The sequence below is a fragment of the Urocampus carinirostris genome, chromosome 1 (assembly GCF_059441175.1).
Source record: "Urocampus carinirostris isolate Australia breed hairy pipefish chromosome 1, RoL_Ucar_1.0, whole genome shotgun sequence".
Taxonomy (NCBI): Eukaryota; Metazoa; Chordata; class Actinopteri; order Syngnathiformes; family Syngnathidae; genus Urocampus; species Urocampus carinirostris.
The window spans coordinates 6,758,818-6,875,030 of record NC_142349.1 but is presented as its reverse complement, the minus strand read 5'-3'; the positions used below and the strand labels follow the sequence as shown (position 1 = coordinate 6,875,030).

General features: G+C 39.0%; 9 protein-coding genes and 2 pseudogenes across 16 annotated transcripts; 5 read left to right on the top strand and 6 right to left on the bottom strand.

Moving 5' to 3' along the window:
- The first annotated feature begins 2,518 nt into the window (after nucleotides 1-2,518).
- Nucleotides 2,519-14,038, top strand: dhrs1 (dehydrogenase/reductase (SDR family) member 1). 4 transcript variants are annotated; one of them, XM_088350650.1, is made up of 9 exons: nucleotides 2,519-2,651; nucleotides 4,779-4,927; nucleotides 6,315-6,458; nucleotides 6,686-6,765; nucleotides 8,665-8,797; nucleotides 8,860-9,003; nucleotides 11,414-11,483; nucleotides 13,018-13,098; nucleotides 13,170-14,038. In XM_088350650.1, the coding sequence occupies exons 2-9, from the start codon at nucleotides 4,784-4,786 to the stop codon at nucleotides 13,304-13,306; spliced, it is 933 nt and encodes a 310-aa protein (XP_088206776.1). In that variant the 5' UTR covers nucleotides 2,519-2,651; nucleotides 4,779-4,783; the 3' UTR covers nucleotides 13,307-14,038. The 4 variants fall into 4 exon arrangements, with proteins under 4 accessions (XP_088206776.1, XP_088206944.1, XP_088206860.1 ...); XM_088350818.1 differs by having other exon boundaries at nucleotides 2,557-2,659; XM_088350734.1 differs by having other exon boundaries at nucleotides 2,560-2,655.
- LOC148373358 (U2 spliceosomal RNA) lies at nucleotides 10,166-10,247 on the top strand (annotated as a pseudogene).
- A 4,320-nt stretch (nucleotides 14,039-18,358) lies between the features above and the next one.
- Nucleotides 18,359-22,390, top strand: homeza (homeobox and leucine zipper encoding a). Of its 2 annotated transcripts, none has more exons than XM_088350613.1 (3): nucleotides 18,359-18,773; nucleotides 19,433-19,516; nucleotides 19,829-22,390. In XM_088350613.1, exon 3 carries the CDS (start codon nucleotides 19,854-19,856, stop codon nucleotides 21,804-21,806), a length of 1,953 nt encoding a protein of 650 aa, XP_088206739.1. In that variant the 5' UTR covers nucleotides 18,359-18,773; nucleotides 19,433-19,516; nucleotides 19,829-19,853; the 3' UTR covers nucleotides 21,807-22,390. The 2 variants fall into 2 exon arrangements, with proteins under 2 accessions (XP_088206739.1, XP_088206730.1); XM_088350604.1 differs by having other exon boundaries at nucleotides 18,360-18,773; nucleotides 19,426-19,516.
- Nucleotides 22,391-22,865: 475 nt separating this feature from the next.
- Nucleotides 22,866-33,103, bottom strand: rnf212b (E3 ubiquitin-protein ligase RNF212B). Of its 2 annotated transcripts, none has more exons than XM_088350582.1 (13): nucleotides 32,984-33,103; nucleotides 32,610-32,737; nucleotides 32,469-32,521; nucleotides 29,228-29,302; nucleotides 29,018-29,124; nucleotides 28,846-28,948; nucleotides 28,745-28,773; nucleotides 28,634-28,674; nucleotides 28,296-28,320; nucleotides 28,121-28,184; nucleotides 23,540-23,597; nucleotides 23,444-23,474; nucleotides 22,866-23,377 (listed from the first exon to the last, which is right to left on the bottom strand). In XM_088350582.1, the coding sequence occupies exons 2-13, from the start codon at nucleotides 32,716-32,718 to the stop codon at nucleotides 23,314-23,316; spliced, it is 759 nt and encodes a 252-aa protein (XP_088206708.1). In that variant the 5' UTR covers nucleotides 32,719-32,737; nucleotides 32,984-33,103; the 3' UTR covers nucleotides 22,866-23,313. The 2 variants fall into 2 exon arrangements, with proteins under 2 accessions (XP_088206708.1, XP_088206717.1); XM_088350591.1 differs by having other exon boundaries at nucleotides 32,610-32,726; nucleotides 32,984-33,049.
- Nucleotides 33,104-36,798: 3,695 nt separating this feature from the next.
- Nucleotides 36,799-40,241, bottom strand: LOC148373354 (zona pellucida sperm-binding protein 3-like). The gene is made up of 9 exons (XM_088353082.1): nucleotides 40,097-40,241; nucleotides 39,849-40,015; nucleotides 38,260-38,360; nucleotides 38,095-38,183; nucleotides 37,857-38,034; nucleotides 37,690-37,795; nucleotides 37,532-37,617; nucleotides 37,015-37,106; nucleotides 36,799-36,955 (listed from the first exon to the last, which is right to left on the bottom strand). The coding sequence occupies exons 1-9, from the start codon at nucleotides 40,158-40,160 to the stop codon at nucleotides 36,927-36,929; spliced, it is 912 nt and encodes a 303-aa protein (XP_088209208.1). The 5' UTR covers nucleotides 40,161-40,241; the 3' UTR covers nucleotides 36,799-36,926.
- Nucleotides 40,242-43,163: 2,922 nt separating this feature from the next.
- On the bottom strand, nucleotides 43,164-45,809 carry zp3f.2 (zona pellucida glycoprotein 3f, tandem duplicate 2). The gene is made up of 9 exons (XM_088353073.1): nucleotides 45,649-45,809; nucleotides 45,368-45,552; nucleotides 45,205-45,308; nucleotides 45,040-45,131; nucleotides 43,803-43,983; nucleotides 43,643-43,745; nucleotides 43,498-43,586; nucleotides 43,342-43,433; nucleotides 43,164-43,280 (listed from the first exon to the last, which is right to left on the bottom strand). Exons 1-9 carry the CDS (start codon nucleotides 45,710-45,712, stop codon nucleotides 43,195-43,197), a joined length of 996 nt encoding a protein of 331 aa, XP_088209199.1. The 5' UTR covers nucleotides 45,713-45,809; the 3' UTR covers nucleotides 43,164-43,194.
- Nucleotides 45,810-46,982: 1,173 nt separating this feature from the next.
- Nucleotides 46,983-49,584, top strand: nedd8l (NEDD8 ubiquitin like modifier, like). Its single transcript, XM_088350483.1, has 4 exons — nucleotides 46,983-47,149; nucleotides 47,505-47,552; nucleotides 49,073-49,155; nucleotides 49,226-49,584. The coding sequence occupies exons 1-4, from the start codon at nucleotides 47,132-47,134 to the stop codon at nucleotides 49,329-49,331; spliced, it is 255 nt and encodes an 84-aa protein (XP_088206609.1). The 5' UTR covers nucleotides 46,983-47,131; the 3' UTR covers nucleotides 49,332-49,584.
- A 1,614-nt stretch (nucleotides 49,585-51,198) lies between these two features.
- Nucleotides 51,199-78,479, bottom strand: ap1g2 (adaptor related protein complex 1 subunit gamma 2). Of its 3 annotated transcripts, none has more exons than XM_088350367.1 (22): nucleotides 78,325-78,479; nucleotides 75,103-75,305; nucleotides 74,874-74,998; nucleotides 69,490-69,631; nucleotides 68,637-68,733; nucleotides 68,479-68,555; nucleotides 68,143-68,238; nucleotides 66,647-66,727; nucleotides 66,443-66,541; nucleotides 66,313-66,368; nucleotides 64,481-64,594; nucleotides 64,259-64,399; nucleotides 62,128-62,182; nucleotides 59,416-59,538; nucleotides 58,380-58,469; nucleotides 58,170-58,297; nucleotides 57,974-58,078; nucleotides 56,766-56,907; nucleotides 56,293-56,440; nucleotides 55,066-55,217; nucleotides 52,939-53,037; nucleotides 51,199-51,920 (listed from the first exon to the last, which is right to left on the bottom strand). In XM_088350367.1, exons 2-22 carry the CDS (start codon nucleotides 75,301-75,303, stop codon nucleotides 51,825-51,827), a joined length of 2,367 nt encoding a protein of 788 aa, XP_088206493.1. In that variant the 5' UTR covers nucleotides 75,304-75,305; nucleotides 78,325-78,479; the 3' UTR covers nucleotides 51,199-51,824. The 3 variants fall into 3 exon arrangements, with proteins under 3 accessions (XP_088206493.1, XP_088206339.1, XP_088206418.1); XM_088350213.1 differs by lacking the exon at nucleotides 78,325-78,479 and adding an exon at nucleotides 77,956-78,205; XM_088350292.1 differs by lacking the exon at nucleotides 78,325-78,479 and adding an exon at nucleotides 78,003-78,205.
- LOC148373351 (U2 spliceosomal RNA) lies at nucleotides 53,671-53,826 on the bottom strand (annotated as a pseudogene).
- A 1,065-nt stretch (nucleotides 78,480-79,544) lies between the features above and the next one.
- Nucleotides 79,545-92,110, bottom strand: prmt5 (protein arginine methyltransferase 5). The gene is made up of 16 exons (XM_088350118.1): nucleotides 91,827-92,110; nucleotides 91,518-91,636; nucleotides 89,361-89,446; nucleotides 89,094-89,228; nucleotides 88,899-89,011; nucleotides 88,773-88,822; nucleotides 88,535-88,698; nucleotides 88,216-88,377; nucleotides 84,650-84,727; nucleotides 84,492-84,550; nucleotides 83,432-83,554; nucleotides 83,143-83,318; nucleotides 81,830-82,033; nucleotides 80,266-80,376; nucleotides 80,124-80,188; nucleotides 79,545-80,051 (listed from the first exon to the last, which is right to left on the bottom strand). Exons 1-16 carry the CDS (start codon nucleotides 91,922-91,924, stop codon nucleotides 79,899-79,901), a joined length of 1,896 nt encoding a protein of 631 aa, XP_088206244.1. The 5' UTR covers nucleotides 91,925-92,110; the 3' UTR covers nucleotides 79,545-79,898.
- Nucleotides 92,111-105,759: 13,649 nt separating this feature from the next.
- Nucleotides 105,760-114,277, top strand: LOC148373348 (proteasome subunit beta type-5-like). Its single transcript, XM_088349994.1, has 3 exons — nucleotides 105,760-106,031; nucleotides 106,995-107,301; nucleotides 113,883-114,277. Exons 1-3 carry the CDS (start codon nucleotides 105,807-105,809, stop codon nucleotides 114,164-114,166), a joined length of 816 nt encoding a protein of 271 aa, XP_088206120.1. The 5' UTR covers nucleotides 105,760-105,806; the 3' UTR covers nucleotides 114,167-114,277.
- Nucleotides 114,278-116,213: the final 1,936 nt, after the last annotated feature.

Sequence of the window (116,213 nt, the reverse complement as noted above, 5' to 3'; positions counted from 1 at the left end):
TTGTCATTTCAAGAGCTTTGCGATCTTCAAGAACATTGAACCAAGTTTAGAACGAACATGAACTGAGCAGTGGCTCGGGAGGTAGAGCGCTTGTATTTGGTCGCAGGTTTGATTCCTGGATCTCCCGACTTAAATGACGCAGTGTACTTGGGCAACACACTGCCTCCGATAAGCAGGTAGGCTCCTTGCATGGCTCACTCCACTATCGGTGTGTGTGTGAATGGGTAAGTGTGAAGTAGATAGTAAAACGCTTTGGGAGGTCTTCAGTTACTTTTTCAGGCGGTTTAATTGTAAAAATGATTGTCCGCCATCTTGCTGCTACAGGTACCCGAAAACACCAAGACTTTGTGATGTGTTTTGGTAATTTATTTTTTAAAGAAAAATCGTGCAGATTGGTCACTTTGAGTCTCTGTAGTTTGTATTCTTCCTTGTTATTTTAGTACCAGTTTTCGGTTGCATGACACAAGACAGCGACATCTAGTCTTAAATGATACACAATGTCCCTTTTGAATTGAGTTTTTTTAGTTTTTTTTTTTAATTAAAAAATCAAGCTCGATAAAAATATTTTCGCAAAAGTTTATCATATGACAGAAAAGTGTGCTCTTTTTGATTTGTGTTTTTACTTTTCATTTCAAAGAAAAAACACGAAAGTGAGGAAAATAAAACTTTTAAAGATTTAAAATAAATAACAATATTAACATTTGTGATAAAGCAGGAAAGTGTGCTCTTAAGATGTTTTATTTATTTTTCATTTTACAAAAAAGTAAAAACGTCAATTTTCTTAAAATAAGCGGCAAAATGAGAATAACAAACTTGATGAAAACAAAAAATAAGCCGTATTTAATGATATGGCTTGAAAGTTTACATTAAAAAAAATTGAAAAAGGGTCAAATGAACCAAATAAAGCTTGATAAAAAAAAATCCTACATTTTGTGATAAGGGAGGAATACATATGCTACTACAATCTACTGACTATTTCTATACAATCCCCTGATCTAAAACCTTCATGAGGGCAAGAAAAAACTCAAAACCTTAACACTAGGTGAATGAAGAAACCTTGTGAAGAGACCGCACATGAGGGAATCCCCCTTCCAGTATGTTTAGGCTGCAACGGATGTTGCAATAACAATAAAAATAAATTACTTTACAACCAGACTAATATATATATATATATATATATATATATATATATATATATATATAATATGTGTATGTGTGTGTGTATGTATATACAAAAATTCTACTTAACACTTTATATTCTGGCATACTTCATTACGGTGTATTATGCTGGGTGCACGACAGCAGACAGGAAAACACTTCAGAGGGTCATCTCATTAACACAGCCCAGAGAATCGTTGGTTGCTCTCTGCCCAGTTTGGAAACATTGCCTGCTCTCGCTACCTCAGCAGAGCAGAAAACATCATCGAGGACTCTTCTCACCCCGGCCACCACCTCTTTGACCTGCTGCCCTCCGGCAGACGCTACAGGCCACACAAAACAAAAACAAACAGACTCAGAGATAGTTTCTTCCCCAGAGCCATCACCAACCTAATTACCCACTGCACAAAAAACTGAAACCCTCCACAAATGCTCTTTCAGGAGGAATACCGATGCAAACACACTACCTCATATCGATGTAAAATTGTATTCATGCCTATGCTTACTTTGCACAATGTTGCCTATTTTGTACTACTGCATATTGCACTACTAGGATCCCCTGTAAGTAAACACCCAATGTAAATATCTTCTGCCTCTACATGCCCACACTTTCTTGTGTAAAAATTGTGTAAATTATCTTTTCATCTCATCTCATCAGCCGTACCGCTTATCCTCATTAGGGTCGCGGGGGGGCTGGAGCCCATCCCAGCAATCATCGGGCAGTGGGCAGGGGACACCCTGAACTGGTTGCCAGCCAATCGCAGGGCACACAGGGACAGACAACTCATTCGCTCATTCACACCTAGGGACAATTTGGACCGGCCAATTCACCTGAAAATGCATGTTTTTAGAATGTGGGAGGAAACCGGAGTGCCCGGAGGAAACCCACGCAAGCACGGGGAGAACATACAAACTCCGCACAGAAAGTCTGGAGCTGGATTTGAACCCACGACAGGTTCCCATGACATGAACTGTGCCGCACAAGCGCTAACCACTGCGCCGCCGTGCTGCCCTAAATTATCTTTTTATCTTTTTAAATTTTTTATCCTTACAGTTAAATGTGTAACTGGGGTGCCACGTCTAATTTCCTTGTCACAATATGTTCAACCCATTTTGTAACAGTGATAATAAAGGTCTATTCTATTCTATTCTATTCTATTCTATTCTATATTCTGGTGAAGGAAGCGTTATTTCTTCAGGCAATATGCAATTTGCTGCTTAAAATGAAATCAATCTTCACATATTGGGGGTTCTAGTGACGACAGATCATTTGGACCCGGAGAACACCGAGTGTATACAGAAAATGAGAACAACAGGAGGTTTTGCATGAGTATTTACCACTGGAGGGCGGTATAACAACACAAAGATTGTCAGTGCTACGGTTAAATCTTGGCCAAAAGAAGAAACAAGGCGTGACATTTCTATCAAGTGCACACCTTCTGAACTCGCCTGCAGATTGTTTGCCAGATTTTTCTGGAGCACTCGCCACTTAAGTAAGTAAGTAAGTAAGTAAGTTTTCGCTTTGACCTCGTTAATATTTTTACTTTTCAGTAACTACACTCCACGATTTATTATATTTTAAAAATAGTAGCCGACAATAATCTTGTAATGATGAATTAGTTTTAAAACAGTTGCATAACATTTGTTATTGGCACTTTTTAAAAATGATAAGATTTATTCAATAATGTCATGCTAACTACTATGGACTGTATTCTGTTCACTCTTGTCATTTTTACACTTTTTAATGAGTGTCGATCAAAGTGCATTACGAACTCCAAAGGGTTTTATTGGACCATGATCTCGGGAAGTGTGTAATAGGTGACAATGCACTTTTGTGTCCCGCTCTGTTAAATGATGTAATCTATGCACCATAAGTTCTATTTCTAACTACTGGGCGTGCCGTATCGAACGTAATCTATTTAATGTGCCTATAGTTTTTTTTGTTTGTTTTTTTTCTTCCCAATATAATGGAAAACATTCTTGTCTCTAACTTACTACGGCGCTTTTTTTCATAAACGGAAATAAACTTTCATACACATTTGCCCTGAGCATGATAATCTCTTTGTAATACACAATCCCATTCATTTCTGTTCAGACATTGCTTGTAACAAAATGCCTTTATTTTAAAGGGACAGTGTATTATTTGTCCACTAAATGTATTGTGCGGTTTAACCAAAAGCAAATTCCTGGGAAGAATATTAACTACAGCGACCTAGAATAACTCCTTGTAGCAGCAAGATGGCAGACCATGATGTCAACATAAAAGCAAATTTCTTAACCCTTGAGTATTTCATCGTTCATTTTTCTCATTATTCAAATCTCTCTAGATTTTATTAACAAGTGTTATTTTTACCACAGGAAGGCACTAAATATTGAATACTGTTCCCCTTGAAGGGACTCAAGTTTTCCATCAAAATTGCAAGTTTAACAGTGAAAAGTACTGACTTCCGTTGTACCCCACGATTGTGTTAAATGAGGAATGAAACCTCACATGTCACAGCTTGGAAATGTTTTCATTATTTTTTTTAAGACAAATCTAATTTACACAAGCATTGGGAGAAGATGCGAGTTTGAATTCCCCCTTTATGTCAACTTAGCTGTCGGCAACCCAAAATATTGAAAGAGCCATATTGGACCAAAAATACAGATTTGCTTGTAGCCGCAAAAAAAAAAAAATGATAACCTCACATACAGTAAGCCTTATAATGAACGCAACATATGCCTTATGTATCTGTGTTGTCTATATTGGCCTCTGTTCACGGATCCCTTAACTGCATGGGTCGTCGAGGCACCAATAAGGACACAAGTCTGGACAGCTAACTCCACTGTTGACGCTTCCTGGCCTGTTTTTGGGTCGTAGCAAAGTTTGCACCAGTCCATTCCTAAATGTTGTCGGCCCAGTTTTTGGTCTTCCTCTCCTCCTGCCCCACTTGGACGGTGCCACTCCTGATAATTTTGTGACGTGAACATACCTCAGTTGACAACCATTATATTAGCCTACTATCAAAATTACTGAGTTGGATGCAGCGCATCCGGTGAGGAATGATGCACTACTTGACTACTCTGTTGTAGGGTACAGCCTCAAGTTTAACTTCATTACGATGTTAATGAATTACACTATGTTCCATTGCTTTGATGAATTTAAAGAATAAAATTAAAGCAATAAAGAAGAAAGTGGAAAACAAGCAGAGGAGAGAAATGCTACGGAGTTTTGCGTTGTCGCTAATTTCTCCAGGTCCGACTTCAAGTCTGAGAACCTACACTTCTCATCGCAATATGACTTTTCTGCAGTGGAGGCAAAAACCTCTAATCCTTTTTTTTTACAATCTGATACCAGCAAGAGAGCGGTCTCCCGTCAACTGGTACCATCTGTTCTTCCCTCTTGTCTCATAGTTACACCCCTAGTTAAAATGTGATATTTTTTCTACACATTTTTATTATGAAAAAACGTTATTTTGTGTCATGTTTTCCCTCCTACAAAAATGAAAAAAAAAATTCTCAATTTTTTGGAAAAGCACCAGGGAGCCACTCGTCAGCGTTTTAAGAGCCGCAAGCGGGTTACGACCCCCATTTTATCCTGCTCATGTTTTCTTGTGCATTTGTCCCCTTCACGTCAACAGAGACCATGTCCCTGTCAGGATGGATTTGTTTAGTCACGGGGGCCTCCAGAGGCATTGGTAAAGGAATAGCGCTGCAGCTCTCAGAAGCTGGGGCCACTGTCTACATCACCGGACGTCAGGAAAAGACTCTTCAAGAGACAGCAACACAGGTGAAGTTAAGAGCTTGGTTGGGAAATAACAGTGACATACCGAGTCCCTTGCCAACTAGTACTTTTTAGCACCATCTGCTGGATCTTGTCTCCTAAAACCATTAAGAATGAACTCGACCTGAAAATGACTGTGATCTTGTTCTCACAATTAATTAGTCCTTCCATTAAAAGTGTTCCCAAATCCTAAAACATGCAAAATTTGACGAAATAGTTTTTTTTGCCTAAAATCTCTTTCTCTAATATATATATATATATATATATATATATATATATATATATATATAATTTCATCGTTATATTCTAATTATTTTGAAGACGGCCTGTCTCATTTTTGACTACCCAGCTGTGACATGTGAGCAACACTGGGACACTAGCATGCAAGTCACCTTCTCGGTTTATGTGTTAATAAGTCAAAGTTTACAAGAGTGTTAAGCTTTGGTAGTTCTTGTGACGAATGCCTTGGCGTTGTCCCGAGTGGATGCAGTAATGATGTTGTAACAAAGGGCGAGGAGCTAAAAAGAGGCTGACTGTCAAAAATAACAAACGGAGAGCTAACAACAAAAAGCGTCCACAGCCTTGGCGGAAAGATGCAAGCCCGGCAAACCAAAAACATGCAGTGGGCATCCAGGCTAACCGGTAACAAACCACAACAAACGTCTACAGTGACGGCGTGAAGCTGGCCGGGAATAAACCAAGGCACACAGCAACAATAAACGGCGCTAATGTCAGGCAAGCTGGCCACTAAACGCATTGTGTGGAGCAGACAAAACTGGAAGCCGTCGGCCGTCCAGATTGTAAAGGAAAGCTAGCTATACAATCTTAAACCAACCGTGACACATGCGGCGAAATACACAAACAAAAGCCACAACCGCCTACAGAAAAGGAGCAAAAAAGGAACATGTGCTTAAACAGCGGCAGGTAAAAACTTCCTCATGCGGCTTTTGAAGTTCAAAGCACGCAACCTGGACAAAACAGTCCAAAGACGGCTAAGCAAAGTTCCCATTCCTCCAAGCAGAAATAAACGGTATTCAATCACTATTCACTACAATCGCTGATTGTTTCAGAGCTGCCTCACCTGTTGTGTTAATGGGATTCTCCATTTTAAAAGTGTTGTGTTTATTCAATGATGTCACAGTTCTAGAGGAAACAAGCCAGATCCAACAACTTTGAAACAAAATTTCTCAAATACCCTGTTGCGTGGATTATTTTGCAACATATTTGCATAATTGTGGGGAGGAACACTTGCACATTCTGTGCCAAATTTGAAAAATATGGTTTTGGGAATACCCTTTGTCTACAAGTGACCTTACCCAGCAGTTTATTTCAAAATTTGGAAAAATACTCCAAAAAATAACTGATTTCCATAAATTATACAATCTCTATTCAGGTAACTGAAAGGGGTGGAAAGTGTGTGCCGGTTATCTGCGATTCAACCAATGATGGCGACATTGAGAAACTTTTTGAACGGATCAAAGTTGAGCAAAGTGGCAGACTGGACCTCCTGGTCAACAACGCATACGCCGGTGTGACAGTAAGTGTCATCAAAAGCACAAAATCCAGTTGGTCACTCTTCAAAACAAGAAATAAGTTCTGTGTCACTCTTTGAAACAAATATTTTCAATTTCTAATGTACTTAAGTGAGAAGTTGTCCCAGCCACCAACTTTTTTTTCTCTTACGTTAGTTGTAGAGTGATACTGTTGAAATAAATCATCTGAGCTGTTACTGTGATGCCAATTCTCTGTCATGACCAATTGCAGGCCATCTTTGAGAATAACGGCAAAAAGTTCTGGGAGATTGATCCGTCTTTTTGGGACACCATCAACAACACGGGTCTGAGGTACAGTATTTGGACTGGAAAAGATTAGTTATAACAAACACCACTGTCATTTAGTTTAGTCGTTACATTACCTTTTTTTCCCTTAATGATGCTATGATCAAGTTTTAAAAAATTATTTGACTATGTAAACACTACAGAAAGTAATCATGGGAAGTAGCATTTTTTAGTACTACATTTACCAAAGTCTTTTATACAGTGTTTTTCATCCAGTGTGCTGGGACAAACCCATGAACTGTGAGACCATGTCTAATGTGCCTCAGTCAACTGCCCGATTTTATATTTGCATAAAACATAGCTCATTAGTGTTGCTTTTTTCCATTGCTCAGCTTATTAACGGTAAAATTCATTTATATAGCGGTAAGTGGCAGCATATAACTATATATTTTTCTTTTATTTACTAATCATGTTCAATCATCTGTTGTTTTTTGAAGCGGGTAAATTGCACTGCAAAAAATAAATCGGGGTAAAAATATTGCACCTCATTTTGCTCTTTTAAGGTAGGATGCGTCATTTGCGGTGCCCTTAGAAAAGTTGACAGTTAAATACTTTTTCTTAAGTATGTTTCAACAATGCCCGACTGAATTCAAAGAGCCCTTTTGCGTTTCTCCTACTGCGGCTATCTGATTTTCCTACTTATTCTGGGTTCCCGTTGATCCTTAAAAGTCTTAGTCATTGAATTTATTATTCTAAAAAGAAGGCCCTAATTGGCATTAAAATGTCTTCAATCCAATTTTCGTAAATCGAAAATGGGAGAATATTAATAAGATTCATATTTCTTTGAACTAAAAACATTTAATAAAATGTATCAATTCATTTTTAATGATTCATCTTTTTACTTTTGAGGCAACATCGCATGACCACCATAACAGAACTATCAAAATGGTGATGTGGTTTCAGCAGAGAAGACTCATGTCTTAGGTCTTCAATACTCATAGCCACTTCAGACAGAGACGTTTACTTTGGACCATGGGGAAGTCTAAATTTAATGAGACGTGGCCCTCTGAACGTTTTTTCGCTATGGCTAATAGCTGTGTCGGGTCATATGTATTGTGTGCAATAAATATTTGTGTTTTTTAGTTTTGTTTGTTTAAGTTTTTTTTCTTTTGGTCGACTTGGTGTTTAGTTTGATTTTAAAAGGCATTCGAAAAGTATTGAATGTAACTTGCCTTATTAAGCTGGAGGAATATATAAAATATGATTATAAGAGAATGCCATACAAACTAATGCCAGCTGTCGTTAATCACGACGGAAGAAATGCAATGGCAAAGCGAAGCCACCAAAGAGCAATGCCTTTATCATTTTTAAGTTGACTTGTCGAGAAACATGGCAACAACTTCAAGCATTTAAGAAAACCTCACAAAATTCAAGCACTTTCCAATCCTTGAAAGACAACACTAAAATACAAATAATTTAAAGGATTTCAAGCACCTGTACTAAGCCCGTGTAAAGTTATTGTTCACAATGAAAACATGATGCTGGAATTTTAATTGGATCGGATTCATTTGTTACCGTATTTTCTGCATTATAAGGTGCGCCTAACCCTTTTTTTATTTTTTTTAAAGCTGACCATGCGCCCTATAATATGTTGCACCTTGTACATGGATCAATATTGAGTTGCAACAGTTCTCGCAGCTATATTACGCAGCCGCCGACTCGATTTCCACCCGTAGTAGTGTTGCGGTGCATGCTGGGATAAATATACTGGCGTTTCATTTCCTAACCAATCATCATTTGAAGCGATCACTATTTGATAAAGTTATTTGGCAATGTACTTTAGCATTTACAGGCTGGTATAGGCTAAAGCTTGCAATTGTTTGACGAAAGATGTGAATCACTGTTAGATTGATCTATGGCCTGAATTTTTTTTTTATCGTTCTCATCATTTGCCCAATCCAATAGAAGTCACTATATCTCTTCTGTGTATGCGTCCCGCCTGATGGTGGCACAAGGTCAGGGTTTGATTGTCAACATTTCATCCATGGGAGGGCTTCGATATCTCTTCAACGTGCCATACGGTGTCGGGAAAGCGGCAGTAAGTCACCTATTGATGAGGACCCAGATGTACGTATGGAGCAATCAAACCTTTTTTGACAGTGTGACCGCATGGCAGTCGACATGGCTGTGGAGCTCCGGAGCAGGGGGGTCGCATCTGTCAGTCTGTGGCCCGGCCCGGTGAAGACTGAGCTAATAGATCAGTACGTGCTTTCAGACAGTGCACCACAGGGAGTCAATTCCAAGGTAAGCACCTCCACAGCAGTGGCACAGTGCAAGTATATGGAGGACTGAGCCTGCCATATGTAGAAATGCATCGATAAGTACCAACAAATAAACACACAACTATATTGTGTAATGCCCAAGTAAGACATACCTGGCAGATGCAATTTATTCATTTATTAGATTTTGCCATTTGTTTTATCTATTTTGTCATGTAGAATAATCCTTCATTTGTCACAGGCGATGCATTCCAAAAATGTCCCGCGAAAGTCAAAATGCATGTAGTACAAACTTTTTTTTTTTTACTCTAAAACAAATCAAATTCACAGGCAAGTATTTGTTTAACAAATAAAATTAGTGAACTTTAAAAACTTTTTTTTTTGTTTTTTACAAATTTCTGTACTCTCAAATTATAATAAAAAAAAACGATCTTGCCGTTTTTTTCACAACTTTACAGTATTGGTTAAGGACACAATCCACTTTACAAGATACTTTATTGCCAACATGTGGACGTTATAGAAAACTGCCTTTACCTTCCAAAAAAGCCATATCGGATACAAAAAATGTCTGGAGCCGCAATAAATCAAAAGGCTTATATAAGCCTAAGAAAGGAAATGGATACTGTTTCTTTATTCATTAGAAAATGTTAAGAATGTATCCTGTTTTGGCTTACAGAAACCATATTTTTCTATTATCAAACATTTTTGAAACAGTGCCAGGGAGCGCCAAAGACCAGCATGTGGCTCCAGAGCAAGTTAAGCTGGTCGAAGTGAAACCTTGTTAGTGATAAAAATCATTTTCCGCTGCCTTTTTGGCCACGCCGTAGTTGCTTTTGTTAGTCCAGAGCGTTTTGTTGACATAATGGCTTTAAGAAAAACTTGGAAAAAAAATGCGCACATTATAAGTTAATCGAACTGTTTTATGTATGTGTACAACTCGGACAGCAACATCAATGACGCACAGGCAGATAAGCTAAAAGGGGCAGGGCAACTGTGCACGATGAAAATCCACGAAGTAGCGATCCGGCAATAAATTGACCGCGAAACAGAAAGATTACTGCACTCTATATTGTTGCAACAAAGTGTTACTCCAATAAGGAGGCGGCTCAGTTGCCTGAGCTTATCATAGATGTCAAAACAAAGCTGGATGTGAGGTGTGTTACAGCACCTCAAACATACCGTACATGTAGGAGTCCGGAGATGGAATAAGAGCTTGCTCTGTCCACTCCACGCATCGGCCCGGTATTGCAGTACCTCCGGGAACGGTGCATTCGCAATGATCGCAGCAAGGCTTTAAGGGCTAGGACCTTAGCTTGGCCTTTTGGCTGAGAGTAAGTGTCCCGGCTCCTAGGCTTTGTAGCGTATTATGAACTGACCGATAACGGATAATGGATAATGAATAACGAAGATAGAACAATAACCCTTAAAAACCCCAAAACCCCATTCAATAGTCCCAGAGAGCTGCATGTTTTTAGAGTTCCTTTGCTCCAATACAATTGATTCCAATCAACGGGATTGTTATGACGCTCCCGCACTGCTTAAAGTGCTGATAATTGTCATTACCTGAGTTTGGAAGAGAAACTTTATAAACATGCATGACATGCGGCTCTCTGGACTTGGTTGGCCACCCCGACCTGTTGGTTGATCAGTGATGAACAGATTTTTATTGCGCCTATAGGTTAAAAGCTCAGCTAGTTTGACATGGCCCCTCATGTCAAGTACTACTTTATAACCCTTAATCACAAAAATCTCAAATGGGTGCACAGACCCAAAACTTCCCCTGATCTGAAACTTACTCAAGCAAGGGAAAACTCAAAAACCCTCAAGAGGAAAATTAAGAAACATTGAGAAGGGACTCCCCCTTCCTACCCGAATGGAGAACGCTCTCGGACAGATTTCTTCTTTGCTCTTCGAGTCAATAGTAGACCAGCATTTTGTAAGCAGAGCCTCTGAGCAGGAACATGGCGAGTGCAATTACCTCTGAGAGAGGGTGCAAGTCCATGAAAACTTTTGTATGCTAGCAACAGAACCATCACATCTTAAGCTTACAGGGAGCATGTGCAGGTCAGCTAAAATTGAGGTAATGTAGTGAAATGTTCTCTTCCTAATCAGAAACCTCACTGCTGCATTATGCAGCAGCTGCGAACTCTTGATGCTTGAAATAGAGACCAAAAAACAATATATTTTGGTGTGACAAAATACACAATAAAATATACGACGAAATAAAAAATAAATTCTGAAATAAACGCAAAAACAAGAATAAATTGCATTTATGGCATACATACGGGTGTTAAGTGATTATATATGTGTTAATTTATTTACATGGCATTTATTTGTAGTTATTTTATGTATACATTAATTTCTACATATGGCAGGATTGTTACTCCGTATACGTAGAGCTTTTGTCATATTCACAAAATTGTTTTCACCCTCAGGCAAAGGAAATGTTTGCCAATGGAGAAACCACTGAATTTAGTGGCCTGTGCATTGTCAATCTCGCTAAAGGTAGGCCTTTTCTAGATTGACTAGGATCTCAAACATTTTCTATGTAACTAGTATGTCAAGTCGTGTTTGTTCGTTTAGCCCTAAATCACAATAAGTCTCAAACGGCCGCACATACTATTAAAGAGTACATACTTTTATTACACCATCCCCCGATCTAAAAACTACATGAGGGCAAGGAAAAACTCAAAAACCTCAACATAAGGAAAATTAAGAAACCTTGAGAAGGGGTCGCACATGAGGTAAATCCCCCTTCTAGGATGACCAGGCTGCAATGGATGTTGCAAGGACATCGCCAACATGAAACATAAGTCATTCTTAAGCTATAAAATTTAAGTGTGTTTTAAGCATAGATTGAAACCGTTCCACTGAGGTTGCAGATTGATTCTCAGAGAGCAGAGCATAACACGGCACCGGGGCCTGAATGGAGAACGCTCTCGAGCCTGCGGGATTTCTTCTTGGCTCTTGGGATTATTAGCAGACCAGCATTTTCTGAGCATATGCAAATGATTATTTTTCTTGATTGAATTAGAAATCAAGATTCTTCCGCCAAGTTATTATGAAAAGTGGAAAATCAACAGTAGGGGTGGGTCGGATTGATCCAAATATCAACATTATCAATGTTAAACAATTACGTAAATCAGATCTATACTATTGTCCTGGGATCGATACTTGACCCCTCTACCAATTTCCTTGAAGCGCCGTTTCTGTGTGTGTGTGTATATATATATATATATATATATATATATAGTGCAGCCCTTCTCTCTTACCCAGCATCCTCATCCACTCTCTAAGTCAATGCCTGGGGTGTGTGACTAACAGGCACACTTGCAGCACCTTTTCTCTCTTGGCCTGCTGCTGCATCTTGCCAGTCAGGCAACACGCACGCTCATATCAGAAGCTAAATATGATTGAGGCAAATGGGAAGCGCTGCACAGTGAGGATTCCCCCCACCCCACAACAGAAAAGGACAATGCCATTTGTGTTGTAATGTGGTCTACTACTTTGGCAAATTTACATAAACTCATGCGAAAAGTTCAGCCTACATAGTGCAACAAGGTGCAACCAAAAACGTTAACATGTAACTCTTCCCTACAAAAACCTGTAAATCTGTTGTTACCATGGCGACACAGCCAAAGGGGCTTGTTGTTACATTGTTGATTTATTTGATTCTCTTGGGTTCTGTTCAGAAACAGGTGTAATATGTAATAACTTCTATCTCTTTTTGTATTCTGTCAACATTTGAATTGTAGTTATTTCATTAAAAAATGTGCCTAAAATATGTGCGCAATGTTTATCGTAAAAACAAAACAAAACTCAAACTAGTGTTGCATTATTTAATAATCATGACTTCTCAGAGCAAAAAGTATCAAGATACTACCATGAATTGACTTTGATTGGATTGATGCTAAAATTCCCATTATCACCCACCCCTATTAAACCGCTTCTATTGTGATGTTTGTATGCAAAGACTGATGTTTTCACTTGTGGGCTTTTACTTTGTTTTCTAATTCTAAATCCTCACTGTGTTTTAAAGATAAAAACCTTATGTCCCTGAGTGGGAAAATTCTGATGACATGTGATCTAGCACGGCGTTATGGGCTTAAAGATGTTGATGGTAAGTGACTTTTTGAGAAGAATGAAAATGAGAGTTGCCTATCTAAGTGAATTATTTGTTTTCTTTCCCAGGACGACACGTAGACGATATGACCTCACTCAAGTTCCTGATAACCAAAGTCCCTTATGTCTCCTGGTGCTCATCGTTTGTCCCGTCTTTTATAAGACTGCCACGCTTTTTACTCCACATGATAAGCTACCATTTCTAACTTCTTTATGACTACTTTTCAATCCAAGAAGGGTCTGTTTAAAACGTCACGGGCTGTGCATTAAATATTTGGCCTTTCAGCAGAAGTTTAACAGACTCTCTGTAATTCACATTTTAAAAAGGCAACTACTTTGTAGAATAGAACCCATGAGTCTAATAAAAAAAATGCAATTTATTCTGCAGAAATGCCGATAATTAGGAAATGAATGAATTAATCCATGATACAGATGTCTCAAAGGTACCTTAGTTGAGTGTGAAAAGTTTTGACCTGACCAAACAAAGGGTCGAATTATGTACAGCCATTTTGTCCTGCACACTGATTTGTAATCTCACCAGAAATGTTATTATTATCAAAACTTAACATTGGCCAGCACTGGTGGTCCTGGACAGATTATAGCGACATTATTGTGGCCCAAACTGTTTGAGATAAGGTTGGGATGTGTGTGAAACAATAACAAAATTTCTGGTAGCCATGCCAACTGTCGTACTATCAAATGTTAAGGGTCCAATTTATTGTTGATTCTTAACATGGCATCTACAACTCTTGCAGTTTGTAGAATTGTAAACGTATAATTCAGGTACATTTGAAGCTTGTTTTCTTGTATTTGGCGTGGATGTAACAAAAATGTATAGCAGTATTTTTGATAAAATTTTCAAGCATGCTGTTATATTTATGTGAAGTTATTCTCTATGTGTGCTACTTTTCCCTCAAATAAATGGGTTAATATATTGATGTTTGTGTGTGTTTTATTTAAAACTGTAGTGTCAAACGTACGACCCGTGAGCAGGAAAAGCGGGTTAAGTCAGGCACGCGGAATAACTGAAAATAACTTGATCACGAAATGACACCTGGTATTGAGGCGCTAAAAACAGGCCAAAAGATGCCAGGTATCGGGAACAAAAACAAATCCAGACACAAAGTTCACCTTTAAAATGCTGCCTCAGATACTTTTCTATTGAAAAATACAATAATAAAATAGTCTTTTTTTTTTTTTTTTAAATCTATGAACTAACTCCAGTGTGTCTATTTCAATGGTTACCAACATTGTGCCCGTGGCCATCCAGTAGCCCCCTAAAAACACCAGAGTAGTCCATGTATCGGTCCTGCAAATAGCTCACGGGTCATTGCAACTTTCAAGGAAATGTGATTTCAAACTAACATGGAAAATAATTCACATGATCAGTTTCAGGGCAGCAGATCGGCCTCACAGTTCCAAGGTCCTGGGTTAAATTTCCGCTACCGGCCACCCGGTTTGCATGTTCGTCCTGTGCCTCCGTGAGTTCTCAGGGCACTTCAGCTTCCTTCCACATTCCCAAAAAAAAAATCCATGGCAAGTTGATTGGTGACTTCAAATTGCCCTTAGGTATGGGTGTGTTAATAAATGTTCGTCTGCCAATCAAGCACAGGGTAAATGGAGACAATCAGTCCAGGGGAGTTGTCACCAACCCTTTTGAAGTAGAGAAGGTACCATTTGTTACTGATTGGCGTGAAAGGCTACCATTTTGATAAGTTTCTAAAATAACAATGTTATTACTATGTTGTTACTAAATTAACAGGCTGTAATTATTGGAGAATAGTTCGATCAGTAGAAGGCTACCTGGTACCTGCGGGCACAACGTTGTCGACCCCTGGTGCAGGGTGTACCCTGCCCACTAGCGGATGTCAGCTGGGATGGGCTCCAGTACCTCTGCGACCTAAGTGAGGATACTTTGGTCTTTGGTCTTTTTTGGTAAAATTATGTTTGCAAAACACAATTCCTGGAGAAACAAAAAACGTCTTGGACATTATGCAGAAATGGTGAAGAAAATCTTTGAGTGGTTGGAAGACTAAAGACATTCAAAGTGGATAAAAAGGATTCAAAAGAATTCAAAGGATTCAAAGTGTCACGACTGTGTCGGTTTGCGAGGTCTCAAGATTGCACAAGCCAAGAAATCTGTAACGTTCATTTGCTTCCACAGCTTCATGTTCACGTGTTCTTCGATTTATTTTATTATGTGGCTTCTTTTAGGCAGTTTTAAGGGGGTCGGCTTTAATGTGAGTATATACAGCAATTTGAAACGAGATAGTTACTTTCAGAGTAACTTTTGGGTGTCAGTAATTCGGGGGGATGTGGCTATTAACGCAATTACCTTTCAATCAAGTAACTAACTAAATGCTTTTTTTTTTTTAGAGGGACGCCCCAATGACCAGTGTTATTATAAACAATGCTGTTACGTCACGGCACGATTTTTTTCACCGTTACAACGCCGTTCCCGTTACTGACGGTCTAAAGCAGTGTTACCTTGGCTGAGGAACACCACAGTGGTGTGTCTCTGCAAACCTGATGCCGTTTTTTAGCAGCGTGGTTTTCGGCTCGCCTCCGTGTTGGCCACGTCCTGTCATCTTGGATCATGTCACCATTCAAAATAGCAACTATCCATCCATCCATCCCCATCTTCACCGCTCATCTTCAGTAGGGTCTCCGGGCAGTGGGCAGGGGACACCCTGTCGCAGGGCACACAGAGACAGACAACTTACAAGCTCATTTACACCTACTGACAATTTGAACCGGCCAACTAACCTGACATGCACGTTTTTGGAATGTGGGAGGAAACAGGAGTGGCTGGAGGAAACACGCAATCACGGGAGAACAAGCAAACTCCACACAGGAAGGCTGTTAGCTGGATTTGAACTAAGCCGCGGGTGCGCTAACCACTCACCGCCAATAGCAACTACCATATACCGTAAATTCCGGACTATAGCGCGAACCTGATTTTAAGCCACACCCACCACATTTTAAGAGGAAAACCGATTTTGTACTTACACAAGCCGCACCTGTATGCAAGCCGCATGCGCACACATTAAAAAAATGTAACACATACACAAAATTAACCCAGACCCGACTTTAAGTCCTGCGATTGTAACTGAATATCCTTCATTAAATTACACAGTCCAAAAATCACAGCCGGCAAAATGAACGGAAAATGATACCGGTATTTAAGGTTCGATGCAGACCGGCAGAGTCCGGGTCCCGTTGAGAGTAATCCAAAGAAAAAAGTGTATATGTCCAAAGGTAAGGGTGGGAAAAATATATATCCACTATTGTCCGCCGCGTCCACAAACACTCACCTTTACCGGTCTCCACTTCCTGTCAGCTCGTGTTTGTTACGCCCCTTTTTAATTTGCCCGTCCAAAACATATCAGGATAAGTGTCCAAAATAAATACAAACAAATACATTACAAAAATATACAGTTGCAAATACATATTATACATGGTTACACATATTTACGCAGAAAGACGGTACACCGAGAGAGTTTTCAAAGCTTTAATAATAATAATAATAATAATAATAATATAACTTTCATCCGGGTAGTTAATGGTAGCAACACGCTAGCAACACGCTCGCAACACAGTAAACGGGTCTGTTAAAAAAACATACCGTACTTGTAAAAATCACGGTAAACCGTCCTCATCTTCTTCCTTAGAAAAAGTCGTCTTCCTCAGTGTCGGAAAGAAATTTTTCATATCCACGCTCCTGCAGCCGGACTCGCGCCGTCACTGTCACTGTAACTTTCATGCACTCCTGATTATGTGTCCTCCTCTCCGTCACGCAGCAGACCGGCTCTTCGGAACCCGTTGGTGATGGTGGATTTTTTTATGCTGCCCCACGCTGTCAGGATCCACTGGCAGACTTGCAAAAAATTTGCCTTTCGCATGCGGCCAGTTTTAGTGAAGTTGCAGTCTTTCTCTGCGCCTATATTCCACCGGTCTAAATCTTACCTTTTGTACTCGAGCACCGCTGGCGGCCGTTATAAATATTACATAAATCGGCCGCATCTCTGAATAAGCCGCAGGGTTGAAAGTTTGGGGTAAAAGTAGCGGCTTATAGTCCGGAATTTACGGCACATACCTGTCAACCTCCACGGCTCCATGCCCTTACAAAATGTTGTATTTTCCCTTACAAAATAAAAAATAATCTTACACCATATTTTTTTTTTCAAACGTGTTTATTTATGTAGTTTAACATATTATATTGTTCGTGTGTTTCATTATATCATATACATTGTTAATTAACATTTTGTTGTGAGATCCTGAGTTGCTTGACATAAATGAGGTTTATCATAAAAAAAAGTTAAAAAATTAAGTAGCTTGGACGTTCACTGTAGAAGGAAAAAATACATGCAAATATAATTTAAGTAGAATACATTTTCTTATTCAAATTATGAATTCATTTTCGGCATTAAATTATTGTTGGTAATATACTGATAAAAGGGGTAACCACAAACCTGCCTTTTATACATACTTCTTTATACAACAATAATGATTCGTAATATAATGCATCAAAGAAAGTGAGAGCCGGCTCTATTTAATGAGTTGAGCCGAAAAAGCCGGTTCTCTAAAAAGAGACCTGACTTCCTTTTACTACATCAAACCGCTCGCTTCGTTTGCAACGAAAAAAAACGATACCGAGATAGAGGCTTCCGCGGCGAACTTGTTTGACGTGATTGATTTGCCGTTTCGTGATAGTCGGTGGTACCCATAATTGACAAATTTGCGTTTTTCCGTATAGATTTTCTCGTACGTTGTACACGTCTTAAAATGCACAATAAACATACTTTGTACTTCAAAAACGTATAACCATATAGTTTAATAGTGATTATGAATATTTGTATTTTTATTTCATGGCTGCCTTTTTAATTGACTCTCTTGGCTTATTTTTCCTGAAACGTGTAATAAATATGTTTGTATTATTTTTGTATACTGTGAATGTTTCAATTTGATTTAAAAAAAAAAAAAAAATTTCGTTCCAAAAATCTTAGTGCTGTGTTTATCGTAAATATAAACTAAACTAAGATCATGACATTTCCTAGCAAAAAGTAACAGTATCGGATCGATATCGATCGTTACTATTGTTTTGTTAACTTGGAGCAGATCGATACTAATATTCCCAGTATCACCCACCCCTAGACCCAAGCCGCGCAACGTGTTGTCCCCCCCCAAAAAAGGTGTCGAGCCCACTGGCCCGGATTTGTTGTACAGACGCTTGGTCCCACCAATGTGAAGCCTTCCCCGGCAGACTGGCACACCCACCCCGCCAAGGCCGTAACAGTCAGTTGGGCCTAGACGGGCTTCCTGGTCCGCGGCTCCGCCTCGCTTCGCTCTGGCCGGACACTTCTCAACAGAACAAAAGCGGCCATCCCGACCGTACACAAGCTCCCGACTGAGGAATAAAAAAGGGATAAGCGCCTAAGCAGGGCGCCGACCAAGAACAAGTGGGGGAAAAAGAGCGAGAAACTTGGTCGCATCCCGCCTTCCTTTGGCCGTTAATCCGACGAGGTTCTCGGTGAAATAAGGCAAAGGGTCAAGCCGCAAGACGAAACGGGCATTGTGTCCAGTCTTCTTCCAAACTTCGGCCATTTAGAATCGCCTTACACTAAAACGCGTCCCTTACGCGCACGGGACACGGACGAGACGGATTCATTGTTGGTAAGTTTTAGTTTCGCGATTGTTAAAAGTCTTTCTAGCGGCGAAGTGCGCCAGCTCACTCAAGCGTTTTACTTAGTACGCCATAAAGGGGGCACGGGCTCGACTACCATTGTTAGTGCCACAACAAGCAACTTTTGGCTCTTTTATCTCAAGCTCCGTTTCTAATGTCTGCCTGACTGGTGAATCCACCAGAATAAGAAAGCAAAACAAGAGCGGGGGTCGGCTAGTAAATAACCGCCCGTATTTGTTCCATTAGGTCACTGATGACGAAGATTGTGTCGTTGGAGTTTGGTTCCACATTTCTGGCGAAGCTAACGCGACCTAAATCCCTGGCGTAGTTTATAAACAAGACGTGCACGATCTCTTCTTGTTCGGGGAATTTGGTAATTATTTTTAGGAACTAAGGACGCTTCTTTGACTGGTCGTCATTCATAAAATCAATTTCTTTTCAACTTGAACTGCTTATCCTTTAAAAAAAAAAATCCAACAGTTCCCTATTTAAATCGCATAGTAATTTTTTTTGTATTATGTGGACATTTTATAACGTTTTTCCCAACAATTTTGAAATGTTTTTGATCAAAACATTTTTTTTTTAATTTTGGGTTTGTCATGAAATTCTCAAGTAACACTGATGAATTTCTCCATTTACAAGTTCACAGGTTTCCGCTGTGCCGTTTGCCTCGGTGAAGGACTCTACTTGTCTTTTGGAGACTTGAAGTGGAACAAAGCCCAACAAGAAAAGGGTGAGAACGTAACCGTGAAAGGCTTTCTCATGGCTGTCCGTTCTCCACGCTCCCACCCTTTGCGACCAGTGCCTCCCCCTTCTCCTACTCACACAAAACAAAAGTCACCCACCACACTTTGGGGGAGGGGAACCCAGTCTGGACCGGGTATACGACTCGTTTCAGTGGGAGTTCAGAATAAGGAGTTCAAAGCAGAGGGGGGAAGGGGGAACAGCTGTCCGTCAGTTGACTTCAACAATGAGAGCGGAACAAAAAGTTTCAAAATAATAAAATATCAAACATCAAATAAAATGACCATCCTTTTTCTTTTAGGCGAAGCACTCTTTCCCAGACCCAGATGGCGACCTTTAATGAACAAAATGGGAGATCGGAAATACATGCAACAAAGAAGTTCTTGGATGGTCAAACAACAAAGACTGTTTGTAAAGTAAAGCAAGAGGATAAACACCCTGGTAAAGCTGCACGTGCCCGGGCAACTGAAAGCAACGCAGGCTCCGCATCCAGTTTCACTACCAACCACAATTCTGTTGTGTGTTTGCCCCTTGTGTCAGAAGAACTTAAACTGGTGTGGACTCACTCTGATCAAACCAGGGAACTTGACTCCACTCCAGAGCTTGTCCAAGCCTTTAACCTGTTTCCATACCCTTCGTCACTTGAGGTCAACACACTTGCCCGGGTTTGCGCTTTGCCATTGGACAAAGTTAAGGTTTGGTTCATGGTACAGAGAATAAAATACGGGATCAGCTGGTCATCTGAGGAAATACAGGAGACACGACGGAAACTATCAGTGCCATATTCTTATGATGACTGTGCTGAAACGAGGAAGGAAGCCAAAGTAATTGAGGATAAAGATTCTGCGGCTGAACCGGTTATCCCCATTGTGACTCCACAGAAGAAACCAAAATGTGAATCACCAGATTCTCTTAAACCAACAAAATCCCCCTCACCGTGTTTCAGTTCCACATTACCGCCACCTCAGGATTCTTATTATTACCGCCCCCCAAGTGACACACCACCAAGTGCAAAGGCGACGACTGCTGCTACCGCTGCCGAGGCGTCCTTAGACCTTTCAGGGTCCTCGCCACAACAACTTCGCCATGGACGCTATAAAAAGTCCAAAGTTCAGCTTGCTGCACTGCGAAAGAGCTTTTTGAGAGAGAACTGGCCTGCCGAGGTGGAGCTTAAGCGTTTGCAGGAAGAGACCGGCTTGAGCCGGAACGACATCCGAAAATGGTTCAGTGACAGCCGTTACCAGCTTCGGGTCGGACGAGGAAGCCTGGCAGCAGCCCAGGGATTTACTAACCTCACAGCTGTGGGGGGCAAACACGAACAACAAAGCGAACCTCTTCCACTTACGACTCAAAAGAATCGGCTTTTTAATGTCACGGGCAAGGGCCAGGAGGGAGCCCGAGGCAACATGATTAGAAATTCACATTTCTTTCAGACTTTCTTGTCCCACAGCCTCGAGGCGTACGGAGAACAAGATCTTGAGCCGGAGGGATATGAAGCAACGGAGGACCTGTCTGGTGACGGCGACAGCGTTAAAGATGGGGAGCAAAGTGAAGAGGAACCTTTACAACTGGTCAAACCCTGCAAGATTGACCAACAGGCATTACCAGAGGAACCGCCTGATGCCTTGAAACCCTCTCCCTGCTCCTCCCCCTCCGGCACGCCACCGCTTGCAGCGTCACCATACAAAGAGCTCCCAAACAACATCAGCACATCAAAGAAGTCAGTCCCCTCCACTAGGGGTGAAAATCAACACCTTTCAGCGGCCTCTACATCCCGGCCATCTGCTGGCAGACCCAGGAAGACCAAGGAGCAGTTGGCTTTATTAAAGCAGCACTTCCTACGATGCCAATGGCCCAAAAGTGAAGATTACACAGAACTGGTCAAGATTACGGGTTTACCTCGAGCTGATGTCATCCAGTGGTTCGGGGACACGCGTTACGCTGTTAAAAATGGCCAGCTGCGATGGGTCAAGGGCGTCCGTGATAAATTCTTGGCCGAGCTCTCTGTCCAGCAGACCAATGCCGGGTTTCCAATCGGCTTGGGAACATCTCCGAGGATTGGAGGTAGCCGTAAACGGAAATCGCAAGTCAACGGGACCAACCCGAGTTCCTCAAATGTTCAGCCTTTAGTCAACTATTTCCTCTCCACAGGCTCACTCAATGAAAAAGACCTTGATGTGTTATGCAAGAAATCAAAAATGAGTTACCAACAAGTGCGAGATTGGTTTTCATCCCAGGTTGTCAGGCAGCCTGAGCACAGAGCTCTTGTTGCAGATTGAAGCATTTTTGAAGTAGACTGGAGGGTTCGTATTGACTGAGAACTCACAATGTTGTTCCCACCAGCAAACTTAGTGATTTGGTATGTCTATTTTGCTTTATCTAAAGCACGATTGTAAAAGTTAAGTCTTCCAAGTACACGCCCAAATCTAAATTTGTGGCATGTACATTTGCTTCGTTTTCATCTTCTTGTAATATATTTTAAAGTGAAGAACTTTGCAGCCTGTGTTACTGTAAATAGGAAAGAAAAGTGCAGACTGGTTTGCTCTATTTTTTGTAAACTTGTTTAGATAAAGTACAGAATAGCTCTTTGTAGCAGTAATTTAAACCGATGGTTCTTTTGGTACAAGAGTACAGTGGAAGAGACGAGATTTTGTGTAATCATTCCTTTATAGCCCATTATTCCTTAAAAGGAATGCACACTGGACATTTTCCCTTTTGATTTGACATCTTGCACTTTGGATTTGCAGCCTGCTGCCGTTATGGTTAATAAGTCCTCTAATTTCAATGTACTAAACACTGTCCTCCTTTTAACCTGCTGTTGTTTGTTAACTTATACAAGTTTAGATTAAAAAAGTCAAAAACATTGCTGTTTTCTTCTGCACTATGTATTCAAAACACATCCTGAATGATTTGGCGATCGTGTTAAAGTTGGGGTGCAGGATTTGAAAACTTAAGGCTGCAATCATGACTTTAGGACAGGTGATGGTGGCAGCGTAACCACCATTGTGAGTATTTATTAGGTGCGCTCGGACAAACTCTTCTTTTTAATTAAAAACTATTTTGGGGTTTTGTTTTGCCTCAAACAGGCCTTAAAAAGGCAATATAAGAGCAGATAGGCACCATGGAAACTATAGTACAAGGACTCTTTAAACTCAGTTAGGCATTGATAACACATACCTAATAGAGAAAATATCAAAATCCCAACTTTTTAAGGACACTTCAAACTACGCACCCTACCTTTAATTCATTTTAAAGTTGTTTCACACAGAAGAGAACTCACTACTGTTAACTCAATGTGTTATTAAATATGTTTAATGATCCTATCAAATCGCCAAGATTCTCGTCTTCATGACATTAAACATGACATTCAAATTCTGATCCCAACAAGTATCTTAGAAATTTTACAAATATCAGCACAATATTCAAGTGCCTTTAATGACAAACGGACATGAAGTAATCTCACTAAATTGTTTTATATAACATTTGCTTTCATTAGTTTGCAGTTTTTTAAGTAATTTGAAAACCCTCAAATGTATTTGGCTTGTTAAAACGATGCTTATTGTTTCTATCAAAGTTTGCAAACAATTCAGAATATATCATGAAGGATAGAGCCTCAAACCCTAAACTAAGAATAACGTGCACCTTTGAGAAACAAGAGTAGTGAGATCATATGACTGTTAAATTACTCAGCGGAAAACAACACAGTGCAACCGACGGTACAAAAAAATCCTCCCCCTTCCTAGAAAAACAGCACTTGCTGTATTTTTACAAATGAAGACAATTTGATTAGGTCCTTGGTGTGCGGATGGATATACCCGTCATCGGATCAAACCGGAAGATGTTTGGGTTTCTGTGGAGGACATATAATGATGTGCAGACTATGCAAATAAGACACTGACTGATGTTCTTTTCTCACCTTGTGGATGGGCTAAAAGTAGTAGGGGTCCCTTTAAACAGTAACAAACATAAGGGGCTTTGATTTTCTGAAAACGTCAAACACGTCAACACCTACTATTTATGCGTTCAAGGAGAGGACTTTGGCTTGACATTGAAGTGTTTGATCCAGGATTCTGTAAACAATTATGGCATATACATGGGAAATCATTTTGACATAATTCCCAAATCCAGACACATTTTTTGAATATGAAGAGCTACTATAGACACTTCTCCAGCCTACGTCATTACCGGATCACCTCCGGATGCGTGTGCATAGCTTACCCTTGCAGTATGAGTTTGAATGGAGCGAGAGAAGATTTGTATGTTAATACGTGTTTTTTTAGGGTCGCAATTTCCGGAGCATCATGCTCAGCTGATCTGTACGGCTGCACAATTTGCAATTTGAAGAAACACAATATTTTTGCAATTCCTAGAGGAAACAGGCTTTTTCATGACCACCGTAGCATTCTGTGGCTCCAACCGATTAAAATAACTGACTTGAGTAAGATCAGCATTAGGGATGTCCACGTTTATTGTGCTTATTTCATATCTGGTAAGTTATTGTTGCATTCTGCTTTGGATTTACTTATATGTCGATTGCCTTAGTAAGTGTAAGTAAAATAAGTGAATTCGTTGCTACTACCTGTTCTAGCTAATGATCTTTTATAATCCTCATAACATTATTTTTCTCAATATTCATATTATATAAACATTTAATAATCCATTATATTGTTAATGAAAATGATTATTTATTTAGCAGATCTACAAATAAATCTACGATTTACACATGTGACTTTTAGACCTTGATTAAATCACAAATACAGTCGTGTGCAAAAGTTTGGGCACCTGATCATTTTCAAGATTTTCCTTCATAAATCATTGATTGTTCGGATCAGAAATTTCAGTGAAATATATCAAATAGCAGACAAACACAGTTATATCTGAGAAGTGAAATGAAGTTTAAAAGATTTACAGCAAATGTGCAATAATTGATTAAACAAAAGTAGGCAGGTGCATAAATTTGGGCACCCCAACAGAAAAGTGACATCAATATTAAGTAGATCCTCCTTTTGCAGAAATAACAGCCTCGAAACGTTTCCTGTAGCTTCCAATGAGGGTTTGGATTCTGGTTGAAGACATCTTTGACCATTGTTCTTTACAAAACATCTCCAATTTATTTGGGTTTGATGGTTTTCGAGCATGGACTGCCGTATTTAAATCGCACCACAGATTTTCAATAGTATTCAGGTCTGGGGACTAAGATGGCCATTCCAGAATATTGTACTTGTTCCTCTGCACGAATGCCTTAGTAGAATTTGAGCAGTGTTTGGGGTCGTCTTTTTGAAGTATCCAGCCCCGGCGCAACTTCAGCTTTGTCACTGATTCTAGAACATTGTTCGCAAGAATCTGCAGATACTGACTGGAATCCATGCGACCTCCAACTTTAACAGGATTGCCAGTACCTGCACTGGCCAAACAGCCCCACAGCATGATGGAAAAACCACCAAATTTTACTGTGGGTAGCAAGTGTTGGTCTTGGAATGCTGTGTTCTTCTTCCGCCATGCATACTGCCCCTTGTTATGTCCAAATATCTCAATTTTAGTTTCAGCAGTCCACAGCACCTTATTCCAAAATAAGGCTGCCTGGTCCAAATGGACTTTAGCATACCTCCAGCGACTATGTTTGTGGCATGTGCGCAGAAAAAAACTTCTGCGGCATTACTCTCCTACACAGCATCGCCTTGTGCAAAGTGCGCTGACTAGTTAAATGATGCGCAGTGACACCATCTGCAGCAAGATCATGTTGAAGGTCTTTGGGTTGTTTGATTGTTCTCAACATCCTTCGCCCGCTTATCTGAGACTTTTCTTGGCCTGCCACTCCGGGCCTGAACTATAATAGTGCCTGTGAGCTTCCATTTCCTCACTCATTTCATCACCGGCTCGAACGAGACGAAGACTCCGGTAAAAACAGGGGTTGGAGACTACGCGCTACAATAATAGCGGAACCATTGATACACAATGCTCACTCGATATGGAGTTTCTAGCTATGTACCGGGAGAGTTAACTGTGGTCTTTGTGTTTGCTGTATACTTTCCACCGCTAACAGTTTCACCAGATGCTAACGTTAGCATAGCGCTATATCTCCTGCCCGCTGCTAAACATCAGCTTGCACTACCCCAACGGAGCTTTATCGTCGACGGCAACTTTAATCGGGCATGTTTATTGACTGTACTCCCAAATCTACTAATTGTGGACTGAGCAATTCGGAAAAACGCTGGACTGTGTAATGTAAGATCAAACATTCGGGAACTCTGTTTGACCCTCACAACAACCGCCACCCCAAAACCGGAGTTGTCTAACCTATTCAGGTACACGTAAAGCCAAACCAAAGCTAAATTAAGGTGAAACACTTAGCAGTATATATAGGGCACGTTTTTCAGTACGATTTACAGTCAAGGTGTCACACAAAAAAAGGGGGAAAAAAAACTCGTTTTGGCTGTACAACGCTAAAGAATCCTTTATTTAAAAGTTCACTATATAATCTGTGTTCAGTGTTCAGATACTTTATGATGAATCCACAGAACTGTAAATACGCCAAAACACCGGAAGAGAACTTAGTCATTTGATTGGGTGAGTGGGAGGGATGGGTGGAGCTATGCAAAAAGTACAAGCATTCCCTCCCATCTCTCGCCAAAGGTAAGCACATAAGGCTCCCTATTCTCAGAATGTTGTGACGTTTTTACAAAATAAATGCTTGCATCTGGTTTTGAAACCAATATGTATGAAAAAAAGGTCAAAAGGAGTTTAACCGATCTTGAGTAATTGCAAGAAAGAGACAAGTTTAAAGTGGTCTGTTTGTTGATTTTGGGACACGGGCTCTGGCATTATTCTCTTTTCATAATTTTTATCAAATCATCAAAAATAAATGTGCTGAAGACTAAGCTTTTGTCTGGGGCGCCGGTTTAGCAATTTAGTAAATTTGTCTCATAATATATGGTGTGGCTCTTTCCCAAAATAAAATTAATATTTTTTGCTTTTATGGCTCTTTGAGTCAAAAAGGTTCCCGACCCCTGCTCTAAACCATGATGTTGAACAATCTTTGTTTTCAGGTCATTTGACAGTTGTTCTGAGGCTCCCGTGTTGCCACTCTTCAGAGAAGATGCAGAGGAGAACAACTTGCAACTGGCCACCTTAAATACCCTTTATTATGTCTAACTTAACTTGTGTATGTAGGTCAAGGGACAATGAGCTTACCAAACAAATTTTGAGTTACAATAATTAGTGCTAAATGTATTCAAATCAATAAAACAACAAGGGTGCCCAAATTTATGCACTTGCCTACTTTTGTTTAAGTAATTATTGCACACCTTCTGTAAATCCTATGAACTTCATTTCACTTCTCAGATATCACTGTTTGTCTGCCTTATGATATATTTAGCTGACATTGCTGATCCGAACAACCAATGATTTATTAGTTTATTTACGTGTGTAAATATTTTTGAGACAAATCTCTCCCCATATAGGTGTTGGGTAAAGTTATGGCACTGTATGTATTTACATTATCAGTGGCAGGAAGTTCTTCCCATTACAATTCACCACTGGGGAAACGCTATCTTATTTTTTTGCATTGCCCGTAATAAATGTCCACAATTGTTAAGTAATACTTGCACTATTACACATTTCATAGGGACCTTTTGAGGTGTAGCATGCGCCTGTCCTCTATAGCACAACCCATAGGGGGCGATGACGCTTCATAGGACAATATCGTACAAACTAATGCCAGCTGCAGTTAATCATGAGAAAATGAAGAAAAAATGCAATGGCAAAACAAAGCCTCTAGAGGGAAGTGCCGGTGTTATCTTTAAGCAGACTTGGCAACAATTTCAAACATTTCCAAGCACTTCACCCAAAATTAAAGCACTTTTTAATCCTTGAAAACACATTACAAGTCAAGCATTTTCAAGGATTTCGAAAACCCGTACGAACCTTGAATGTTTTTTTTATGACTTATGAGAGACTAATTTTTGTATGGACCATCTTCTATCCAAGGAACTGAACACATTTTCAAAGATTTCAACAACTCGTACAAACCCTGTTTAATTGATCCCACCGCACAAATGGTGAATATAAGGTGGATGCAAGCCAAGGAAAGTTATTCACTGTACTCCAAACTTTAACTTGTGTGTGAACTAAACTACTGTAGGTATAATCTGATCATCCGAGCCACCTGTTTTGTCCATTTAACTTGCTGGCATAATAAAATATTTAACTCGACACTTAGCCGATATGGACCGGCTTTGTATATAAGGCAAAAAAGTCAGAAACAAAAGCTCCACAAAGTGGCTCACGCGATCCATGTGTAGCACCGATCAAAACAACTTTTTTGTTGTTGTTGACTTTGATCACTAAAATGAAGTCGCTTTCTTTCTGCTTGCACTTACTTTGTGCTTATTTGAGTTACTATCAAATATCCAAAATATTTTTGTATCATTCAGCTGGTATAAACTGACATTCTGCTGTTCTGCCTCAACAATGCACGCGCAGCTAGGCTATGTTGCTCTTGTGTTGTACGCATACTGTAAGTTTAATTTTTTTTTAATGAAAATAGATTAAAAAATACAAAGGAAAGACATTAGTAATTATCATGATACTCAACCATACGAGATGGACCAAGACCTCCGTTTGTGGCCCACATTGGGGAATCTGCTGGCCCGAGGTGACTGTGAAGCACACAACACTATGAATCAAACAAGATGTTGTCAAGGCTTTCTCTTTTACAGATTTTGCGGCTTTGTGACAAAAAAAGGAAGTTTCCTGGCTGTCAAACATACCTTCTAGTTCCTAATAGAGGGGTCACTGGAGACAGAAAATGAATTCAGCGCAAAAGACGAAAGTGATTTCACCAACGTTTTTACAAATATGTATTTCAAAGCCCTGTCACATATACAACTCAGAATTTCATCCATTCGGATTCTTATAGAATGAAAGTAAAATACAGAGGACTAATCAGATACTGTATTTGAACTTTTATCAAAATGTATAATAGTTTATCTTTCTAAAAACCCAATCCTCGCAGATTTACAGAAATATGATTGAAGTCTTGCATTACCACGGCAAATAACAAATTCACAATTTAAAACAATAAGTGTAAAAATTTGATTATCATTACCAGGTGTGGCGATAGCCACAGGGAGCGAGATCTTTCGAATACTATTATGAGACAAATATTTTGGTTATTCTCTTTACAGTCCTTCATTGTGGAGGATAAATGTACTCTTACCCGTTTGTCTCAAAATTTCCCGGAGAAGCCTAAGGAGAAAATAATTTCACCATAAAAAATACTAAAAGCACTTTAAAAGTAAATCCAACAAGGACACCTACTCTCCTCTGTGAAAGAGGTTTTTTCAGCGCTGCCATCTCTCGTTTTAGCTCCTTATTTTGGCTTTGTAAATCAGCGTTCTCTCTTTTCAAGTCAGCTATTTGCCTTTTGACAGATGACACAATTGCAGCAAATTCTTGCCTGTTTTAAAAAAAAAACACATCCTCAAGTTACCTGTAATTCTGTTGAGTGACTTCTTTCAGATTTTTTTCTAGTTCGGCAGCCTTGTGCTTGAAATATGCTGTTGTTCTCTGCATTTGTGCGCGCTGGAAATCAGCAACCTGAGTAGTGGCCATTTTGTATATTGTTGTTCTGGTTATATTATTTTCAGGATGAAATTACAACCAAATCAGACAGAAGTGAAAAATGCTTGTGTGAACAAACCTGTGAAATGTGTTCAAGCCGGGACTTGAAGAGTTTCATGGGCTCCATGAAAAACATTTTTTGCTGTTGTTTCATCTAAAACACAAAGCCATTTTATCTTAAAAAATGAAGAAAAAATTGACCTCATTTTAAAACTGTTAAGTTTATACATTAGTAAACACTCAAAATAAGGCGAGTAGACATAAATGAATTTTGAGCTTGCACGACGGACAGGGAGAGAAGCTTTCTTTCAGAAGAGAATTTTGCCCTTCCTTAAGCCTTCCTCTGGGCCAAACCTCTTTTTCTTAAATCTTTAACGTTACAAAAACAGATTATCCATAAAAGGCGTGGAAATCAAAGAAAAGTAACATGGGTGGCCAAGAGCTCAATGATACAATAGTCAAAACAACAAACAACCGCAAGTCAAGAACTGGCATCCCATGAAATCTCCTTTGCACTTGTCCAATGGTAAAAACAACAAACTTTTCAAAATTCAAATATTACGGAAGACATTCCGAAATTAGATTTTTAAATAATTTGTCAGTTTCATATTTCCAATCAACCATGTGATGTTTTGGTAAAGCTCTGTTAAAGACTATGAGAATGCTAGTACAGTTAACCCTTGCTTATCACAGGGGTTACGTTCCAAAATGTATCAGTGAACGGCGAAATCCGTTAATTACTTTTTCTTTACAATTGTTCTTTACTCAAAATATTTAATATACATTTAATCCATGAAAAACCCCTTTTTAGAGGCTCAAGCATCTATTATTTTTTACCAAATACATACTGTACCCTCAAATCGTAAGCACAGAGACTGTTTACCAAATCAGAATGCAGAACACAACGCAAATCAGTGAAGTTGACGAAAAGGAAAGTCCACTACGTTATAGCGAAGGTTCAATATACATTAACCCAAAAAGGTGATTGTCCAGTAATTGTATTAAAGTGTTTTTAAGTCTTTAAAATTTCAACTTGTTCATGATATTCAAAAAGTGATTGGATTTTAGAGCGATTAAATATGATACAGGGTCTGTCAGTGAAATGACTGTCGAGGCGAAATATGCGGGGAGGCAGATCGTAAGTTAAAAAAAAACACAAAAACAATTTACACTCAGAGGATTAATATAAGATGACCACATATACAGTAAGGTTTATTGGCTCCTTTTTCATATTTTACTTAGCAACAAGTACCGCAAATTCTGGACTATAGAGCGCACCTGATTATAAGCCGCACCCACCACATTTTAAGAGGAAAACCGATTTTGTACTTACTCAAGCTGCACCTGTATATAAGCCGCATGTGCACACATTAAAAAATGTAACACAAAAACCAAATCAACCCAAACCCGACTAAGTCCCGCAATTGAAACTGAATGTGGGAGGGATTTTCAAGGGTTATTGTTCTATCTTAGTTATTCATTATCCATTATCCGTTATCGGTCAGTTCATAATACGCTACAAAGCCTAGGAGTCGGGACACTTACTCTCAGCCAAAAGGCCAAGCTAGGGTCCTAACCCTGAATGTCCTTCATTAAAGTACACAGTCCAAAATTCACAGCTGGCAAAATGAACGGAAAATGATACCAGTACTTAAGGTTTGATGCAGACCTGCAGAGTCCGGGTCCCGTTGAAAGTAATCCAAGGAAAAAAAGTGTATATTTCCAAATGTAAGGGTGGGAAAAATATATATCCACTATTGTCCGCCACCTTTACTCCACTTCCCGTCAGCCCCCGTTGTTTTCGCCTCTTCTTTTTGATTCGCCCGTGCAAAACATATCAGAATAAGTCTTTAAAATAAATACATTACAAAAATATACAGTTGCAAATACTTATTATACATGGTTACACATATTTACAAAGAAAGACGGTACACCGAGAGAGTTTTCAAAGCTTTAATAATGATAATATAACTTTTATCCCAAACAGTGCCTGTGACAGGGCAGTTAATGGTAGCAACACGCTAGCAATACGCTCGCAACACAGTAAACGGGTCTGTTAAAAAAATGAACCGTACTTGTAAAAATCACGGTAAACCGTCCTCATCTTCCTTCTTAGAATTGAAGCCATCAAAGTCGTCTTCCTCGGTGTCGGGAAGAAACCTTGTCATATAGACGTCGTCCCAAGCTCCAGCAGCCTCACTCGCGCTGTCATTGTCGCTTGAACTCTCATCCACTCCTGATTCTGTGCCCTCCTCTCCGTCACGCAGCAGACCGGCTTTTCGGAACCCGTTGGTGATGGTGGATTTTTGATGTGCCTTTCTTTTTGCATTTTGCATGATGAGGGTATGTTTACGCTAATTTAATCTGTGCACAAGCCAAGAAGTTGCAGTCTTCTTCGGTGCATATATTCCACCGGTCTAAATCTTACCTTTTGTACTCGAGCGCCGCTGGCGGCCGGTAGAAAAATTACATAAATTGGCCGCATCTCTGAATAAGCCGCAGGGTTGAACGTTTGGGAAAAAAGTAGCGGCTTATAGTCCGGAATTTACTGTAAATCTGCTGTCACTACCTTAAACTTCCAAAGGATCTAAAGCAGTATGAATGGGAAAACTAGGGAATGAACTCTGATATTTTTAGATTGAAAAAGAGGTCAGAATGAAGACATACTCAAACATGTCAACGCTTAACATGAGTAAAACTTGTGAAATTTCAAACTCAATGAAAATAAGTCACTAATGTCAACATGAGTTTATAAGTTTCCTAGTTATAAAAACATCACTGTCATTGAGGTTTTTCTTGGAACAATTTCAACAATGCATCCCTGTCAACTTATTTGTTTTCCTATTGATTTATACGGTTTTTGATCATTTCAAATTGCAAGTTTTGCAGAGGAAAAAAATAAAAACAAAAAAACCTTGACCGATATAGTATTGCCCATTTCGGCTCTAATCCGGATCATCTCAGTCACTGGTAGCAGATGACAACATAATCGGAGATTGCTTATATTGTCGCAGTAATCTACATAGTCCGTCTTGTTGTGAGTAAACAGGAGCCGCGTTGTGTTTGTAAGGTTTATTATTGTGTAATATGGGGATTTGCAACCATTAATAAGGAGAGCATTTGGCTGAGGTGGACAGGTATTATGTTATGTTTGAATCTGTATTTCTTAATTCTGCTAAGCTATTTTATTGATAAGGACTGGATTAAACCTTCCCTTCATACGTAAGGACCTAATTCTCTCCAAAGAATTAAAAATACACCTCCAAACGACTTTTCCAGAGCATCACACCACCATATCCAAAAAAATCAAAATCACCAACCTTTTCTGAGATGGGCAGATAGCGGCAACTGACTCCACATATGACACATTTCTCTGAGGGAAAATACACAATCCCAAGACTTATTTCAAACATTTTGCCAATCACCTCTAACAATGATTAAAAATATATATCAAAACAGACCAGCCTTGCTAGATTTAACACAGGCCTCACAGCAGACGTGTCCACAGTTGGACACTACAAACTTCGACCCTTTTCTTGTGAAGCACTTGTTACAGTGGAACCACTCCATTTAGACCTCTATAATCAAGCTCAACCACAAAACAAAGTAACAAATATTACAAAACATAGTTCATAGTTGATAATTTGATATGAATATGATGCCACCTTAGGTAGATCGTGTGCAATTTATCACAGTTATTAAAAGGATACTATGACAAGCCTTCAATTGTTAGCTACGTGTTGCTGCTTTAAAATGTCAAATAGAATTTAATGTCTAACAACAAAATACTTAACAATTCATGACGAAAAAATACTGTGATATTTTAGTGAATTACCTGACACCAAATAAAAGTTTCAGTCAAAAATAGAAGACAGTTAACATTCGTAAGTATGCTAGAAAAACTCAAATTGTACTTGACTAGCGAATCCTTTGAGGGGCGGAGTCTTCAAGTCCGTTCAATATTTTAATTGGTTAAAAACGTGCGCGCGCATACACACACACGCGCAGCCGATATCATTTTCTGAATCACAAAACGTCATAAATTCAACATTTAAAACCTGACTTAATGTGTATTGTATCCATTTGAGGCAAATCTGAATATTATCTTTTTGGAAAAAAATAGTCAATTAGTAACATGTTGTTGTCAAGGTGATTTTACGTTAATGTAAATCGATGTCAACCCGGAAGTTTTCTACCCAATGGCGGCGTACTTAGCTGTGGAGGAGGCAAGCTCTTATGATGAATTTTATTTGGAAAGAAATTCAGGTATGTGTTGATACGTTAACAGAAAACAACCCCTTTTATTCAAAGGAAAATTACAGTAAACACAGATTCTGATACTGAGAAAACATATTGACCTATGAACAGTATCGGTCATTTGAAATCAAAATTGCATTTTTCTTCCAAACAGATTGTTAGACTTTACACTAACCTCATAACTCTTATGAAGTACCCTCACTACACCTATTTTAAGTAGGCTACTTAAAGCATTAAATCCTTCAAGGCAAAGCACCAGATAATGTAATCACCCAAAGACATGAGAAATACCTTTTTATCACTTAAGCTTCCAAAAATTTCTGTAACAGTGAGATTGACTCAGGGGGTAAAGCGCCCATTTTGGGATGAAGAGGTCGGGGTTCGATTCCAAAGTGTCCTTGGGGCAAGACACTGAAACCCTAAACCCAGGTAGTTGCCTTGCGTCCCGACACTGCTATTGGTTGGTTTGCGTGTAAAAGGGAAAATGTAAAGCACATTGTAAGGTTCTTTGGAGGCCTGCATTGAGTTAATGTGTGCTTTATAAATGCAGACCATTTACAGAAACCTTTATACCAGCCCAAAGACGTTGTAGGCATATGTGAGTTTATATTGAGAGGTTCTGCTTTTTCCTTTTCTTTTTTTTTTTTTATTCCCAAGTTTTTTGTAGCATTTATCCTCTTATTTTACCCTCTTTCCCTCCATTTTCCAATTTTACTCTTTTACTTATCCTTTATCTTAATCTTTTTTGCTTTTATTTTTATAATAAAGACAATGAAATTGGTTTCTTAGCTTTATCTGTCCTCCAAAATTAATTGTGTACATATTTTACATAGTATTTTTAAATATATGGATAAATACTATCAATCTGAACAGGCTTTTGAGAGCCAAAAGACTAATGAGCCAAGCCGAGAAAAAAAAAAAAAAAAAGACATTCCATGTATACGAGCCTATTTGAGAGGAACATTCCGATAAAGGCAGTTTACTGCTAAATTCAGGCATTGTTGTCAACCTATACAATTTTATCATATTCCACACAAAGTGTTACTGATCTATTTTGATAGTTGCATGCAGATATCTTGATTTTCATTTCAATGCACGATTTGGTTGCCTCCTTTAAAGGGACAGCATGTATTATTCCACCACTAGATCTTTCTGTATGTTGTAGTCCAACTAAAAACAAGTGCTAAAGCTCGAGTTAGAAACTACGGCGACTGACAAACACAATTTTACTCTTTTGCCCAGGCTTTGAGTTTTCAAGTACCTGTTGTAGCAAAATGACACTTTTCAGCTGCCTTTAGATGAGACTCATACTATTTAAAATAAATGCCAACTACTCCACCTACGAGTACCTCTACTCGCGAATTTATTTAATCCCTGGAGTAACTTCAAAGACACATTTTGTATGTAAATGCATTAAGCCATTCCAAAGCAACGCAAAAGTACAGCATAGTTTTAAAATAAATCATAAAACACATGTTTCAATTAGACAAAACAAAATGCACATAATGTAAAAGAAACAAAAGAATACAGGAAATAAATTCATTCACCTTTTCCCCTTGCACTTATTGAAACTTATCAAATAATGTCTGCTTTTGCAAGCTTTGACAATCAGAAATGCATTAGGCAGACCTAGCAATGGTCAGATTTGTCACTTTTCGGGTGATTACTTTCCACAAATCCAGACTTGGTGGAATTTTTCTAAAATGCCTAATTTGGGCTAATGGAATGATAACTGCAGCTTCCTTCCCACAATCTTACCAGAACCCCTCATCCGAACTCTGATGGTGACAAAGCACGTGTGCACACTTGCCAGGCAGATTTGAAGCAATGGTCAGTTATGGAAACTGGGAGTGGCAAATAGCAATGTGTACTGAACAGTAATTTTGACTTAACTAGAAGCAATATTTTACTGTTAAACGGTACTTTCCTACCTAAAATGTTGCATGTACACACATTAAATAGGGGTAAATGTATTTGAGAAATTTATATTTTTCTGCTTTATCTTATCCATAGTTTGACAGGGTTCTCCACGCCACCCCCCCCCCCCCCCAGGAAGCACTATATGATACACTGAAATGTAATACAAGTCATTTTCTTGGCTATTTACAAAAGCAGAGTAATGCAATATTTTGCGCACATATTGTATGTGCATGGTTTAATTTGAATAATTTCTGGTGCAGGATTTGAATGGAAAAACCCATTTGAATCGAACCAATTTGACATCGTGTACATATTAGTCAAATTCTTGAGAAATGGAGCTATAAGTACATATGAGGAATAAAGTCATTTCTCAAAGCAGTTAAGCATTCAATAACCTCACATCAGGAATGGCCAAACCTTTAGAAAGTGGGCCAGATTTGGTAAACTGAATGTTCGTGAGGGACAACTATTGAGCTTGTCATTCAACAGTCCTAAATTTACCCTCTGAAAAGTTTGCGATTAACAGCACAACCTCATAGCTCACCTCTGTAACATTTATTTGGCTTGCGATGACTTATGAAATAGCACAGCTATGCCCTTAAAACCACTTTTAGTATTCACAATTAACTTTTTGTAATACAACGTGTTGTTTGGTAATGACTTATGCATTTGGCATCCTATTTCCAAGCAAATTAGCAGTGATGAGGGATAAAAAAAAAAAAAAAAAAAAAAATTCGTCGTCCTTCAAGTGTTTGTTCTTAACTTTCCTTGTCACCATGTCAAGTGGGTTAAATTCTCACAAAAAGCCAAGGTGGTCAAAGGCTCTCATTTGACAAGTTGTTTTTCCCCATACTAGAGTAATTATAGGTATTCCACATTTGATACAACAGGTAAGATTTAGAAAACTGACTAATTGACCACTAGGCGCCGCTTTGGACACACTAGTCTCATGTACTTCAACAATAGAAAATTAGTGGGGAGCAATAAGTCTAACACTTGACTCTGCCCTAAGTGTACCCACATTCTTCCCTGACTTAACAGCATTGTGACACAACACCATCAGCCTTGACCCTTGTTATGAATTTGTCTCACTAATAGTGAGTCAACTTTCTTAACCAAAACAGCATTGCTATTCCCAGTTATAAAGCCATTAAGCAAATATTCTTAGTTTATCGCCTCTGACCGTTATATTTTGTAATCTTGAACCAAGTCAGAGACCATAACCTTAATAGAAGGTTTAAAAAGGCAACAATGGTCCATTGAAATATACATTCCATTTTTTTTTTTAAGTACACCATGCTCTTGCATCTCCCTTGATCAATAGTTTGGCGGCCTGCAGCTGGGAAACATTGTGCAAAAGAAAAACAATTCCTGACAACTTTAAATGTGTAATTTCACTAGCAAAAGGAAAACTGCAGCTGTGCCAACTATCATTTAATAAACTTCATGTAAGAAAGGACAAAACTTAACCAATGTGTCTAAAATGTTTATTATGGATACAGCAAAGAATTGAATTCATAAACAGCCAAGCACAACCAACCCAATTGTTATGTGGGCCAATCCAGTTTTGGAATGTACTTTAGTAGAAAGATTCAATCACTTCAGGCTCCAAGAACAGAATTCCATTTGCCTGCAAGCATCCAGGACACTCAGACCATTTTTGTAGTTCTTGGAGAGAATAAATCCTACCTGAATACACATCCCTTGGCCACCTGGACTTGCAACTCGTCTCACAGCAGTCACACAACTTGCTATGGGCTTTATTGTCCACCAATTCCCATCTGAAACAGAAGATTTGTCACATAACACGGATCAACCAGCAACAATTTTATTATTGCATGCATCCAAATGTCTTTATTTTGATGAGTGAGCCAAACTAAAAAAAATGAGCTTTATTTCTTTAAAACTGAAAATTATCCCAGTTGCGCCATAAGTATTTGACGGCCATGGCTAGGCTATGTGTGAGGTGATTCCCTTTCCACACAAATAACTACGATATTGTGTTACATACTTCATTACGGCATCTCAATGTTCTTCATGCAGGTTTCAGCTCAGAGCATGTTGTAGCGGCCTGTACAGCCTTCTTACACTTTGTGATTGATTGCTATGATAATAAATTACTAGTGTTTGTACAATTTTCTCAAGCTCAAGTTATTCAAGGGACAGCCAGTCACTTTGCCAAGACTATCTGAATTGCAAAAGGTACCCATGATTGTCGACAAAGTTGCATGCCTTCTTGTTGTGGTCGATACCAGATGGATCCCAGGCTACAAGGTTACAGTGGATGAACACCTGTTTAAGAACATTCACACACCCTTAGGCAAAATTACCTGGACAGATGATTAAAGTCATAAAAATAATAACCTCTTCTTCAACAGGAAATTTAAATGCCTGGAGGGATAGTCTAATTTCTGATGACATCTCCCTCTGCTCGAAGTGGGAACGCGACAGCTTGCTGTCCAGCAGACATCTAGGCAGTAAAAAGTATTAAAACAGCAAAGACTACCCATGAGAATTCTTTGATACAGTACCCCTCATTGCCAATGACAGTGTAAAATTGATCAGGCTGCGTCTCCTCTCTGTTTGTTCCTATGCATTTATCCATCAGCACAAACAAAGGCTGATGGCCATTCTGTTCCACGCGAGCTGCGATTGGGATGAATGAACCCAGTGTAAAGCGGGTTGATTCAGCTGGACCAGTAAAGTCATCTTGAGGGGGTAAAAGAACGATTTAATACAAAATATAAATCAGTTGCGCCTTTAACCCACCATTCATAACAGCCATATGGAAAATTAGATGTGATAGACCACTGGTGGAGAACACTGGCTGAAAGTTAGCTGGGGCCCAGGCTTTTGGCCTGCAGGATTGTAATTAGAAACTTAAGACATAAAAAGGACACATGAAACGGTTTAATTAGAACACTTGGCACTAACCTTTCAAATTCACAGTTAACTTTGTAAACCAAGGTTTGTTCTTGGGAGTCAGGAGACCAATAAGCCAAGTCATTGCTGTGCACCACCTTGTTGCCAGTCACCTTTAAAGCATAAAAAAAATGCAGTTGCATAAATGCTATGGTTCACAAAAGTTATGGCCAACACCTGGCTGCTAAGATCTTTAACCATTTTATCACACTCAGCAAGAATTGAGCATTACTTACCATGTTTCTTCCCTTTGCACTGCAGTATTTTATTTGAAATGATTTTAGCTCACTCTCACCAATATAAACTAATTGAAGTGCTCCACTAACTTCATTAATTTATTCATTTTAAGTTAAGGAACTTTGCTGTCAAAAAAACAATTTTTCTGATCATCTTGCCTGCATTAGCTTCAGTAAGTTCACTGGACAGTCTTTAAAATTTAGCAGCAGTCAGTCCACATACAGTAAACTTAATACAACCCTTATCAACAAGGGCCACAAGTTTAATGTAATGCTAAAATTTTACTTTGAGCATTGATTTAATACTAGTCGTTCGAAGTGTACAGTGTTGGTCATTCTGGCCACTGCCTCTTTGACCGGTAGGTGCTACAGGATTTTTAAATTAGTGGTCAGTAAACACTAGGTCGAGGACCAATACACACACATTTTATGACTTAAATTCAAAACTATGATAACATCAAATATTCCATAACACAAACTATTGCTGCACTCGTTCTGTTAGTTTTTCCTGTCGTCAGTGTGGCAATTTTAAGTGCATGTGAAAGAGAGTCATAGTTAGCCACACCGGCAATAGCACTGGGTGTGTGGTTGAGGCCAGCCCAATCACTTCCACTCAAGTCCTCAAATAAAATTCAGAAATCTCATTTAAGAAACGGCTCATAAGGCCAGTTTGTCCAGCAATGACACCACCAATTCAGAATGAAATGAAGGTGTAGCTGCAAGTTACACAGCTTACCACTGTGCGATCAATCAAATACTGCTGACCATTGGATGCAATAGGAATCCAATCTACTAGACCACCATCATGAAAGGTATTAGAGTCTCACTTTTTTTTTTTTAACTCATGGTGTAATAGAGCATCATGGGAAAAGTGTTAACCCAAAACTTGTACCGTGAGTACAAAAAAAAATTAGAAAAGCTAATCTTTTTTTGCTGTCATCTAGATCCCTAAGGGTTTGAATAGTTAATTAAGGCTTTTTTATCATTTACCATTACTGGGCCACAAGAACAGAAGTCGTTAAACCGGCCTGGGAGGTTTACAAGATGGGTCTGAACACTGCCTTAAAACAAGGGCCAATGGGCTCAGTGAATTCCTTGCCCATCTCGCCTAGCGTTTTATCCCCTTTGCCATCTGTTACACTTATATCCTATAGTGCCATTTCTGATCTCCTTGCAAAAAAAATTTCTTCAATGCATGGTTAGCAATGACAAAGACCATTCATAGTAGTAAATGTATTCACCTCTGAACAGAGTCCTTATTGCAAATTGTTAACCAACGCTGCGTATTTTACAATGTAGCGCATTTTTTTTTTTTTTATTTGACCCATTCAGTTTTACTTTAACGCCCCTGCTACAGGTACCTACCATGGTCCTGAAATCACAGTCAGTATACACGAGATTGAAAGTCGCCTCCCGAGTAGACGTGCTTGTAGGTGAACACGGTCCCAAACGGAAAAGAGACATGTCAACATGGTGTCTGGTCTCAGTCCACACCACCGACACAAAATCAGGCCGACAGTCCAGCTTGACATCTTACAGAGAGGCAACACAAAGCGTATAGAAAGTGTAACAACAATAGCACTCTGGTGTTGCGCTAACATTGATAACATTACCTGCATACACTGCAAGGACCATAATTAAGCTCAGGAGCAATGCACTATGAAAAATGAAAGCCATGGTAACTGAACATACACCTGGTGTATTTTTCCTGTTTTTATTCTCTTTGACTATGAAGTGACAATCAGGTCAAATGCTTTCACCTGGTGAGCGCCAGCCAGCACAGGTGCACCCAATAACAATTAACTATTATCACAGTATTGAAACATAAATTGCCAGACTCAATCTTAAAACAAGCAATATTTGACAACAATTTCTTAAAAACAGGACAGAAATGCAATGTAAATGTATATATATACACTGTGGGACTGTGTCAGTATTTTAGAATAATGTGATAAAGTCAAGTCATGTTTATTTGGATAGTCCTTAATCACAAGGAGTCGTAAAGGGACATACCACAGATTATTGCAAACCACAGACTAACATTACACCATCCCCTGATCCAAAACCTAAATGAGGGAAAGAAAAAACTCAAAAACCTCAGCATGAGGAAAATGAAGAGACCCTTGAGAAGGGACCGCACATGAAACCTGACCAGGCATTGGATGTTGCAATTACAAAGAGATGAAATATAGGTCATTCATAAACTATAGAATAGAATAGAAGTGTGTTTTAAGCTTAGATTTAAACAGTTCCTCTGAGGTTGCAGATTGATTCTCAGAGGGCAAAACATTCCACATGGAGAATGCTCTCGAACCCGCGGTTTGTCTGTGATGAAATTAAAAGAAAAAATGTTAGACATTCTGGATTCATCACAAATCAATTGAAACAATGCAATATTGCAAGTTTTTCATTGTTTTTAATATTGATTTTGATGATGAAAACACAAATATCCAATCTCAAAATATTTGAATATCATAAAATTGTATACAAGTGCGTGGTAAACCAGGGGTGGGCAAACTACGGCCCAAGGGTCACATATGGCCCGCCCGGCTCTTAAATCCAGCCTGCCGAACAAAAAGTTGGAACAATGTAATTGTGATTATGTAAATGATTTTCTAAAACTACTAATACATTTATTTGTCCCCAGTATGACTTTGACACACGGTCACCCATTTTCGTGAATGTGTACTGTGTTCGGGGCTAATATTCAACTTTACTGTACTTGCTATTTAATTGGGTATTTTTTTAATCTATCAGGGTATTTATAAAATTAACGGGAAAAAATACTTCTGAGCGAGCCCTTTTGCACTTTGATTTTTTTTAATGTATATTATCAAAATTTGTGGTTAAAACAGCAAATATGACTTTTCTTTCATTATTAGTGTTTTAAAAGCAATTGTATGTAATTAATTCATTTATAAAATACAAACTGAAATATGACACTTACATGGAGCTGTCTGTGTGTTTATAGCACATACATAGATGCATAGAGGAACAATTAGATAGGCGTACATATAATTTTTACCATATGTATTGATGAGGTATCAGATTTGGGACTGAGTATTGGCAAATATAAAAAATGAATTCAATCTTTTTTTTCTTCCTGGCCTGACCCAACTGACATTATTTTAACCCAATGTGGCCCCTGACTCAAAAGGTTTGCCCAGCCTTTTTGTAAACCATAATCAGCATTATTAAAATTAGCAAAAGGCTTATATGAATTCAGTTGATTTTTAGTTATTATAGAACAGGATATTTTTGCTGTTGCAATGAAATTTAAAAAAAATAAATAACGTTATTGGGCGACATGGCAGCTGGGTGGTTAGCTCACAGCCCTGCGGTCCAGGGTTTAAGACCAGCCACCGCAGACTCTTCATGTGGAGTTTGCATGTACTCCCTGTGCCTGCGTGGGTTTTATCTCACATTCCAAAACCATGTCAGGTTATTTGGCCATCCCAAATTGGCCCCAGGTATGAATGAGCATGTGAGTTGTCAGTCTCTGTGTGCCCTGGGATTGGCTGGCAACCAGTTCAGGATGTCCCCCTGCCCGAAGATAGCGGGTGTGGACCCTAGCAACCCCCTCGACACTAATGAGGATAAGCGGCTCAGAAAATAGATGAATAACATTGGCACAACATTTTAATTATTTGAGAAAGTCCTGTAATCATGTGTTGTGCAATTAAGTTTGTTTTTCCAATAACATGACATAAAATAGGGATAAGTGAGTACTAATACTGGTATTGCTACCAACCTTTTTAGGTATTGGTACTCACAATGGTAGCAGATTTCAGTATTGGCTGCTTTCTAGTTGCCATTTAAGAATGATGAACCTTTAAAGTAATGGTAATTTGCCATTAAATAAAAACAATGGTGGCCAACCTGGTATTTAAGTCACATAGCTTGCATGTTTTGCACGTTTCTCTTAAACTCAGCAGATGCGAATTCATTCATAAGCAGGCTGTTAATGTTCCTGGTAATGGAAATCTCCTGAAATGGAGCAGAGAAACCACAGCATGAAGTATATGCAGCTTTCAAAGACCAGGTTTGTCAACACTGAAAAAACAGAAATTATACTGGAATTTTTACAAAAATGTTCGCAAAGGGAAGTTAATCTTATGTACCATTTGCATCAGTAATTATGAGTACTCAGGATGTGGGTATTAAGATCAGTGCTTTATCGCAATTTTGCTACTTTGTAGTTTATTGTGCATCATGGCCTGATATAATGAGAATGATGTTTCCTAGTCCCCTCAACCTACTAAACTTGCTCAGTTTCTACAATCGGGTGCTCTTTGAAAAAAAAGGTTCCTGCAGGACAGACTGAAAAAGTAAAGTTATTGCTCTATCTAACTATATTTTGTACATTAGTAAATAAGATAAGAATGAAGTTTAAGATTTAATTTCCATAACCCATTTGAAAAATCATTTATTCACATACATTGTAGCTTCAGAATGTAATAATCCATCCATTTCAATTGTCGTATGTATTGCAGTTCATATGGTGGATTTATTTACAACTGCCTAATTCAGCTAAAATTGTTTATTTTTCCTCAAATATTATTCAACACAAAATTCAGTGGCAGTTGCCAAAATGCGATTTTTTTATTTTTCGTAGACAACAGTCAAGCTGTTAAAAAGCTTCTGAAGATGTGTCACATGAGAAAGCAGCTTTACACACCAAATGGTTCAAATATTTAATTTACAGTGCATGTTAAATTGAAGCATGATTTCTTCCATTTGACATATCCACAATGATCAAAGGTCCCAACACTGAAATTTGAGAAAGCCCCTGAGATCCTGAAGAAAGAAACGTTAGTGCAAAATTCAAGTCAACATTTTGGGTTAAACAACATATTACTCCATTCAGTTCCTCTTCTGGGTCGAGTTTTGCAGGTGTCATCACAGCAGCTGCATAGATCATTCTGCGATAGGTCATCTATTAATTCCCATCTAGAAAGACATTTTGGCATTCTTTACCTATATTCAAATACATTTGAAGAAAACCCCCACTTGCCTAGCATGCTCCTTCGAATACTGACAGGCTTTCTTAGTTTCATCAAGAACTTCAGGATCCCATGCAACAAGTTTGCAGTGCACGAACACCTGAGGAGAAACAAGTTTTCACATCAATCACTAGAGCCTACTTTACCTCATCTCACCTTCCCAACACCAAACATGAAAGATTTCAGCGAGACTACGAGGGCAGATGAATGGTAGCGAGGAACGAAAGCCGAATTCCCTTTGACGCTATCTGCAAGACAACTGCGCAAAGCAAGAAATTACAAATGCAGCTTTAAGTTCAGGCACAATCAAACCCACCCTTTGTTGAGGATGATGGGGTAAATTTGCTGATCTGGCTGCAGCTCGGCCGAAGGGGATGCGACGCATTCCTCCATGAAGAGACGCAATGGCTGATGGGCCCTCTGCTCCACGGCTGCCCAGATTGGCATGAAGGCGCCCAATGGAATCACGTTGGACTTTGCGATGCCTGACATTTGTTCTGCACAGATGACTGGTCCTCAGAACATACAAATGTCATCAAAACACATACCCCTCAACCTCAGCCAATTGTTATCCTTATTAGACCTCACAAAACAACAGCACATTTTTTATCACAGCAAGAGAAAATACTAACCTATGATAGCAAGGCGCAATGATCGCAGCAAGGCTTTAGGGCTAGGACCTTAGCTTGGCCTTTTGGCTGAGAGTAAGTGTCCCGGCTCCTAGGCTTTGTAGCGTATTATAAACTGACCGATAACGGATAATGGATAATGAATAACGGAGATAGCACAATAACCCTTAAAAACCCCCGCTTTAATGCTGGGATCTTAGCTTGGCCTTTGCTAGGACATTAGCTTGGCCGCGAAATTCACAGTAAGCTTCGCCTTTAAGCTAACGGATAATGGATAATTAATAACGAAGATAGTACAATAAACCTTAAAAACCCCACCCCCTCCTGCTTTCAGTGATTGTGACAATCTGGATTAAAGAGCGGTCTTTACATTTAGAAAACCTTAATATAAAAAGTGCAACAAAGCACAAAAGAAATCTGAACTACGTCAACCTAAAGGGACCAAAAAAGAAATTACATAACTAGGAAAAATATTTTTAAAAAAAAAAAATCAAAAGGGGGTGGGGAAACAAGGAAAAAAAAAAAATCTTAAGAGATAAGAATGCGAAAAAAAAAAATGGGGGGGGCACAGTTTTGAGGCTACTTGTAGCAGCATGGTGGTCAGAAGACAATTATGTCAGCTTTCTATAGGTGACTGAGCCTCATGCTATGTAAAATACAAATATCTTGACACTTATTTTTTTTAAATGCTAGTTTATAATAGCGCATGTGTTTTTACTAACTATTCAAATTAATATAGTTCTTTAAATCAATGTTTTCCGCTAGGAGGCTACACTGTCATTTTAAAACTATTTCTGTCCAAAATGTTATCAGCGTACATATTGGGGAAGAAAAGAAAAACAAAAACAAAAAAACATTGACATATGGAAAAAATATTAGACGTTGAAAGGTATGAGAACATTTAACCGTGCAGTGAGGATTCACCATTGAGGAGTGCCATGTGGAAGACGAGGCTGCCCCGCCCCGTAGCAACACTTGCACCTGGATTGAGAAACTGAGGGATCCACCCTTTCGGCCTTAAGCATAAAAATAAAAAATTAGATTTAAATAATATTGGGCTTAAATTTCTTTAAAATAATTACAACACACCTCTTCTGGACACATTCAAATAAATATTTATAAGATGGCGGGTTTGTCCTTGCCCCAGGGTTGTAGCTCAATATGTTCTGATGGATGAGATGTTTCCCTTTAATCTGTGAAGAGCAAACGGGCCATCAAGACACTGATTGGGTCATAATAGGTCCAAACTTACCTTTTTATGAAATTTACAGTCTTTGAATTTATAGTCGAAATGTAGTTCCCAATCCCCTGTTGGCAAACTGGTCACACTAGACCTTATACAATTCCCCAGGAAAAGGCGAGTTGCATGGGGCATCAGCTCCTGACTGATTTTCCATGTGATGTTTACAGAGTCGTTCAGGCAATCAATTTTGATATCTGTGGCAATCAGACACAGGCAAATATAAGAAGTTTAACTCATACACACGGAAAAACCCCACAATAAGAGTACAAACAAGGATTTGCTTTCCATACCATTGTCATGAGCTGCTGCAAAACCAGCCAAGACTGTCACACTTACGAATGTAAAGAGAATCATGGCTAAATGAGCAACTAAACTGCTCAAACAGGATTATAAATACATTTCCTGTCCAATCACACCAACGACAAACATCTGTGAGGAAGCAGGCTTCACAAAGGACCACCTAGTGCAGCTGTGGGCAAACTATGGCTCACGGGCCATATGTGTCCCGCCAGGCTTTTTAATCCGGCCCGCAAAATGTTAAAAATATAAAGACAAAACAGCAATTCCTTGCTGTCCCGCGGTTTTCTGATTTGCTAACCAGAGGAAGATGCTTTCTATCCCCAACAAAGTTAGACCGCTCCACCCCAAAAAACTTGCTCTGGGGCCACTAGTTGGTCGTTGGTGCTCCCTAGTGGCTCCCTGATTCAAAAAAATGTTAGATACTGAGATTATTAATGGTTTCTGTAGGACAAATCCGGAAGGTAAATGCAGTCTTCCATAATGTCCACATGATGGCGGCTAAGTATCAAGTAAAGTGAAGTGGATCGGGTCTTTAATTAATACATTTGCGGAATAGAACAGCACAATATTTTTTAAATATAATTTGACAGTATAAACGTCTTATGCAAAAGAGAGAAAAAAATGTTTATTAAGTTTATTAAGAAGTAAAAAACTTTTAAACAAATACTTGAGTAGACTACACCCATAGAACATATTACAAAAACATAGTCATACATGCCCAAAAATGTCATTGATTTTATCACGCACCCTATTTTCATGCTCGAAAAGTAATAAGTTTCCAGAATATTATTAAAAAAAAAACAATAACAACAACAACAACATGTGCTTGGTTAACTCTCCTGTTGTCCTACTTTTAAAGGGTATCTTTGTAATTTTTGATACAGCTCACATTAAAATGTGAATAAAAACAACATATCATTTGGGTTTTTTTATTTATAATTTTTGGAGTTTAAAAACTAATTTTGTTGTTGTTGTTGTGCTCATTACAGTCCTTTGAGACTTTTCGTGAAAAAGGGCTATACAAATAAATATGACTTGACATGACTAGTAAAACTGCACATAATCGTAAAGACCAAGGGTCAATACTGCTGAAAGCATCACATTTTGTGTTACAGTAGTGGTGGAGGGGGAACCTTTCATTCAGTAAAAACAACATTGGTTAAAAGACCAGGCAAATACATTTTTAGGTGAAGCTGGATGAACGTGAAATGAAATAAACATGCACTTTGACTTTTATTGCTAAAAAAAGTGTGAAATCACGTTTGAATCATCACTCGATGGCGGAGAACAAGACTTTCAAAGCGGAACACATAGACGAATAGTTTTTGTGAGGTTACTTTCGGAACATTTAGCGTGTTACACAGGAAGTTGTCCTGAATCATCCCGGTGACTACTTGAGAAGTACTGACACAATTCAAACGCTGTTTTCAGTTCATGCTCAAGTAACATCAAATTGTTTATTACTTGTTCAAAATGCTGATCAAAGTGAAGGTAAGGAGCTTGATATTTTATGTGATGAACTAAGTTTTGCTTTACAGAGCAAGCTTTTCAGACATAATGACCGTTTCATTGTGTAGATTTTATCCCTTTATCGGCCATATCGTATGCTTGTTGTGCGACTGTATCTGATTTCGTGTGTAGTCTATTGCGCTTAGTACTTTAACTATAACACTGAAGTTCAATTCTGTATGCTTTACAGTCTGAAGTGAGACATTTCCGATTGCATGGATCTGAAATAAGAGATTAATTTACGTTGCAATCCTAATTGAGAACGCAATTTTTAGTATATCATCAAAGATGCAAGTTGACAATAAGGTTGACGCATTTTGTCTTTATTGTGTTTCAGACTCTAACTGGAAAAGAAATCGAAATTGACATCGAGCCCACAGACAAGGTAAATACCATTTAAACTGATACAACTTAGCACGTCGATCTATCTTTTTAAATCCTGCTACCGGCCTCCGTGTGAAGTTTGCATGTTCTCCCCGTGCCTGCGTGGTATGAATGAGCGTGTAAATGGTTGTTTGTCCCGTGTGTCCTGTGTCCGACTGGGATCTAGCGCCCCCGCAGACCGACTGAGGATAAGCAGGACAGAATATTGATGAATGGATAAAACTCAACTTATTCAATTGGGAAAGCCAATGCCTGCCATTTTTACTTATCTTTCGAAGGCCTACAGAAAAATTGTGTTCTGTTGCTATAGAAAGAAAGCTTGAACCCTCATCTTTCATTCCAAAAAAGTACATTTGTAGCTGTTACCAATGTTTAGTAAACAATTGCTACATTGCTAAGGTGCTTGAAAATACTCGTTTCCAAGAAAAGCTCTGAGAAAGTTTTTTTTTTTTTTTTTTTTTTTTTTACTTTGGTGCTTTTTTGCATTTGTGTTACCGCCAATATCTAAACAATGCTTTCCATAAACACTCGTGCAATTTTCTTGCAAAATAAAATTTTATTGCAAGAACACTGAACATATGCATGAACAATTCATACATTTTGTAAGAACTTTTCAGTGCCCAATGTCACCAGTGACTTAGTCACATGATTTTGGTCACCATGGAGATTGCGTTCCTGCGGACATTCAGTAAAATTCATCCCTCTTTGCCCTGACAATGACAAAAGGACTTTATCATCTTTTTTTCTTTTAAAAAGAAAAAAGTTTGAAGCGATAACTGTATCCCTCCAAATCCTTCCTACTCTAACACTACTTCGCTAAACCTATACTCACCGTATGGGGACGCCTACACACTTCAATCGCTGCGTGCAGGAAGCAAAAGTAGGAAATTGGGCTTTCTTGATGTGTGGACAAAGAGCTGATCAAAGCCACTCCTGCATCCAAATGGGGATTTGTTTTCATACTGACATGATTCCCAGAAGCTTAATACTGACTGATGAGCTGTGCAAAACCCTTTATAATACTTTTTTAAATGTAAATGGTCTTTATTTATATAGCGCTTTTCTCTGTAGCCCTCTTAAAGAGCTTTTACAATGTGCTTTACACTTACCCATTCACACACACTCACATACTGATAACAGCGTCAGTCATGCAAGGCAACTACCTGCTTATCAGGGGCAAGGGCACTTGGACATATAACATGGAGGAGCCAGGAATCCAACCTGCAACCTTGACCCCAAGGCGAGGTGCGCTACCTCCTGAGCTACTGCCACTCCAAAGTAAAACACAATTTTTTTTTTGTATTGTCAGTGAGGGACAATTCTTTTGAAAACGTATTTATACGCTATGGCATTGAATGAGTTAACATATCTTGACAAATATATATTTTTGAAAATACAAGTTTATGAGACAACCCTGTTGCTCCGCCAGACTCTCCCCATGTATGGGAAACGCTGAGATCTGACACGGCATTATAATAATGTCATGAAGGATGTCTCCAAATCTTGCTTATCTTACACTAGGTGGAGAGAATTAAAGAAAGGGTGGAAGAAAAGGAAGGCATACCCCCTCAGCAACAAAGACTCATCTACAGTGGAAAACAGATGTGAGTTCCTTTCCAATAACAACACTTCTCCTCACTCGTCATCCAGTCAAGCATATTCTCATTCTTCCAGGAACGACGAGAAGACTGCAGCAGATTACAAAATCCAAGGAGGCTCCGTGCTTCATCTGGTGCTGGCGCTCAGGGGAGGGGACGTGCACCAAATCGAGACATCATGAACGTCGCTTCACGCTATGTGTGCCAATGCTTTGGGCGGACCCTCTTCATTTAACTACGTTACGGGAAGAAAAAAAAACACCCCTCTCAGAAGAAAATAAGAAAGGCTGTTGTGTTCCTGTTGTAAATGTTTTTGTAGCCCATGTTGGCTTTCTGGGTTTGTCCTGTTCACACAGGAAGTCATACAGAGAGTTTCAATAATGCTGCGTTGAGATCTGCCTGTGAATAAATGCTCAGATTGAGTTTTGCACCTTCCTCCTACGCAGAAGTCTCAAACTCAATCGAGTTGGGGTTCGGGTGAAATCGGTTCTCGGCAAGATCTGATCAACTTTACCATCTTCTCAATATCTTTTATAAAATTACACTGAATAAGATCTCAAAGTAAATCAAGTTTTCGTACGAAAATCAACTATTAATAAGTGAATACGTATTTGTGGGGGCTGCACTTACATTAAGGGACAGTATTATTTTACCGAAAGCGAAAACAAGTGTCACAAAGGAAGACTAACTACAGATACTCAAAATGACCATGTTTTTCCCTCGCATCTTATGTCTAGCCTTTTGTGAAAACTAAGGGACGAGAAAAAAAATGCAAAAAACCCAAAAGGGAATGATGGGCAAAAAAAAACAGAAAAAAATCCTTTAAAAAGACTAGTAGAAAGAATTTTATTTTTGAGGGTACCTGTAGCAGCAAGATGGTGGATGATCATGTTGTCTGTCTCATGTGAAAGAGCCATGTTGGGAAGCCTGGCAATACATTTCAGATATACTGTTTATATATTTTCGGGGGTAATTGTCAATAATGTATCTTGTTGGCCCACCCACAGAACCATATAATTTTCCAAAATCAAACATATTTGACAGAGCGTTAGGGAGCCACTAGGGAACGCCAAAGAGCCATATGTGGCTCCAGACGCTTACCCAAGGTGAGCCTCATATGTCAAATTGGTCAAAAAAATTCCACTTAAGTCAAGTATATTTCTATAGCCCTTAATCACAAAGAGTGTCAAAGGGTTGCAGAGACCACAGATTATTGCAAACTTGTCTACTTGTAACTCCAAGAGCCAAGAAGAAATCCGCAGGCTCAAGAGCATTCTCCATTTGGGCCTGGTGCTGTGGAATGCTGTGCTATCTGAGATAAGATCTGAAACATCAGTAGAAGTGTTTAAATCCAGACTTTAGACACCCTTCTATTCTGTAGCCTGTGATTGATACAGACCTAGTCAGCGGACCAGCACCTAGGGCCTTATTTCTGAAAGACTACATACTCACAAAACAAGGCCATTTGTAAGCAACGTTTGGTAATTATAAAAACAAACTTGTCATATAGACCATTATTATACCACCCCCTGATCTAAAACCTACAAGAGGGCAAGGAAAAACTCCAAAACCTCAACGTGAGGAAAATGAAGAAACCTTGAGAAGGGACCGCACATGAGGTAAGCCCAATTACAAGCATTTCTATTTACATGTAATGTATTTTTGCTCATTTAATTTGATTTTTGTTTATTGAACAAGTTATCTACTACCAGGAGACGCCTAATAATACATTCAAGAGGTAGTATCGGGGCTATAAATTTCAAGTAGACCCGACCCTTCAGGTATTCAAGCACAGTCCAACCCAGGCCTGACAAATTGACTTGATTTGAGGGAATGAGCCAGAGGTAAACCCAAATCTTCCCATTTCATTTGTGAGGGTTTGGGTAGAAGGTTCCCTCTCGATGACTTTAAAAATGACTTGCCTGTCATTGGACAAGGCTGCGAGTTTGAGACCCCTGCTCCAGAGTATACATTGGTTAAATAAGAGTATATGAGCACACATTGCTGCACAAACCATTTTTTATTTGTAAAAAAACAACCACACACATCTTCAAGGCTGCAAGTTTTTAATATGAAATCTCATTTGATTCAGACACTCAAGATTTCCAATTATTTGAAGACTTTGTCATATATTCCAGCCCCTTTTTCTGGTAAAAGCATTTCTTTAAAATTAAACCAATCAATAAATGTAAATCAGCGAACTGGAATTCATGGAATTTTGCATATTTATTGCAGTGATTGAAATGCCGATTAGCATTGCAATCAAACCCTTAGTCCATAAGGAAAAACCCCAAATGACAAATGAAAAAGGATGAAGGCACAAGAGAAAAGGAAAGTTGTGATGTCTGATGAAGTAGTGATTGTTTTTGTTAGTAGTGAGCGGAGTGATTTCTAAACTGTTTGGAGTGTGTGGAAATGGCAAGCCACAGACATTCAACAGCTCCCAGTAAGAACCAACTCAAAATACCAATGCAGGTCAGATAAACTAGTATTCAAAACCCTGAACATTACAGCTAGGGGATCATTTAATAACTAATACTTGAGTGTTTTTCGGTTACAGTATTCCATAGAATAGAATACGAGGTCTTGTTCTCTGGATCAAAGTTTCAACAAAACACCCACATCAGTTATCTGAAGAATGATGGTGTGGAGGTCTGATATAACTTAGGTGTTCATCAGGACATCCCAGGAAAGGAATCAACTTGAACGGTGTCCTGGAGGGTCGATCCTCGGCTGCAGTAAGAGATCCGTATCCTCATTTTTAAGTTCACCTACAAGCAGGGATGGAACTTGAGTATCATGTTTCCTCAATTGTTTAACTACATGATCAAATCGATTACAGAATTGTCTGGACTACAAGGCAAAAGGCGTATCTAAAAACCCCAAATTGCCCAATAAATTGAAAGCACGTATTATAACCTTATAGACAGCAGAATACGGTTGATAAGATTAGAATCGCATACCGTAAGTATTGGTGTGTGCTACTACTGGAGGTTTTACGGTAGAATTTAAGCAATCATCACTGACCCCAAATTGCAATAAATGGTATATACATTGCTGACCCAAATTACAATACATTGCATGCAATGGAATTCGAACCCGGGTTGTTGCGGTGAGGGCGCCAACACTGGTACAAATGACATACAAAAAGGCATTAGTTTATATCATGATCACGCTATTTTTACTCACTGTGCCAGAAAAGGTGATTTGCATAGTGCATTCTGATAGGTTAAAGAGTCTTTCCACTTCTTCACCTGTGCAATGTTAACGTTGCAAAAGACGGAAAACAAAGTCTTTCAACAAAATGCTATACAAGGTCTTTTAGGTATGTGTACATAATGCAACGTTATTCACTCACAGATAAAGAAATGGAGAGACTGTTCAACTTATCAGAATACACTACACAAATGAGTGTTTCCTCCACTGTGAGTAATAATAGTGTGATAATGAGCTCATCTCTAATGCCTTTTGGTATGTCATCTGTAACAATGGTCGCCTAGTGGTAAAGTGTCATTGCGATCCGGGTTCAATTCCTATTGCATACTATCTTTTCAAATTTGATTCAGCAATACTTACATTGCATTATTAAATACCGTACACTGTGACTTTTACTGTAGTTTCAATTTCATACACGTAACAGGCGACAGTTTAAATTGTATGCGCCTTGTGTATGAAAAAATATATGAAATATATATTTTTGGGGAGGTGCGCCTTATAATCTGGTGCCTTTTATAGTCCGAACAATTCAATACAATCATACAAATAATAACGGCTATCAGTGTGTCTCACCTTGTTTGGATTGTTGAGAAGTACCAACTGGGTCACTTGGGCTAAGCCTCCAGCAGGAAGGATGTCTCCACTGGGGGCTTTCATGTGCAATTGGACACTCTTAAATCATCAAAAACAAAAAAAGTTCAAAACAGAGTAACCGGCACAGCCCAGAAGATCATCGGCTGCTCCCAGCCCAGGCTTAAAGACTTCTGATACCGTAGCAGAGCCAGCAACATGATACAGGACACATTCCACCGCGGCCACCACGTCTTTGACCTGTTGCCCTCTGGCAGGGGCTATAGGTCCCTCAAAAATAGGACAAACAGGCTCAGAGACAGCCTTTTCCCCAAAGGCCATGCTGCTAAACGGTATTGCATTTATTTTTGTTGCACTATTTTTATAAAGCAATATTTTTTCTCATTCACCAACATTGCACTACCATTATAACATAGGCCAGTCTCTAAGGACAAGGTTGTAAAAAAATGTCTGCCTTTAATTTTGATAGTCTATCTTTTTTTTCTTTTTAAAGTGTTTATTACATGTTTACACTTGGACTGCCATGTCCAATCTCATTGCATGTTTTTTTCCTTAGTGGGGTTTTTAAGGGTTATTGTTCTATCTTCGTTATTCATTATCCATTATCCGTTATCGGTTAGTTCATAATACGCTACAAAGCCTAGGAGCCGGTACACTTACTCTCAGCCAAAAGGCCAAGCTAAGGTCCTAGCCCTAAAGCCTTGCTGCGATCATTGCGAATGCACCGTTCCCGGAGGTACTGCAATACCGGGCCGATGCGTGGAGTGGACAGAGCAAGCTCTTATTCCATCTCCGGTTTGCAAAAATCAAAGATCATGGCAAGAGCATTATCCAGGCATAAAGTGTTATTTCACCATTCCTGGAAGTACTGCATCAGCACTAATATATTCCTTCGGCCGAAAGCGCAGCGCTGTACTTTTAGTGGATGATCTGAACAGCATGCACTTGCTTTTACTTGAGTAATAATTTGAATGACTACTTTTTACTTCTACTTGAGTGATATTATTCCGAAGTAACGGTACTTTTCAATGTGTTTGTGTAAATGTATGGTGTTGCCACAGTAGCAGATCACATTAAAAGGCCAAACTGTACTGTGCTTCATAATAAACACAAACTTATTTAAAAAAGCCTAATGTGTATTGGTTGATTTCTCCAGGACATCTACATTTTATTTTTTGCTTCCACGGCCAAAATTCCACAGGTGTATCCATCTATATATGGTAAATGTCACAGTTGTATCCATCCATAAATAGTGTGGGTCAACGCTTTTGACTAGCCACTTAAGAGCACAGCAGCAATTGGGCTTACTTTCGGAGCATTGCATTTAGTTGAACGTGGCGAGGGACATGACTGAAATCCTCTTTTATGTAATGGTGGGGTGCGTTGTTTGAGGTATCCTTAATAAGTTGAAATAATATTATCTCCAGTAAGTATGTGTTAACAATACCCAAATGAGTTCAAGGAACCCTTATATTTTTTTACAGCCTGCCTATCTGCTTTTATCCTATTTTTAGAAAAGCTGTTCGGGTTATATGAGGTAGGGGGAATGAGGGTAGGGTGGATAGTAGCTTCATGCTCGTCCCCACATTTTTCTTTCGATTTGTTGGTGTTGCAAGAAAATGTTGACGGTAAGAACAGGCCTTCTCAAATACAATCCAAACGCCAAACCAAAAGATGAAAAAAAAAATATCTAAGAAATGCATGTACTTGCGTGTCATCATGATCGAGTTGACTAAGGGTCCAATCATGACTCTAAGTCAGAGGATGGTGGCAGAGAGTTAAAAATGTCCAAATTCTGTACAGCTACTTTAATATCAAAAGTTAAATGCAGAAACCACATTTTTTTGCATAATGAATTCCCTTCTGTTTGGGCTTTGTCATTGGAATACTTGCAAATGGCATGAATGCGGGGTTACTTGTTTGTCTCTGGGCACAGACATCAATATTCCCTTTCCAAATGAATAATTGCCTCCATGTAAACGTAGTCTTTAAAGCTCACCTGGAGAGATGCCACCAGTACTGATAAGCTCATGACTCTCAAGTCCATAATTTATCTGCATTGGTTCTCAATGTTTGATTGACTGAACAAAGGAGGAACCAGCAACAAACCTTTGGCACAGCAGCCTGAAGAGCAAAGCTGGTGACATCCGCATCAGAGGTGTTGCAGCCTCTCAGGGTCACTATAACGTCAAATTCGGACTGTTTCTCGCTGCTGAGTGTCAAGGTGACACCATTTTTCTCATACACTGTGACAGCAAGGGCTATGAAGACAAGTAAACATAATAAACAATCATCGCACAAAACGTGATTTAAAAAAACAAAGTTATGGGCCACACGTGGAAAGCCTGTATCAGTCTCTTGATTCAGATTTGTAAATCAATTATAACAGTAATACCTTTTCCACAGAACTCTTTTTCATTCATTAAATGTAGGCCTCATTTCCCCAACAAATCATTACGTTTTCCCTTTCTGAGGAACACAAGAAAGGCCACAGCATATTTATAGGTGTATAATGCGCACTTATTATTACCTGCAAAATAACTGCTTGGTGCACGTTACATGAGGTTTTACGGTAGGACAGTACCGTATTTGTGCAGTGGTTGAATTATCCAAAAATATCGCTGACCACTATCGCAAACATTGGATGCAACGGAAATCGAACCCGTGTGGCAGCGGTGAGAGCGCCGAAGCCTTACCAGTGGACCTCCAGTGATATAAAAAACAAACGAGAAGGCATTTGGTTTCATCTAATTATCACCCCATTTTTAGTCACAGTGCTAGAGACAAATGTTAAAGAAAGGAGGAAGAAAAGTTGTCTAGAAAGATATAAAAGAAAAAAAGCCCAAAAATAACATTTGTTTCTGGTATCGTGAATAAAAAGAGTGTGATGAGATGAAATCTAACGCCTCATCCATGTGAGTCTCTGCAACGTATACAGTAATAAGGTTGCAAAAGACAGAGACAGAAAGTCTTTAAATAAACTACTATACAAGTTCTTTCATGTGAATGGAAATGTGAATTTCCCTTCGGGGATTAATAAAGTATCTATCTATCTATCTATCTATCTATTTGCATATTAAACAGAAACGTTTTTGACGTATACACTATGTTGTTTCTGGCACCGTGAATAAAAATACTTTGGTACTGAGATAAGGCCAAATGCTTATTTATATGTCATGTGTCCCACTGGTAGTCCAGTACGTAGGAAACTAAACTCTCACCGCTGCGACTAGACCTCAAAGTCAGAGATGAGGAAAAGTAGAAGAAAATGAAGTACAAATTTCTAACCAAAAAGTTGGTGTGTGCTTTGTACACAGATAAATACAGAACTCGAACCTGTCACTATGGGGGCGGGCTCAAAGCCCCCCAAAAGATCCAGAAGGTTGCCTCCAACAGGCTTAGTTGTGTTTGCGGGCTGGACGGGTATGGTGTTTGCCTGAACAGACTCCTTTGAGTCCCCAAGCAGGTCCAAAAGATCGCAAACCTTTAGAAAACAAAGACAGCATGAAAAAGTCATTGCATCATATTAAATAGTGAAAGAACTCACATTACCCAAAAAAAAAAAAAAAAAAAAAAAAAAAAAAAAAAAAAAAAGCAAAACATTACATATTAACAAGTTGATTAATTTCAAAACTTTTATTTTAGCAAAAGGCGCAAATATCTTAAATTTTATGTAAAGATCTAGCCTGACAAATAATTGATCAACAATGTATGCCACAATAAACAAACTAAAGCGCTGTTGAAAATTTGAGCACGCAAAAATATATTAAAATTAGTATCCACCCCTCTTGACAGCCTCAGAATTTTACCTGGCTGGTATTTTCTTGTGGCAGTTGGTTCTGCTTTATCTTTCCCGCTTCCGTCTCTTTGACGACATCCCCCGTAGAGTCCCCTTTGTTAATGCCCGGAGAGTTGCGCTCAATCACTGGCATTCTCTCCAGCACAGCTGCCCTGAGGACACAATGAACATCTTAACAGGTGAAAACTGATCAACATACTGAGACTTCTTACCATTTAACACATTGAGTCAAAGGTAACAAGAGTTCTGACTAAGACTAGAAAGTTTGATTATATCACCCCAATTTTAGCTGCTGTGCACTGGCTCCCTTAAGGTTTGTTACTAACATTCTAAAGTTTGCAAGAACTTGCCCTTTCTTGACCTTCTGATTTAGTCGTGCCCTACATGTTCCTGTTTGGAGCCTCCACTCGGAAAATTCTGGTCTACTTTAACTCCAAGAGCAAAGAACAAATCCGCAGGCTCAAGAGCCTTTTTCATTTGGGCCTGGTGCTGTGGAATGCTGTGCCACCTGAAATAAGATCTGAAACCCCAGTAGTCTATAGCCTGTGATTGATACAGACCGAGTCAGCAGACCAGTGCCTGGGGCTTTATTTCTCGGACTACATACGCACAAAACAAGGCATACGCCATTTTTAAGCAACGTTTGGTAATTATAAAAAAAAAAAACGACATGAGAATGGGCAGACTTTAATGGGAGCTCTACAGCCCTGTTGTAAGCAAAAAATCTGGAGAAACGGGGAAGCCAATGGCAGATGGATTAAACCAAAGAAAGTATCTGAAATTGATATGTTTGTGCCAGAAAAATAAAACATTACTTTCACATATGAGGAGTACATTTGAAAAGACAAAGTAAAATAAATAAAATATAAGGATCATCCCCAATGAACCCGCCAGCTTCTCCCCTGTGGGAGTGAGTTCCGTGGTCCTTTTTCCCCCCACGTGTCACGCTCACACTTCTGCTGTGAAGGGTAATCCGTTTCTTGGCCTCCACTTTAATGTCCGACCACATCTTGGTTTCTGCCACGGTCAGTCCCTCTTAGGCAACGTTTTTGGCCTCTCTGGTTTTTGGCCATTCGTGATACCAATGCTAAGGTGTTAGAGTTGTTTCTTGACCCCATGCAGGTCTCATATCTTTGACAACTTTATACATTAAACGTATTATTTTTATTTAAATAGGCTGTCAATCGCAGACAATAAACAAATTACAAAATTTCAAACCTCATGTGGTCGTATTTTTTGAAGAGCGCGTTGTACTCCACTGCCCTCTGCTGGAGCTCCACATCAATACAGCTGCCATAAATGCTTACAATACTTCGTATGCGACTGAAAACAAAAACAGGGACATATGGAAACAGATTGACAATAATTTCAATGTACAGTTCGGACAACTGGCCACAATGAAAGTGTGCCATACTCGACATTGTCATCTATGCGGGTGCTCAGTTTCATGGTGGCAGTGAGAGCAAAGCCCCTTGTCGCCGGCGTGGACATGTGAGACTGGAGGACTGTTTCCAGAGCATCCAACGCTTTGTCCGCAGTCACCTACAATTGGAAAGATTTCCCAAATTGTGAATTAACATTTTACCCCAAGATAAAACTAGTAGTAGCAGTGTTTTCTTTTTACTTCAATGGGCTCCATCTCCTGGCACTCCCCCCTGAGTAGCAGGTCCCCATATTCTCCTATGCACCAGCATGCCACCTGAACTAGTGGTTGCTGCAGAGAACCCAAAAAACAAAGTTGAATTAAGTATCATATTTTCCGGACAGTCTGTCTTATTACTAAGGTGTGCATGATATACTGCAGAATGCAATGGATACAATTGGAAATGCATACAGTATTTATAGGTGTGCGTTACTACACAAGATTGTACGTAAAACTTGAGCAAGAATTAAACAATCACTAACGATAGGCAATGGTTGTGAACCTTAAATATGGCAGTGAGGGTCCTGACACTTACAGATGACATACAAAAAGGCGTTGAGAGCTTATCTCATTATCATACCATTTTCATAATGCCAGAAACACTGATTTGCATAGTGCATTCAGATACGTGTAGCTATCTCCACTTCTACACCTAAGCATCAGTAACGTTGTGAAAGACAGCAAAGAAAATAAAGTCTTTCAAGGAGTTACTCTAAAAGCTCTTTTAAGTGTGTAAGCATTTCAAACAGAGATGTTGTTGACAAAAGGTGAAGAAGTAGAGAGACTCTTTAGACTTTCAGAATGCACAATTTAAATCAGTTTTTCTGGCACCGTGAGTAAAAACAGAGTCCGATAAAGAGATTAGGTCGAATGTCTTTTTTTTTGCATGTCATTTACAACGCTGTCCTACTACTGTCTAGTGGTTGAATGTTGGCACACTAACCACTTTGATCTGGGTCCATTCCCATTGCAAACAATGTTTTGGAATTTTAATCAGCGATACTTATTAACTACACGAATAATTAATCATTTTATGCGCCTAAATAGTCCTGTGCGCCTTAAGAATGAAAAATACATGACGAAAGACAATTTTTTGGGAGGTGCGCCTTATAATTCTTATATTGCGGAAAATACAGTACTTGTTTGTTTCTTCAACAAAGATGCTGAGAGTCTGTCTGGAACATGAAAACGATGATCCAAAACAAATAGTCTACATGTTAAAAAAACAAGCACACACCTGAGAAATATCTGTAAACAGAGCTCGGTAAAGCTTGTGGACGGTGTAACAGTGAAGGTCAGAAGCGTTGGTGATGAGCAGGATCAGGTTAGGAACAGTCTCATCTCTGACATAACCTCCAGCCTGGCGATTTAGGAAAGACAACAAATAGCGCACGCTTAAATGCACAAGACTCCTGATGCAGGGAAAGAACATGCTCTGTATTTGACTTTTCTGTCACATAAAAAGAGAAGTTTGCATTGTCTTTTTACTTTTACTCAGATTAAACCTCCCGGTTGGATGCAACAGGAATTGAACCCGGGTTGCGGCGGTGAGTGCAAATCCTGACCAATGGACCACAGGAACGGATGGCACAGGAACAAGCATTCCATTTCATCCCATCACCACACTATTTTTATACATAGTATCAGAGACGAATGTTAGTTTTGTTGTGCATTTCATGTTACAATGACAACAAATTGTATTATGTTCTTCTGTTTAAAGCATTGTAAGTGGCAAATGTTGTTGAATATGTGCACAACACCAACATAAAAATAAATTAAAAAAATATTGATTTAATGTGTGTCCAATTATCAACAGACACACTCTCAGGACGACTGTTTTTTTTCCCTTCTCTAACATTTGACACTGGTACTGTCCCTAAAAAAAGTACGACAATGCGATCAAACCAAATGCCTTTTCATATCTTATCTATATCACTGGTGGTCCGGTGGTAAGGATTTGGTGCTTCCACCTCTGAGACCTAGGTTCGATCACTGTTGCAGCCAATGTTTTGTGATGGTGGTCAGCAATCAATCATTGCACACATGGTTACAATGCGTGTTTTACACAAATGCATATGGCAAGCATACACATTTGTGATCAATAATATTTATATACAAATCAGTGTCTGAAACTCATGACAAAAAGTTACCGGACACCAGCCATAAAGTTGCCTGCCCCATTTTTCCCAACTTGAAACACAATAAGACGACTAATCGCAACAAAAAAAAAAACCATTGTTGCAAAGTATTATGGATTGATAATCAGAATATATAACGGAACAACACGTTAAAATTAAGTCTATTGTAAATCTACTTATAACATTCATTGGATGTATATGACATCGCTGTTTTCCATCTGCCATCAGTTTGTACCTGTATTTACTCATCTTCATTCGTGCAATGTTGCTTTGCTTAGATTATTTTTTTCTTGAAAAAGTTGTCGGCCACCCGGGCAGAGAAGTTTTGCAAGTTGTACGCCCGACGTGAAAGATGCACGCCCCGGGCGTCAGGGCAGACGTTATTTCAAACACTGATAAACATACGTTAAGTAAATGATGTGCAGACAAGATTACGTCGTTAAAGGGACATTGTATTATCTTTAACCACTATATGTCGTTGTATTGAGTAGAACAATCTACAACAGGTGCTCTGAAGCACAGAAAAGAATACAAAAAACAGATTAATAAACCGCACCATATTTTTTTCCAATTTACTTGCCACCTAGCTTTGTGCGCCTTCGCCGGCACATAATTAATTAATAAATATGTAGATATATTTCCAAACCATGAGTATTTAAAAAAAAAAAAAAAAGCATGTTTATATGATTGTTCCCGGATTTTTGCTTGTTCAAATTTTTAAATTTAGTCCACAAGGAGGCGCTAAATATACACAATGTCTATTTAAAGACTTAAATAATCTCGACATTTTTTTTAATTTTTTTTATTTTTTTTAAAGAAAAGCCCTTAGTTGGTTTACTGGGCGATATCTATTCACATAAAATTTCTGGCAGCCAATAGCCTGGATTCAGCACATCTTTTCTCCCTTTTTCCTGGATTTAATTTACTACCTTTTTAATACGCTCTGAGCCCGTTATGTAACTGAGCTCATATTTTGGAAAAAGACTATACAAGCTTTTGAGGCAATATACATAGAAGAAAACACTAGTTTTACCATAGAAAAGACAGTAGTTTCCAGCCTAGAACAAGTCAACGCTAGTCGACATTTAAAATGCCGCGAACATCTGGCGTACAAGACAACCAGAATAGATTTTAGCATACAGTTACGGCTTAAAAGACAACGTTAGTTTTCAACAGGCAAAATTAAGCTAGTGTCTGACAGAGAAGAAGAATATGACGCTTGTTCTTAATGTGGAGGTAAATGCTAATTTCTAACGTAAGAGAAGACAACACTAGATTTCAGGGTGAAGGGAACACTAGATTCTGACAAAAAAGATGACAAGGTTTTCTTTAAGTCAGTACATTTCATTGGTTTCCAATTTAGAAGACGACTGTAATGTCTGGAATGGAAGAACACAGCACCACTTCATAGCATAGAAAAAAATACTTTCTGTCATGGCAAACAACGCTTATTTCAAGCATGCTAATAATGCCAGTTTCCGGGGCACAACATACATAATTCCAAAATAATATCTTATTGTTCAGTCATCATGCCAATTAAAAGTAGTAATTTGTAAGATGCTGCTTTTTTGTCACATTGCTAAGTCCTACATGAAACAGAATGCTACTGTTTTCATGTTTTTAATTGCCACCCAACCCACAAATCAAAGGTAGATGAAGTTATGTAACAAGGCCAACTGAAATTTAGTGTCATGCATACGTTTTTTAAATCTCTTCTAGCAGTGCACCGTTAACAAGTGAGTCGCACACCTGACTGGTGTTGCAAGAGTTTAAATGGTCAAAGACAAAATAACTGTGGGCTCAGAATTTACCGTGGTGAGGACATGCAGGATGGTGTCTATGTGCCAGCGCTGGGAGGGTGCGTACCTGACACACAAACAATGCTGCTTTAGAAAAAGTCAGAAACATGCAACAAAATCTAAAAATGTGCCATAATTTTCACACAGCCAGAAGAGAATCCTGCACAGTAATGCCATGGTCAGTAATGTCTCCGGACAATGACACAGAGAGACATGTGCTACATACAGTAGTACCTCTTCAGACAAGTTCAATTTGTTCCAGGGTCGGGCTCGTAGCTCAAATTACTCGAGTGACAAACAAATGTTCTCAATATGAATTAAACACTAATTTGCCCATTGCCGAGCTCCCAAATATATCAAAGTGAACTCTAAATAGCTATAAAACACATCTTCCTGTTCACTAAAAACACTTTTAGAGTAATTGAACAAAAAAGGACACAAATAAGATAAATAAGATGATGTTAACAAAATAAAAGGAGAGTTTATTACGAGCACCGAGCAAAGAGGAATTCAGCGTAACAAAGGTATGTGCTGGTGCGGGAGTGGGGGAGAGTGACAGCGCATGACTTTTGATGATACTCAATTACTTAGTGTACACTTAAATTTTAAGTTACTGTAACTTTAAATGAACGTGAACACTCAGAAGAAATTCAAGCACAATTCTTTATTTTTTGCCTGTTTCAGTTTTCATTCATCACTTTCTTTTACTCTTTTAAGTGGACTAGCATTGCCTTTACTTTTAATTCAAAATAACATCCAAAGAGATTTGTCTTTGCTTTTCCTTCAAAATGTTACTTAAATGTGTGAGGCAAGTGTCATGAAAGAGAGCTGTTGCACGTCCAGTTAAAAGTTTCTTTTTTTTTTTAAAAAGCAGCAGCTTCCTCCCACTTAACCAGCATCTCTCATCTCCTTTGTAAATACCAGCTTCTCTAGTTCGTCCACCTCTTTGTTGCTTTTTTTGCAACAGGAATATAACCTCCCTCAAATTATTTCAAAGAAGCGCTGTTTAAATTCTTTCCTGGCTTCGCAATTTTTTTAGACACCTTACCGTTTCCCTTTCTGGAACTCACGGCTAAGGTAAAAAAAAGAGATGCTTAAATGCCATTAACGAGATGCAATCAAAAGAAACTTGCTGCAAAAACAGATATAATACAGGTATATGACGGTGGGAAAGGGCATGCACAAACCGGACTGAACTGATGCGGGAGGTGAGCAGTCAGAGTAGTGAGCGGTCTCAAGAGGTAGCCTCTGGGACTGCTTGTGAACTGGATTTTTTTCCTTCTTATTGCGAGCATGATTATTGTTTCTCCAAAAAAAGACATTAAGATTTTCGTGTTTAGAGGACCTCTTATAGCACGGTACCACTGTGCTGTAATGAGAGCCAAGAAACCCTTTGTTAAAGAGTAAGATGACACTGGAATACAGTAATCCCTCGGTTATCGCGGTTAATGGGGACCCAAACCACCCACGAAAAGTGAAAATCCGCGAAGTAGCAACGCCCCTTCAAAAATGCTAAAAAAAAATAAAATAAAAAAATATATATATACATATATATATATTGTATTTATATTTTTATACTTTTATACAATATATATATATATATATATATATATATATATATATATATATATATATATTGCGGGAGACCTCCAACAACACGGAGTTGCTGTAGAGGATGCAGAACAGCTGGCACAAGACCGCCAGCATTGGAAAAACCTGGTTCATCTGGTCGGCTCAACGCAAAGGGACGGGACCCCCCGACCTTCGCTGGAGCAATAATCAATATATATATATATATATATATATATATATATATACATATATATATATATATTTTTTTTTTTTACATTATTTCATTTTATTTTCATTATTTTTTAGACCCGGTTAATGGGGACCAAAACAACCCGCGAAAAGTGAAAATCTGCAAAGTAGCGACGCCACTTCAAAAATGCTTAAAAACAATAAAATAAATCATAATAAAAAAAAAAATATATTTTTTTATTTTAGTATTATTATTTTTTAGACCCGCGAAGCTCTGAACCCGTGAACGTGGAACCGCGAAGTAGTGAGGTATACCATAAAACTTTGAATATTTGCATGCCTGCTTACTCAGGCACATGATTGTCATGGCTTATTCACTCACCTCTCAGCGGCTAGGAATATTCCGCTGGTGGTCTCAGCTTTGAGCTCGGGAGGACAGGATGAAAGGAACACAAGCAGCTCCTTCATCATGGAGCGAATGTTAGTGTCGGACACCAATGCTAAGGAGAGGTCCAATGCACGGCTGAACAAACCAGATTCTTGGCTTTAGCTGGTGAAACAAAATCTGGAGGAAAAAAAAAATCATGTACAGGAGGCAAGTTACCGTTTCACAGAAGCATCCGGGTCTTTCAAGCAGTCCACTATTATTCCTCTGTGACGCTGAACTGCAATGTTGTCTGTTCCAACTATTTTTTGCAGGGATGTCATGGCAATGTATCTGGACAAAGACAAACGTAATAAAAAAAAAAAATGAAGTGAAGAAAAACTGAAAGAAAAATAAACTAAGACATGTCAACTCCTTAACACAAAAACTATTTGACCCACAGCACATTGTGATTAACCGATAAATGATCATCCCCAACTGATACGTCAGTTGTCAGCAGAAACAGAAAAATGTCCTATCAATGTCATGCATGGTGGACCGATAGTATCATATGTAGAAATAGTGTCTAAATCATGAAATTTAGACACATGAAATTTATTTTGTCATTCATGTTGTCATATATTATAGTATTTTTTTAGCATGTATTAAGTCGTTTGTACTGTTATTTTGTCATGTGTTATGTAGAAACAAAAGGTTATTCAAACAATGAGGCAGGACAGTTGCCAGAGCTTTTCACCCATTAGGTAATTGGACCAGTGACAAAGAAAGGCATTACAGTTGATTGATGCACTCAGCGCTCACCCAATATGTGAAAAGCTCAATTTTGCCCGCCCCTTCATTTGAAACACATTTTGTTGTGACAAAATACACAACAAAATACACGACAATGTAAATACCATTCTAAATTAAAAAGTAAATGATAAAATGCATAAATATATGAATGAATTGCATTAAAAGAGACTGGAGAAGACAGTAAATGCAGCACAGCGCATTATTGCCTGCCCTTTTCCCTCCTAGCTGAAAATCTACTCTTCTTGTTGCCTCAGCAAAATATCATTAAGGACAGGTTACATACAGGTGCCCAGCTATTTGATCTTTTACAGGTCCATTAAAGCAAAAACAAACAACATAAGGAACAACTTCTTTCCAAAAGCTATTACCACTCTGAAGTCCCATCTGACAGCGTCCATGAGCACTGTGTACTGTACAACTGCAACTGTGAATTTGCACATATTCATATTTCATTAGTGTAGTTTTTTTTTTTTTATCCTTTTGCACAATTTTTTTTCACCATTTTTATTTTGCTTAACTTGCACTGAAAGGGGAAGGATACTTGTATAACAATAAAGGCCAATCATCCATTTTTTATTGAAGTAATTTATTTAGGTGTTACATGATTCATTTATGCGTTAATGTACAGACGCGCCCCGACTTACGAACATTCCACTTACGCTAAACGGTAGATACGATCATTTTCTTCAGAATGTGGAAAAATATCCAGACATAGCTGTAAATTAGATTTTGTATTGTGTGCACCTTTTTCCTAGTAGAGGACAGTACTGTAGTGCTTCTTTACGAACAAATTCAACTCACGAACGATTGTTTGGAACCTAACTCGTTCGTAGGATGGGCAGTATCTGTATTCATACGGAATGTATCTTTAGGCATTTATTTATTTATACATTTATTTCGACATATAGCCAGATCGGTCCTCCATAGTTACAAAAAAGTGAAAAAGTCCCCCTAGGAAACTGGACGAACCTGTAAAGTGACCCCATGTCCCTTTTAAAGATAAGAGCATGGAAAATATTACAATCACAAGCCTCAGAGGATCAATTGACGAGCCTTCAACCTGCCTAGCAGACAGAAAGTGACCTTTTAGTGTGGCTTCAAAGATAATACACCAGGACAAGGTGATGAGATAGTCAGACTGATGACAACATGTCACAAAGTTTTAAATGGCATTAAAGAAGGATAATGTTCAGAGAAGACACAAAAGCTGGGAGAGGTCATGAGGAATGAGGGCTGGAATGCCGTTTAACTGCACTGACCGAATGTTCCTGTCGTTATTCAGGAGGAAGCGGCCCAAGATGTTCACAGCAAGGATCTGAATGTGTCCGTTTAGGAAAATTGTTATTTTACATCATAGTCCCTACTAAGCATGATAAATGTCTCTCTCACCCTGAGGCCACTTTCTGACTCGATGTCTAGCACTGTAAGAACAGTCTCATACAGCACAGCATTGCCGACAGTCTTCGTGCTATCTGTGTTGGTGGCTACCTATACAGCATTACATGCGAACAAAATCATCGACTGGGTTAGCGTTTGTAAATCCAACAAGCTGTCATGAAACAAAGCAACATGCACTGGAAGCATGAAACAAACCTGAGCGAGGAGATCATTCATGTTGTCACTAGCTGCTTCGTTGTTGCGACCGAGAATTCTCAGCAATCTCAGGATGCGCACCTGTGAATGAAAAATGCTTGCGTTTTGAGATTACAGCTGTTAAATGCAGAAAAAAACTGCCAGAGTTCTTCAATTTTGAAATAGTATTTTCTGCACTAAACGCACCAAATTATAAGGAGACCCCCAAAAAACTCATATTTCTTAAACATAAGGTCCATTAAATTGCGACTTAATTCTTGTCCACTTCATAAACTTACGGAATATAATAGTGCAATGATTAATCAGTCACAAAAAAACTGTTTCTGTATTCTGCGGTATATGAGGCACACCGGGTTGTAAGGGGAATTTTCTAATTTCTGGCCAATTTTGTTTCTTTGTGTGCGCCTTATAGTCCGAAAAATATGGTACTTCTTTCATTATTATTGGGTAGAAAGCAGTTCAAAAGCATTAAGATACCTAAACAGAAACAAAGACAAGAGCAACATCATATTTTTATATAAGTTTCCTGTTCTTTCATATAAACTTTTTACATCGTTTTAAAGGTTTTAAAGTAAGGTTGTTGTTTTTTTTTTTAAAGTAAAAACGTTCACAGTTCATCATAAGTCTTTTCACTTTTTATGTGATAAGATCAAGTTTTGAGCTCAACAAAAGGATTTCTTCTCCGAGTAGTGAGGCGTGACAGAAAATAATTGAGAAGAATTCTTGTAAGCCAATAATAATAAGGTTAAAATTCGAGAATGGAATGAATAATAATCTAAAAAATAAAAATATGATGGAAAAAGTTGATATGCATATTTTTTCTGGTGTAGTGGCACAAAGGTTCCATAGGCAGTGAGCAAATACTGTACAAATGCTTTTTGTGAATGTATAAGCAAAAACTGAAATCTTCACATAACATCCCTTTTAAAATATACAGATCTCATCTCATCTCATTAGCTGCACCGCTTATCCTCAGTAGGGTCACGGGGGTGCTGGAGCCCATCCCAGGAATCATCGGGCAGTGGGCAGGGGACACCCTGAACTGGTTGCCAGCCAATCGCAGGGCACACAGGGACAGACAACTCGCTCGCTCATTCACACCTAGGGACAATTTGGACCGGCCAATCCACCTGAAATGCATGTCTTTGGAATGTGGGAGGAAACCGGAGCGCCCGGAGGAGACCCACGCAAGCACGGGGAGAACATACAAACTCCGCACAGTAAGTCTGGTAGCTGGATTTAAACCCACACAGGTGGTTCCCAAGACCTTAGAACTGTGCCGCACACGCGCTAACCACTGCGCCAAATTTCATCATTTCAAGTTTCAACTGATATTTGTGAGACAAAATAGTGTATTAAAACAAGAGGTCAATTTTTTTCAATTGCTTCGAGTTGGTGTCTGAGGGTGTCAATAACAAAAATGTAGGCGTGTGTCAGATTTGTCTGCTTTCCCCCTGAATTTGTTTCATCACACTATAATCACAGTGAAAACAAACCTGCAGGAAAGGGTCACTGATCCCTGCAACATCATGCTCTGGAGAGTAACTGGACGTTACCAAACTTTTCATAATGCGAACCAGATCTGGAACTACCTGCAATATACAAAAGACACCGTGCAAAATTGAGGCAGCCAATGACCTCCAATATTAAACAGAACTTAAAGAGTTACTTTCAAGTTCATTTTTAAAGATTGTTTGAGAGCATTTTACTGAGTAAACAAGGGAGTGAAGAGTAGAGAGGGCAAATATTTACATGCCAAAATCTTGGTTTGTACCTGAATTAAACTTAATGTGTTGTCAGTGTGTGTGCAAGTGTTAATGCTGTCTTTGCACCTTTCTGAAGCGCTCCAGGGTCTCTGGATTGCACTCACACAGAACAGTAATGAGCACAACAGCACCATGAAGCACACCTTGAAAATGACGGAACCAAAACATTGAGCATAGAAATACAGTGAAAGTTGGCAGAAGAAGGATGGATAAAATAAACTTACCATGATGTTTTTCTGCCAGGAGAGAGCGTGCTGTAGGGGTGAAGAGCTCCCCGAGATCTGGAACTTTTCTAACAATGTGGATGGCACACAGTGCAGCCTTTGGAAACAGGAAAAGAAAAAACAAATTGAGAATTTATTGATTACCTCTGGAATTCTAGGTGTAGAATTCTTACAAGTTCAATACAACGAGCACATTTTTCATTCCTTCCAACTTAAAATGTATAGATTAACTATTTTATCATCAAATTGTCTAACTCCTGAATTGTGTTTAACTTCCAGCTTCTACAAAGACATACACAGAAATAATGTTTCTGTGGTAAGAGGCGCAAAAGCGAATTGATCGTCAAAATAATACCCCAACTATTTATATAATGAAGTCTTTTTTCTTTGTCTTAAGAAAATTGTTATTGTGTCCAATAAACTTCAAACATTTTGGAGACGTCAAATCCAAAGCACTTTGGTCACAATTTGGTAACTTTCATACATTTAAAAAAATCTTTAAAATTGCCTTCAATGTGGGTGTTAGGTATTTCAAAATTCCTTACAAAATATTGGTTTATAGATTAATAAAAATATTGAAGGAAAATGATTTCAGTCTTAAACGTTTTAGGTGATTGCCTAACATAGTACTGGCCAAACCACTAACCAAATTATTATTATTTGATGTCTTCTACAATGATAATTTGAACCAGTGCTGTATTTATGAATTCAACAATTGAAATTAGATAATTTCCCCTTTATCCAATTAAGTGAATAATGGTCGGAATAAAAAAACGATTTACCAAAAACTAAAATAACAGCCCTAGATAATGTTTGATTAACTGCAATGTGTAAATGATGAGAAGACCACTACCTTCTTTTTAATGTAAGAGTTAGAGCCCCGAAGCAACCTGTCCATCTCAGGAGCAAGGTCTTTGCACATCTCAGCTGAGCCAATGCAGGCCAGTGTGCATAGAGCCAGAGACTGCACATATTGGCTACTGTGAGACAGGTCACTGAAAGACAAGCACAAACACACTGTATGGTATGAGTTCTTATATTTTTCCACCAAACTGTCTTCTTTACCAGAAATTGTATGAAGAAATTTCCGCTCACCCGCCATAAGCCAGACAAAATGATAAGAAACCGGTAAATTCTATTTTGAAACGCATTACATTACAATCGTATATACCGTATTCTCCGCACTATAAGGGACATGAGAGTGAAAAGTATTTGCCCTGTTGTGGATTTTAAGGGTTTGCCCGCTAAAAGAGACATGGTGATACTATACTTCAATTATAGATGTATTCTATAACAAAATATTTAAAAATAAAAACATTTAAAAAATGATATATTTCAATTCAGGTTTTATTGATGGAAATAATCATTTGATCCTCTAGTACAGGGGTGGTGATCACATTTGACAAAAAGAGCCGAAATGTTTAACTGTGAGAGTCAAAGAGCCACACCATGCACTGACAGACACACACAAACACACATAATTAAAAACATATTATATCCCATAACACAGATAACATAACACTATTTCCGTTTCGCTTTGTCTTTTGCCATTTTGACCACGAGGGTAACAGTCTGCAGGCTCATGAAATGTTTACTTAATTTCCCGGTATTAGACGTAACCTACGCAGATGATTGGCAGTCAGTTATGTGTCCGGAGCAGCATAAAAACAAATCTGCCAAATTAATTTTAAAATATTATTTATTGTTTGTCATTTACTCTGATGGATTATAGTGTGTTTTAAGAGGGGAAAAAAACTAAACATGAAACGAGGCAAGAGCCGCATTCTGATTGGCCAAGAGTCGCATGCGGCTCTACTATGTAATAGGATTTCTGGCTTCAACAGACCAGTTAGCACCTCCCAATCAACTCATTAACTGAATTCAAGACACCTGTACTTACAAATAACCTGCATGAATGACACTTGTTCACAGAATCAGACAATAAGCCCATTCATTCATTCATTATCTGCACCACTCATCCTCAGTAGGAATTTGGAATGGGCTACAAAAAACATCAGCAACATACTAGAAATTAAAGTAACAACCATTGGTGCTATCGTGAGAAAATTTAATAAGTACGTGACCATCAATGGACCTCTGTCTGGTGCTCCAAAGAGGATTTCTCCTCGTGGGGTGGCAATGATCATGGTAACTGCAGGAAGTGGTCCTGCAACCACTAAACGGGAATTGTTGAATGGTCTCAAGGCAGCCGGGACCAATCACCAAAAAGACTATTGGCCACACTTTGCGCTGCAGTGGATTAAAATCCTGCAGTGGCCGAAAGGTACCCCTGCTTAAGAAGGCACATGTGGCAGCCTGCATTAAGTATGCAAATGATCACTGTAATGATAAACAAAGTGATTGGGAGAGTGTTCTGTGGTCAGATGAGACCAAAATTGAACGATTTGGTCTAAAACTCCACCCTGCACGATGAAACAAATCTAATAGACATTGCGATGTGAGGTAGTGCAATTGTGTGATCACATAACATGGCGCTTTTTTCAGGGATTTCTAGGCACCCCAAACATATCTTCCCAGAAGAAGACGCTGTTTACTTAAATTCAATCCCTGTAAAATTCACGTAAAATCTGAATCCAAGACGTACCCAAAGTAAATTGAATGCTGTTGAAACGTTTCAAGAATCTTGACCGTTTTGGTCACCTTTGAAAGGAAACACTCAAGTTTTGTCCCCAACTGAAATAATCACTGCAAGTGCTACTAACATTGAGTAATCTAAGTTGGAACGCACAGAAATAGAAAGTTTTTATTCTTGTCTGAATTGTTTTAGCAATCATATACTACAGATGAATGTAGCATGGGAGTCTTAGCTGGAAAGCAGCTGGGACAATACCAAAAAGCCTTACCTGGCCCCAGTTTAAAGTTGATCACAATATAAAAAAAGTAAACATTGACATGCCTGTAGTTAGAAACCTAACAATTATGTCTGACAGCTGAAAAGCAAAGACGTGTATGTATGATGTCACCATAGAGCGAAGGGGGCTGTGAGGATTACATTTTTGGACTTCTCCAGTGCCTTAAAACCATACAGCCTCTGCTATTGAGTAGGAAACTGACAGAGATGGGAGTTAGCTCACACCTTGTAAAATGGATTACTGACTACCTGACAGGCAGACCCCAGTATGTGAAACAGGGGGGCTGTACATCGGACACTGTGGTTAGCAGCACAGGATCTCCGCAGGGGACCGTTCTCTCTCCGTTCCTATTCACTCTATATACATCAGACTTTAAGTACAACTCTGAGTCCTGCCATGTGCAAAAGTTTGCCGACGACACTGCGATCGTGGGATGTATCAGAAACGGGCAGGAGGAGGAGTACAGGAACTTGATTCAGGACTTTGTCCGATGGAGCGACGCAAACCACCTGCACCTAAACACCACCAAGACCAGAGAGATGGTGGTGGACTTCAGGAGAACCAGAACTCACCCGGTTCCTGTAACCATCAAGGGAGAATGTGTAGAATTTGTCCAGACCTACAAATACCTGGGTGTGCAGCTGGAGAACAAACTGGACTGGACTGCCAACACAGAAGCTCTATGTAGGAAAGGGCAAAGCCGACTTTACTTCCTCAGAAGGCTGGCCTCCTTCAACATCTGCAAAAAGCTCCTGAAAATATTCTATGAGACAGTAGTGCCAAGCGCCCTCTTCTATGCGGCAGCGTGTTGGGGAGGCAGCGTCAAGAAGAAGGATGCCTCTCGTCTCAATAAACTGGCTAGGAAAGCGAGCTCTGTTGTGGGCAAAGAGCTGGACAGCCTAACAACAGTAGCTGAGAGACGAGCACTGAAAAAGCTGAGGTCAATCATGGACAATCCATCGCATCCACTACACAGCATTATCTCCAGACAGAAGAGCAGTTTCAGCGACAGACTGCTGTCACTGTCTTGTACTACGGACAGACTGAAGAGATCTTTTCTTCCTCATGCCATGAGGCTATTTAACTCCACCTGGCAGAGTAAAGGCCCACATTAAACCACACCACCTACATTGGATATTACCGAATCTTACTGCAATATGTATTCTGTGTAGCACTATTCAGTTACTCTATATAACACGCTACACTGGGTATTTGTATATTGTATTATTTTGGCTTTATTATTGTACTGTTCTCAGCTCAGGGATGCTGCTGGAAATGTGAATTTCCCTTCGGGGATGAATAAATTATCTATCTATCTATCTATATAACCTTAGAAAATGTATAAAATACTAATGTCAATAGTAATAACTCTTGAATGCATAAGTGGGAGTAAAAAATTACCCCATGGGTTGTTATTCTTTAAAGTCCTTAACAAAAAAAAAACTGTAATCCTGTCATATTCCGAGTATTTCTCACAAAACATGTGTATGATATGATGCCATTAGTATTTTTATACTTTTCCCCACTAACAGAAGAATGTATGTACTGTATGCATCCAAGAGTTAGGTACTCAAGAAAATTTAAAAACCTATCACAAAAAAATGCACCTCTTAAAACCGAAAATTGCAATACTGGTCTGCAAAAAAAAAAAAAAATTGCAATTTGTTTTTTTTTCTCAAAATTGTGCAGCAGTACTGCCATGTGTGGAGGAAGAAAAAGGCTGCCTATGATGCCAAGGACACCATGTTTAATGTCAAGCAAGGAAGTGGAAAACTCATATTTTGGGGGTGTTTCTCTGCCAGCAGCGGAGGGCTACTTCAAATTATCAGTGGGAAGATTGATTGAGCCATTTAGCGTGCAGTTCTGAGGGACAACCTCCTCCCCTATGCCAGGAAGATAAAAATGGGCCACGGTTGGATCTTCCAACACCTGAAGCATACAGCAAAGGCAACCAAGCACATTAAGATAATGGAGAGGCCCAGCCAGTACCCGGATCTCAATCCAACTGAAAATCTATGGAAGGAGCTGAAGGTTCGAGTTGGCAAGCCCATCAACCTTAATGATTTAGAGAGCATCTGCAAAAAAGTGAGACAAAATACCCCCCTGGCATATGTGCTAACCTTGTGGTTAACTAGCACAAACACCTGACCGCTGTGCTTGCAAACAAAGACTTACTAACTAAGAACTAAGCGCTTTTGATTAGCGGGATCAAATATTTTTTTCCCTCGATGATGTACAAACTAATTAAAATATATTATTTAAAGCTATTTATTGCATTTCCTTTTTGTCTTTATGTTTTGTCTCTCCATAATAGATTGCCTCTATCAATAAAATAATAACATTTTCATGTCTTCATTCATGGGCAAACCAACAAAATCAGCAAGGGATCAAATACATTTGGCTCCCACTGTATAATGCGCATCGGACTATAAAGAAGCATGGACTTAAAACTACATTAAGGGCTATACTTGCACCATTAGCAAATGGGTACCGTAATCGTGCAATGTTTGATTGGTCAAAATATATCGCTGATAACACTCGGAGGAGCGGGCGACATATCCTATCCACAAGACCACTAGGGATACAGACAACACAGAAAAAGGCCTTATGTTTTTATGTCATCACTCTATTTTTGGTCACAGTGCAAAGTTGTTGATATAGTTAATAGGCTGGGCCGCAAGAATATTGTCAAGACATTAAACTGGTCGGTGATAGAGAAAAGGTTGGGGACCACTGAAATACTGTATTTACGAAGCGCATAAGATTCTGTACTGAGAAAGGTCATCCAGAAAAATATAAACACATGGCCGGACGTATTCAACAGTTGTCACCTACAATGCTTAGTGTGAGCTGAGAAAAAGTGAAAGAAATTTTATGAAAATTTGTGTTCACTTTCTTTTCTCATTTCTCTAACATTCGTATCTGGTACTGTGACTAAAATAGTGTGATTATGAGATAGTATTTAATGCCTTCTTGCACTTGATCTATGTCTCTAGCAGACAGGAGGAGAAGATTTAGAGCTCTTAATGTCACTATCCAGGTTTGATACCTTCATTATGCTATTGTGGTCAGCAACATATATAGAATGATCAATAATTGCACAAATATAATTATATAACGAATGCATTTCTAAAATTATCCGTATTTAAGGCGAACCAGATTATAAGGTGCCCGTTCAAATTTCTGGCCAATTTAGTGATTTTGGGTGAGCCTTACTGTCCTGAAAAATGTGAAAATACAATGGTTGACAAATTTATCCTCATTTGAAAGTGCAGCTATTAAAAAAAATCGAAACTGTTAAATAAATCACAGTTTATTTTCCTAGTTTCTCAATGAGCTTTATAGTTCTGAATGTGATCCTTACTTCTTTATGGAATTGGTGATGAGCAAACTGGCATCCTGCTTCTCATCCAGCAGCATCATGGCTCCAAGATAGCCAACACGCTTTTCACTGTAGCGAGGACTGGCTATCATCCGAACACACTCCATCTAACAGAAAGAAGACAACATTCTCATAATTTACACACTTTAGAAGTTTTGGGGAATGCATTTTAATGATCAAATGACAGAGATTGAGGCTCAACTCTTCTCACCTGACCAAAGTGAGCGGGGTAACCAAGCATGTGCACATAGAGAAGTTTGGCCAGGTTATGAGATCTCCCATCATTATCTGATTGTCTGAATTGTGCCCGGATGGCAGCACATTCCCTCTGAATGACACCGCGCTCCTCACACTGAGTCCTGGCTGACCTAATGGCCCGGATCATCTCCTGTAATGGGATTGATGGCGACATGGCTGTGTATGTATGCATGCATGTGTAGTGGGTATGTATGCAAGTGCATTGTGTATTTTTTAATGTAATGTGTGAAAGAAAAAGGGGACAAATATAAATATGTTAAACATTACTTAGAGAAACGGTGGCAGTTATGAACAGAAGAAATCGATGTAAAGTTCGATCAGATTGTGGATATGAATATCATACCTGTCAACTTAAGTTTTCCCTGTATTTTATTAGTTTTTGATCATTTCAAGTTGTGTACACCGTAAAAAAGTTTTTTTTTAAAACTTTTTTTGCTAGACCGATTTAGTCTTGCCCATTTCAACCCAGAATCGAATTAATAGATGAATAGAGATATTACCAGGACCTGATACTTTCTTCCCTCAGAAAAGCAACACTGGAAGACCAATTAGTCCAGAGTCACACATTTAAATTAAAAAAAAAGTGCATTTGGGCACAATCACTTTGCAATTATGATATTGGTTTACAAAGTTTAGCTCTGTCTTCCTCACTCTAATGCTGACAGGGAGAGAGTTTACAGCCATGTGATGAAAGTACATACAGCGTAGAAAATCTACTCTGGCAAATTTTTTTTTGCAAACTAAACTAAATTGTGACGTTTTTTGTAAAAAGTTAAGGTCTGGAGTGCTTCGTATAGTAAGCAACCCTAAATTTACTGCAAGTGGGGAAAGAACTAAGAAAGATGCTGAAAGAACGTTTTGTGTGGTTTTATTGGTAAATAAAATACATTTGTTTACCCAAATTTTATTTGTTTTTAGTGTACATTGTCTGTGTTACTGTGAGTAAATACTGTAGTTGCCGCGTTGGGTTTGTAAGGTTTATAATCACAATCTTTATTATTGCAATCTTTAATATGGGGAGCAATTGGCTGGGGTTGACGGGTATGTAATATAGATAAAACTCAAAACCACTTAAACAACAAATACAAATTTAAAATTTACAGTGCTTTGGCAGATTTTCAAATAAACTCAAGTCTGGTGCTGATATTGCTCGATATTTGATGCGTTGGAGGTGGATTCAAAGTTGCATCAACAACAACAAATTTATTTTGCTTTGGAATGAAAAAAATGATGGATTAACTTTTCAATGTTAGCTAACTTCAAAAGCTTTAAAAATTTTGAGCATCGAATGAAAATGAAACAGTCAAACAACAATACAAAATTAAATATTATTAAGGAAGCATAAAGTGTTGCAGAAACAGAGAGCAAAAAAACCCCAACAAAATAAATAAAAGAAAAAGAAAAGTATGAATTAAGACATGTTTAACACAGAACAAGGGGTAATTCGTGAGGAATAAGCCAGGGGTGTCCAAACCTTTCAGAAAGCAGGTCAAAGTTGGTAAGCTGAAAAAGTTTGAGGGCAGATTATTTAGCCTGGCATTCTTTGAACAGTCTTTAATAAATTCACCCTCCGTAAAAGGTTTGCAGTTCTTGGTGATCAGCGTCACAGCCTCGTAGCTGGACTTCTTAGCATTTTCATTTGACTGCGGTACCGTTAAAACAGCTTCCAGTTAATTCCCCTTTTCACAACGTTTGTTTCCAGTTAGCTTTTTGTAGTCAGCATGTTTTGTCTGGCAGTGCCTTCTGGACATTATATTCTTTGAAAACAGCCAAAGTCTCTTGGAAAATCAGTTTATTTGGATTTCGGTAAAAAAAATAAAAATACTCATATTTCCACTTGCCCTGAAAGCGGCAGCCCTCACAATCAACTTTTGTTTTTTAGTTACAGTCGCCATGTCAGAAAAGCGTTATGCCGACATTCTCACAGAAAGCCGGGGGTGAGGTGGCCAAAAGGATACTGCCATCATTTGGTGAATGCCAATTTATTTTATACTGTGGTTAACATGACTGGCAGGCCACATAATATTGATTTTAGCAAAGAGCCTGTGCCCCCCGGCCGGACTTTTGGACATATGGCTACAATAAGCATATCACTTGCACATTGGGAATGTTTATCATACATACAACATTTTGACCCCCCAAAAATTGGGTTTACATTTTTTGTTTTTTGCGGATAAATTTTATTGCAATACTCAAAACGAAATGTATTGCTCTTTTCATCGTTCTTGCTTTGTAGAAGTCCAAATGTAATACGAACTCTGCAAAAAGTGGCGCGAAAAGTAACGATGACAGGAGTGATCCTGAACTGAATATCTCGCCAGAACTTTTGTAGAATTGCACATTAGGTGAACATATGGTCAGTGGTTTCGATATCAATGATGCAAAATGAGCAGATGGTATCTTCATTTTGAAAACTTGATCTTAATATTTTTTTGGGGTGAATAAATATTATACAAAATTTAAATTGTGTTTAACTTTGGCAGTTCTGGGTAACACGTTGTTCTCAATCTAGCACGGTGACATCAAATCTACTACGAATTGCATTTTACTTTTCTCAGGAAACTTGATCTTTATTAAGTATTGTTTCATGACGTTATTGTTACCTTTGCTCTTCAGAATTGACATACCCTATAAAAAGGTTGACGTTTGTTTGTTGATATTTCAGATTTTCAGCTGTTAGAAACAAATGACTTTAGGATGGCATTCACCAATTTGCTAGAATCTCACTTGGATGGTCTGTAGTTTAATTTGCATTTAAAGTTTTCCAAACTTAATATAGTTAACTTCAAAAGTGTTTTGATTGTACCTTAGCCAATGAGACAGGTCAGTCAGGCAGGGAAGCCGGTGGCTAACCTTTAGATAGCGCTTGCTAGCCGTGGGAGATGTCAAGCTAAAAAGGCCAAACAATTAGCATGGCAGTTGACTGGCGCGGCAGGTTATTACTGAAATAAAAAACAATACACACACAAAAACCGTATACTTATAAAAATAACAAGTAAATATATTCTTGAATACATCCGGAAAATCTGTTTGACACCTGTATGTGGGTGTCCTCGTGAAAATGAATCAATGGACCCAAGTGAGGAACCGGTTCCTTATTTGGGCTTTCAAAATAATTCACGTTTCTAAATTATAGTTCAAAGTTTTATATTCTCTTATCCGTACACACACTTACCAACTCCACAAAATGGTCCAAATAAACACGTACATAATTCTCATCAAGTGCAATCTTGTATCGCATTTGAAAAAGAAAATTGAGGTATTATTTTGAAAACAATACACCTTGCTCCGTGTCAGCATGAATGCCAACTAAAGTATTGTCTACAGTCGTTTTCCCCTCACTTCCCTAATCCCTTGCCGTGTTCTGTGCCTCGCGTTAAAGGGATAGTGTGTAATATTTTAAGTCTTTTAAGAAAAAAATTGTTAAAATACTATATTTTAAAGGTTCTGTATTTTTTGTAAGTAGTCATTTCTCTTAAGATTAGTAACACGATTAGCAAAATTAATTTACAGATCATTTAGTTTATAAATAATAAATCTTGTTTTATTTTACGAAGTTTTTCTTTTTGAGAATCAAGATAATTGACAATCACGTCAGCTCCCCCTGTAATTGAGCTTCTTCAAATACAGTAAATACAAATTAATCCACCTGGAGGTATTTTTTAAAATGCCTATTTAAATTTTTTTCTGCTTCTAATTCATATCAAGATGTTTTTTAAACAAATAAAATAATGGAAACCAATCACGTACCCTCTAAAAGGGAGGCTACATCCATTTCTACCACTTCCGGAATGCATATTCAACTGAAAAACTACATACAAAGGACATAACGATCCACGAATAAATTGAAGTGGATGGACTAAAACTGGTGAACAAATAAGGCCATTATTACATAAATATACGAGTCAGGCAAGCCAGGGGGGCTGTGCCTCAAAAGTCAACATGGAAATATTATATCAAAAATACCATAAATGGTTACATTTAGGATTCTTTTTTTTCTATGCTAGCTTATACATTGCTTTCTTGTTCGGCCAATCAAACGATGATGAGATAAGATGTTGGTTCATTTATTTGTAAGTCTGACTGTGCCTTATGACACACAAACCTCACATTGCTTGCAAAAGACACAAAGTGACAGCTTTTATCCATGAGAAGGATCTGTTAACAACGTTGAATATAAACGAATGGACCAGCTCGTTTAAAGAATTCTGAATTGAAGCATTTGTAACCGCAAAAAACTAACTTAACTGCTCAGCAAATTCACTTTTTCTGTGAACCTTTAGTCGACTGCTATGCATTTTCGTCCGAATTGTCCAATATAAGGTTAAGGTTCACTGTTCCCGTAGGACTAGCAAGTGTAAGAATCAAAGGCATTAAAAAAAAAAAAGTTAAAAATCAAATATTACAGCGTTTATTGACATGGTTTAAGCATATAAAAAGAATGTCAAACAAAACAAATAATCTCAGTGCTGGATGGTTGCCCTGAACAATATTCTTCTGTTGAGTAGACAGTTGTTACATCCAAATTGTATGGAACGTCTTCACTAAGGCATATTTTGTGCTGGATTTATTGTTTGTATGAGTCACATTATTTTGGTGTTCGGGAAAAAAAACTCGGGACCCATTTTTCTTTTATATGACTTCTAATGCAAGTAAGTTAACCAGAAGGCACAAAACATTGCTACGACTGACTGTTATAAAAAAAAAAAAACACACAAGACAGGAGCTTGTTGAGAACAAGTGTCATGTTTACAGCCCGATTGTATAGGAACGTCCAGCAGGGTTGTGGATTGCAGAACACGCCGGCTGTGTCACAGCCCACTCATACCACACTTTCTTCCCATTGTTGCAGCGCCAGAATCGCAGTGTGATATCATCATTGCGTGACAGGGAGATGGGTTGCTGTAGGGGAAAATTGTATCTTTTGTGAATTCCTGTTGCATATGTTCAACACTCAAACTCAAAACTACTTACTTTGAGTGGGAAGAGAATAGGGAACCAAGAAAACATTCCAGGTGAGTGTGTTTCAGGTTTAATACCTATTAGAGATAGAAAATACATCAGAATAAAAACTTCACTATCAATTGAGAGATGCAACTTTTTAGAGCATACTTACTGAGTGTAACATCTTTGTAGAGTATAGTCTCAAAGTACCCAGCAAAGCCATGGAGGACAGAGTTACAACTGACTGGGAATTTGAGGCACTGGTAACGATTATTGTTCATATCTGGGGGAGGAGGAGGCGGGGGGGGGGGGGGGGGGGTGTGTGGTCAGTCAGTGCGAAATAGAATTGGTGCAAAATGGTGTAGCGGATTTTCAACACTATAAGGCACACCTGATTATTAGGCGCAGCACCAAAAAAATAGAAGTGATATTATTTTCACGTACAAGGCACACGAGACTAAAAGGCGCATGAATTTAAAAGTGTTAAGGTTGCAAGCGTGTTTTAAAAGAGCCGTATCTGTGCATTGAGCAGGGAAATATCAATGATCACAAACACATAGCATTGGATGCAATGAGAATGCAACCAAGATCATTGCATGAAATGCGCAAGATCCTATCAATTAGACCAGTAGGGATACAAAAAAGAAAAAAGAAAAGGCATTAGGTCTCATCACGTCACACTATTTTTAGTTACGGTACCAAATTATTGATATTGTCAGGCATTACATCAGTTCGTGGTACAGTTGACTCAAAGTTATAGCGAAGCGCACAAGATTCTGAACTGAATGACGATGTGGGCATTGTGGGAAGTAATTCGGTCATTTTAACGATAAAGCTATAGCAGCATAGACATGTTGTAGCTGCAGATTTGTCATTTCCACATATGCCAACGATCGTTAAGGGGCACATTCAAATTTCTGGCTAATTTGGGTGTGCCTTATAGCAGTGTCTGAAATAACATCTGCCCGGACGCCCGGGGTGTGCATCTTTTACGTTTGGCGTACAACTTACACAACATCTCTGCCAGTCTATAGTTTTTTTTTTTTTTCAAATCTAAAGTTTCCTTTATTCCGATTTCGAAATCTTCGTACGGTTTGGCAATTTCGGAATTTCGGTTCGTTAGGCAATTTGCATACTCTGCAGCCAATCAGAAGCCTGCATCGAATAACTTTGTGCTTCCGGACTTTCCCGAGCATTATAAGGTCGTGCATTTGCATATAGTTTTTCAATGTAGACACACAGAGAACACAAAAAAATGGAGAAGTGGTAAGGAATCAAGCCAAAACCTCAGCCCCAGAAGAAATATTCGAAAGAAGCTAACATAATTTATGATGCTACAAAATGTAAACGTACATTAAAAGCATCGTGGAAAGAGGGGTTCACGTGGCTTGTAGCAGACGACGCAATGCAAACATAGCATTAATGAAGATGAGTAGATACCGATACATACTGATGGCAGATGCAAAACAGCAATGTCATATACATGCAATGAATGTTATAAGTAGATTTATAATACACTTAAATTTAAAGTGTTGTTCTGTTATATATTCTGATTATCAATCCTTAATACTTTGCAACAAAGTTTTTTTTTTTCGCGATAAGTCGTCTTATTGCATTTCAAGTTGTGAAAAATGGCTGGACAGGCAACTTTTCAGAGTTTTCTGCCCTGGTGTCCGGTAACTTTTTGTCATGAGTTTCAGACACTGCTTATAGTCTGGTAGATTTGCTTTTTGTACCTTTGGTGGGGTGTGTGAAAGTGAAGCAAGGTTTGGGGTCAGCCAGCTGATGGAAGTTGTGGAGTCGTACGACGTATGGCATCTCGAAATGGCATTCCGGATCCTTGTCGCGTTCTCTGCAGCCTCGCACTTCGTTATACAGCTTGGAGGATGACAGCGGTGCCAGGAAAGATGTGTAGGAGCAGGGAATGCTCACGCCGTCATCTGCCATTAGAGGATAAAAAGGCTGATCTCAAATGCATTTATGGAATAATAAAAATGATTTATCTAGAATTATCACTGTAATATACTTTCACTGTACAGCAATTCACCATTGTATCCCGGTTTACTTTTCGCAGTTTGGATCTTCGTGGATTTTTATCGTACACTGTGTTCTGCATATTAATGAGCTAAAAGGTTACCCTAACCCTTCCTACCTGTGCGTATAGGGTTGCACTGCACACGTCCATAAAGCAGCTTGATGAACCTACATTACATAAGCGCAAATCTTTTTCAATTTCTAGCTCCTCTAAAAGCCAGCATGTCAAAGAAAGCACCTGTGGCAGGCTCATAAGACAGAGGAAGATGCTTTGGCATCTAGGTTTGGGGGTCAGCAACATGCGACACTGGTGCTCTGTAGTGGCTCCCTAGCACTTTTTCAAAAATGTTTGATAATGTAAAATGACACTTTAAACTTTTTCCAATGGATATACAGAATAATTTATAATTATATATAAAGTATATATATGCACTATGTTTTGCTTTCTAATGAGGCTTATATAAAGCCTTTAATTATTTTGCGGCTCCAGACATAAGTTTTTTTTTTAAATGGACAAATATAGCTCTTTCAACATTTTGGGTTGCCAACCTCTGATCTAGGGTAACGACCTGCCGTGATTTGCGCGGTAGTGTCCCGCATTTTACGTATTGTTAATGCGTTCCACATATTGACTCGGATGCACATTAGGGGTGGGACAATATGCTTTGGTCACGATTTTATTGTACTGTATCACGATACTAAGGGGGAGATGCTATTATATCACGATTCTTGATAATTGCATTTCTACCAGTATTGCGATTTGATATACAGTGGGACCTCGCTACTTCGCGCTTCGGCGTTCGCGGATTCAGACTATTGACTATTGCAGGACCTTTTTGCAACACAATCCCTACAAAAGATGATGGATTACGCTATACCATATTGAATATTTTTAAAAAATGAATGCCAAGAAAATATTGGACTATTAAAAACGTCTATGAAGGCAAGTTCTTATTCAGCCATTTGTATCTCAGAGTGCATGTTGACAGAAAACAGGCGACAGCAAGAAAATCACCTTTGAGAAAGTGCTGCGCTCCATCTAAGCACTCTGGGGAAAGTTCATTATCACCAAATGATCCAAGCAACTCGCTGACTATGATGTCGGCCTTTTCGGGCGAGGTCCATTCTCGCATGTCAGATGACACCACTGTCACCTGATCCCCCCACTCTTCAAAGCGCCAGTTTTCCAGCCTGTTGAACCACATCAACAAGTTATTCATGCGAATGTAATCATGAGTCAGGACAACAAATATATTTGTCTCAAGTCTTTTAAAATCAGGCCAGGGATATAAAAATCTATTTACGTGATCACAGCGTTGGGATTCTTCTCAACAGCATAAACTTTCAACTTCCGATCTGCTTGCTTGGCAGCACGCAAAGATGCATTGACAAGCGGCCCCCTGCCTGCTCCCAACACCATCAACACTCTAAGAAAAAGTTTTAAGATATAAAAAATATATAAATTGTGCAAAAAAAAAAAAAGTCAGCAAGAGCAGAAAATACTTGTTACATGTTGCAGGAGTGGGTGTTAGATTAAGTACAGATAGTGTCTCATTTTTTAACCCCCCATTTGTCCTCATTTTTATTTCTACACAAAATGACCCGTTCTGAAAAGTTAAAAGAAAAAATCCCTGCCCCAATAGATAAATTAATGAATACATATTTGAGTGCGACAGTCTAACAATTATTCCAAATGATAAATATTTAAATCCCATATTTTACTGACAATAGGACCAGCCTAAAACACAAAATTCAAAAGGTGCTTCTTATAATCAGGAAGCGCCTTAGACCAGCAACATTCCTTTTTAAGTATCAACCCTAGCTCTTTAAGTAGTTTTAATTTAATGTGCCTTGTAGTCCAGTGCGCTTTATATAAGAAAAATATTTAGCAAGACCATTTATGAAGGTGCGCTTTATAATACGGTACACTTTTTAGTCCGAAGAAATACCGTACATGAACATTAATAATAACTATAACCACAAACTAGATTGCAAAAATATAGTCACAATTTGTTGAAAATAAAACAGATAACAATGTTTCACAATTATTTTCAAAACATGTTTCTAAGACTAATGTGACTAAATTTGACAGTTGTTGCATTGGATAAAAAGTAGACATGTTTGCAGCCAAGAGCAATACTTCACCATCTTAAATATATGCTTTATAATAAATTGAATAAAAACAGTATACAATATTATGCTACATAAAAATTTATCTGTCAGTGCCACCCATAGAGAAAATTGCACAACAAAAAAAAAATACACTAGTAGAATTATTTTACATGAACTTCCAAAATCAAACTACAAATATAAGGGGTCAGACAGAATTAACTCTTGTTAGAATCTAGCACTAATGCTACTCACTGAACATTGGTGTCTTTCTCTTCCTCTGGGACTCGATCAAGAAGGCATTTATACACAGCCTGTCGTAACAAGACAAACATTCAGATACAAAACTTTAGCTTTTAGGAACTATTACACAAAATAACGCTAGTGACACAACGTAGCACTGTGGTTCTTACCTGTTGGTACTGTGAATATTTAATAGGATCCTTCTCAAAGACTTCATATGTTTGTGATTCCAAGTTATCCATGAGAGGCTGAATAAAAGAAAAACATCTCAATTGTAAAAAATAAATAAAAGGCACAACGTTACACGCACGATTTTTGGAGAAACCTGTTTTCATGATTATAGAATTTGACATCTATCTACCCTGGTCATATCCCTCGAGAGGGGTGACCGACAGCAAGACAAACATACACAAAACAAAGAAAATAAAAAAGGGAAAAAGTAGCAAAAGAAAAACACACACACATTTTTTGGGGACCATGGCCAACCCAAATGCCCAAACACCCAAACAAGTCAAGCACCTCGGCACCCAAGTTGGTCATGCTTTCGTCCCCTCCAGATGAAACGGGACACCAGAAAGCGGCCATGTCACTCGGGTCAGGGTGACACAACACACTTTTCTGTTCAACAGCAGGGCCCGACAGCTTTCACTGGTTTACCCCTGCCACATCATACAGGTGCCCTGTCCATCCCTTGGAACACGTCTTAACATCCCACTATCCTTTTACATCATCTCTTCACTCATTCCTATCACCAACAAGAGCTCTAGCTTCCACTATATTCAGACCTCTTTCCTGCAGTGCACTCATAACACAGTCTATCCACGTCAATTGCGGCCTTCCTTTTGGTCTCCATTTACTTCTGCTCTGTAGATCCTCAACATTCGCTCCTCATCCATCCTCTCCATGTGTCCAAACCAACCGAGTACTCTCTTATCCACACGCTTGCTCGGTTTCACTACTACTCCAGTTCTGTCTCTCACAATTTCATTTATCAATCTATCCAATCTTGTCACTCCCAACATACTCCTCAAACATTGAAATAACTAGGCATAAAAATTGTCGGGAATATTTCTGTTTCAGTGTCTTTATATTACACTTACTGCAATCATAAGTGATTCCTAAACCAGTTTAATACCTTATGTATTTGTGTTTATTTGCCGAAAAAATAACTAAGTTTGCGTGATCATTATACACGCCTCTTTACAGTAGTGCATTACAGTATATTCGAAAACATTGCTGACTAGGGCAGCATGATTAACCAAAACCAAATCGATATTGTGATGTGACGTCGTGTGTTAGTGTAACCGCAAAACACTGCATTTTTTCATGGATTTGTAGTTCCAATTAGTAAATTGAGTGATGGGAGTGTTTGGTGAACACGAATTGACACATTTCTGGGTTTAACAGCACCAAGCAATCAGAAACAGGTTTTAATGACACCAACCAATAAAGGCAAGGCAAAGTTTGCAAAACGTGAGTGCACGACTTTGATCGAGACCGTACAAATAGTATAACAGCCCGCAACTGGCCACCAAAACAATCACGACAGCTCATAGATTTAGCGGCTCATTAAATTGAGTACAAATTCATCAATATATCAGACTCCGAGGAAGGTCAGAAGAGGGCAAAGAACAGCTGATCACCAGCAGGTACTCCATGAATTTTTATCCCGTCCGGGAAGTGATTGAGGCGGCGTTAGAAGGGAAAGCTAACAGCTAGGCTAACAACTTTTAAGACACCACTGCCGAATGTGGCTAGTCACCAACGCCAGATCCATTAACCATCAAACGGACGACTTGAAGCTACCGCTCATGAAAAAAAAAAAAGCTACATTTGTGACTTGTGTTTTAATAATCACAAAAACCTTGAAGCTAGACATCAGCTCTCTAATTGCTTTCTTACACTGAAATTTTGTTGAAATTCTGTTTTTATTTGTCGATCGATATTATTTGGTAACAGTCGTATACTCTTAGTCTTTATGGATTATCATCTCGAGGTAAGTTTGCATGTCACTATGTTTAAGTTCTCCCCCAAAATGAAATAATCACAGAAATCCAATTTTATTTTAAAATAGAAAATCAAATCTAAATTGCAATACAGGTCTGAAAATCGCATTTAGTTTTTTTTCCAAAATCGTTCAGCCCTATTGCTGACCACAATCGCAAAACATTGGATGCAACGGCAATTGAAACCGGATCGCAGCAGTGACAGCGTCGCATCCTAACCATAAGCTTACCAGTAAAATAGAAAGAAAAACGGCGTTTTAGGAAAGGGAATTAGGTTTTATCTCATTTTCAAACTATTGTCAGTCGCAGTACCAGAGACAAATGTTAAGAGAATGGAGGAAACAATATTATATTGAAAGATACAAATAAATGTAAAAAGGCAAAATGACATAAAAACTGCAGTGTATCTGATGATGAATCAAACTCTAAAGTACATTAGATAAAATATGTTTTACAGTTTCGTTGTCAATTAATTATTTTTATCATGGCCGCACAAATTCAACTTTGTTACCGTCACAATGCTTAGTCAAATCTGAGTAAGTGAAATAAAATTTTGTTCCGATTTTCCATCTAAAACTAGAGGTGCGCTAATACAAGAGTGCGCGTTTTTCACGAATCAATACGGTACTTCCACAACTTTGCTGCCTTGTATATTTTGGTCACATTCAAATACAAGCATCTGCTTTCTTCCTGTATGATCTCTTTTTTGTCCTTTTTCTTGAATATTGTTTTGTTGATCTACTTTGACTTCTGTACGGAAAAACTTGAGGGAAATTTAATCTGGCTGCCACTTCTGGAAACATAAAAAAATCCCTCATATATCAACAGAAATACTGCCCCCTTAAATTGAAAAAGAACGTGTACATAAAAACAAACTGCATCAACCAAGCACAGTTTAGAAAAAAAAACCAGAAAAGGATGAAACTAATAACCAACAATTCCAAAGTATCACCATCAACCACCAAGAACTTTAAAAAATCAGATTTAAATATCTGTCATATCAGAAGAGGGGTTAGACCCAGGAATCATGGGCAGGATAGCTCAAACTAAAGCCGCACGAGCCAGACTTAAACCCAATCTGGAGGGACAAGAACATTGCAGTGAAATTAATGTTCAGACTTAATGCAAGAGCACATTCTTCCTTCTCCCTCGCTTGTGAGACTCACAAAGATGAAAAAGAAAATCCAGGCCATGGAGATGTGATGCTACAGGAAATTCTAAGCGTCCGCTACATAGCCAATGTGACAAACCAAACAGTGCTCAACACCTTCATAAGGCACATTGGACTCTTCCAAGAACTGTTGCCAACTGTGCACAGACAAAAACTGCATTGGTATGGTCAGGTCACAAGATCATAAGGACTGTCCAAGATCATTATACAGGGTATTATCAAAGGGATCAAATGGAGAGGAAGACAGAAAAAGAACTGGGCAGACAAAATCAAGGAATGGACTGGTGCCAAAAGCTGTCCAGATGAGTCTTAAGTGGTGGGCACCAGTGAAGAAATGGTCTTTATTGTCATTGGACAAAAATACAACAAAATTTTAGTGTAAGAAATCCGTTTAGAGAGCTGATGGCCAGCTACACGCGAGTACAACCACAACCTCTGCAAGGTCTTTGTGATTATTAAAATACAAGTCACAAATGTAGCAGTTTAAGGGATCTGTAAACTGTAATATGTAAAGACAGAGAAAAAAAACCCTAGAATATTTCAGACAAAAACAAATTACCTGTAGGGGAGACTGCAGGTAGTCTTCGTAACCCTTGGCAAAAAGCTCATAGGAATTAGGTGCTGGACAATTCTTACTGAGGTATTCCAAGTACTGAAGGTATGAGCGGAAGTCCTTCTCTGTGTGTCGACTTGTACCTGTAAAAACGAATTGTGCCTCCAACTGTGAATACAAAAACATTCACTTTATAAACTGAACACTCGATAAATCTCATTCTTAGCCGTTTTGCCCTGGAACGCAAAAAAGTCACATCTTCTTTAAAGAGGTACAGTGTATTTTTAGTTATACGTATGGTATTTATCATCTTACTAGGTCCTACCTTAAAAAGTCGTAAAATTATCCGCTGGTGTGCTTTAGACAAAACAGGAAACCCCGTCTTGTTGGTAAGGAAGATACTGGTGGGGAGTATGGCTGCTTTGATTGGTTCCCCAAACCATTTATCAATGACGGTTTCTGAAGGAATGTCTGCTCCAACTTCAATAGCTTGAGGAAACGTTAATAGTTCATTATTTATGGGAAATATCTCAACCAGCAAGATCATAGGAATATGTTATTACCAAGACAGACTCTCTTGTTGTAATCACAGAGGGTCCTGAATGAGTGCCACCTAAAAGTAAAGGCAAAAATAGGACTAACAAGAAAAATAAACACCAAATAGTAGTGTCTTGTGACTTTAAACTTACCAATTCCAGGTATTTTCCTCAGTAGAGGTCTCATCTAAACATGGGACTGGCTCATTCTCAATAAGGTCTTCCCGCATATCTTCAGGAGCAATCAGTGGAACTCGAATCCAGAACTGATCATAAAAAGTCGATGACAAACATAAGTATATATTTTTTACTTTGCGTTGTCCATGTACAAGAACTTGAGTGTTATACATTTGTGGTGTGGTGTCCAGACAAAAGATGGTTCATCAGCACACGTGCAAGATTTGCTCTTTCAGGTCCGTTCAAAGGCATCATGAAGACAGGTAGACCCAAGTAGGCTGAAAAATGCAACTCTTGTGCCAGAGCCTGAAGAGAATGACAAAATGTTGCCTGTCATGTACGGTGTTGAAAGACGCAAAAACTCAAGATGGTCAAGACCGGAAGAGATAAATGTGAGTTTAGGTTCTGGCATCGAGATCAATGATGATTGTAGCTTACAGCTTCTGAATTTCTGCGTAGTGACTCCACTTCTGAATCGGGGTCGATCCATGGAGACTGCTTCCCGACTATCAATGTGTTCCAATCTAAAACAAACACAAGTATACACAGACAAATTTCTGGTTTGCCTTCCTTAACATTATTTTTTGGTATCGTCTTAAAACTGAAATAATGAATGCAGCAATATATTGTATATTTCTTACTATACACATAACAGAAAAAAAAAACACTAAAATCTATTAACAAAGATTACAGGAAGGGGATTGCCTCAGAAAACTGCCCCTGCTCTGCCTTGCACACTTAATTCAGACAATGAGAGAGTTTACAGCAATGTGAAGAAAGTACATACAGATACAGAATGTTTGAAAACAGAACTGATAGACGTTTCTGTTTTAAATTATAACAAATTGTGAGTTTCAGTTAGTAAAACATCTGTAGATTATTTGAAGTCTGTGAAATCCTGAACTCTTATGTATACTGGTAATAAGTAATGCCAAATTTACTGCAAGTGGGTAAAGAACTAAGAAAGACGTTGAAAGAATCGGTTGTGTTCGTTATTTGTTTAAACCAATTATTATTTTTTTATTCTACATTAGGGATGGGTAGACTACAGCCCACATATGGCCTATCAAGGCTTTTGAAAATGGAACGCCAAAATATATTATTAAAAACAACAAATATCAACTGGTAAAAAAAAGAAAAATCTACAACTAGATAGATAGATACTTTATTCATCCCCGAAGGGAAATTCACATTTCCAGCAGCATCCCTGAGCTGAGAACAATACAATAATAAAGCAAAAAGAATACAATATACAAATACCCAGTGTGACGTGCCCACTGTAGTGTGTTATATAGAATAACTAAATAGTGCTACACAGAATACATATTGCAATAAGATTCGGTAATATGCAATGTAGGTGGTGTGGTTTACTGTGGGCTTTTACTCTGCCGGGTAGAGTTAAAGAGCCTCATGGCATGAGGAAGAAAAGATCTCTTCAGTCTGTCCGTAGTACAAGACAGTGACAGCAGTCTGTCGCTGAAACTGCTCTTCTGTCTGGAGATAATGCTGTGTAGTGGATGCGATGGATTGTCCATGATTGGCCGCAGCTTTTCCAGTGCCCGTCTCTCAGCTACTGTTGTTAGGCTGTCCAGCTCTTTGCCCACAACAGAGCTCGCTTTCCTAGCCAGTTTATTGAGACGAGAGGCATCCTTCTTCTTGACGCTGCCTCCCCAACACGCTGCCGCATAGAAGAGGGCGCTTGGCACTACTGTCTCATAGAATATTTTCAGGAGCTTTTTGCAGATTTTGAAGGAGGCCAGCCTTCTGAGGAAGTAAAGTCGGCTTTGCCCTTTCCTACATAGAGCTTCTGTGTTGGCAATCCAGTCCAGTTTGCTGTCCAGCTGCACACCCAGGTATTTGTAGGTCTGGACAAATTCTACACATTCTCCTTTGATGGTTACAGGAACCGGGTGAGTTCTGGTTCTCCTGAAGTCCACCACCATCTCACCAACTAAAACAAATACGTTGATTTGGTGCCACTTGTACCCAGTTTCCCTTCATGCGTCTTATCCCCCTTTACGAAGCATTGAAGTGAACCGTCAAAAAAAAAAAAAAGACTCAGACATTGGACCAAGTACATGTACTTTATCACCACCTTTGTCATATCTTGGAAGGAATTGAATCATTATAATTAACAAAATGCTTTTAAAAAAATGACAATATGGAAATATTTTTTATGTAAATAGGAGCGACTATAAGACACTGTTATCATGTATTGCGAAGGAACTGTATTTGAGACCATCTGCAGCTACAAAAACAACAACAAAAAAATAAAATCAATCCTTTTTAACCTCCTGGTTTGGCCTTTCTGTCAGATTGTTAAACTCAATGTGGCCCTCAGCTCAAAAGGTTTGCCCAAATGATCGTTTTATAAATTCTACAATACATGATCTGTCTTGCTGTGAATAAATAGGTGCTGCGTTGGGTTTGTAAGGTTTAATATCGCTTAACAGGGGTATTGCATTCAGGGGAGCAATTGTCTGGCTGATAGTTAATAATGGTATGACGATAAACATCATTGGCACATGCATTCTAATATTGTTGTAGAATTGGAAAGTTTTGCATTCCCAACTTCCCTTCCGATTCGTGAATTACCTCTTCCACATAGCAGCAGGTCAGACCGCGTCAGTGCACCGGGTCGAGATTTAGCGGGTTCAAACTCAAATTCCCTTCTGAACCTTGGATGGAAAAGTGGCATACAAACGAAGTCGAGGCTGTGCAAGAGAGACAGACACAACATACAGATTTGTCAATAAATGTATTAAGCCTGGCAACAAATAATGTGTAACAGGGATGGATGCACGTGCTTGTAATTCACCGGCTAGCATAGCATCCCTTGCTGATATTCACTCATTCATTTCCACATCCCCTTCCGAGAGCAACACAAAACATAACTTTTCATACCCGAGTTTGGCAACCGCTGTTAATGTTTCGGTAACCTCCGGCACGCAAATCAAATCTCTTCCGCAGGACACTCGGCTCCCCACGCTAGCGGACGCCATGACTTAGTTTGCAAAAGAAAAGAGGAGCTAACCAAACCACCTCGCTGGTCCAGGATATGGGAAAATGGACGCCATTTTGGATCTATGCGGCGTGTCACTATAATCTGCCAATGCGGGCGAAGGATCCAAATGGCTCGTGATGTATGCCAGTTTCACTTCTCGCGTTGTGGCGCAGCAGTGTGAATGACTTGAGTTAACAAAGTATCTTAGTTTCTTAAATTGTTTAGATACCGAGGGCCGGGTGGGGGAGTACTTATACTCCTTTATTAATAGAACACATTCAGTAAAAGTAAAACCAAAAGTAAATATAGCATATCTGTCAACTTCCACGGCTCCATGCCCGTACAAACTGTCGTATTTTCCCGTGCAAAATACAAAATAATCTTACAGTATATATATATATATATATATATATATATATATATATATATATATTTTTTTTTTTTAATGGAATCATGCATGATGGGCTATCCCCGGGAGGCAGACACATGCGCACAGTAGCATCAAACCGCTCGCTTCGTTTGCAACGAAAATAACGATACAGAGATAGAGGCTTCCGCGGCGAACTCGTTTGACTTGATTGATTTGCCGTTTCGTGATAATCGGTGTTTACCGAATGGTACCCATAATTGGCAAATTTGCGTTTTTCCGTACAGATTTTCTTGTACATAGTACACGTCTTAAAATGCATAATAAATGTACTTTGTATGGCAAAAATGTACAGGTTGACAGGTATGATATAGGCTACATGTTTTGAGTTTACAAAAAGTACCGGCACTTTAGTTTGGGTCACTGCAAAGGTTTAGATTAAAATAATAAATATTGCAGTAATGTATGACTCTTTGGTCTCCCAAAGTCTAGCATCAAAAGCTTGAAGCTGGTACAAAATGCTACACTGAGGCATTTTACTAGGATAAGAAAATATTATTATATTACAGGACCAACTGCCAGTACGATGGCTCAAAATGTATGCGCAGTGCAACAACCAGGCTCCTTCTCCTTCAGGGACTAAGAGGACAAAAGTATAACGTCAACATCATTCAAAAGCTATTGAATATTGGTGCGTTTAAAGCCTAGATTTAAACACTCCCAATAAGGTTGTAGATTGAATCTCGGAGGGCAAAGTGTACCACTAACAGGGGCCGAATGGATAACACTCTCCCAACTGAGGGATTCTCTTTGGCTTTTGTATGACTAGTAGACCAGCCAGCTGGTTCTGGGCAGATGAAATTAAATCGGAAACATAAGAGGCATTTAAAATCCAAGTATTTTTTTAAAATTGTAAGTTCAAGTGTCAGGAGCCACTTCTGTTTGTCAGGAAGCGTGTGATACCCTCATAAATGAGTGGGAGAGCTTTATTTTATTTTGAAAAGGTCAACACTTTATTTGGAAAAGTATTGAACACATTTTTTATTGTGTTATTTATTTATTTATTCATTTATTTATCTACATGGTTGAAAACCAAAGATAATTTACAGTATTGCTGTAGTGTATTGTCACTGGAGTATGCAAGGTATCCTTTACGGCGTATGTCGCTTCCACCCAAATCAGATCAGTGAATGGATTCAAGAAGAGTGGTTCTCACTGCCTTATTTCAACACACAATCTCTTTTTTTTCACAGAAATTCTGTGGGTAAGGCCTAGGCTTTTTTTTCGATCCCTCAGGCCTTGTCAGGCCATGTGCCATTTTCACCCCCACCCCCTAAGCATACCTGTTAACCTCCACTGCTCCATGCCCTTACAAACTGTCATATTTGCCTTTACAAAATACAAAAAAATCTTACACCATATTTTTTTTCCAACGTGTTTATTTATGTAGTTTAACATGTTATATTGTACATGTGTTTCGTTATATCATATATATTGTTAATTAACATTTGTTTGTGAGATACTGAGTTCCTCAACATTAATGAGGTTTATTATAAAAAAAGCTAAAAAAAATAAGTAGCTTGGACGTTCACTGTTAGAAGGAAAAAATACATGAAAATATAATTAAGTAGAATTTTCTTATTCAAATTCTTAATTTATTTTCTGCATTAAATTATTGTTGGTAATATACTGATTAAAGGGATCACCACAAACCTGTTTTTTTTTCATTTTCTCCTTTTATACTTCCTTTTTTGCTTAACTTCTTTATACAACATAAAAATTCGTAAAATAATCCATCAAAGCAAGTGAGCCGTTTGCGAGCCGGCTCTCTTTAATGAGTTGAGCCGAAAAAGCTGGTTCTCTAAAAAGAGACGGACTTCCTTTCACTACACAACTACCACGGAATGATGCATGATAGGAAATCCCCTGGCGGCAGACGCATACGCACTGTGGCATCAAACCGCTCGCTTCGTTTGCAACGAAAAAAAACGATACAGAGATAGAGGCTACTGCTGTGAACTCGTTCGACTTGATTGATTTGCCGTTTCGTGATAGTCGGTGTATACCAGATGGTACCCATAATTGACAAATTTCCGTTTTTCCGTACGGATTTTCTTGTACGTCGTACACGTCTTAAAATGCATAATAAACGTACTTTGTGTGGCAGCACGGCGGCGCAGTGGTTAGCGCTTGTGCGGCACAGTTCATGTCATGGGAACCTGTCGTGGGTTCAAATCCAGCTCCAGACTTCCTGTGCGGAGTTTGTATGTTCTCCCCGTGCTTGCGTGGGTTTCCTCCGGGCACTCCGGTTTCCTCCCACGTTCCAAAAACATGCATTTCAGGTGAATTGGCCGGTCCAAATTGTCCCTAGGTGTGAATGAGCGAATGAGTTGTCTGTCCCTGTGTGCCCTGCGATTGGCTGGCAACCAGTTCAGGGTGTCCCCTGCCCACTGCCCGAAGATGGCTGGGATGGGCTCCAGCCCCCCCGCGACCCTAATGAGGATAAGCGGTACGGCTGATGAGATGAGATGAGATGAGACGTACTTTGTGCGGCAAAAACGTACAGGTTGACAGGTATGCTATAGCATTAGAAGAGCTGGGGATGATGTATGAAGAGCTGGGCAAGTAGTTGAGACTTTATGAAACCATAGGCATACCTTCGGTCACTATGCACAGTCACCAAAGTGGAAACCGATGGACATAACAACAACAGGCAAAAAGAGTCCACTACAGACTGTAAGAACCTCTAGGCCATACAACACTCAGCGCGCAACTGGTAGCCACCCTAATGAACCAGCAAGGAAGTAACAGACCTTAAACCCCATTATATCACCACACCAACTCACCCTTCAACTATACCCCTCCCCCACTGTCAGCAGCTTGTCCATTTCCCCATCCTTCATTACCACAACCCTTCTAGCCCTCTCCACATACACTCAACCCTTCATTCAAGGGAGGCGGAGGACATTTCACTGCCCTAAGTATATGGAAGAAACCCTTCAGGAATATAGTCACTGCTTTGTGTGTGGCAAAACCTGGCACTGTACAGTAGGGTGCTTCAAGAGGACAAGGTTTAAGGGAAACGAGATTGAAGAAGACAAGGTTTTAGGGAAATAAGACCCGATCCCTGCCGAAGGCCAGTTAAGAACCGGTACTCAACTTACCACTTGTGAGGCCCCTTCTCAAGGTTTCTTATTTTCCTCGTGCTGAGGTTTTGAGTTTTTACTTTCCCGCACGTTGGTTTAAGATCAGGGGATTGTGTAATTGTAACCTGTGCAGTCCTTTGAGACATTTTGTGATTAAGGGCTATACAAATGAATGTGACTTGACTAGACAACTTCAGTCCCAACCAGTAAACCTCACCCGCGAAACGTCCAACAAAACAACCCAAAAACCACACACAGCCTGGCTCCATATTCACCGACCTATCCCTGGGCTAAGCACCCTATTTGCCCCCACTGTAAATGCAGTTGATACCAACCTGACACAGTGGCCCCAGTTGCAGGATCCCCAGACTTACTATCTCCCCTTTAAAACCCCCGTGGCCCTGTCCATCACCCCGCATCCATTTCCATATACAAAATGTGCTTTCTCGCGCCAACCTAACCAATCCATTGTTTTTTAACTAAAGTGAGACACTTGAAGTGCTACGTACCATGCACACATCGAGGATATATAAAGCATGCATTAGGAGTGCCTTGATGTATCCTCTTTCATATGTTTGATTTTTTTTTTTAATTGTTAAGTTCAAGTCAGAAGCCACTTTTGTTTGTCAGGGTGTGTGTGATAACCTCTTGAATAAATGGGACGATTGTATTGTATTTTAAGAAGGTCAAATATACACTGCATCCGGAAAGTATTCACAGCGCTTCACTTTTTCCACATTTTGTTATGTTACAGCCTCATTCCAAATTGTATTAATTTAATCCATCTCAAAATACTACACAAAATACTCCATTATGACAATGTGGAAAGTTTTTTTTTTAACTTTTTTTGGAATTTATTAAAAACAGAAAACTAAGAAGTCACATTTACATATGTATTCACAGCCTTTGCCATGAAGCTCAAAATTGAGCTCAGGTGCATCTTTTTTCCACTGATCATCCTTGAGATCTTTCTACGGCTTAATTGGAGTCCACCTGCAGTAAATTCAGTTGATTGGACATGATTTGGAAAGGCACACACCTATATATGTAAGGTCCCACAGTTGAGTGTGCATGTCAGAGCACAAACACCAAGCATGAAGTAAAAAGAACTGTCTGTAGACCTGCGAGACAGGATTGTCTTGAGGCACAAATCTGGGGAAGGATACAGAAAAAATTCTGCTGCTTTGATGGTCCCAATGAGCACAGTGGCCTACATTATTCGTAAATGGAAGACATTTGGAACCACCAGGACTCTTCCTAGAGCTGGCCGGCCTTCTAAACTGAGCGATCGGGGAAGAAGGGCCTTAGTCAGGGAGGTGACCAAGAACCCGATGGTCACTCTGTCAGAGCTCCAGCGTTCCTCTGTGGAGAGAGGAGAGCCTTCCAGAAGGACAACCATCTCTGCAGCAATCCGTCAATTAGGCCTGTATGGTAGAGTGGCCAGACAAAAGCCACTCCTTAGTAAAAGGAACATGGAAGCCCGTCTGGAATTTGCCAAAAAGCACCTGAATGACTTTCAGACCATGAGAAACAAAATTCTCTGGTCTGATGAGACAAAGATTGAACTCTTTGGTGTGAATGCCAGGCGCCATGTTTGGAGGAAACCAGGCAACGCTCATCACCAGGCCAATATCATCCCTACAGTGAAGCATGGTGGTGGCAGCATCATTCTGTGGGGATGTTTTTCAGCAGCAGGAACTGGCAGAGTAGTCAGGATGGAAGGAAAAATGAATGCAGCAATATATAGAGATATCCTGGATGAAAACCTGCTCCAGAGCGCTCTTGACCTCAGGCTGGGGCGAAGGTTCATTTTTCAGCAGGCCAACGACCCAAAGCACACAGCCAAGATCTCAAAAGATTGGCTTCAGAACCACTTCGTGAATGTCCTGGAGTGGCCCAGCCAGAGTCCAGACTTGAATCCGATCGAACAACTCTGGAGAGATCTGAAAATGGCTGTGCACAAACGTCTCCCATCCAACCTGATTGAGCTTGAGACTTATTGCAAAGAAGTCAAGTCAAGTCAAATTTATTTATATAGCCCTTAATCACAAAAATGTCTCAAAGGACTGCACAGGATTACAGTTACAAAATTACACAATTACCTGATCTTAAACTAGCAAACCAGCATGCGGGCAAGGAAAAACTCAAAAACCTCAGTGTGAGGAGAAAAGAGAAACCTTGAGAAAGGACCTCACATGTGGTAATCCCCCTTCCAGGATTGAACAGGGTGAATTACAATTAGCATTACTGTACACAGAATAGTAAACACTAGGTAAGATGTTGAAAATGTCCGGAAAGAGCATGACATCAACGACGACGCCAGCTGGTAAATGCAGGGGTTGACATGCTGCAGGTCAGACCCCGGTCCGCTGACCCATCCCAAATCATCCTTCTCCTTCGTATCAGCCAGGCAGGCCTCAGAAAAAGACAGGACAAAACAGAATACGAGGTGGGCATCAATCATATGCTTTGGAATAGAAGTGTGTCTTAAGCCTCAATTTAAAAACTTCCGTTGAGGTTGCAGATCTTATCACCAGAGGCAGGGCATTCCACAACACCGGGGCCCGGATGGAGAACGCTCTCGAGCCCGCAGACTTCTTGGCTCTCGGAATCACAAGTAGACCGGCATTTTCCGAGCGCAGACTCCGTGCAGGAACATAGGGGGAAATCAAATCAGAGAGATAAGAGGGTGCCAGCCCATGCAAACATTTATATGTTAATAAGAGAACCTTAAAGTCACATCTTAAGTGGACTGGAAGCCAGTGCAAGTTGGCCAATACAGGTGTAATATGCTCAAACTTTTTAGTCTTAGTCAAAAGTCTAGCTGCCACATTCTGAACCAGCTGCAAACTTTTAATGCTAGACATCGGGAGACCAGAAAGCAATACATTACAGTAATCAAGCCGAGAAGTAATAAACGCATGAATTAAAATCTCTGCATCTGATTGGGACAGCATTGAACGAATCTTCGCAATATTACGGAGGTGGTAGAAAGCTATTCTAGTAATATTTTTCACATGTAACTGAAACGACAGATTAGGATCAAATATAACACCTAGATTTTTGACCGAGTCACTATGGGTGATATTACATTTGTCTAGGTTCAGGGTAATGTTTGAAAACAAATGACGACAGTGAGCTGGACCAATAATCAACATTTCAGTTTTTTCTGGGTTAAGGCGTAAAAAATTATTTGACATCCATCTTTGAATCTCAGTAAGGCAATCCTCCAGATTTCTAAAACTTAAATGTCCAGTTTTTTCCAGTGGCACATACAGTTGAGTGTCATCTGCATAGCAATGGAAACTAATATTATACTTGCGGATAATGTCACCAAGCGGGATCATATAAATACTAAAAAGAAGGGGGCCAAGTACAGAGCCTTGAGGAACACCACAAGGGACATTAGATTGTTTAGAGGTCATATTGCCATAGTTAACACATTGCATCCTGTCTGACAGGTAGGACCTAAACCACGAGAGTACAGTTCCTGAGATACCAATGCGTTCTAGACGAATCAATAATATGTTGTGGTCGACCGTATCAAAAGCAGCGCTGAGATCCAGCAGCAGTAACATTGATGAGGCACCAGAATCTATTGTTAAAAGGAGATCATTGGTTACTTTTGCAAGGGCTGTCTTAGTAGAATGATTTGCTCTAAATGCTGACTGGACAGTTTCAAAAAGGTTATTTTCTGACATGAAGTCGTTTAGCTGCTGTGCAACGACCTTTTCAAGTAATTTCGCAAGAAATGGCAGATTTGACACTGGCCTATAATTACCTAGGCTTTCTGGGTCAAGGTTAGGTCGCTTAAGCGTGGGTTTAATGACGGCAGACTTGAAGGCTACAGGAACAATACCCGAGGATAGCGATATATTAATAATATTTAAAACTGATGGTCCTAAGATCTCAAACAGATCCTTCACCAGTGAAGCTGGAAACGGATCAAGCAGGCACGTAGTTTGTTTGGCCCTACTGACCATCTGTGTTGGATTATCAAGGGACAATTCATTGAAACTGGAGAATGTTTCTAAACAACCGCTGACACAGTCCATACCTAGCACCTCCACATCTTTGATATAGGAGGAGGAAACAGAGCGTTCTTTTAAAATTTCATTCCTGATTAGTTGAATCTTTTTATTAAAAAATTCCATAATGTCATTAGCAGAATGAGTGCAACCATTTGGGTTAAGTTGTTGTCTGATAAGTTTCGCCACTGTGTCAAATAAAAATTTGGGATTATTCTTATGTTCAACAATAATCTTAGAGAAATACGAAGCTTTAGCTGAGGCAAGAGCTACTTTATATTTCAGCAAACTGTCACACCAGGCCAGTCGAAAAACCTCCAGCTTAGTAGTGCGCCATTTTCGTTTAATTTTTCTGCAACTTTGTTTGAGTAACCTAGTTTCTTCAGTAAACCAAGGTGTATTCTTCTTGGGTCGGAATTTATACTTTAGGGGCGCCACAGAATCAAGAACATTTACCAAAGCAGTATTGAAGTTGTTTGTAAGTGAGTCAACAGACCCAGTGTACGAAGGGAAGGCTGCAGTTACCGTAGGTAATAATTCTTTTAAGGCTAACACCGTTTTAGGGCGGATATTGCGACTGCTAAAGCCTATATTTTCCTTATCACAGTAAACATTAAACAACACCTAACATTTAACAAAATAGTGATCAGAGATGGCATTAGGATACGGTAACACTGTAACATTTGAGGCTACTACGCCACGGGTCAGGACAAGATCTAGAGTGTTCCCATCTTTATGAGTTGGCACATCAACTATTTGATTGAAACCAAATGTATCCATCAGTGACTTAAATGCAATTGCAAGTGAATTTGATGGGGAGTTTATGTGAACATTAAAATCACCAATAATTACAACATTATCCGCATACGTAACTAAGTCTGTTAACAAATCAGAAAATTCTTCCAAAAAATTTGAGTATGGTCCAGGTGGGCAATACACAACAACTACATAAATTGGTGTTGACATTAAGGACCTTATAACAAGTGCTTCAAACGTTTTAAAACTAGTAGGGGTATTAGAAGTAAATTTCAACCTATTTTCCGATATAAGAGCAACACCTCCACCTTTTTTGCATGGTCGTGCCAAGTGCGCACTCACAAAGTTAGGGGGAGAAGCCTCATTTAACACTACAAACTCATTTGGTTTCAACCAGGTCTCACAAAGGCCAATAAGGTTAAGATTGTGTTCATTAATAAGGTCATTAACAAGTAAAGCTTTGGAGGCTAGTGATCTAATATTAAGAAGGCCAAGCTTCAGCACAAGAAGAATGGGCAAAACTGCCTAAAGATAGGTGCGCTAAACTTGTGGGATCATATTCAAAAAGACTTGAGGCTGTATTTGCTGCCAAAGGTGGATCAACAAAGTATTAAGCGAAGGCTGTGAATTCTTATGTAAATGTGATTTCTTAGTTTTCTATTTTAAATAAATTAAAAAAAAGTAAAAAGAAAACTTTTTCACATTGTCATAATGGAGTATTTTGTGTAGAATTTTGAGATAAGAGATTAAATTAATACAATTTGGAATGAAGCTGTAATATAACAAAATGTGGAAAAAGTGAAGCGCTGTGAATACTTTCCGGATGCACTGTATATTTGGAAAAGTATTGAAGCCATTTTTTATTGCTTTGTTCATTCATTTACAAGGTTGAAAACCAAAGAGAATACGTTAAATCAATATTGTTTTGTGGTTCCTTGTGTAATCTGGGACCCTTAACAAGTCCATTCAAAATTTTGTATTATACCAACCATCAAAACGTCACTTGACTTACCTAACTATTTCTCCTCAATTAGCTGGCTGCCATTACTAACAGAAGTTCACTAGGAAGCAATTTTTTAAAAAGAAAGAAAAAGCGGAGTGTCTGCTGTTGATGTGGGTGTCAAAGTAAAACCTGATCTCAAAACAAACATTGACACTCCTACTTAATTGGAAAAACAAATGTATTTATTTTGTCATTTTATTGCCATAATTCCCACATTCAATTGGGAAAACATGCCTGTCTTGCCACTAAGTGACATAATCATAATCAAACATGTAAACAAAATATAGATTACAAACAACACGGTCACCATCTATTTTATTATCATGGAAGCCTATACAAACTTATTTTATTCTAGTCTTATTAGCACAGGAAAAGAGATACACATAGTTGGGTATTCAATTAGGTCAGCATTTTGATTTGCATTGGGGGTAGGGTTACAGGGACATGAGCTGCCTCCAACTTTCCTTTCTCTCCTCCTCCTCCCTCAGAATACAATATTGAAACAGCTCATATGAGTTTGCGCACAAGCAGGGTTGGGTAGGGTTACTTTAACTTGATTACTATCAATTACTTTTGTATTACTCCAACACCAATAATGCTAATAAAAAACAAAAGAAACTAAATATGAATACAATTTTGACTCACAACACATGGTAAGCTTTCTCTCCTGTCTTTGATCTCCGGAACATAAAATGCGACAGAAACAAAATAAAAATAAATCCAAACAGCTTGCCAACATCATTTTTGCCGTTCTATGTATTCCGTTACTCCCCAAGCCTGCACAAAATTTAGTCATTTTATTCATATTTAGTTTATTTTGTCTTTTATTAGCATATTTGGTATTGGAGTAATCCAAAAGTAATTGAAAGTAATCCAGTTAAAGTAACCCTACCCAACCCTGCGCACAAGAAACATATCACTGAAACGACACCTGTTTTCCAATATACAAAAAAAGATAAAGTGATGTCAAACATGTGCATTGAATCCCATGGTAGCTCCGATTCAACTATTTAAAGTGATTTAATTGTCTGAGGTGGCTTTGGGATTCGTGAAAAAAAGGACATTCAAAGGTTGCAAGGAGCAAGAACGCCTTCCTTAGCCAACGTCCAACTCCTGATCGAGACAGTGGCCAAGTCGGTGGGATACAGCAAGCAACCTCAAAGCGCCTGTCGGGACAACGAAAGGACGGGTCCGCCAAGAACTACAGCTTCAAATCCCTGCATCTCATGGTTCTGATCCCGACCTGGCCTCTAGGACTCCAGCTTCACCGCCTTGAACATCATTCATTGGAAACCAACTTAAACCAATTCATCCAATGGATGATGACCAGATGAACAAGCATTCATTTGTATTTTACTTTGGGGCCTGTAAGTTATATATTTAGCTTTAAGGATAACATCATAAGTGGTTCACAGTAACTTTGAATAAAAACAAAATTATTTGAATTGATCAAAACGTATGACCTTGAATGGAGACAAGCAACAAGGAAGGAAAATGTAAGTTTATTAACTTTTGAATGCCAGTTCTGGGCTTAAATAATGTTCACTTACTCTCTCCAAATAGTTACCCTTCTCTTCATTCCACATATGCCTTTACTAACTCATGAAATAACATTATTCAAGGTGATCCTAAATGACTATATGTTCTCATTAAGTGTCTCAAATTATGATGTGATGGCATCTTTCTTTTCTTCTTTCTTGACTTTTTTCTTTCTTTGTCGTTTTCCCATGGATTTGCTTTAGTTTTTTCTCTATTAATTGTTTTTTTCCACTTTGTTTTTTTTCCTATTCTTTTTTTCCATTTGTATTCACCCCCCCCTTTTTCCCCAGAATTCTGGAAAACCAAATAAAAATAAATAAAATATAGCGTTTTGATCACTTTGAGTCTCCGTAGTTTCTTTTTCCTTGTGCTTTAGAGTACAGCGACATCTAGTGGTCCAAAATACACAGTGTCCCTTTAATGTAAGTGCAGCCCACAAAAATTATGGATTAAATTATTACTGATTGATAAGTTCGCATATTTTTTTTTTATCCACATACCTGTCAAACTGTATGTTTTTGCTGTACAAAGTACGTCTATTATGCATTTTGAGTACAAGAAAATCTGTACGGAAAAACACAAATTTGTCAATTATGGGTACCATCCGGTATACCTTGACTATGACGAAACGGTAAATCAATCAAGTCAAACGAGTTCGCCGCGGTAGCCTTTATCTCGGTACCGGGTTTTTTTCCGTTGCAAACGAAGCGAGCGGTTTGATGCTACTGTGCACATGCATCTGCCGCCTCGGATTTTATGTGGTAGTTATGTAGTGAAAGGAAGTCCGTCTCTTTTTAGAAAACCGGCTTTTTCGGCTCAACTCATTAAAGAGAGCCGGCTCTCAAACGGCTCACTTGCTTTGATGCATTATTTTACGAATGATTATGTTGTATGAAGAAGTTAAGAAAAAAAAGAAGTATAAATGGAGAAAATAAAAAAGGAGAGGTTTGTGGTTATCCCTTTAATCAGTATATTACCAACAATAATTTAATGCAGAAAATGAATAAATAATTTGAATAATAAAATGTATTGCTCTACTTAATTATATTTGCATGTATTTTTTCCTTCTACAGTGAACGTCCAAGCTACTTAATTTTTGAACTTTTTTTATAACAAACCTCATTCATGTCGAGCAACTCAGTATCTCACAACCAAATGTTAATTAACTATATGATATAACGAAACACATGTACAATATACATGTTAGACTACATAAATAAACATGTTTGAAAAAAAATATGGTGTAAGATGATTTTGTATTTTGTAAGGAAAAATACAATACAATACAATACAATATTTTGTAAGGGCATGGAGCCGTGGAGGTTGACAGGTATGCATCCATCCATTATCTGCACCGCTTATCCACAGAACGGTTACAGGGGTACCGGAGCCCATCCCAGCTATCTTCAGGCGCAGTGGGTACAACCTGAACTGGTTGCTAGCCAGTCGCAGAGACATATTCTCTGCGACTGGCTAGATCAGATGTTTTTAAAGTTTTAGATCTTATTTGTGGGGAATCACACTTCTCAGCCTCCCTGGTAAGGTCTATTCAGGGGTACTGTAAAGGACGGTCCGCCAGGAGGTCGAATCTCGAATTCAGGAGGAACAGTGTGGTTTTCGTCCTAGCCGTGAAACACTGGACCAGCTCTACACACTCTGCAGGGTCTTTGAGGGTGCATGGGATTTTGCCTGTCTGGTCTACATTTGTTTTGTGGACTTGGAGAAGGCATTCGACCGTGTTACTCGGGAGGCCCTGTGGGGGCTGCTTCGGGAGTATGGGATACCACACAGTCTTATCCAGGCTGTGCGGTCCCTGTATGCCTGGTGCCAGAGTCTGGGCTGCATTGCCTGCAGTAAGTCGGATTCGTTACCGGTGAGGGTTGGACTCCGCCAGGGCTGCCCTTTGTCACCGATTCTGTTCATATCTTTTATGGACAGAATTTCTTGGCGCAGCTTTGGCGGGGATGGAGTCCGGTTTGGGGGCCTCAGCATTGCGTCACTGCTTTTTGCAGATGAAGTGGTGCTGTTGGCTTCCTCAGGCCGTGATCTTCAGCTCTCGCTGGAGCGATTCGCAGCCGAGTGTGAAGCGGCCGGGATGAGGATCAGCACCTACAAGACCGAGACCATGGTACTCAGTCGGAAAAGGGTGGCATGCTCCCTCAGGGTTGGGGATGAGATCTTGCCCCAAGTGGAGGAGTTCAAGTATCTTGGGGTCTTGTTCACGAGTGAGGATAGGATGGAACGGGAGATCGACAGACGGGTCGGTGCAGCGTCTGCCGTCATTCGGACCCTGTACCGGTCCGCCGTGGTGAAGAGGGAGCTGAGCCGAAAGGCAAAGCTCTCGATCTACCGGTCGATCTACGTTCCTACCCTCACCTATGGTCATGAACTTCGGGTCATGACCGAAAGAACACGATCCCGGATACCCGCAGGGTGTATGGGTTTTCCCTTAGAGATAAGGTGAGAAGCTCAGTCATCCGGGATGGACTCTGTGTAGAGCCACTGCTCCTCCGCATTAAGAGGAGCCAGTTGAGGTGGCTCGGGCATCTGATAAGGATGCCTTATGGACGCCTCCCTCGGGAGGTGTTCCGGGCATGTCCCACCGGCCGGAGGCCCCGGGGGTGACCCAGGACACGCTGGGGAGACTATGTCTCTCGGCTGGCTTGGGAACGCCTCGGGATTTCGTCGGATGAGCTGGAGGAGCTGGCTGGGGATAGGGACGTCTGGGCTTCCCTTTTAAGGCTGCTGACCCCGCGGCCCGACGATAAGCGGAAGATAATGGATGGATGGATGGATCTTATTTGTGTACATTTTTAAAAGATATTTGAGGACAGTGGATTTTCCTTTTTATCAGAAGTTTTATACCCGAATACCCGACTCGACCCTACCTCACGACGAACTTGCTCAGAGTTTGCAAGTCCTGGTTGAATGCTTGTTTTTGCCCGCCGGACCTTCAGATGGCGCTGTGAATGTTCCATCGACCACATATTCGTGCAAACACGAAATCCCGGAAGTTGCTTGTTCATCAAGCAGTTGCAAAGATGGCTCTCGCTAATGTGCTGAATAATGATTGTGCAGGTTTTTCTTTTTCCAATCGTCAATCGGATCTTTTTGATTGTGATCCCGGACTAAGTGGTCTGTCCCTCGAAACTACATGTGGAGACAACAGTAGGTTTACAATTAGAAATCCACTTCTGGCTACGGACGTGGATGGAGTCGAGAGGAAAATTGAATTCCTGCATGGGACCACTACTTTAGCGTTCAAAGTAAGTAGCCTGATTCTAAACAAATGTATGAGAGACACAAACGCCTAAAATAGGCTTGCCTCTACTTGTTTGTTGGTATTATACAAACAAGACAGGACATTTTTTGAATTACAGCGCTATGAAACATTTAGCATGCTAGCTTTATGATAGTAAGTCAGTAATTATTTTATGTCCCTGAGTGTTGGATAGAAATAAGTTTTAATCGTCAAAAATATAGCCACATAAGCGATTACAGGAGTAAATTTGAATTAAAATTTTACATATCATCATACGTCATTTTGCCACGAAACGCTAAAAAAACTGGACTAAGTAATACGTCAAACTAAATTTTAATTTACTTCAAAGGGACAGTGTGTCTTATAATGTGCCTCCTGGTGGTTACAAACTTCAATCGTTAAAAACACAACATTGGTTACAAATAGGAGGCAAAAACATGAACTATCATCGTATAAACATTCTTTTTTTTAATATGTGGAGAAATTAGCGTTTATTTTACAGAACTTGAGTCTTCAATGGAGCTGATTTAATTCTTGTACATCTTGCTGCTACAAATACCCTTAAAACAAAAACCTAGCAAAAGGCTGGGCAATAAAATTTTAAGAAAAGTGCTGGTTTGTCAATTTTATTCTATGGTTTCTATTCTTCCTTGTGCTATTTAGAACTTATTTTCTACACGATACAGTGACATCTAATGGTTAATACACAACTTTAAGGAATTGTGAAGAATGAGTTTCATCAAACCCTTACTTGGCAGCTTACATGTCGAATAACAACAAACATTTAAGACCTCCAAACCCATTCAGTAGAATTAATGACCATACATAATGATGATATGGAGCTTTTCTGAGGCCTGACATTTTTCAGTGGAATTGATGCAGATTGGTTTAATTGTTATAATTATTTTACAGAGTTTGATAACTTTGGTATGTTCATGGCTGTCATCCTCTGCCGTTTTTATCTCAGTTTCAGCACGGTGTCATCGTTGCAGTAGACTCCCGGGCCACGGCCGGCTCCTACATCGCCTCACAGACGGTCAAGAAGGTTATCGAGATCAATCCCTACCTGCTGGGTACTATGGCTGGAGGAGCGGCAGATTGTAGCTTCTGGGAACGGATGTTGGCCCGCCAGTGCCGCGTCTATGAGCTCCGCAATAAAGAACGCATCTCAGTGGCTGCAGCATCCAAGTTACTTGCTAACATGGTGTACCAATACAAGGGGATGGGACTCAGCATGGGCACCATGGTATGTGGCTGGGACAAGAGAGGACCAGGTAAATACATACCTAATTATATCAGTTGTAACTGAATTTGGTTATTGTCCTATAATAGGATTTATAAAGGTGTAAATAAAGTTGTAATGTAATCATAGGATTTTTTGACATGTATATCATTTTTATTGCACATGAAATCAGATTATCTTTCAATTTAGCAATATATGTTGTTGTGATTCTATAGCATAATATCTAGTTAGTTTTAAAATCGGTAAAAATGACTTAAGATTATATATCCTTCAGCAATTAAATAGAACACATACAGTTGAACAGACGCTCCCCTTCTTACAACCATTCAACTTATGAAAAACGGTAAATACGAAAAAAATTTGGGGTGTCAAAGTATTCGGACATTGCTGTTAGTTGGATTGTATAGTGTGTGCACCTTATTCCAAGTACAAGACAGTACTGTAGTGCTTCATTCCGCCGCTACCAGCGTGTGGCTCTGTGAGAAGTCACCCAGCATCCACCCGGAAGAAGAAATACGCTTTCTCTTCCTAGTTTGTGTGTAGACTTACTGCGTACGTGTATTGTATCTGTAGCGCGCTAAGAAATTTGACATTTTTATTGTTTAATATCTCGTGCATCCATTCAATATGGTTAGTGTAAAGTGTAAAGAAATGGGCGAGTCGTTTAATTTAAAATAAAAGTAGAATAAGAAAGATTGATGCGGTTTAAAAAAAATGGTTGCATCGCTTTTTTTGGGCCACTTTCTACCACGGAGGAGGAAGTCTCCTTACTCTTGAAGCTCATCTTCCAAAAGTAAGTTAAACTTAACTTTATTTATGTTTATAGAGCATATTATTTTATGAACTGTTTAATTTTAATACAAAACGATACTGGTTACGTATATAAACATACTTATATAAACCTTAAACATACAAAGTATAGCACTGAAGCAACTTAAGAACAAATTCAAGTACGATCCTATCTCGTTTTTAAGTAGGGCAGCGTCTGTATAAGTTCATCAAGATTGTATAAACAATTATATTATAGATTTCTGTGTCAGCAGAGGTTTCATCAACAGACTGTTTTTACATCTTTGACTGAATTTTTTTAAGAGTTAACAGGAACATTTTTAGGCCATCCATCATCTTGATAGGTGGAAAATTGTGCCTTGAACACAGCAGCAGTACGTCCCTAAGAATTTAGCGTGGCACTATAAGAGAGAGAGAGACAGAAAGGAGTTCTTTGAATCGACATAGCAAGAGTTTAGTTGTTTTGTTTAGTATTCACACATTGTTTTAGTATACATTTTCATAAACATATATATTTATATTAAAGCTTCTCCATTTCTTATGTTTTTATGATTTTATGTCTTGTTTTTATTTATTATTTCGTTTACAACTTTTTAAATTGTATTTTTTTTCTTTTATTGTTTGTACAGTGTCCTTGGGTGGCCTGAAAGGCGCTTTTAAATAAAATGCATTATAAAAAAAAGGGGGTCGGGGCAGCGAGAAAGAAACCAAGCCTCTCCTTCGGTTTTGAGCTTGGCCTCAAGATCTGAGCTAAAAGGGCAAAATAAAATGATGAATAAAAAGTGAAGAAGGCAAAAAAAAAAAACATTTTTTGTATGTTCATTTAAAGGTTCATAACCTAAATCTTAAGTACACAGGAAGGCTTTCATGCTTTACGCATTAGACTACCAACCACTTTTAAAAAACAAATCTATCGTTTTTCAAATACCAACAAAAAAATCTACTCCAGACCAGTGTTTTAGTCTACAGTTACTTTATTTTGAAGGGAGACTGTCTTTGTGCTAAATAATCCGCTCCAACGATTGCATTACATTTACGCTTTGGTAAAATCTTTGCCACTTACACTTTTAAACATGCACAATTTTTTGTTCTTTTGTTGTTGTTTTTTTAAAATATCCTGGAGACTGATTGTGTTTCGTGCGCAAAAAAATCTACCGCCTTTTAATCTAAAAAATGGCAAGATTGTTGCTTATGTATAGTCAACAGTCTCGTCTCCTGCACTCCGCATACACCTACGTCACCGCGACTGCCTCATATAAACTCACGTTTTATTTCGTAACTTACTTATCCTTCGACTGAATGTTTTATGTTTTCAGTTAGCACAAAAATGTGTTTTATAGTTATTTAAGGTTTATTTAGATGCTTTTAGAAAATCGTGAACAAACGAAATAGTTTTTAATTATTTCATATCAGGAAAATTTGCCTGTTACACGAGCAATTCGAGCTACGAGGAAAATCCTGCAACGAATTAAGCTCGTATCAAGAATTACCGCTGTATGTCTAAGTCGAGGCCCATGATTTATTTTTGTATCACACACCAGGAATTACTTTTCCTTAAAGACGGTGTTTTTGTTTCATAGATATTTGCACTTTATTCTATTCCAATCCTAATATATTTAAACATTTCAGTTTTAGTGAATTATAGAAAATGTTTATTTTGTTTTTGAACTAAATTTAGCCCACTTTTGCTAAAATGGAAACTTTTGTTCACTGAAGGGGCCTGTATAATATTGACGTATTTCATTAAATGTTCATGTAACCGAGATTTTCATACCAGAGAAATGAGTCTCTTGTGCCTGTTGAAAGTCCGATGTTACTGACACATTGCTTTAATTAATTCTATTGGAAAATAATTGTTGGGGTTTAGGTAAGTCCAATTAGTGCTCAATGACTACATGCTCATTTGAAAATTTGTCAACATTCCATCTGCCCTGCCCTCGGTTTGTAGCCATTTTTTCCTTTGTCTCTTAATCCATTTGACTTTGACACCCTTGAAAATTAGGATGTATATGTAGCTGGCAGAAATGACCACAAGATGGCACTTATGTTATGTCTTTTAAGTGGTTACCTATATCAGTGGAAAATCCTGCCACTTTTGATTCCCATGAACGGCTGTACATCACTGAAGGTACATAAAGAGTGCTCTTTAGTGACACAATAATGGCAGATCGATACTGCTGGGTCTGCTGGCCAGTGAGAGAGGCAGGAGGGGTGTTGAGTCCCAGCACTATACAACTGTTGCACATATTTCTCCGTCATCGAGCGAGATTGCTGTCAGCTTGTGGAAGCAGAGCCAGGCCTGTCCACAGTCAGTTTTTGTTTATTTTCTTTCCACTTTTATTGGCATGCTTTAAACTTCCAGACATTCAAATGAAAAAAATACATATTCTGTTTTTTCAATTGTGCTTTTTAAATTCAGTGGCTAAAGAGTTACAGTTATGGTGTATGAATTTAATCATCTCTGAACCAATGGGTAGTTTATAATTGACTTATGAGAAAACTACAATTCAAAAGTAAGGCGTATAATAAACATTAAACGAGTAAAATGTGAGAGGTTGCGCCACAATTTATTTAAACCTTTGCTGACTCCATACCTGACAGTAGAGCCTAAACTAACCATTATTTTAATTGTCGACTAGTCACCAAATGTTGAAAGGATTATTGGAATAATCGGTTGATTTTTAAAAATATATATATAATTATGTGGGGGGAAATATTTAAGAAACACGAGAAATGTGTACAGTGAAAATTATATTTTACATACTGCAGATTTGTAAAAATATTAAATACAATTCTAAAACCAATCAGGCAAAGTGCTTAGTCGGTAGTAATAAATCAATAGATAAACCTCAGTCCATTTTTTAGCTACTGGTGAAAAAAATATATTTTATTTTATCCCTGTCTACCAAGAAATTGGCTCATCAGCAGTGGTAGAATGGCAAATAAAGCAATTATGTGCGTTTTGTCAAGTGCATTCAGTGGTCTACTGCAAAGTCTGTTGTAAAAGAATGTAGCGATTCTCAGCAGTTTGAAATCAAACGTTTTTTTAAACAGAAATTTGTTCTTCGGACTGCATGCATTTGACTTCAAATATGTTTTTTAGGCACAGTCTGTTCTAATGCTCAAGATCTCTTTTACAGCCAAATATACTCGTATAAAGTGTACAATGCATCTCATCAAAACTGTATTGGCTTGAACTTTACTTAGATCTTACCGAGGAGAGTCAGACTCCGTTTTGTCATCTGTCTGACGTGCTCTTTAAATGCTGGTGTGTCACCGATCTACCGCCATGATAAGGCGGGCTTTGCAAACTTTGCAAGGAGTCTTTTTTTACCGGCCGTATGCAGGCTTAAATGTTCTCAAACAGAAGACATTTTTTTTAGACGTCGATGCTGTTGACTCCGCCTTTTCTGTATGTTTATGTTATTGACATAAGCGCTGTTTCGCATGTTAATGTTGTGGTGCCTCTAATTGAAACGGTGTCTTTCGACAATAGTCCACAATAAATTTTATTGTCGACTAGAATTGATTTTTGTCAACCGCGTCGACTAATCTTTTCAGCCCTATTGAAGGGTTAGGCAAATGGTAATGAGTTAGAAGTACAGAATTCAAAAGAGAGGGTTGATATCAACAGACATCGAGTACAATGTGAGGCGTTGAACTACGATCATTTTAGTTCAACGCCTCACATCTGACGTTTAAAGTCCGTCACTCACATCCACTGCTAGTCGCAAAATCCTGCAGCCAATTACACAATCTATGAAAACAGTGTCTTGTCACGTTTCCCAGTCCTAATGGAAGGATCCCCTATCCTTCCGGTTAAAGCACACATCTACTGTGTTCTACCTTTAATGTGGTTTCCAGTCTAAAGATGAAAATTTAGTTTGTCCTTACAAAAAAACCCACAGATGTGGGAAGTGATTTTTATTTTTTATATTTCTGATTCTTTTTGTGGGCCTCCTCATCCTCTTTCATGTGTGGTACTCAACACAAGAGGCTTCCTGTTGCTGTCCGCCAGCACCATTGTTTATAACAAGTCCTTAACAGTTTTCAATTGGAACAGGCAGGTGTCAGAGTGGCAATTTTACCCCATGTATAGGCAGCGGCCGATTATCAAGGCAAAAACGACAGGCTGAGGAAGCTGCAATTTGTCAGCTGAAATGAATGGTGAGCTAGAAAAGTGGCTCTCCATAGCGCTAATAGTCTGTCACTAGTTAAGCACTGAATGTGCAATCTGTGGGTGTTTTGTCGATTTTTTTTTTTCCCGCCCCTAGTGATAGCTGTGTATATTTGGCTGAACAAAAAAAAAATCACACGATTTCGCTTTGGAAAGTGTCATTGAAGCACTTGGCTGTTTCATAAGCATTTATTTCCAACTGCAATTTAGTGGAGGAGTTTGTTATGTAGACTAATTGAACATTTCTTCCCAAAAATGGCAATGGTTTTGGGGTAAATGGTGCCCCTATTTCTGTAGATGATTGTTGACTAGGCAGCGCAGTGGTTAGCGCGTGTGCGGCACAGTTCTGAGATCATGAGATCGAACCTCCTGTGTGGAGTTTTCATGTTCTTCCCGTGAACCCCGGTGTCCTCCCACAGTCCAAAAACATGCATGTTAGGTTAATTGGCCGGTCCAAATTGTCCCTAGGTGTGAATGAGCTGGTGAGCAATGGCTGGCAACCAGTTCAGGGTGTCCCCTGCCCACTGCCCGAAGATAGCTGGGATGGGCTCCAGCAACCCACGACCCTACTAAGGATAAGCAGTGCAGATAATGGATGGACGGATGGATTGTTGACTATGTGACGCCCAAGACGTGTGACACCTGTTGACTTTACGTACATGTGGAGGTCATAAACTTGAGTAAGTGCTTGCTAGCAAGTGTGAAAGGTACATAATGTCTGCTGGCCTTGTTTGTGCTCCTCTAGGTGTGTGGTGCATCGAACTGCAGATCAGGCTGCTGGTCGATAGTTAATTTTTGGCAGGTTTGCAGGGGATCAATAATTCCCCGAGATGGGCCCCAGGGTGTAAAATGATGTGGCTCGGGCATCGTCAGCAGGTCCCGCGGTTTGCTTCATTTGACTTTGAGTGGATGCAGCTGTTGCATCTTCCGTCTTCTTTTTGGAAAGGTTGCAGCTGCTCTTATTAGCACTGGAGGAAGCAATGCGCACACGTGTAATTTCGCTCGAGATAAAACTTCTGGTCAACAGCGCCATACTCATCTTAGCTCTGGGGCTACATGTGGGGGGAAAAAACTTAAGAGTGAAAAAGAGAAAGGAGGAATGACAATAGAAAGAGAAAGAGAGAATGAGGCCAAAAGATTGTGAGTGAAATGGAGAAAAATAGAGGGAGAAGAGGGAGGAGGAAAAAAGAAGGCGAGAAAACATGAGAGAAAGAGTAAGAGAAAGAGAAAGAGGGTGGGCGAGAGATAGAGACACAGAAAGAAAAAATAGACAGGGCAATAGACAAGAATTAAGAGAGAAAAAAAGTGTAATCGGAGAGAAGAGAGATGAACAGTGAGAGAGATAGAGAAAAAAGATAGAGAGCGAGACGCAGGGAGGAAAAGGGAGAAGTAAAAGACAGACAAATTGAAAAAAGAGTGAGAAAGAGAGAAAACAAAAAGAAAGGATGAAAAGTATAGTCACAGTTGCATTTGAGATGGCTACTGGCTTTGTCAACATCAAGTGGACATATTAAAAACTGCAGCTCATGTCTTGTAAGAGGGATTCTATCTGTTACCGGCCTGATCTGGCTTGTGGGATACATATTTGATACCCCTGCTGTGAGTGTTCAGACGGCAGTGTTCTGACCAAACTGCTTTCTCCTTAGGACTCTACTACGTCGACTCAAACGGGAGCAGAATCTGCGGCGACATTTTTTCTTTGGGATCGGGCTCTGTCTACGCCTACGGCGTGATGGACAGCGGCTTTCGTCAGGATCTGAGCGTGGAGGAAGCTTGCGAACTCGGCCGCCGCGCCATCTACCAGGCCACGTACCGTGACGCCTACAGCGGAGGGCAGGTCAACCTCTACCATGTCCATAGTGAAGGCTGGACCAGGATCTCCCAGGATAATGTGCTCGACCTGCACCATAAATACAATGATCAGGCGTAATTTGTCAAATTTAACTGATCAGGTTTGGGACTGAGATGTCTTTTTTTCTTCTGTACCCAAAATTGAAGTTCTGAAATGTCTTTCTGATTAATAAAAATAATTTAAAAAAGATCATCCGGTTACTGCCTGCTTAATTATTTTGTTACATTAAAGTAATGGTGTGACTTTTGCTTCTAGGTAGTCAAGATCCTTACAATAATATCCCCAAATTAAGCTTGTGCTGTATCAGGTTTTTAACAAGAAAAGCTTTTGTAATAACATTCCAATGTTCTCACATCTTTATTTTAAACACCAAATAAGATGAAAAAAACCCCACTAAAAATGAATAAATAACTCAGAAATAAATAATACAAGAGGAGATATAATCGACAAAAGAAACCACATATAGTATAGTTTTTAACCAGTTCAGTTGCCTGTATAAACTGTTCTTAAACTTGGAACTTTCTAAACATGAGCGGAACAGTGAACATGAACTTTTCTGAACATGGCTTCTCTTCCCTACTCCTTGCTGGTAGCCAAATAACCCCCCAAAACGATTAAAAAATTGACTGAAAACAAAAAAAAAACCTCAAAATGGCAATCAATAACCTGGAAAATGGGCAAACGACCCAAAAAATCCCACCCAGGAAATCACCAAAAAATGAAAAGTACCGTAGAAGTAATAACCCTAAAATGTAAAGATTTGAACAATGCATTAAAGTATGAAAAATAGTACAAAAGCTAGTAAAAAGTGTTGAAATAGAAATAAGTATGAATTTTTCATTCATGACAAATCTTTTGTGTACACAAAAAAGCCCTGAATGGGCGAGCTCGCCCGTGTGTGCCACCATATGGATCAATTTTCATAAATACTTAACGGCAGAGTGACAAAAAAACAACGCCTTACACACTCCTTTTTCGTTTGTAGACCAAACAAAATAAGAATAGACCCGTTATAACATCAAACGAAGTTTTAGGTATCCAACCATTTTGGCCAATCATCTACTGCCGTGTTTACGCGTGACGTTAGAACGAAAACTGTTAATCGATTTTGATTTCTATAGCCATCAAAGACACTTGATGTATTAATATAAAGTCTCACCCGGAGAAAGTAAACTTAATAAGCTCACATAAATGTTTAGTGTCATCTATTTTCTGTTACTATTTACAGTTATCGTCGACCATTAGGCAAGGGTGGAACACCGAAGCCTTCTATGGCCCGACTTTATGTTCTGCATTTATTAGCAGAAGTTGTTCTGTCTCCATAGAGCGCCTTAATTGCGTACACCATCCTCTGTAATTGTACCCCCTCTGTTGTTACTTTGACCCCCAACCTCAGCCCCCTCATGATGATATTCATCTCCCCCGCTCTGATTGCATGAATATATATTTTAATTGGTAGGGAGATATCTAAATTGTACACCCACCATGCAGTAGACTGAATACAACGGTAGGCTGCCCTGCCAAGTTGTTTTACAATATAACGACCTGCGATGGCAGTGTGTGCCCCTTCACTGCTTTTTATGGCCAGGAATAAACTGGATGGGATAAATCCAAAACCAAACCCTATCAAGCCATAGTTAAAAACTAGTTTCACAGGTGACCAGTTAGCAGATGGAATGAGGGCAGGTTTATTTTTTCTTGATGAGATGGGCTCATCCCAGATTTGTTACCGGGACAAAGGAAGAATAATGAGGCAATAGCACAACACGAATTGTATGTGGATGGAGATGAAGTCGAATGGAAATAACGTAGTGACAATAATGACTATGAGAAAGCAAAATATTTCCAATGGGAAATAATTATTTAAATGAAGCACTTCATTTCCTATTTGTGCATATTATGATTATTTTTTATATAGGTCACCTGTATTTAGCGTTTGGAAAAATGAATTTCGCAAAGGGAGGCGGACGGCACTTTGAAGTCAATTTCAGTCAACGCAAGAACGCGCTATAATGTCTAAATGACAGTCCCCAGAGATGAATGGAAATGAGCTGGATTAATTTGCTTAATTCTTTTTCAAAGAAACACATTTTAATCAGAATACTAATATTACAGCTCAATGTAC

Coding starts and splice junctions, on each gene's coding strand:
- dhrs1 (XM_088350650.1), top strand. CDS start 4,784: ATGTCCCTGTCAGGATGGATTTGTTTAGTCACGGGGGCCTCCAGAGGC. Junction 8,798..8,859: donor ACGGTGTCGGGAAAGCGGCA/GTAAGTCACCTA, acceptor CTTTTTTGACAG/TGTGACCGCATGGCAGTCGA. Junction 11,484..13,017: donor CATTGTCAATCTCGCTAAAG/GTAGGCCTTTTC, acceptor TGTGTTTTAAAG/ATAAAAACCTTATGTCCCTG.
- homeza (XM_088350613.1), top strand. CDS start 19,854: ATGGCGACCTTTAATGAACAAAATGGGAGATCGGAAATACATGCAACA.
- rnf212b (XM_088350582.1), bottom strand. CDS start 32,718: ATGGAGTGGTTCCACTGTAACAAGTGCTTCACAAGAAAAGGGTCGAAG. Junction 23,598..28,120: donor GTCTTGGTCCATCTCGTATG/GTTGAGTATCAT, acceptor AATTGTTTACAG/AATCCTGGATCAAACACTTC. Junction 23,378..23,443: donor ACTTTTAGCCCATCCACAAG/GTGAGAAAAGAA, acceptor TGTCCTCCACAG/AAACCCAAACATCTTCCGGT.
- LOC148373354 (XM_088353082.1), bottom strand. CDS start 40,160: ATGGCTTTCATTTTTCATAGTGCATTGCTCCTGAGCTTAATTATGGTC. Junction 38,035..38,094: donor CCATATGGCTGTTATGAATG/GTGGGTTAAAGG, acceptor TACCCCCTCAAG/ATGACTTTACTGGTCCAGCT. Junction 37,107..37,531: donor AACTTTGTCGACAATCATGG/GTACCTTTTGCA, acceptor CTTCTGTTTCAG/ATGGGAATTGGTGGACAATA.
- zp3f.2 (XM_088353073.1), bottom strand. CDS start 45,712: ATGATTCTCTTTACATTCGTAAGTGTGACAGTCTTGGCTGGTTTTGCA. Junction 43,587..43,642: donor TCATGTTTGGTGTTGGGAAG/GTGAGATGAGGT, acceptor GTTTCTCCTCAG/GTGTTCGTGCACTGCAAACT. Junction 43,434..43,497: donor TATTCGAAGGAGCATGCTAG/GCAAGTGGGGGT, acceptor ATGTCTTTCTAG/ATGGGAATTAATAGATGACC.
- nedd8l (XM_088350483.1), top strand. Junction 47,553..49,072: donor ACATCGAGCCCACAGACAAG/GTAAATACCATT, acceptor ATCTTACACTAG/GTGGAGAGAATTAAAGAAAG. Junction 49,156..49,225: donor ATCTACAGTGGAAAACAGAT/GTGAGTTCCTTT, acceptor TCATTCTTCCAG/GAACGACGAGAAGACTGCAG.
- ap1g2 (XM_088350367.1), bottom strand. CDS start 75,303: ATGTCGCCATCAATCCCATTACAGGAGATGATCCGGGCCATTAGGTCA. Junction 66,542..66,646: donor TGAATGATCTCCTCGCTCAG/GTTTGTTTCATG, acceptor AATGCTGTATAG/GTAGCCACCAACACAGATAG. Junction 58,470..59,415: donor TGTTTACAGATATTTCTCAG/GTGTGTGCTTGT, acceptor GGTTCTCTGCAG/CAACCACTAGTTCAGGTGGC.
- prmt5 (XM_088350118.1), bottom strand. CDS start 91,924: ATGGCGTCCGCTAGCGTGGGGAGCCGAGTGTCCTGCGGAAGAGATTTG. Junction 88,699..88,772: donor CAACAAGAGAGTCTGTCTTG/GTAATAACATAT, acceptor CGTTTCCTCAAG/CTATTGAAGTTGGAGCAGAC. Junction 83,555..84,491: donor GAGAAAGACACCAATGTTCA/GTGAGTAGCATT, acceptor ACTTTTTCTTAG/AGTGTTGATGGTGTTGGGAG.
- LOC148373348 (XM_088349994.1), top strand. CDS start 105,807: ATGGCTCTCGCTAATGTGCTGAATAATGATTGTGCAGGTTTTTCTTTT. Junction 106,032..106,994: donor CCACTACTTTAGCGTTCAAA/GTAAGTAGCCTG, acceptor TTTTTATCTCAG/TTTCAGCACGGTGTCATCGT. Junction 107,302..113,882: donor CTGGGACAAGAGAGGACCAG/GTAAATACATAC, acceptor CTTTCTCCTTAG/GACTCTACTACGTCGACTCA.